At 41.0% G+C, this 130,579-nt stretch overlaps 1 protein-coding gene across 3 annotated transcripts; it reads right to left on the bottom strand.

The window, feature by feature from the left end:
• Positions 1–6,660: 6,660 nt before the first annotated feature.
• cadm1b (cell adhesion molecule 1b) lies at positions 6,661–109,884 on the bottom strand. Of its 3 annotated transcripts, none has more exons than XM_030067213.1 (11): positions 109,763–109,884; positions 37,603–37,623; positions 34,367–34,513; positions 30,911–31,063; positions 30,025–30,162; positions 26,180–26,338; positions 25,404–25,500; positions 24,906–25,078; positions 16,171–16,221; positions 6,932–7,060; positions 6,661–6,795 (listed from the first exon to the last, which is right to left on the bottom strand). In XM_030067213.1, exons 1-11 carry the CDS (start codon positions 109,836–109,838, stop codon positions 6,677–6,679), a joined length of 1,263 nt encoding a protein of 420 aa, XP_029923073.1. In that variant the 5' UTR covers positions 109,839–109,884; the 3' UTR covers positions 6,661–6,676. The 3 variants fall into 3 exon arrangements, with proteins under 3 accessions (XP_029923073.1, XP_029923072.1, XP_029923074.1); XM_030067212.1 differs by having other exon boundaries at positions 37,603–37,626; positions 109,763–109,876; XM_030067214.1 differs by lacking the exon at positions 16,171–16,221 and having other exon boundaries at positions 37,603–37,626; positions 109,763–109,876.
• Between the last annotated feature and the right edge of the window lie 20,695 nt (positions 109,885–130,579).

Here is a 130,579-nt window from a genome sequence, read left to right on the forward strand (position 1 = left end):
AAATAGAATTCAATTTAGGTTCAAGCTCATTCAAGCTAGCAAATGGATTATATCCCATGATGCCTTTGTTTTTTGGTGGAGGCCCTGTGTTTGAATTCATGTCAATTTAATTAAAACATGTAACTTTTAATTACCTAACTAATTAATTAACCAAGTAAGAATAGACTCAGACTGATAAATTATTGAGGAGGCAATGTTCACGCAGCAACTCCCCGGCTCCACAAAGCACATTTTGACTGACTTCAAGGCTATGTACAGATTTTATTTAGACTGTAACAGGCTGTCCCACAAAAATAGAACACTTTCATATAGTGACAACCGGAATACACACACGATCCATAAGTGAAAAATATCTAAAAAGGCGTCATGTGAATTGGAAGGTAGTTGGAACGCTGTGGAAATAAACTTGTAGGGCAACAATAGCATCCTTATAGCACTGAAGGTACTTCAAAATAAGATAATCATGAGCGGTTATTGAAGTGTTTCAAATTAAGAAATGTAATTTAGATGAAAATTAATTATGCATCAACAATTTAAAAAAAAAAAAGAAAACTATGCACTTACATTGTCAAAAAAAGATAAGATAAGGTGGGAATATTGGCAAATGTCTCCTTTGTCTGTTGTATCTTGGTGGCTATAATAAATTTGGTGAAAATGCAAACAGAACGTCTTTCTGCCACTACAGAGAGGAGTCACCTTGAGTTTTGGCTGAGGGAACTTCAGAGGATGCTGCTGGAAGCTTAGTCTCAGCAGATAATTACAGATTTCCTCTCTGAAACACTAAACTTTTTTGAGAGCGGGGTATGGTGAACCTATTTTTCTTTGCTTTTTCTAATTATCATGCCTAAAACTTCCCCATCAACATCCACAACATTTCCTCCCTCTGGTAAACATCAGTCTCTGATTAAGTATCAGGCGACGAGTATTAAACATCAAGCACCAACATCGCTGACATTAGAGCCTATAGTGCTGTTCACAGCATCTTTTAGGTTTAGAGTTAATCACCTCACAAACACAAGTCTCCTCTCTCTGACACTTGCACACAGGATTAACGGGCCGACTATGTGCTTTAATTAATGCAGATTTCTCAGGTTCATAGTGGTGTGAGATAACTGTGTTGTGGTTATCACAGGATTCAGGTGCTTGTCCATCACTCGGCATTGTTTAAAACAACTGCCACATCTATTTCATGGAAAATAATTAGGCCCTTCAGCATTAGGCTAATACTTATTTACAGCAAAAGACTTTGGAGATTTAAATGCAGTCAATAGACAGTGTGTGCCAAAAAACCTTTTTGGCTCGGCTTGGATTTACTCTTGATTCTCCTTGTGGCTTGTATGTTGAATTTTCTTAAGTCAAAGTCGTTCCCCTTATTAGCTGTCATCATGCCTTTTCAGGTAGATGTAATTTGTCCCCAAAAATAAAATGGTTTGAATCTTTGGAGTAAAGCATAGTAGTACAAAAAACACCTTCGAGCAAGAGGTTGTTGTCTCTGCAGGGAGATTAAGATAGTTTGAAATGCAATATACTGGGGGGAATTGTCTTGTCGCTTACATCTGAACCACCTAATAAATAAGTAAATCAGAACTAAGCAAGACCCTGAGTATTTGTGCAAAACAGGAGCAACATGAAAGGAAAGCAAAGTGTGCAGACAGAGCCTGTCGCGTTTGCCTTTGCTCACTATTTATTCCCACATCATTTAATTATACCTTAGCCAAGCCAAGTGCTACATGCCATCAATCTCAATCAATCAATTAACCAACTAAACAAGCCATGCTCAGACATTTGTTCAGTCTCAGTTTCCCCATTGTGCTAATTACACTTAAACATGGCATTCCAAATTAAAATTGAATATTTAAATAGAATTAATGGCATCTAACTGAAACATCACCCTTCCACAGTCGTGCATTCATAATGCAGTGACAGCTGATACAGCAGCTGATACCTGATCTTAATACAAAGTGTTCATTTTCAAGAGCTTAATCTTGCAATTTGGCAATGATACAATAACTACAATAAATCCTATGATCTGTCATGCCTCAAAAATCAACGGGCAGATATTTTATGTTCCTCAAGGGAACCATTACATTTCAATAATCATGGGAATAAGACAGGAAAGTGGCTGGTTTCTAAGGTTAAACTATTCCCATTAAAGTTTGAATAATGTTATTGACCTTTACCTGGGATGGATCACTTAAAGTAAAGGGGAATGGCTGCACTGACAGAGTTATGATGACAGAATAGCTCATGGTTATGAATAAGGTCTTGTTCGTCAAAATGCCTATAAATTTGTCAGATCACTAACATCTATGTGTTCTGCCAGAAATCTTTACGAGGGCCTGCGCATGTCGTTTGGCCTCAATCAGCGCAGCGTCTTACTGCACGTGTCAGTCACCGAGAGGGGCTCATTTCGGCGCCGATCTCCGCAGAATTGTACTGTGTTTTTGTTTGAACTCTTTCACTGAACTCAGATACATTTCAAAAGCTGCAAACCTTTCTTCTTTAGCAGCGTGACTGTTATCAATGGTTCAGGATGAAGTGAGCAGGATGATGTAAGCTGATGTATTCAGTAAGTTAAACAATCATAAATAGATTCATTCACAGCTGGGGTGAATATGACTATGAATGCGAGGTAATAAAGGCTGTTGGCTGCCTCTCTGAGCAGGAAAGGACTACAAAGTTCAACAAAGGAAGCAGGATATTGCTATGATCAAGTCAAAACAGTGCAGCACTTTAAACATTGATATCTTTTTATTAAGACAAGTACTCTTCTGATTTTTTTTTCTTTTTTTTTGTAAAAATGTTTGTGAACCAATACAAAATATGTATGGTAATATGAGAAACATTTCTTCTTCACTACACAAAAAAAGTTTGCCTGGGTACAGAGAAATCGAAAGAGTCAACAACAAAACAACTATTTGCTGTAATAAACAACCAAATCCCCCAGGCGTCCAACATGAGTTTCATCCAAATATCCAAGACATGTTACATACCATTCATAAAACTTCATGTCACAGTAAATACACCATCTTTTCAGCTATGAAAATTTATTTGAAAATACATGTGTGTGTGATTGATGAAAACTTGGAGAGAGCAAACCGATACTTTGATTTTGCTTTGCGGTCACATTCTATAATCAGTGAGAAACAACTGATACTGTCAACGCGGGAGAGACGTGTGTTTCGGATGGAGGAAGTTTTATGAACATCATCGTGGTTTAGTCGACACTGACTGTACATAATTTGATATTGTCTGCTTAACAAATCTAGTTTTCTTTCTTTGTGAACTAGGTCTATACAAAATAATATTTAACATTTACTGTAACAGTGCACCATATTAAGAACACATAAACATGTACAACTGAGAAAAACATGTACATTTTGTGATTTCTTCACTTTCGAATAGCTGTGGTACTACAGTATATACTTGGGGCCTTAAATTTGCATTCTACCTGAGATGCAAAACACAACTATAAACACTCATGAACCTGAGAGAGTGAAAACAAACACACTAAATATCAAGTATTAAAAAAACAAAATTGGATTAGGATGATGCTTCGAACAATCCTCAACGTTCCTCGATAAAAGCAGCAGAGTTACTTTGTATCCAGTTAAGATAGATATCAAACTTCAAAACAAAATTTGCCATGCAGATAACTGCAGTGTGTTTCCATGACACTGAAATTCTTCACCCAGAAAGAATCTGTACTTCCCTTGCAGCTTATTATAGCTTTTAGTTAAGCTGTGCATCCCTCTGATATCACTGGTGAGCCTTGTCCTATGCCATTTCCAAATAAATAACAAATGAAGGAACATGGAGAGAGCAGTTATGGCCGTATTGAGATTTTTGAAAGTTGACCGCTAATTAAGACAATAAATAGTACATCTTGGCATACAACATTCTAGTCAATGGAAGCTGCCATACCACCCTGACGAACATAGAAATATATTTTCAGCCATTTTTTTCTTTTTTTTTTCTTTTTTCTTTTTTTTCTTTTTTTCTTTTTTTTTTTTTCAACAGCTAAATCATTACAGCTTATTGTTCCAGGTCATAATCATGATGCAAGTCTATGGTGCATGGATACAGACAACCTCGATGAATATTGGCCCTGTAAATTTATAAAGTATAGAAATATACAAGATATACTGTAGAGCGTACATGAAGATATGATACTATCTAACCATATGCCTCAAAATCAAAGAAGGCACTAAATTAAGTCCTTCAGTCTTTTGCTTTATAATGACAAGTATCAAGAGGTGGGTTTTAAGGCAGTGGTTATCCTTTTTGATAATACATTTACAAATGTTTCTTTTTCTATTCAGGCATTACAATGAAATCACTCACTAATTACCAAACAAGTCTATGTTTTACATTTTCCTCGTCTAGCTGTAACAGAATTAGGCTGTGGTCTCGTCATGGACGTTAAGCATGCATGGTGCGCGCGCTGTGTCTGCCTGGGAGTGTGGGATCTTGTGATTGGTGTTGGTGAGAAAAAGAAATTTGTCTCAGCAGACGGCTCTACGGTCTTCGATGAGGGTTTGAGGCTGTAGGATGACAGTAAGAAAACGACCTTTCCCATCCCCGCACTAAAGCTCTGAGCAAATCTTTGATAACTCGCACGCGCTCTCTGCCCATGTGACCCGGCCACACAGCCCATAGTTAAAACGTCTTTACAGACTTCAAGGAAAGATGACTGGTTCTTATTTTCAGCGTTTAAATGTCTTTTTACATTTGCATGGGCAAGGGCAAAACATTCTCTGTAGCAAGGACTCCAAAGCCGGGAGAAAAGCAATGAAAGAATTTCTTTTTTTTTTCTCTCTCTCTCTCTCTCGTAGGTATTCACGCTGACCTACCTTGATACGTTGTACACCACTGAAAAGAAACGTTTCAATTAAATCGGAACATTCTCACTTCCTTTTAACAGCACAATAACAAAAAAAAAAAAAAAAAAAAAAGATAAAACTTTAGATAACAAAATAACTGAAGGTCCCTCTAAAATTTCTAGATAAATGCTCAATATATTAAACTCAATATATAACTAAATAAATCATTCAGGAAAGGTACAAAAAGAAAAAAATAAACTTTAAAAAGACAAATGTGTTCTACTCAGAGAGGAGCAGTCTGTAAAGTGGAGTTTCAACCTTTGCTGTACATGTACAAGTAATATGACATGTGTATTCCACATAAATACGCACAACTATCATATTTGGTCCGCTGTAGACCAAGCGGGTGGCAGGAAAATGTGAAGACTTTAATGTTAAAACTGAAAGCAGAGACAACAGGCTGTACCGAGATGTGACAAATCATACATTTTAACAGGGTTTTCATGATCAATGCAGCAAGACCAGTCAGTTTTTAACCACTCCAGGGTCTAGTCGCAGTACGCCCTGACCCTAATGACAATACAAAGTCTGCCAATGCACAGGGGAGTCTGATGGCTCACTGACTACGGGCGCTGTGTTTCCTGCTAGGATTTTGGTTCATCCGTCCCTTAGATGTCAAAATGAATGCTGACAAAAATCATTTCTAAAAAAAAAAAAAAAAAAAAAAAAACCCAGATTGGTAGGGACTGTCTCGATCATGTGATGTGTTTTCTTCTCCTGACAGAAGTGCTGTTTGAGGACCAGATGTTCATCTAGTGACAAAAAAGCAGAATAAAGCAGATCCCAGTATCATCTGCCAGTGTTGGTATAGCATCATTCTCCTAATCAGAGCAGTGTGTTTACACAGGTGATCCTGCAAACCTAAAAGGTGCTGGCCCTCCTCTTAACCCGACAGCAATGTGATGATACATTTCAGCTGCCGTGCCATCGCAGTCATCGCTCCATAATGCCCTACAAAAATACTAATTTGACGTCACGTCTAGTGATAATAAGATGGCATGTTCCTATCGAACATCCTACACGGCACTTGCGCCCTCAGGGAAGAAAGTAAGATTATTACAGAGAGTAATCAACAAAATGAACCTGACCTCAAAGGGATGGGTCGAATCAGTGCCGAAATGTGTCAAAACCAATTAAAGCTACTAGACCTGAATGGGTGGGAGGACAAAATGTAATACAGCTAAAATCTTGAGTTGGCAGGGACCGTTACTTTGAAACTGGGGGGAAATGTGTTGACACTGTGTTCCACTTAGTCTGGAAATTACTCAAAAGTGAAGGTGGGCGGGCTTCAAGTGCACAGCGCCGCTGAGATTCAGGTACATGAGCTAATAGCTAGCCGCAGCGCACATAGACAAACACCAGGCCATTTAATCTCCTCCAAAAGCCAAATGCAACCAAGGCTCTAGTGGAACGCGTGGAAAAAAAAAAAAAGTTCAACAAAGCATGTGGCGGGGTGAAGAAAACAACGCAAACCTAACGAAATAGAACAAGGCACAAAATTGTCTGTAAAATAATTGAACTGTACAGAATAGGCCCCAGCAGTCCAGGAAGGGTCTAAACAGGAGAATCTACCACACCAGCTCGTACCACTTGGTCATGCCAGTCCTGCTTCCCACTTTGCTCTTTCTTCTCGTCGTCTTCAACACCCATTTACACCCCACCCCATGCCCGAAACCCCTCTCACACCCATTCAGTTAGACATAGTGCTCCTACATTATCAAGCCCCACCCCCCCCAGCTCCCTCCCACCAGGACCGCCACCATCCCCACCCCTCTCCTCCTGGCCTGTCCAGATTAGATGTAGTACTCCTTCTTCTCATCTGTGTTGTTGTGCCCCCCCTCCGCATTGATGATGGCCGTGTCTGCGTCCGCCGCATCGTCTGCCCCTTTGGCTTCATGTGTGAAGTAGGTGCCTGCACACACACACACACACAGGAACACACACAAATTAACAGCGTGCCTCCCCCCGCCCCGTGCACTTAAATCCTGTTGCACTCCAAAAAAAAAACACTTGAACTCCAAGGCGCGACTGTGCTCCCGGTGCTTTACCTTTGTGTCTGGCAAAGTATCGACCAAGAACAATGAGCGCGCAGAGGATGGCAAACATCACCACGGCAACCACTCCTCCGATGACAGCGTGGTCAATTTTCTGTGGTGCCCCCTCGCCGGCTCTGGAGTCTGAAAACAAGACAATAACAGTAAATAATTTCATGATCAGTGACAGTCTTAGGCAGTCACAAGGCTAATGCCGTCACACAGACCTTGACCACGCTGGCGTCTACGGCTGTTACCGAAATCAAATAAATTGGTTTGCTGTGGTTCAAAGTTTCTCAAAGAACGACCGTACCGCAGAGACATAATATTTGAAAAAGCTACTCCGTAAAACGCCAGCTTATGTTCTTTAGCAATAAAAAATGAGACCATACGTTGACCTATTAGAGATTAGAGGCGGTCTGTGGAGAATGGTGAATGTTTCCTCATTTCTTGCTGCTAAATAGCCCGCTGAGGGAATTGAAACCATGTAGTGCGAATGTACATACACATGCTGTCACTTCACAAACGCTCCACACCACCACCACCACTCATTCAGGCTTATAATACTGTGTGTTGTTGAATTTGCCCTTTCTTCAATATCCTTTTACTCCTTAACTGAAGTTGATAGAAACTCCCAATTCAACATTTATGTAAACAGAGAAGGCCTGTTTTTTCCAAGGACAGCCTGTTTGCAATACATATGAAGCAATGCATATAAAACAATAAAGTACACACATGTACGTGTAATATATGTATAAGCAAGTCGATGAAAACTGTAAAATCTATAAAAATATAGAACAATAAAAACATGAACCATGTAAAAACATGTTTTTTTTTAAAATTTGCATGAAAATGTTATAAACATCAAATATGTAAATAAATGAATAAATTAAAACAATAAAAGCACCAAAGTTGCAGCAACATCAGTTCAGAAAACACATACACTCACGCTGCTCTATCTGACAGTAAGGGAAACGCTTGTTTAATTTCATCAGTTTCTGCTTATTATTCCACCGGTGTGCAGCATAATATTTAAAAGCAAGCCTCCAAAAGTCAGTGCTGGCACTCCCATTTTACTTTTAATAAATAATATTGAGCAGTAATCAAAATGAACAGTAATTACGAGTAATATCAGATGTCTATTAAAGAATTAATTTGCCTATTAAAGAGGCTTTATTTAATAAGCTGCACATGCATGCACTTGTGGCACTACTCAGCTGCGTCCAGCTCATTATGCACATTACGGTGTTTTCAATGCCATAATCGAGGGCGACCGTCTGAGCCTCTTCAACGTGTGGCGCTGAAAAATGTTTTAAGACAGTTATATTGCAATGATACACTAGACATCTTCTGCAATTTAAGAGAGAGCTCACACACTGTAAAATACACCGTGATTTAAGGGGCCATTTCTGGAAGTTATAGAGCTCAATCATCAGAAATAGGCACAAGTCTGGAGATAAATTGGCGCACAGTGTCCCCATGCAGAGAAATACATGGCAGCCTCAGGTGTCAGAGTGTATCACTGTCTACCATTTAGCCAGATTTATCCGTGCACCACAAAAGAACAAGGCAAAAAATCTGAAGCCTTTAAATTTCCAGTCTCAGAATAGTTCAGAGGCATTTATCAATAGCCTATATCTGTGCACATTTGGACTGATGGAGGAGTGGCGGGTGAGGGAATGGCTGCACTGTTCTTTGCTGCATGAGGGAGCAGCTCAATTCTCCATCAATCTCGCTAGTCATGCTCTGAACTTGAATGATTTTGATAAAAGACGAACAGCGAGTGCAGAATTTCTCCGCGCTGTGAGGGCATAATAAGTCCACTTGGGAAGCCTAAGACAAGTGACACATTCACATCTTGTCCAGTAACGAAACCTTATGTGAGTCACTCTCGGTTACCATGAATGTTAGGTTGGAACTGGAACTGCAATGAAGCTGTAATTAATGAGGGAAAGTTTTGTTTCAGCTGAGTGCTTTCATAAAATGACTCGTCCTCGCCGGGCAAGCCGCTGCCGTGCGTCTGGATCTGTGCAGCAGGAAGGGATGTGCAACGCGCAGTTTGTTTACTGTATCAGGGATGTCAGATAGCATAGCTCCTTCCCAGAGAAGAGGGAGCGGCCCATGCTCCATGTTAATGAACACACACCGGCTAAATGGCTTGAGCAGAAGAGTCCTGTCTCTTTCCCTGCCTCAGCCCACACCTCTCCTGCCCTCACCTTGCCCCCTGCTGTCTTCCGCTTGACACATTTGCGAGGAAACATGCAGGATCTTGGCCATCCCCGCACACACGGCCAACATTTTATTTCACAGGTGGAAATTTACCCCGGTGAAAGCTCCAAACACAACTAAAAGTATCTCAAACGTGTCAGCAAGAAGCTAAAAATCCCATGACACTTATGAGCTGTAATTGCTGATCGGAGACAACATGTCATTGTGTAACAAATGCTGTTTTGGGTTTTTTTTGGGGGCATTTATTTGCTTTTTGCTTGGGCAGCAGGGTGGCGAGGTGATAACAAAGAGCACCTTCCTCCAACTGGAGCGGGACAGCCCAGGTTTAAGGCTCTGTGACAGCAAGCGCCTGCCCTGACTGAGTGCCCTTGAGCAAGATGCTGAAATCCTACAAGCTCTTAGACTGCTGCTCTGACCTCTAAGTGGAGGGTGTAAACAAAGAGTTTCTCTTCTTGAGGGATCAGTTGTGTTGTCTTATTATTGCTGTTGATGTTGTTGTTGTTTCTGTTGTTGCTCCTTCTTCTCTGTGTGTATTTCAGTCGGCAGCGCTCTGCCCTAACACTTCAGGATCACGAGTTGGATTCCCACTGGGGCCGTCCATGTTAAAATTATATGAATTCCTAATACTGTCAGGTGCTCAGGATAAAAAAAGTTTTAACAAATGACAGTCAATATTATCACAGCCGCCTTTGTGGCCTTACACTTGGAACAAACCGAATTTGATTATGTCGGTAATGTGGCTGGTCTCCGTACCTCCGGCACAGCTCTGCTCGCTGCTCAGCGATTGCTGACATGCCCACACCTTCGTCCTGACAGGATGTGCACAGCCTTGGGGATTTATGGGGGAATAAAGAGGATTTGCAACTGATGCCTGTGTCCGCGCAGCGGTGAAATCTGCTCCACTGAACTACAGGACCACATGCTTTACAGTCCCACCTTTCTGTCTCTGTACTGGAATGACTAATTGCCTCTCTGCTCAGTCACAGGACATGCAACATGCCATCAGAGCCGTGTGGCTGTCCTGCCTGATATTGATATTCTTTCCTTTTACATTATGTGATATTAGTCATACTGTAACACACATGGAGCACTGCATATAAACACACATGCTGTACATAAACACACATCTACTATCTTTGCTACTATAGCAACTAATAATAATGATAATGATAATGATAATAATAATAATAATAATAATAATAAAGGTAATAACACAGTTATTTGTGCAGCAGATTTTCTAATAGGCGATTTTCCATTATATCATTTTCTTTTTATAGTTTTGTGCTTCAGAGACGACCATATAACAAGGCATAAGGCACACACACACACACACACACACACACACACACAAAATCAGACTGCAATTTATAGATGCAATTACATGGATATAATTGAAACAATGACTCTCTTGCATTGATAGAGCAAAGCCTTCACTTGCACAGAATAGCTTCTCAGAGCAACTCGGTTCTGGGCAGTGGAAGGAAAACAGGGTGTTGCCACAAAATCTGCTCAAGGATTGTCAATAGCCATTTTGCAGCATTGAACGGCTAAGTTCAGTGTCTTTTGTATTTGCTGTTTGAAAAGGAAATGAATGTAATAAGTTGAGCACGTATGGCCAATCTCCTCCAAATCATTTTTTTCTTATTGCTATTGTGCCAAATCAACAACAGAACACAATATTGTCCTCAGTACAATTCCACTGCCTCTGCTCTCCCACTAAATAGATTCCCAGAGTCCTTTGTAATAACCAAAACAACGATGTAAAGATGTACAAATACAGCTGTGACATTTAGTGGAGGTGCTGAAATACAAATGAAGGTCTGTCTATAATAAAATGACAAATGAATGGAAATTGTGACCGTGGACTTGGACTCCTCGTTGGCAGTTTACTGTATCTTGCCAAGAAAAACCCGAGATTGAAAAAAGTCGACATACAAAAGGCAGTAGTACCCTTCTCCGCTTCATACTTCCCCTCTACCACTTTCCAGCATGTTTTCCCCAAGCGGAGATCAAGGCGAGGGAAAAGGTTGACAAACTAATAGAAATCTCTGCCCTCTTCCCAAAGTAGCCCAAAGTAACATGCCACACAAGCACACACCTTATCTGCCGAGAGAGAGGACAGGAAAAAAAAACACAGCAGGCAGTGTGAAAGACACAATGACAGTCCATTTGTTTAAGTCAAATGGTGCACAGCAGGAGCATAACACTGAATCTGCATATCCTAATGTGCTAAGCAGAGCTCTCATAATCGTTTAAAACTATCCCATGAAAAAACAATATTACTTCAGTGGAACTCTCTTAACCACAGGGTGGGCTGGCATTAGAAACTTATTCCCTCGAGACCAATTAAAATACACCATTACAGTATTTTCTTCGTTTAATAACTGTTAAAAGGAAAAAAAACTGGGGGTCACAAAAAAAACCCAACAACAACAAAAAACCTATCACTATTTCAGCAGGGAATCAGAGTAAACAAGCCTGAGAAAAAACAAATTAGCATTTCTAAATGATTCTTTAATTCTTCCAATGAAGGACTTCAAAGGCTAACGATACATGTGAGAGTTATAACAATTTTAGTAAATGTTTAATTATGCTGAATATCAAATGTGGCGCTAACAATGTTTACTGGAGCCAGAAGTGAGCACGGAGTCAGGCTTGAATGAGCGGAGACCTGCAAACGTGAGCGTCTGCTAGGAGGAGGAAACACCAGACAGACACAACATGTATGACTCTTATCCTTCTGGAAACCTGCCAGAAATGTATTCCTACAGCACCGTCTGGCACTAAATCACACAGGTCTTTTTTCTCAAAGCAGCATACTGCGAAAGACAATGGCATATCATAACGTGTCCTTACACAATGCCATTGGCAATCTAATTTCTCCACTCAATCCCCACAGCACATGGATCTCCATATGATTTGTATCACAATGCAGCGCTCCACAGAATCGACTGAAAATGTGTTAAAAAGCAAGCTACACCTGGGTAGAATAAAAAAAAAAAAAAAAAAAAAATACACAAAAGTGTATACGACAAACTAACTTTGACAATTCTCATTCTAATTTATTAACCCTATAAAGCCTGAACTATGAAAGAATTGGCAGAAAATTCCATTTTTTTTAATTGAACCCTTTATTTAGTCCTATAACAAAATGTAATAAATAAATAAATAAATAAATAAATAAATAAAATAAAAAATTAAAAAAATATGTTATTACACGACCTTTCTGTTGTATGATATATGATATGTACTTGAAGTGCCAGTGGTATGGTCCAGGGTGAACAGGGGAAGTGTTCAAAGGTATACAACAGTATTTTGGTCAAGTATTGATTAAACTGAAAACGGAATGTGTGAATTGATAACGTGTATCATATATGATACAAATGGCTTTATAGGGTCAAAAGAGAATTAGCACGGTGCACTTACTTACTAATATATATGTAGATGTCTTGACACCATCAGAAAGTGTATAGGTACATATTGACACAGGGGGCTAGAGGATCGATGCACTATGAGAAATAATATTGCGATAGTCAGTTATATTGTTTATTTTTTTGCACAGCTATAGTGCAGAGCTGACAGAACAAACACATGAGAATAACCATCAAGTACGGTAAATATTCTGCGCTGAAGTGATCTGTCAGAGGAGTCTACAAATCCTCAGTGGTTTGACCAAGCAGGCAATAAAGAGCAGAATATCATTATTTATTAATAGGTCTAAATGTGTGTGTGGTACACAGGCCTGACTCACAGGCTCACACACACACACATACACACACACACTCACACACACACGCATATATGTTTGCAGTTTTTCGGCAGGGATTCACCTTCTTGGAGGCTTTTGGTGGCACAGTCATGCGACATTATCCTCAGTAGAGTTTCCACAAAACGCAGAGCAGCAGGCTATTCCGCTCAAGAAAGCCTCTTTAATGCAAAACAACCCAAAGCTTCAAAAAATGAATGTTTAATGATTTTTGGGACCGACATGAAGGCTTGTGCTGGTTTTTATATTACTTCAGATTATTCAGCTGCGGTCCTAACAATTTACACTTGATTGTAGACTTGAGGAAACATAGGGCCTCTACAATCAAGACTCCAGCGTAATTCCTCCCTCCATATCTTTGTTCTCGACACGCCGGGGGAGAGGCGGGGTTACCACAGGCTTACCCGGGATATGATGTCCCTGCCTTGGATCATCTTTGAGCATCTGACGAGCTGGAGCATTATCTCCACAGACTCCCTCGATTCCCTCAGAGCTGGGGAATCTGGGTAAATTCTACCTTCTGCCCAAAAGAAACATGACCGCTGGCACAGTGCTCATGAGATACCATATTTTTTCCTTTTTTTTTCCTTTTTTTTTTTTTTTTTTAATGTGATGCTGTAATCTTGAAAACCATTTACTGTACAAACTCATATTTTTATTCACAATAACTTGCAAGGTTATGGTCCTCGTTCAGTCATGTTGTAATTATGACTCCAAACGAGTACAGCACCGCTTTATTGTCATTCATCTGGGTAACATGAGCTACCTACAGTTCTGTTCAATGTGACACCTGAATCGAGCGTGAGGATCACTGTGTGTGGAGGTCACCAAGGTTTTTCTGAATGCATTTTGCAATGACCATTTAAAAAAAAAAAAAAAAAAAAAAAAAAAAAATTGTGCACAAGTATTTAACAAAAAAAGCTTATAAAAATGGTTTGAGAACTTTCAAACACATGAAAGAAATGTTTTCATGCAACAATGACTCATCTCTCTCTCTCTCTCTCCCAAGAGAGGGAGCGAGGGCTACAGGGGCTCTGCGTCTCCTAAGATGCTGAAAGACTTGACAATATGAACTGTTCTGAAATTTCTGAACATGTTCTTCATCCTGACACAGCAGATGAAACAGCATAGAAGGCAAACAAATGTGAGATTCTGTGCTTTACTATGGCATTTGCTCCCCCTCAGCACAAAACCATATTTAGGCTTTGAACTGCTGCCTCTGTTGCTAGGCTACACCGAGAGGGGAAAAACGCTTATCAGAGAGGAGAAAATCTAGCAGCGCGTGAAAGCATCACATTTTGGAAATTAAAAGCAATATTCTACATCAACTATGAGCCACAAGAAGAGGAGACAGTGCATTAACAACTTACAGAAGCCTCATTACATGTTTCCTGTCGCATTTAACAGGAAAAATAGTGTGACCACATGGAGGACCTGCTGCTTCTGTGAATTAATGAATGACGGCAACATGAAAGCTGTGCTTATTCATTCAGTTAGATGATCCCCCTCACAATTAAACTGTGAAGTGCTCACATCTGGGTGGAGCTATCAAAATAGAGGGCACATGTTTTTAAAAATCAGGACTGCACAGGTCTTCAAAACAGTGGCTTCTATTAACAATGCCAAACCTCTGCTGATGGTGCCAGTGACAGCCAAGTCTGTGCTGGCTGTAATGAATGAATAAGAGATTGTGCTGTGCACTTCCTTGGTGGCATGAGGAAAATGCAATACTGTGTTGTTATGCTGATTAAGGTAGTGCAAAGCGATCTACCGCGAGCCAGCTTAGCATTGCCCCTATGACAGGGTATTTAGAAGAGTAGTGAACTGCAAGAAAGCTCAATTACATCCCCCCAGCATGTACTGCATAAATCATGGTAAATCCTCTTTCAAGCCTGTCTTTCGGAAATTACCGAAATGTTACAGTGTGAAAACATGGAGGTGGCTGCAGCACTGTAACTCTGAAATTAAGACTTGCAGACATTCAGCACAGAGCACTGTGCGGTTTCGGCAAATAACTTCCTGTTTGACTTTTGCCACGCCCAAAGAGAGAGAGATGGAACTAAAGCGACTGTGTGCTGTGTCCATGATGCTGCTCCATCACTGCCATGTTGCTGACAATGAATCTGCAGGGCAAAAAAAATTGCCTTAAAGAGAAAATTTCACCCGTAAGAAAACAATATGATGTTGCTTTCTATCCAAACGCAGGCCAAAAGACACAATTTTCCAGTTCCATATGTAAAATCTTCTATAACATTATTCATAATGGACAAACTGAGGGGACCTCGATGCTATTTCCGTACTACTATTTCGAACAAATAAATAAATAAAGTAAAGTGAGTGAGTGCGTGATAAAAATAGTTGTCATCGTTACAGTGTTCTGGCTGCTCTCATATTTGGACATATTACAGAATTTGGACCTTTTGAGTCAGTCTCACAACATTTCAAACCTATCATTTGCAATACTCATTTATAAGATTATGCCAATTGCTGAAAAAAATGACACAAGTAAAAAAGAAAAGAAAGAGTATCTGTATCTTTGAAGCACCCATTGATCTATTCTATAAGGATAGTTTTTTTGTATTGAAAATGTCATACACTGGCATATCCAAATGTCAACTCCCGAGGTTGCCTCATCATCTGTCTAGTTGTAGTGATACTTTTGAAATAATAGTGATTTTTTTATGGTTAATATTGAAATAAATTTTTGTAACAGGGCTGAATCAAAGTATGAAGTAGTGCGTATATAAGCGATGGCAAAAGGTTGCCGTGCCATAAACACCGCAAATGAACTGGCTTTCATTCATTTCATATGTCTTTGAGAAAATAGTTATTGATGTTTTCAGCTTCGCAAAGACGTGATGTGACTGGCATTTGTGGCGGAGATGTAAAGGGCATTATAATATGACGGATGGGCCGGTTGAGATATGGCTGAAGATGCTGATAAGATAGCAGAACAGCAAAGCAGAGTCTACATTTTCCCAGATCAAACATGTGACTGCAAAGGGCTATGACAGGTGTCTCTGACAGTCCATGCTGCCTGTCCTCAATGTCACCTATCAGCAGCAGTATCTGATTAAAACTGACCGTCTGCAGTCTCTTGTAACCTTATAGACGATCTCTCTCTCTCTCTTTCTCGTTCTCTCCCCGATCATCTGATCACAACTGCACGCACACGCTCACACACACCCACGCACACACACACACACACACACACACACAAATGATTGGTGAGAGGGACAGTAGTGGGGGCATACAGTACCTTGTGTGTTGTCTGGGTTGGTGGTGGGTGTGGGGATAGTAGTGGGAGCATCTAGATGGGAAAATAAAAAAAATAAAGAACATGTATAAGAAATAAAGGAAGACAAGAGTAAAGAAAGAGACAAAAGTCACTGAAGATGAGAACCAAGCGCCTGTACCTGTGCTGTAAATTCAAAAATCAGAATTAGCGTTATAATAGCGTTTTAATCAGTTAAAAAAATATATAGTAACTGCATAATAACATCTCACAATCACGGAAATTAATCGCTATATTCCACGACTTTCTTGCAATAATTAACTCAAACTGTAAATTGAGCCATTGTGCCAGCCTCCCGCTGCAGCACAGCAGAGCCCTGAGCAGCATCCTCTGCCCCATAGCGTACTGATTAGGCTGTCACTAAACCCCCCTAACAAAATAATGAGAGAGACAAAATGCAGGCCAATCCAGGTATGCAACGGCACTAAGCAGGTTGAAAGCTTCCACACCGGGGGAACATACGCCCGTCTCCAGTGCAGAGGAAAGATAGCATGACCCCTTGCTGGGGGAGAGTCACAGCGGGGGAAATTGGCTGGCTGTCTCCATGCCTTTACTGTCTGCACTCCATCAAAAGACAGCGGTGGGGGACCACACACTCCCAAACTAATGATAAAACATCAAGGACAGCATAATGTTGCCGCCGGGGATGGAGTGTATGGCGGAGGTGGTGGCGATGGTGGTAGGGGGGTATCAGGGTATCAGGAACAGATTCTCCTCTGACAGTATTTGAAGAGGGGGGTGGGGTAGATTTCTTTTCCCTGTGACCGAAGGCAGTCTGATAGCTGAAATGTCAGTGTCTGGGAGAGGGAAATTGGCCATTCAGGGAAGAGGGTCTTCACAAAGGCCGGGATAGGATGTGGCACATATAATAGCCAGGCGAACAAGAATTCTCCATGGGCAATTTCCAGGCTGGATGATTCTGGGCTCAGCATTATGAGAGCTGAAATATGACTGTATTTTTGGAGGGGCCATATTTTCAGGGAGCATTTGTATCTGTGAGGAATTTGATATGAAAAAATTTAACCATAAAGTGAAACAATGTAGGAGAAATTGTTTATCTATGCCTGCTTAAACCTGACTGCCGACGGGGCAGCCGAGCAGGTATTCTGCTTTTCTTTTTTCTTCCGCTTGTTTTCAATTGGTCAAAAGTTCTTTATGCATTTGGTTATGTGTATATTTTCTGCAATAACAGGGCAAAAATACCTGGAAGACAAAACAAAAAACAAAAACTTTCATCTAATTAATTCATATTGCAAACGGTCCAGTCACGTGTAGTGTCAGATGTTGTTCCTCAGCATGATGCACGGCTGATAAAATCAGTTTGATTCACAAGAGTACATTTTCACAACAGCTTTTTGTCGGAGCAGGGATGACCGATCCCTATCTGATCGTCCCATTCAAATCCCTGAAAAAGCTAAAAATTTCCTGATGACTTGTGAGAATATTTGACTACAGGGCCACGGGACTTTTTTTTTTTTTTTTTTTTTTTTTTTTGGTGAAACTGCAGAGCAAAGTGTGGAGTTGGAGGCAGCATTGTTCTCCTGCCAACGGGCAGCACGTGTGAGTTATAGCACCGGGTCACCTCCATCCAGACAGGACTGTGAGAGAAAGGCCTCTATAACCAGCTTCCTCCCACACCTGACACCAGCCAGGGGGCACAATTCACAGCCTGCTGCAAACACATCCACATGGAGAACAGCCTGGCTGGCCCTCTTCCCTCTTTCTCAGCACTGGACGAGCCCCATACAATATATACCCAACAATAGAATTTGATTTGACATGGATTTACATCAGCTTCACACCTATCTAGGCTGTGCCACAGTGAAAGGTCATTACTCTTCTTGAAATAGTACGGGCTCAGATGACTAGCGCTGGTGGAAGGTGGCAGCAGGATGAAAGAAAAATTCACGGACAATTCAGCGCGGCTCTACCGATGCCGCTCATCGGTAAATATTTATCTTGAGCACAGCAACTCATTAAAACAGGCCTATTCTTTGCATACGGCTGGTTAAACAAAGCACATGCAGAGTACGCCATGTTATGACAGATCTGTGATGGCTTCACGCAACGTGATAGGAGCTGCATACATTGCTAAAGAAAATACTGAGGATTTCAGCGCCGGGTCAACAAGAGAGGAAGATGATAATTCTGCTGGGGCTGAGGGGGAGGGCGGTGAGGTGGGGTGGGTCAAAGGGTGGTGATGGTGAAGGGCTTAGAGACACACCATCTAGAGATATACCTGCTAAGCTGAAACACGTGGTTATCATGCTAAGACCAAACCATGTTCATAAACACACACTAATTAAGCTACGGTAGCAAGCATGATTAGTCTGGGAAAACAAACCCTCATATGGACCACAACATGATTTTGTCTGGCATTAAATCCTCCGGAAAAGAGGAGTGGGGATCTCAGACATAATTATCCGCTGTTATTAGCACCTTTTACCAATCTCCTGTGTCTCATTAGAGCAAACTGAAGTCATAGAGCTTCCAACATCATACACCAGAGATGCAGTGCTTAATGGGAAGTGGTAAAAAATGTGGATTGGAAGTTACTGACACAAGGAGGTAAACACTGTCCACAGCACAAAGATTGGTAAACCATCAGCATATGCAGATGCGGCACATTAAGGAAACTGTTCTTCTCCCTGTTGGAGAACATGTTTGTCTTCCATCCACGCAGGCTACAGCGGGCTGCAACGTCTCATGAAACTGCTATTGTGTTGTGGGTGCAGCTGAACAAGGAGCTGAAGCGACGGCATGAGCACAAGAAACAAATGAAGCATAATACAAAAAAGCGGCAGACACATATCATCTATGACTCTTAAAAATGCCGATCATTCAAAATTTCCACGCTGGTAAAATGTTTTATACATTATTTTTAAATCCTTGCTCGGTGCTGAAACACATGCTCTCCTTTCCTTATCCCTAAGTCGCTCCTAAAATATCAGAGATGATTTACTAAACGGGGTGAATTTAAATTCTTATGAATGCAAATGAATCTTAACACAATTAGGAATTTAGTCATGATAGCTTGAATAAGTCTGCCTTGAGTGAGCTATTTGCCGGCATATGCTGTCCTTTTGTTTGGGAGTGATCATTACGGGCCCATTGGGAACAAGCAGATGTCATCATCTGCCTGGCAGAGCACGATGATGAATAACCATGGGGTGGCAGAGTTATGAGAGTCACAGGAAACCTATGTCACAGTGACAAAGTCAGACGTGTCAGCTGGTGAAACAAACACATTGCCTCTCTGAACATCAGAAGTGACCTACAGAAGTGCACACATCAGAACTGACCAGGCAGCCAAACATGCATAAAAAAACAAACAAAAAATACAGTATATGATCATGTGAAAATCTGCATGGCCCTTTAATTGCACTAAATCACTGAAATTGATTTTTTAACACAGTTGAAAATATCTCAGCATTGCACACTGGAATGCATGTGCTGCTCTGAATGGGCTGCATTGCTGAGATATTTGGCTTGCTGAGGGTCTGCTACTATTTCTGAAACCCAGTTAAAAAATAAATAAATAAATAAATAAAATAAAATCTAATACGTCATAAGCAAGAGTTTACCAAATTCATGCAGGCGGATCCAACTCTTATTTCAGCTATTTGTGTAACACATGCCGCTCCACATGCTGTGAAATCACTCATGCACTAATCCATTAATTTAGCTTTAGGTGATGTTGCTCAGTTAAAACCCCACTGCATGCTCCAGTAACTGCTTCATTTTGACTCTTCATACCACCGCTGCTACTACTACAACTAATATAATAATATAATTAAAGCAGACTTTGCAATGTGTCTCACAGAAAGATATTAATTGTAATGAAATGTGTAATAAAAATGGAGTATGTTGAACAGGAAACATTCAAATAATGAAAATTGGTCAGAGAAGACACAAATACACCAGTAATGCAGTGGAGTAAGATAAGATGAAAACAAGAAGAGGGAGCAAAATAAAATAAAAAAGGTGGCATTTTAAGAAGAGATTTAGATTTTAAGGATGATGATTATGATACTAGTTTCTCGGCGGGGGCTCCTGCAGCTCTGGGAAGACGGTCTGCTCTCCTGCTTGTAAGAATTAAGAAATCTCCGACGTAGCCGGGGCCACAGCTCGCCTTTCTTTAAGCATGATCAGTAAAGTCAGGCTAAAATGCAGGATGTATTGTACAGTGCCTTCCCTCTGAGCCAGTTAAAATCCTAGCTGCCGCACTCCGAACGAGCCAGAGATGTGAGCGAAAACGCAGAGTGCTCTCTAAATCTTTGGCTGATAAGACAGATTTGATTTTGATGTTTATCAAATGTTTGAAGCAAGCCTACACTGCCAGCTGACACTGCTATGTTAACCAAATTCACAGCTAAATATGACTTGTATTTGGAGACTGGGAATGGTTTGTTCTGGTCTGTAATGCTCTCAAACACTGACGTAAAACACACTTGCACTAAAATGAGTTAAAATGTGTGAGAGGCTGTGAGCTCTCAGTGCTGCACTGCATCTCCTGGCACTCCCATGTTATCTTTATTTATTTATTTTATTTATTGTTTTTTCTTTTTTTCTTTTCCTTTATTTTTTGCTGCACCTGCTTGAGACCTCACCCCAAACCTGTCTAATGGCCCACACATCATTAAAACCCTATTCATTGCTTGCCCTTCCATTGATGAATTATTGTTTAATGTAACACCATTAGCATTACATTTACGCTCACAACAATTATTAGAAACATTTGCTTATCTGCTGGACAAAAAACAGGATATATGACTGGATTTATGACCCACGGTTCATGGCTGGGAGCCCAAACTCAACAAACAAGAAAAGCAATATCATCACTTAGGAAACAGTGTCTCACAAAGTCCATTACAAGTCCATTTACATCAAGTTTTCTGTTGGAAAAACATTCACCACTTCATTCCTGCTATTTTGAATACTTTAGATAATATCATATGACTTTTTTTTGTTTGTTTTTTGGTTTGTTTTTTCAGTGCCCAGTTTTAACTGCCTACGATCAGTGTGTAATGTGTGTAATATTAAGCGACATATGAATGGCATGCCAGATGTTTGAAATGTGTTTGGCAGAGAAAAAAAAATAACATCCTGGTCTGCAAGTTTTGCCATTTTCGAAACATATACCAACATATCATGCCTCTCATATTGACATCACATTTGATTATTGTCATTATTCGTTCTGGGACCTCAGGGTGTATTAACCAAACTATGTAAAAAAAAAAAATTATGTGGGTAAAATCCATAATGGCTTATTAAAACCCACACTGGAGATTCATTGCGCAATATTTTGAGCACGGGGCCGTATAATTATTAAAATAAATACAAATCACCATAAATCAGCCATTTGCTAACTAAATCAATTTGACAAAGACGTGTTGTGTAAAACCTCACAGAAAAAACGCAACCCGCTGCTAAACTCAGATATAAAACCGAGATGCACTGATTAATCACATTGTGAGTTCTGACTATCAGTGCATGCACCTTGGGTTTTGCAATCATACTGAATATTTCTAAATATAATTATTTTACTCATCAAGTGTGAAACAAAGACAAGTAAAGTCTCGAACTATTTGCAACCATTAAAGGTCACATTGTTTCACATGAGTCATGCACGTACATTATATGTGAGACATAAATGAAGACTTTTTTCTTTTTTTTTTTTAAGAGCACTGCCACATTATCTGTCTAAATCACAAATTGGAGCCGCATGAGGTCTCATCTGTTCACCTTAATTGTCTGAATGAAATCTGGTCGCGTGATAGGAATGCTCTCGCCGCACAAGGCGTAGCTTGCTAAATCAGAACTTTCCTCTAAACGGGTGAGAGGGAGAGCCCCATGGAAAGAAAGCTGCAGCCATTGTCAATGCCTGCAACACCTGCAAAAAGTTTTTTTTTTTTTTTTTTTTTTTTTTTGCCAGCTTTTCCTTTTTCCATTTTTTGACCATCTCCACCCATATCAGCCAGTAAAAGAAATATAGGCCTGGGTAGTGTGCAATTTCCTAACATCACATTACATACTAAATATAATGTACTCTGTGCACTTCAACATCTCAAACCGTCAAAAACCTCCAATTATCACCCACCGCCACATGGGAACACCAGGTGCAAAGTTGTCTAGTGCAGATTTAAACAGTGCAATTGTCTGCAGAGATGATGAAATGTTTTTTTAAAATTATGTCTGACTGCAGCAGCATGGAGTCACCGGTAATATCCTTACTCTCTCTGGGCTGTCTATAGCTACATGCTATGTGTTGTTTTAACTTATTAAATGTTGCACCGTGGGCTGCGGTATGTTAACAACAAAACAAAGCCGACAAAAAATTCTGCCAGCGCGCTACGACGTGCAGTCATGTCAGCGCACGGGCTCTTCAAACCTCGCCCTCGACCTCACAGTCGCTGCATGCTTTGAAAGGAGGAGCGTCATTTAAGACAAGTTCAGACCAAAAGGGGCTAACACCAGACTTTAGACACAATGGGCCTCATTCTTAAGAACACGTTTGTTCTTGAAACCCACTTACGCCGTTTTCAAGAGGATTCTGGCATTCTCCAACATTTTCTTATCCCAAATATGTTCTTGGGTTTGAGCTGAATCTACGAACACTCAAGAGCACTCTTAAGCACATTTGAGCACCGACATGTTTGTGCAAAATAAGTGGCTGTAGTGTTTTCTTCAATTCTATAGTTGTATAATAATATAGGATTTAAATTACAATCATATTTATACAATTTATAATATTGTTAAAAATTGTGTTTTCATTATTTTACAAGCAGTGTGGTCTGTTCAAATAACAAACACTAACACGGATTTGAGCTCAAGCATTTTTCATCAGTTGTACATCCATCTCGTCCTTCTCTTGTGCAACTTATTTTCTGTTACTTTATATCTGCCACTGACACTAAATATGGCAACTCTGGGATCTGCACTCCTTCTCTCAACTTGATCAGGTTGTGTGTGTGTGTGTTTGTGTGTGTGTGTGTGTGTACACGGCCCTGCTGTCTCATGTCCTTTTATAGGGACTGGTGGGGCGTTTACCTATGCTAATTAGGGTCAACTGTTATGCATTTTCAATTTACAAAGGCAGTGGAATTCATCAGTACAAGAACACAGGTGTGAAAAATTCTTACCAAGAAATTTTTAGAAAAAACTAGATACTAGAAGAAGATATTGGTGAGTGAGGCCCAGTATCTGTAAATACTGGATGATGAGGGCTGGTGCCTGACACTGGTTGGATATCACCAATTTGCAGCTAACCAATCACAATCAATGTTGCAACTGATGCTGTAGCAGTTGAGGAGCAACGCACGTTCATTTGATTGGTGTTGCAAATTCAAACATGAGAACCAATCAAACAGCTCATTCACAGGCAACTTCCATCAGCATTTTTGCAAAACATGAGGAAACCTTGATGCTGAAGTGTAATTGAGTCTAATGTTTTATTTTTTTCTCTACCAATAAAACTACATGAGGCTTATTTGTTAGAGCAACATATTTGCAATACAGTTTGTCTCATATCAGCAGTGCTGCAGTGTCTGTTATTCTCTGTGTCTTTTGGAAAAAACTAATTTTAACATGTTCTGAGTTCGATTTGATCATGCAGACCAGTGGAGTGTTAGTCAACATCTTGGTGCAAAACTGTCTTCTGTGTCACATATAATAATAACAATGCATGATATGAATACCGCATTTTGGCTTACCGTATTTACAGAAAGTAACAGATTTACGCCTACAAAATGAACATGCCGAGGACGTGGCCTCTCATTCGTTTTGACCTGAGCTGCACCTCCCTTGCTCTGAATCATCTTTGGTGACAGCTCCTTGTTGTCCCACGCAGTCGGTGTCTGCCAGGCCGGGCCAGACCTGGACGGTCTGGACGTCTGACGGCAGGCTCCTGGGAGACACGGTCCCTCTGCCGCCTTGTGCTGGTGGCTACCAAACAACTGGAACCTCGTCCCACCTTACTATAATCAAGCCAATCTAACTAATATTAGAAACATTCATATCCATTCATGAGTCTGAGGGCATCATAATGAATGTGGTGAGGGTGGAGGTTTTTTTTTGTGCAACTAGGAACACATTTGAGTGAATTTCAGTGCATGTCAGGGGTCATGTCAGCGTAATCCTCTTCTTGGCTTGCAGCACCAGACAGGCTCCAGCTACATGCGGGGTTGCTTTCTGACCATAAGGCGATGGGCTGACTTTCCCTGCAGTGAAAGCCTCCACCTGTCCCGCCTTTGTTCTCTACTGTGCAACCCATTGCTCGAAAAACACACAAATCACACTTCTTGGGCTTCAAACAGTCAACAGGTGATGCCGCAGTCACGTTATGAATAATTTTCTACGACGTGTGGCTCATGTTCATCATGCATTAATCGCACATTGGCACTACACGTCTTCGACACAAATTCCGAGGATTTGTCAGCTGCAGCCAAATTCTGTCATTTTAAAGCTCGCAGTTCCTTTCAATAGTGGCTTATATCCATGTAAGTTTGCAATGTGACTCTTGTTTGTCATACAAATGCTGCACTAAATCCTTACCATTGCAGTGCAATCCCCTGACTGCCACAGCTACGGCAGGCAGTCACATCAATGCAGCTTTCTATGTCAGCAATACAAACCACGTCCTGGTGTGAAAGACTGATAGTGGCAGTCAAAGATCCGCTGCAGTGCAGTATAATACCTACCATATACATAGAGGATGTAGTCGTCGTAGGCCTCTCCCACAGCATTGGAAGCCACGCAGCGGTAGGTGCCGTTGTAGGACTTATTGAGGTTCTCGATGTAGAGATCGGAGCCGGTGACCACGGCATGGGGCGGCACATCCTCGTCTACTCTCAGCCAGCTGATCTGATGAGGACTGGGGAGCACAAATACCACACATATCATTCGGGGGCTGTCTATCCGCAGCAGAAATCTGAAATAAAGGTCAAAACTGAGATCATCTCAGGAGGGCCATTGGCAGGCCCTGTCTAATGATGTATTTTATGAACAGCACGCAAACAACTGGTAACATTTAAATGCTACAATGGAATGGAAAGGTTAAAGGAGTGCTCAGACAGGCAGAAAAGGGATATAGAAAACCTGAAGGTGTGCTCAGCTATTTAGGGGGTTTTGAAGTTACAGCGTAAGCATGAGTCAGGGAAAAAAGGGCTATATGCATGGCCACCTATGTGAATACTCACTGTGGTTTTCCTTCTGCGATGCATGTCAAATCGAGGTTGTCACCCTCTCTGGTTAACCCTTCAGGATATGTCACCACGATCTTCACTTCAGGTTTATCTGAGAACAACACAATGCAGCTTTAAACAATACAGCCTTTTGTCTTTCACACCTACCGCCAAAGCAAAATCGAATTACTATTGCACTCTAAGTGGAGTGTTGAGCGCAATAGGCTCACGAATGAAATGTAAAGTAACAAAGCCACGAGTAAAGCATACAAGGAGGAGAAAATTATTATCTTATGCGCTCAGTAGACATCCACGCAGTCTACCTACAGCAAAATGATTTCTTTACTCTTATCAATGCTAGCCAAAGATTACCAAAATGTCAAGCGGTCCCAGTCAAGCTTTACCTGTGTCTTTTTTCCTTGAAAGGTCAGACAAAACAGATGTCTACCTGAAAAAAATTAATATTCTACACAGACTACAAAGGGGTACCTTAACCTTTCTTTGATGTTTAACACAGTGTAAGGCAGCCTGTACTACCTCTTCAATCAATGCACCATTTAAGGAACACGAAATATCATTTGACACCTGAGCGAGAAAGTTACTTTTTGCCTTGTGGTGAGTGCATCCTCAGGGCGAGTTTGTAAGTTTACAACGCCAAGGACTTTATGGCGAACAATCTTGGTTATAGTGGGTAAAACTACAGCACGGCAAGGAGCTGATGATCAATAATGCACTGGGAATCTACCTAGTCTAGCTCTAGGCTAGAAAATCCACACTGGCAGGTCACTCACATAGCACTTCCAAGTGTCTTTGTGCTTGGAGGTCCTTTACAGCTGGGTGGTCAATGATGCAGTCCACTGGCACTCCATCATCCTCTTTGGTGACAGCAAATCTTACCCGGCTGCTGACAGTGAACATCCTGTCATAGGTCTCCTCTACCATTGTCTCACCTAGAACACAATCGGTAACACGGAAAAAAAAAAAGCAAGAAAGAAAGTTAACTGCTCACCAACTCAAAAGCAAATCTCACATCCCACAGCGGCGCAGTCTGCAGTGATCATAATGAGGAAATGCTGATATGCAGTTTTTAAGAGAAAATGAGAACTGCTTTCCAGTTGCATTTACATTTATTTTATGATTAAATGATGGGATGTTAGAGCCAGATTTATAAGGATTCAAATTGCCTTAGGCCTACAGTTCTGACAGGAGTAGCGAGGAGTGGCTTGGTTCTATAAGCTTGATAATGAATGCCTCTGCAGCTTGAGGGTTGAGCGTTGTTGTGGCTAACCCTGCAGTAATCTGCTGCCCACTAGGCCCTTGGCTGTCAGAGGGGCATTCATTTAGAGAGCATTACAATGCCACAGGGGCATCGCATTAGCCGCAGTGCTGAGTGTGATGGTTTACTCGCACTTAATGAAGTGAGGAAATAATTACAGCCCCTCTCTGACCTGCAGCACACTTCCATTTCAGCCCTGTCACAGGGGAGCCAGGCCGGACTCAGGGAGGGCAAAACACTGTTGTTCCACAGTCGATGATCACCGCCATACACATGTGTGGCCTCTTGATGGTTATTAACCCCATGTAATGCACACCCGCTCACCTAAGACCCGCCTACATAAAATTCAAAGTGCCGGGATGGGTAAGTGGTCATTCCGCTTGAGGGCATTAAATCTGACTGCTCTACCAGCTGCCGTGAAAGAACAGGTTATTTAAAAAAGCATATTGTCTCTTGAGGGATAGCAAGTTAGGAAAAACTATGACTTTATAGCAAGAAGTAATCATTTTAAGAGATTGTGAGAAAGGTGTGACAAAAACGTTATCAAGAACATGTATGACAAATAGGGGGCTCTCACTGAGAAGGATTATTTTGCTATACTGTTATGGAATCAATCAGGTAATAAAGCAAGTGCAAAATAATCAATGGATCAAGGTTACAAGATCAAAAATTGATGTATGAAATTAACCTTGGTGATCATTTTTAATTACTGTACATGTGTATCTTACATTTTTAGCCCATATAGTGTTAACTGTGGTCTGCGTCTGTGTGATTTGATCCTGTTTGTTCAGAAATTCATTGCAAGTACTGCTGTTATAGCACAGAGCGTATTAGTCAGTCTTACAGCCAGAGAGCTGTGACCCACAGTAACTCTCTTGAGATTAATGCGAGTAGTACCTGTATCCTTTCTGTCCTCTCGCGCAATAAAAAATGAAATTAAACATTTTAATTAGATTCCTCTTATCAGTTACTGCTTAGCTACTGGTAATGATTCATTTTATAAAATAATTTAGATCTGGAAGTCGGTGGTGGGAACGACAGCTCCGAGTTATGCTATAAAACATCTGACTCATACAGACCCACCCGTATTTATTGTACAGACCAATGAACGCTTGTCAATTATCAGTTTCATCAAAACCTAAATGAGGAAAACAACTGCAGATCGGGTCGTGGAAGGACTCGAATCTGAATGCAGAGGAGCCTTGAGTGTTGCAGCAGAGATGTCAAATCAAACGCTCTTGTGAGCATCAACCACTGATCAATCCTGGCGCAATCAAGCATAGCCTCTTCTCAGGGTGACTCTCGCTCCAGTCACTTTGTAAGTCAGAAGATTTCCTGCCAGCACAGTGCACAGCAGCCACTGATCAGGCCGATATAACTGTGCTGCTAAATTACTGCAACACTGGCATAACTAGTAAGATCACAGGTTACAACTGAGATCACATGTTTGCTTTCAAGATTCAACATACGTCATCGCCTTTTATACTATTGATAAATATACTTTGGAGGTCTGGGTGAAAACCGAATGTTGTTCCTGTGAGTCACAAAAATCTGAATTTTGTATGTGATCAGTGAAATTCAGTGCTGGCTTTTCAAATGTAAAGCGCTGAAAACTGAACATGCATTTACTTGTTTGAAAATCAGTTGTTTGATATTCAGCTTCGATTTGAAAACAGATCGCCAAGTATTGTTATGCAGTATGCGGGAAAAAAATGTGCAAACTCCAGTCAACTTTTCAAAGCCACAATTTCGAGCTGAACTTTTGAGAGGTTTTCAAATTGCGGCAACAATTGGGTCTAGGGAAAAACACTAGCTTGCTGATATAATCAAACTGCCTACCAAAGCCCTGAGAGGCATCAGAAAAGAAAATGTATTTACAATTTTCTGGATCGATCTGTTGGATGGATCTATCTTTTTTTTTTTTTTTTTTTTTTTTTTAATTACTTTTTATCTAAATATATTAACTCACCACCAGAAAAAAAAAAAACATTGACCAGTATACTATCAGAGCAGCTGGGCTCAAATATATTTAAATACTGCAGTTGTCAATTATACTAACAAGGATTGTCGCCACCTTGAGGTGAGTCTCCCTCAGCCCTAAACACATCAGAGCCCCAAACCCGCCATCATGATAAATGGCTGCTCAACCAATTGGGCCGGTTGGAAAGTGAGTTTAAATTAGCAAATAGACTTTTTCCTGCCATTAAAGCTGCCTTTCTCGCACACAGACACTAGACAAACACATGATCCCTGTGATTGTATAAAATGGATGTGCGGCTTTTAATCTCCATATGTGCAGGAGCTAATAAATTGTTTAGTGCGTCCATAATGAGAAGTGATTTGTGTTTCCTGGGGCACAAGAGGACGTGACTCTCTGGCTCTCTTTATGTATCCACTGCCACTATGGATTAGCCCTGCTCAGCATGTCAGTGGCATTTTGCTGATCTAACCATCCTGTTGTCTCTCGCTCCCCTACACAAGACTCAACATCTCATAAACAGAAATTGACTTCGACTCCTGTAGGGAACACTGGAGGCACAGATGGCATTTAACTTCAAATTCGCTCTTGTCTAAATATTTTATCTCTCAACAAGCCAAATGAATCCCCTCCATTCTAATACATATATAATTTGACAACAAGCCCAGAGATATCCACTGTGTGTGATGACTAAAATGAATATTCTTCATGTTATACAATACGTACAAAATGAATAATTGATGACCCCTAATCATAACTGAGAGGTAATAAGGATTTTTCACAACACCAGATTATATACCCGCCGCCCTCTCCATAGCAGCCTGCAACAGGCCTTAGGTGTTGAAATGAAGATGAAATGTGCAAACATGGATTCATAATCATGTTTATCATTTATAGATGGTCAAGAATAAATGAATTAGATTCGAGGTTGAAAGTACCTCTCGTGTTAGAACATAAAATTCCTTCCTTACTGAGCATGTTGCAAAATGTTCGCAGAAAATATAGGCGACTCAAATGTAAACAGGCATCGTCGTAATGGAAATTAATTTGCCACACCGCTTTTTAGACAAATATTTTATCTTTTTCTATTGTTGTGGTAAAGAGGAGGGGGGAAATGCAACAGCATCGCATTACTTTCCAGCATGTGCAGGTTACGATCCTCGGTGTGATCCTCAACAGGCTGAACAAGCAGCCCGCCATTATGGACAGAGGATTTCCTATACATGTCAATCAACATAATCAGTACAACATGCATTAATGTTTTAGTGGCAGAACTACACTTTGCTCACAGAAGAAGCCCCTCTGGAGACCTGGACTTTCGAGGGAAGTGGACAGGCCCGGAGCATGTGAAGCAAACTGAGGGAGGCTGTTATTCTACCAACCTGTCAGTTCTTCCTCTCCTTTCATCCATCTGATGGAGGCAGCTGGCTTGCTGCCCATGGCTGTGCAGGTGAGCTCGGTCTCGTTCCCCTCGCTGACCACATCCTCACGGCTGTCGATGATTGGGCTGCCTGGAGGGACTGACACACGGCAACAGCAAGAAAGAAGTCAGGGAGAGGCTGGCGTGGCGCACAGGCTGCATGAATACACAGATGCACGCATAGAAAAATATTCTGCTATGCTAAACTTCTGTCAGGACGCCAACTCGCGATCAAAAAAAGCTACTGTTTCACAAAATAGGATAAGGCACATTTGTCTCCTGCCCCTTGAGTTTGTCATTTGCAGCAACTTACTGAACTTAAGACACTTGAAAAAAAAAAGTCAGTGGGGTGTTTATTTCAAGGACTCTTCAATGCAACTCTTCGTTCAGAAATTCTGCAGCTAGGTTTCAATTGTACAACTAGAGTAATTACTTTAAAGTGTTCTTAATTCCTTTCAATCCCCCAGGATGTCTGCATGTATAATAAAGCTTAACTAGAGTAATTTCACTCCAAAGCATCAAAGTGTGGCACAGCTGACTCTCAATAGGGAATCGTTTGGAGCAGCCAAGTCAACATTCACCAGGATTCACAGAGTCAACACAGCTGCCAAAACCAACACGGTCTGAGCCATCAGTCTCAGCATCTGCTCCTTTTCGTTATGCTGTTGAGCACTGTGAGAGCCTAATTGGCTGACATTTTGTTTCAGTTGCTAAAGATAACAGGATCAAAGATTACTATTATTTCATATTCACTATCTATAATAGAGAGAAACACAATGAAATTATGTGTGTGTGTGGCAGTGTGCATGCGTGTGTGCATGCACACATACATGCATGCTCACACATACCCAGGACAGTGATGTCTGCGTAGGCTTCCTGAGGAGGATCTGTGTAGAGCTGGCAAACATAGCGTCCCTCATCGGAGAGTGACACGTTGGACAGAGACACCCGCAGTTCATTGTCAGAGAAATTCACCAGCTGGAACCGGCTGTCCTTCAGAGCTGTGGGGATACATGTGAGACAGAGACAGAGAGGATACAGCGCATTGAGACACAAACGTGAGACAAAGAGAAAGTGGAAATGGGGGGGAAAGGGAGGGGAGAGTGAGACGGATAAGAAGGAGAACAGGGAGAGAAAGTGGGAGAATGGGAGAGGAAGACAAAGGGGAAAGTGGGAGAGGAGAGATAAAGAGAGAGACAGAGAGAGAGAGAGAGAGAGAGAGAGAGAGAGAGAGAGAGAGAGAGAGAGAGAGAGAGAGAGCGGGAACAAGCTGCCCTTTTGTGGGCTTTCTCCTTAATTGAGTAAAAGAACAGTGAGTTCCAAAATGATTCATACAAGTTGATTTATAAAGTAGCTTTACAGTCCACAGAGCACTCGCAAAGACAGGAAAGTGTGAGGAGTGCTCATGAGGACTCCTAACAAGCTAGGAAGTCTTAAAATGGGCTGCTGCTGGTCATGGATGGATGAATCAAACTCACATATTCCAGCAAAAGGAGAGGCATTCAAACATACATAATGAATTAAATCACAGTGCGGAGGTAGAGAGGGTTAGATGCCAGAAAGTCTAAATCAAAAGTAGCCAAGAAACTGTATACTTAAGCCTGTGTAGATTGGCTGAATTTTCTTTTAATATCGTCAAACTAGGTTAGCCATCTCTCAAACTTTTCACTCTGCTTTTCATTTGGGTCAGCCCTCATCTCTAAGCACTATTTTGCATAAACACCCTGAGTTGATTTGATTGAGAGCCCTTTTGATGTTTTGACCTGCCTTTTTATCAAGTCCTCTCTGCATCTGTCGAGCTAACGAACTCTATTCAGCCCATATCTAAAGCATAGTGAGTTATTCCTGTCAGGCCTCACAGTCAGCATCTTGATCATTACCCAAGGTCTTGGGGCAGCGTCAACATGAAACCTCATCCCCAATACTGTCTTATAATTTGAGAGCTCTTTGGAAGTCTTTCCTCAAAGGGAAATGATGACACTGATGCACTTTGAGAGTCAAAGTGCCTGCTTGGGAGGAAAACCCTTCATTTCTCAGATACTGGATCTAGTTTATATGAGGCAGTTTAATAACTGGTAGGCTGCTTACATAAGACCATGGAGGTTACAAAGATGAATACACAGGATCTTCCCATAGGCTGCTAAACCGTTGAACCTTTGCAACACAAAGTCAGACAAGTCCTGAGGAAGGATACAGTGAATCAGAAATGGTGTGATGTTACGTCACCACACATGGAGCTCCACCTTGGCTCTCTGATAAAAGCTTATTTGAGCCATTACAGACGATAACATCGCCAAATTGAGTGTCATTAAGCATTCTGCACTCCAAAAAAATCTCCATCTTATTCTCATTCTCATTTAGTCAAATGTTCAGTGTTAAAATCTTAGTTTGCTTAAAACAAATGAAAAATCCCACTTGTTACCACTGCAGTTTCACTTATTTTAGGATTTTTTTGGGGGAAGAAGTGTAAACAATTCCAGAGAAAAAAGGTCAATTCCCGCAGACACACTTTTTCACCTCTGCATTGATTTATTTCAGGGAGTCAGTCGATGTTTCGCTTACAACAACCTTTCTCAAGACTTGTCTTCAGACAGGTTGTTGAGAAAGGGTTCTTTGGAATTGGATCTTCGGGGACTTTGATTCCCTGCGCCACACAAGAGACGAAGCAAGTGGTGTGCGTGTTGCCTACTGCTCATCAAGAAGTATAAACAACGGGGCGCTCCAGTGGCTCGCCGTGCAGAGCGCGTGCCACGTGGTGCCGGGGCTTCAGATCCAGCCTCGGCCCTTTGCTGTGTGCCGTCCCCGCTCTGCCCTGTCTTTCCCGTCTCTCTCTGCTGTGGCTGTCTAGCGGAGCAGGGATACCTTCCCGAAAGAAATATAAACAAGGCAGAATAGGGCAGATCAGCCCACTAGTGTCAAGAAAATGAGACTTGATTCAAGAAAATTGTGGAACTCAGTTGATTAGCTCTGAGAACAAGTGAGATTATCACTTCCCCCTAAAGATTTCTTCACCTTTTTCTTTCGAGCAAGAACTGCTCAGCCTCTAACTAAAGCATAAAACAGAAAAAAAAATGTAGAAATATGTTTACTGAAAACCTGTAAACATGTATCGTGTATCAGTATATGTGTGCATGTGGCTGCTGCTGCTGCTCCTGTAGTTCCTTGTCTGTGTCTGTATGTCGCTGTTGTTTACCTCCTCGTATACAAAGACCTGCCACTGTGTAGAGGGGCCCCGTTGACAGGTAACAATGCCACTGGCGGAGGGGGGTCCCCACAGAACCAGCAGTCCTTCAGGAACAGAGCCTAGAAATAGCGCTGCCATGGGGTTCACAAGGCCCCATTACCGGAGCACTGCTCCAATAACAGCAGCAGCAGTCCAATAAAGACCTTTGCTGGCTGTTACAAATCTAAGACAAGAGCTTTTTGTGCTTTTCAGTACATATTTTATATATATATACATATACTGCATAAGCTTAGACTGAACTAAATAGCATCTGGATGAAAGACCTAATTGCTCACTTCATGTTCTCTTGAGTAAATTGAAAAGATCTTCAACCGCCCTCTCAACCTTATCAGTACAGTACACAACACATGTTGCCAGAGTAAATATTTTAAAGGTATATTACATAGCATTGCCTGTGTATTATATGGATCCATTTTTATGCCATGTGCAGCTCTCGGTGTTCTGTGCAAAAATGACAAAGATGTGTAATCAAACTCCCCTGATGCTGTTTGCAAGTGAGAAAATGGAACACACATCTTCCACCTAGACTTGTGAAATAACAGCTGGGATGCAATATAGACTGAAATGAAGGGTGTTTCTTGTTCACCTTGAATCCTGGCTCAGATCCCAGATACAAACAAGTAAAAAGTGGAGACAAACTTCAGTTCAAAGTAGAAGTAGCCCATATGCTCATGCATAATCATAATGTTCAATATCCTAATCTAAGAGATTATCGTAAAATCGAATAGTGACAAGGACACAAAAGTATTCCCATTATGGTAGCACTGAGCATTATCTCATATTAATCTTGAACCGATCTGAGCTTAATGACTTGTGTAAAAAGGAGCACAATGTCAAGGACAGACAGCATCCCGTTTACACAGACAATCAAACCCATTTTCACCACTGACGGCAATATCTGATCCTCAGTTATACAGTATCAGATATTTAACAGTAATCGTGAAACCAGAGAGAATTCCTTATTACAAGAGGGGCTGACACACGACATGTGAGACAAGACAGTGGTTGTAATATGCACACAAAAGAAGAGAAATGTTTGGCAGCCCATCTTGTCACTTACGTCTAACGTCTTTGAAGTAGATGGTCTGTCTGTTGGGGTTTAGCAGCTGGATGACGGAGTCGTCGTTGTTTTTCACTCTGCAACTGATAGTGGCCGTCTCTCCCTCGATCACCGACACGTTATCAGTTGCCAAGTTCTGCCCTTCCACTTTACAGCGTAGACAGAGACAGACAAGAAAACAAAATTAAAATGAGATTCTACATGGATATTGATGGAGCACATCAAATATTTATATTTCACACAACAGGGACTGTATGTCAAACAGACAAAGTATTTCAAACATACACCATGTAAAGACATGTAAATGGGCCCTATAGATATAAAGTAGATTTGTCTGTTTGCAGCCATGCCTAATCCTTTTAATATAAGAGCCATGTGCAGTGTTTGTCACTATTGATCTCCCCTAGCTCAGAGTGGGCCCTGTGAGTCAGTGCCAGATGGGCTGCAAGCTCCACTGCCCACGAAGGTAGAGAAATAGAGGAGGATAGGAAGAAAAAGAGACAAAGAAATGGAGTATAAGCAAAAGTGGTAGGTAGTAGAAATGGGAGGGGTGGGGGTGGGATAGGATGAGAGGAGGAGTAAAACAGAAAAAGAGGGAGAAAGAGAGAGAAAGAGCGTGAGAGAGAGAGACAGAGAGAGAAAGAGATGAGCGGCGCTGGATGCTGTTTATGGCTAAGCTTTATCAGAGCCCTCCATCTGAGGTTCCATGTGACCAATGTGTGCTCAGTGTGTTCAGCAGCTCTGTGAATAAAAGTGCTGTAAGCCACCGAGTCACATGCTGTACTTGGGCATCGCTGCCACTGACAGGACCTGGACCTCGTCACAATAACTTACACTATATACCTGACGTCGAGCCCCTCTGGTTTTTCGAAATGAAGCTTGGGCTTTGTTTCTCGTCTTCCAAGTGAAGGAGGAAGAGAATCAAAAGTCACCTTGTGCTATATTTATCTGGCAGGAGCCAAAAAAGCGTAAGGAGAATGGAGGATGCTTTTCAATGCCTCAGATTCGCACCAGCAGAGGAACAAGACACTCAGCCACAGCCCCAAGGAAACATCAAAAGCACATTTGCATGCCCGAGTTGTCAGACACCTCTATTGCATTCTGACATTTACAAAGTGGGGAAAAAACACCTGCATTTTCAGATAGTGATAATGGGAATAGACAGCCAAACTAACATGACTCAAAATGAACTCTGTGAATGTGGCAAGCAATAATAAATTAACCTCCTGCAGAGGAAAGCTCCTCAGACCTGTCTGATGCAATGAACCACCCATTTCATTCAGCACTGCAGCTCGTGCTCATGACACAAGGAGGGTAATAGGTGAAAATGGACGCGGAAAATGTGCAAAAACTGCACACTACGAGCCATTATCGTTTAATATAAGACAGGCTTTTAATGCTGTTTTTAATTCACAGCCAGGTAAACACGCATGGCCATACAGTGAGAGACCAGTGTGACATTCTGGGGTGGAAAAGTTAATAATGTGACTTAGAGCCGAGTCGCTATCATCCAATCAGAATGATGTTCATTTAATGTGCTGAAATGTTACGTGTAGGTGTGTAATGTAATTGAACATGTCGGAGCCCAACCAGCCCTGCTTAACTTGTACTAAGTGTGACAGAAGATGAGGCGAAAGCGTTGTGAAGTGTTATGATGTCTGTTTTATTTCAGCGGTGTAAAAGTGAAATATTTGGCAGTCAAAAAAGCAACATAGAGCAGCCTCAAAGCAAGGTTATTCTGCTCCCAATCTGTTGGACTGAGAGAAAGGGAATGCAATAGATAAATTCTCCATAAGGTTTAGGAGCCCTAAGCAAGGTTGGTTCCCCTCCAATATCCCAGCCTAGGCTCATCTCCAATTCAAAACACACATAAATAACGTCGCTGTGATTAGCAATCCCATCAAAGTGAAAACAGGCCACTTTGTGGAACATGGAGGGTTTTCGCAATTGGAGTAAACATTTTCAATTGCCTCGGCATCCTGGTCATGATTGGGTGCAAATGAGGAGAGGCAGTCATTAATTCTGGGAGGTGGGTGGGGATGGGGGGGAGTGGGCAGAGGCATGGCACAGATGACTGGCTGATAAATTCACACTCATTCCAGCAGCTGTCTGGGAGAGTAAAGTGCCTGTATCTCTACACATGGCTGCCCTCCTGTTCCTGCATCACAACATACTGAATGAAACAGTCAGAGGGAAATACAGACCTTCAAAAGTCTGTGCACTCTCTGAGGGGATGTACAATCTGGCCTGAAGTGTCTGGCATGAAGGCTCATCAACCATCCTCAAAATGCAAAACAGCACCAGCTCCAGCCAATTTTTGCAGAATTTGACGAAAATCAGGAAATACTATCAAACCGGCTTCTCCATCAGGAGTTGGGAAATGGGCACCTTTTGAATCAAGTTCTCCCTCTCTTTGAACTTTCCCCTCTTGTTTTCACATCAAAAGACATGAAAGGGGCAGCAAAAAGCAGGACAGCCGGCCCCCAATTCCTCTCCCCTGAGTCACCGCTGTCTGGCACAGCCTTGTCCTTTCAAGGAACAACCAGGACGATAGACAGTGATTAACAATGAAAGTTTCTCCCTCTCCTTCTCTGATGCTGTCTTTTCTCCGCTACGTCTTTATCCCCCCGCTCAGTCATTAGACCTTGATTCTCATGATGAAATGCTGTTTTGAGGATGTTCACAAGTAAAGGACTCTGTCTTAAGGCATAATTAATGATGTGCCATTTTTCATGGGCCCTTTATACAGAGGGATTTCATAAATTTTCTTGCCCACTAATTTGACCATCTTTTCACCAAAGACAGGCTCTCTTAGAAGTTTCGTGCTCACATCTATGTAATGATGCTATGAAACTCAAAAGCAGAAAAAGGTCTGTTCAACCTGAAAAAAAAAAAACTTTCTTCTTTTGTTCTGTTATGAAATATGACGACATACGATGTCATGTTCTCACATAAATATGACCCAAACATCATTTAATCTTCAGATGTTTTTTTTTCCCCCTTTTGCCCAGAGTTTCAGTGGAGTAATAACATTTAAGAACTGAAAATTACTTGAAACAGTAACAATAACTTCACAAAGTAGAACATACAGCGGCAAAAAGAAAACAGCAGCCGTGAACAGTTATGTAAAGATGCAGAGATTGACTGACTGGGATGAACAGTCAATCAACAGGAACAGACAGACAGACAGAAACAAACAGTGCCAGATGAAGAGCAGATAGCAATAAAAAGTGTACCTGTCATGGTTTCGGCAGCTCCTGTAGCAGCGCAGGCAAGGACGAGAGGAGAGAAGAAGAAAACAGACAGGTTGTGAGCAGAAAGAATGCAGGCAGCCAAAATCCACTGATATCAGACAGATATTTATAATTTCTAAACGGGATGCGGAAATTCACTCAATTCAACATCCCTACAGGCCTCCAATCTATGCTGTTTGTGAAATAGTCCACAAATTAATATCCTTCTCACATATGTATCAGTTGAAAACGAGAAAAAAAAAATCATAAAAGACACATTTACATTCTAAACAATTTATTTTTTCAAAAGGGTGTGGCATTTTGTGAATATTTTCCTCTCCATGTGGTTTTTCCTTTGGTGTCATTTTAATATGGAAGAGCATGTTGGATATTTGGACTTTGTTTTCTCTCCATGGCTCTGATTGAGATTCCAGCCAGCCCTGTGCTGGAGCAGTCACTGCCTAGAGACGCTCCCCTGGGACCCTCGGTGTATACTGGTGAAGAGAGCACCCATTCGGAACGGTGCCCACCCAGACTGGCATCTCGCAGGGCATGGGAGACTGGCGTGTTCCCAAGTCCCCGCAGCAGCGCTCGGGGCCTGTACCCCTGGGAGGGTTTCCATCATTCATTGTCTGCAATTCATAAACAACACCCCCTCTACCCTGCGGCCTGTGCTGCATATCTACATCGACATTTTTATTCTCACCCACTATCTTCTATTATGTTTCACGGAGACTTCTTTACTCTTCTCTGGCTGTGCGCGAGGAGAGTTTTGTCGCCTGGTGTTATGCTGAAAGTGACTGGTTGCCTCAGTTGTCATTGCCAGTTTAATAAGGGTATGAGGTATGACACATGTCCTTGTTAGGCTCCTTTGTGCATTTTCAACGTGTCAGCAATTCCCAAAGGACGAGAAAAATATGAGTGACAAATCACACGAGATGGAAAACGAATTTCGTCCAGGGGCCTTTACTGTTCCACCGCACCCCGTCATAAATTGCTGTATTAAAACTTAATGCTATCAAAATAGCAACCTTATTATGAGATGACCCACGACAGCGAATCCCTTTCATTGTTATTTGTGAAACACTTCTGCTCCAATTGACAGTGATTTGGATGAGAGGGGACCGCATGCGATAGCGGTTGAGAGCCAGATTCAAACTTGAGCTTGAATGAGCACACCGTATGTGTCCCAGTCCAAGCAGCCCCCAGGACACCCCATAATGATGTTTTTGAGCTGCTTTAATTGCCAGGTAATTATAATGTTGTAGCAACATTATGTAAATTACTCATTACCATCTTGTATGGGTATATGAACCATATCTGTTCTCATTTTATATTATTTTGTTAGGAAAACCACAGGATAACACAGGAAATTGCAGTGCTACAACATGCAGGATTTCTCAGTGTGCAATCTTGTCGACTATAAGAGCGATATCCTAACGGAGGGAGTTGTGATATAGTGCGGTGACACCTTCCCTAACCCTTCAGTATGATCCACTTCCTGCTGGTGGCCCCAGAAAGGACTATAAATAGTTTTGTGGTGGTGTGTCTGCTGTGCTACCCGTCGCTCCTCTGTACCTGCAGCACATTAGGTAGGAGTTATGAGGTGCCAGCTCGCCTGTGATTAGATGTCATGGCTGTCGCTCTGCTTAGACAGCACTGATAGACAGATTTCTGGGGAAATGCGTGTGATGCCATTCGTGCAAGTGCGGCCATTGCACCAATCTGTCAATCACGCCGGATGAGACCGGGCAGGCCAACCATCCTCCAAATAATGTCTGTCCTTGTCTCCTCACCTCCTCTCCTTTTCATCCAAATCTCATCCTCGTGCTCTGAAGAATGAGCGGCATTATGCTCGGTAAGATAAAAGTGGAGAGTTTCCACTTTCCACCCACAGTAATGCCGCACGTCCTGCCAGAAACATGCTCATTGTGAACATTTGAAATGGCAGCTTCTTGTAGGCATTACGTACTCTGTAAGGAGCGTTCCGCTATTCAGACGTCTGTGTTCAGCCCATTGTCACCTCAATGAATCCATGATAATCCAAACAACTTTTTCCTCACCGAGGCAAACCAAGATCTCATGAGACTGATGCTTGTGTAGTAAGAATGGTACACAGCCTCTCCCTCTCCATTGCTCTCTCTCTCTCCCTCTCTCTCTTGCTACTGCTCAGTAAAAGCAGTGGGGTAACACTAATGAGGCAACATATCTTCTCAGTACTACTGTGATGTCTTTGAATTAATGTTCTTCCTTTCAGGTAAAATATTCCCTTGCTTGTTTATGCTCATGATCTGCAGCTTGTTGCATGTCAACCAAGTGTGTGATCACACTGCATAAGAGGACATAGCGGAATTGAATGCTGGAACTCAGTGTAGCTCCCTATTGAGATCCACATTGGTTACCTCTGTGTATGTATGTGTGTGTGTGCCTGTGTGTCTGCGGATGCACGTGTATGAGGAGGGAGACTGACTGGCTGTGTGTAACCCACTGAGTTTTTATTTAATTAAAAGGATCAGAGGATCAAATCTGATGGGGACGCCAGCTCCTGCGGAGTGGACCCAACAAACACACATTGACTTTTGTGGTCATCATTTTCAGAAGCTAGCCATCAAAGGGTTTTAATCCTGCTCAAAAAAAAGAAAAAAGAAGAAGAAAAAAAAAAAACTCTGGCCAGTGCCTTAATGAATGCATCTGATGTCAGGCGTGCTCATTTGTAGTCCACAGTAATAATTCAAATTCTCTGTACAAAGATAGTTTACTTTTGCATGTGGCTACCATGCTTGGTTGACTTTATTGTAATAGAGCCTGCCATTTATACGGCCGCCGAGGACTCCTGTTGTTGTTTAGCTACATTTTACACAAACTGACCTGCTTGTTTTCTCCTCTGCTGCAGCTTAATCCGGGTCAACCTGTCAGCCAGATATCAGAAGACACTCACCTGTTAACACTACTGGGAATTTTCAGATTAATTCCTCCCCAGAGCTGACTGAAATATATTAATCAGGTAAGCTTACAGCGGATGTCAAGCACGCTCTCACTCGATAAACTGTGGTAAAAGGAGATTTTGTACATATCCCCAAAGAGGTGGCTAATTGCGTACTGTTGATGGGATATATCCTGTAAATGGCTGATCTATGACCTGAATGTCAATGTTGTGCTTTCATAGCATCCAGGACACATGTAACTGAAAGGAGCATTTACTCATGCAGATTAATGTGATAATCCTTGGGAAATACTGGCATACAGAGCCAGACATGCTGGATTTGGCGGCCTGTTTCCTCATACAGCGCATGGTGAAGTCGTTGCACTACAGGTATCTTCAATTGCACAAAAATAACAGCCGACGCTGTGAGGTTTTTAGGGAAATAAAGGGCAAAAATTAAGATATTTCAGCATCAATTGATGCCTTTAAAAAGTGACAATACAAGGTGTGTAATCTCTGTGGTGTGAGAGTCTGCTTCTTGTCTCTCAGAAACACAACAGAGTGTCTTTGCAGCTGACACAAAAGCAGCAAACAGCAGCAAGCCGCTTTAATGACAACTCTGTACGGCTCAGGTAGTGCAGTCGTGTCAAGAAAGGAAAAAAAGGGAGAGGAGAAAAAAAACAAAAAAAACAAAAAAATGAAAGCACTAACATGTTTCTTACAAGATGCCAGGCTGCTGTTCCACACAGCCACACATGACAGACACAAAGCTGTTGCACTGCAGCTCTCCCAGTCGCACAAATAAACGGCTTCATAATTCAAAAAATGAAAGTCAAATAACTAAATAACACTTGTCTAATATAGCCGTGACACTTCTGTCACTGGGTAATTTGACATAATGTAATAACAGCTATTATGCTTGGTGTAAGGCAAAAAGTAATAGTCAAAATAATAATCCAAGTCAGAAGCAGCAATAATGGCCAAATGTTATATTGATATTATATCAATACTGTAATATGAGATAAGATATCGTCTGCGATTTTGGATATTGTAATATCGTGATACGGCTTTTCCTGGTTTTAAAGGCTGCATTATAGTAAAGGGCAGCAAGCTAGACTTTTTTAGCTGCTCTGTTATTTGCCTCCACCTGCCTTATTATAGCCACATCACTAATAGTTGTTTATTAAAAAAAAAAAAATCTCTTGTGTAAGAATATATTATGAAATCATCCATATTAATCCCTATAATACTGATACTGAGGTGTTTGGTCAAAGATATTGCGATATTTGATCACCCAGCCCAAAGCAACAATATAATCACAAACTACTAAAGCTTTTTTTTCCCCACATTATTGACAAAGGTCAATAATGTGTATCACTGCATTTGATGGGAGGTACAAAGATTTCCTTTTCTTCGTGGTCATGACTCTCCTCTGTGTTGCACCTACAAGGCTGGTTGCCCGGGCGTTGGGTGAGGTGCAGCGGTAGCAGCCCCAAACCCGCACCAGGCAGCAGAGAGAGAGAAAGAGAGATCCCCGCTAAAGCTTAACCTCTGGCTACGAAACACATCGCATCTTATTGAGATTGTCTATTTCAGTGACACTGCATTTTCCGTCGTTCTCCTCAGAGGCAGCAGGCACCGCGAAGCCTCTTTTCAGCCGAGTCTCAGGTGTAAAGAAAGTTGCAGCAGGAGTGTGTTTGTTGCCACGGGAGAGCAACCAAAGCTCTGATTCGACGCACAGCTCTGCCCGGATCAAAATGCACAAAGAACTTTTCAAATCAAAGCGTCAAAAGAGTCTTGCGGGATAATCATGCTATTCTAGAGACGGTGTAATGTTTCACCTATACTACGGTGTCGGGAGAACTCATACGATCAATGTTCAGTGGTGTGTGTGTGTATGTGTGTGGGTGCTTGCATGTTCGGTATAGCCTGTCTGCTGGTATATCTGCTTACTCACAATGAACGTGTACACACATACGCACACGTTTGTTTGCGTGTGTGTGTGTGTGTGTGTGTATGAGGGGTAATTAGGACATTAGGAGAAGCTTCTGACAGGCTTGTCATCGCCACAGCCTGCCCAGTGGAAAGGAGGTGGTCAGAGGGGTAAGTGGGGGTCCAGAAGGGTCAAGAGACAGCTGCTGCACCACCACTCACTGTCTGGAAGCTCTCAGAGAATATTAAACCACTGGGGCCCCAGCCAAGATGCTCCCTCATTTACGGAAAACACAAAGCCTTTTCACAGGGAGGTAGTGACTAATTTATGCCGCTGAACTGCTATAGAAGTCATATTGTCTCTACGCTGACACACAAAAACATAAGCATAAAAAGACCATAATAAATGATGATGGCATCGAAGGTAATTGAGCAATTTTGTAAATCACTAAATGTGAAATTCAATGATTGTTGCTCTCATTTTTCACTCAGAAAAAAGGGGGTTTTGCTGTTGTTGTTGTTGTTTTTTTGTTTTTTTTTTGCGTGATGATAAATCTGTGTGGTCCTGTGCCTCCCATGTGTCTGCCTCCAGCAGGGAGGCTCTATTACAATATGAGACATATTAAATACAGCGCCCATGGCTGATGACCTTGGTGATGGCATATCATTAATTGTATAGATGGATTATTATCATCACAACAATAACATGGCTGCTTTTCTGCTCCATTCTCTGGAGCACCTGTGCCCATTCTCTCACTGCCTCTGCTCATATACTCATAATCACATCTATCAGCTCAAAACGTTAACTGCATCCGGGGACGCTAAACACAGCCATTTGTTTGCGGTTGTAATGTCTTTTGTGTGCCTCAATCAGACACCTGTCATACACACACCTGCTACCTCAGTGCTAAGAAAAAAGGCCGAGGGAAGGCCTTTTGTTTCCTCGCAGAGTTTATAATCAGCACGTTGTTTCCAATCTTCTTGCACCATTTTTCAATTTCCCATTTCCCTTTTCTCAGTCAAATCACCTCTATCAATCAGGTGTGTGTTTGAGAGCGAGAGAGAGAGAGAGAGAGAGAGAGAGATGATGGAGAGAGAGAGAGATGGAGAGAGAGATGGAGAGAGTGAGAGTGAGAGAGAGATGATGGAGAGAGAGGGGAGAGGTGGGCGAAGTTCCTTGATGGAAACATCTCCAGCCCTAGGTCTCATTAGTCAGAGATTGCATGAGGAATCTCTCTGTGTGTGTCTGTGTGTATATGTGTGTGTGTGTGTGTGTGTGTGTGTAAGTGTGTGTCAATAGAAGGCCATTTAACATCCCCCGTTCCATCCAAATGGCGCACAATGTACACAGCTGACATTATGCTCTCCATTTGAGTTCCTCTAAATGGATACTCAACCCAGTAGGTTCTGCTATGTTTTGCCCTTTACCTCTCCTCTGGTAACTGATATCATAACAGGAGATGACCTACACCATCAAAAGAAGTACTCCTCTCCATATCGGCATGCCGTGCCATACCATGAAAACATCTCCGAGATGAATGCAGCTGATTGATAGCGCAGTCAATACGAATCATACCATAACAGCTGCACAGGCACTTGTTATCTTAAGTCTTATTGATCTCAAGTGACAAGCGGAGCTTATATTATTGAAATCTTTGAAGGGAGGAAACTGAGCCTCTCTGATATTTTGATCATCTAACTCACCAGGCATCACAACAAAAATGGCTTAGGGAGTCTTCTGTGAACATGCATGTGACACAAACTGGACAACAAATAGAAAGGGTGAATAAAACACCAACAAACACAGTAAGTCCAGATTATTGCCGACGTGGCAATATGCTCTATGTTTTACAGAGTGTATTGATTAAAAGGGAGATCTATTTGAAGCGGCTGGACAAAATGGCAACTATAGTAAATTCACAATGGCAGGGTAATATACGGCTTCACTGGTTTCATTTATTCACAGCTTGACATTTCCTCCCTTCCACGAAAAGCGTGCTCTAACTGTGTGCCAATGGCCACATCATTTAGACTGGACCAACATGAATATTTAACATTAGAGCTTGGCTTGTAGCTTCCAGAAAATGAATTATTTTTAGTGGGCTTTGCAGAGGCACCGTGAAAACCCCTCACTCTGGTGATGAATCACTGAAGAGTTTATGTTGTATTAAGCAGGCAAAACAAATGGCTATCAATCATTTGAAGCTGCCATGCTAGCCAACTTCAAATGCATGCATCCCTTCCCCTTCCAGAGATACTGTAGGTTTTCAGCCGCATCAGCTGCCAGAGCCTTGGGTGGGTAAAAAAAAATAAGGTCAGCCTTGAGTTCACTGGTATTTGTTGACAAGCCTTGTCTGAGAGAGGAAAAGAGGCTGAGGATGCACTACAGTAGGCCGCAGTGTTGGCTACTACACTGCAGCTTCGGCTAAACTGAAATAATAATGAAAATATAGTGTGTATGGTAAAGCACTCAACTCTCTGTCTTTTACAAATATGATCTGGTGCAATTGCAAATAAATAGTACCTCCTGTAGAATTAAAAATTGAATTAAATGAGCTTCTTGCTCCTCCAAAATTAAGAGGGTTGGGATGAAACCAAAGTGTGCATAAAGGGGGAGTCCTTATGAATGATTAAATCAGCTCTTCATGCCTCCCCTACCTGCCTTGAGTAGTTTTATTTGATTGGCTACGTAATTACCTTAACACTGGTTAATTGCTAGTTAATTTACCTCTCGTAGCAACCACATAACTCTTAGGAAGGCTGCCAATCAGCAACTTAAAAATGACGTAGATATGAATTCAGCAAGAACATGGTCTCTCTCACTCACTCTCTCCCTCTCTCTCATACACACACACACACACACACACACACACAAACAAGTGCACAAATGCTGGTGAGACATCCCGAGTTTAAAGATTGTCGAATTACTTGACAGTTTCATTAAGACAGATTATTGTGACCCTGAAGTTTTAATCTTCCGGATAAAGTGAAGCTGTTTTTTACAACCATTCTCAAGGATGCACTTCATTCCCAACAACATCCAACCCGGGATGAGATTTGGCCTCTCTAACATACAATCTGAATTGCTTCAATTGATTAAACAGAAACTGGCAGGCTGAGCGGAGCAGAGTACAACCTGTCCACACAGCCACTGGCAACCGTGGACACAAGATTGAGGGTAAGATATCTGTGAGTGGCCTGGCACCTGAGTCAGGGAGATAGTCCTGCTTACTTGGGAAGAGGGGGTGGGGGTCAAACTAGAGAGAGACCGGGTGGCTATGCCTGTGTTTCCCCCTGCAGGTTAATATTTTATGGCTGTGCGATACGGTTCAGATGACATGACAGAGTTTGAAATGACTGAGAGTCAGCATGCAGGCAGCGAGAGTTCAGTGATTTATTAGATGGGTGAGTGTCTGGCGCAGGGAGAGCGAGAGGGAATCTGAGAAGTTTGTTAGTAGGTGTTAATGTCAGGAAAAGATGTCTCAAAGTGACTGTAGTTTGTGTTTGTGTCTGTGAGTGTGATGAGTGAGTGCTGTCTGGAACCTGAGCCCATTAAAAAGCCGAGGCACCGGGGTTACAGATGTGTCTCTCTCTGAGCCCGACATGAAACACAGGAAACGGCCTCTTTGATCATTACCTACCTGTCAGTCTGCCCTCCGCAGGGACCGCCCATTACCACTGCTGATGTGCCGCACTGACAGGCCAGAAACACACATGCAAACCAAACACATACAGAAAAAAGCAGCTAACAGGTATCATCATTCAAACGCATCCCCAAGGAGGTATAACCATGACGACCAGTAGTGTGAGCAATGTACAGGGTTGTTATCATTCTTTACTGGATCCCAATTAGTCTTACTGTCTGTGGGGTCGACACTCACATGCATACCTATGGGGAATTTTGCTTCCATCCGCCTGACTTGTACAGTACGTTTTTGGGATGCGGAAGAAAACCTAAAAAAAAAAAAAAAAAACTTTCTCCCTTCCTAAAGATTTTTTCTCATACATCTGCAAACGAAGCTATAAACATTCCAGCACAGTGTAAGTCAGCATAAGTGCCACAGTACACTTGCAGTGGAAACTAGTTTCAGCAGGAAATAACATGTTTGTGGGGGGGGGAAAAAAAAGCAACACATTCCCTTCAGCCACAACAGCGTGCAAAGGCTCTCTGGCCGAGCTAAAATTCATCTCACACCGGCTCTCAGCGTGAGCCCACCTGCAAAACTGGTCTAAAATAACACCACTAGTTGCTCTTTGTTTACACTGCAATGCAAACATCCCGTCATAAACTCTTTCAAAATGAATTTGCTGGGAGATTTCTGCACCTTCATAATCAACCACTTTTTAAAATCTTCATATTCAATCTGCTGCCTCGTCACTCTTTCACCACAGCTGCGTTTTCACCACTGCTATTTCCAGCTTCCTTAGGTTTCGCTTACCTTCTTAATCCTCATTGCACCACTGGCATGGGGTGTAAATAAACAAACAATATGTGGGCGCAACAAAAATGTGCACATTTTTTTTTTTTTTTTTTTACGCAGCGCCATGTTGTACTGTGTTTCAACCTTGTTGATAGTGATCCACTACCTTATCTTAGTTGGTCAAAGTGGCAGCAATTTCAGTGGATTAAGCAGTGATGATTTTTCGACATATTTCCACGAACCAGCTAAGACACCCCGTAACTGCTTTGGAGATATACAGCGTGACACCACCACTAACACGCTGCACTGCACCGCGCATTTGAAAGTAATTTTTGCAGCGTAATTTGATGGGAATAAGTGTTTTAAGAGCAGGGCATGAGCATGTTTGGACAGAGGAAACACGCTGCTACCTGTGACATAACAGACACTGATTTACTTTAGAGATTTACAGAGACACATGCATATTCCAAATCTCCTGATAGAGTCTCTCATAATGTCATCTCCAACCTGCTGCCAGCGCTGTGGCATCACACCACCAGCATGCATCAGATCTACGGTATCAGCACGACATCAAAGGCTCCTCACCAATCAAACAGACACCAAGCAAACCAGAGTCCAAGAAACTGACAGCATCACGCTCATTCACAGGGACTTATTTCATCTGTATAGCTGCGCCTGTATCCTCAACTCCACAGCTCAACCAAACACATTAATATGCTCACATTGTGCAAGGCTTGCTTGTCTCTCCCAGCACTTTCTGCTGAGCACCGTTTCAGATAAAGACGATAGATATATACATCCCTGCCTCTCGCTGCCTGTGTAGAGTCAGAAGAGGATTTTACAGGCAAAGTATAATTTTTCCCGACCTGATGGTTAACAAATAATAAGGGTTTTGTTGTTTGAGTCTATACAATAATCAGTCAAGTTTCATATTTACTGGATGTGTGCTTGTTCTGTTTTAATTGTCTTAACTGCAAGGATCAGGAGTAGCACTACTAATTTCATTGTATTTGTAAAATGACCATGTTACTACTAAACCTACTGCCACTACTGCTACTACTGCTACCACTACTACTACTGATGATAATAATGATAGGCCGGCTTTCAAAGGCTTAGGTGAAGGCAATATGTTACTCAGTAACGGTAAAAAGGAGATGAACACAGAGGAGATGACGTTCATAGAGGAAACAGGAGGCTGCAAAAGGATGATAGGAAGCTGCTAATCTATTGCACAACACTGCTGACGCCTAGTAAGATTAGAGATGCTACTCACTCTAAATCAGTCCTTTATCTGCATGCTTAGTGCCATTGCTTGCTTTGTGGGTTACTACTACCCCCAGGAGTGTATGGCCCACACAATGGCAGCTGCCAAGTTCCAGGCACATGTGCACTCAGATTGCACATTAATGCACACACACACACATGCACACACACATACACATGCACGCACACACACACACACACACACACACACACACACACACACACACACACACACACACACACACACGCACACATACACGTGCGCTTACACTTATGCAGAGAGGAAGGGAGGGAGAGAGAGCGACTTGGCTTGAATAAGATGATTAGCAAGGGAAATTCAGGGAAATCTTAAAGTGTCTGAAGCTTTAACGTTCCTGTGGGCTGATGACACAGACACTGTAGTGGAAACTCCCCAGCAGTTGTGAATCACTAGTCAGGAGTTTCCTGACCAAACTGAAATGCAAATTGTACAAGTCGGGCTCAACAAAATCCTGCTAATACAGCAGGACCAGCTGCCACACGAACAGGGTTTGCGAGCCTTTTGCTTAACATATAACACAAACTGGTGAGAATGAGCGTTCCAGGAAGGTCACGGTTATGGAAAGGGTATTGTTAGGTTTGGTTAGACGCGAGGTTAGCACTGGGATGCCAGTGTAAATACCCAGTTTTGTCTGGATACACCACAACCGCAGAATCAGCATGAGAGAATATTCATAGCAGACCTTACAGACCTACTGAACTGCAGCTCTACATCCTCTTCCTGGTCGTACTGCTTTGAGCAATCAGCCAGTTTTACTCCTGGAAATAAAATGGCCCCGCAAGCATTCCTCACATTTGATTTGTATACAAGGTGAGAGGAGGCATATTGCTTTGAAAAGCTCAACCCGGGATTTTGTTGAGTTTTGGTGCAAACTTTTACTATAACCGAAAAGCCTTTCAGCAGTTAAATAAATAAAATACTAGACAAGATTGCACATTTCTCCATATCAGTGTCTAGTGCGTTCATCTGGCAGTAAAAATTATTCTAAGAGCTTGAGGAATTTCTTTGAATCAATTTCATCTTTCAATTTCTCTTCGCTGCTCAGTTTAAATTGCATGTATACCTTTTTATACTGCTGTATTGTGAGAAATAGGTGTAGAGTAATAGATTTGATTTTTTAATGAAATTACCATAGTCAATTTCAACAATGGAAAATACCACACATACAGCCTGGCAATAACACCGTCCTGTATAATGAGGTAAAATAAAGGCTAAATGAATCCAAATCAGAGGAGCCATGGGACAGGGGGAATGTGCACTGCGAACAATTAGCTAGCTCATCCAGCATACGAATCAGCTCCTGGCACATTACACACATACTGTAAAGCTCATTACTGCTGCAAAGCACACAATCAGTCAATCAAATGCAATGACAGAGCACTGAGCTCGCTGTGTCACGACCAGTCTGTCATTCACCTCTTCCACCCGCTGCTATACCCTCATCACTGTACTCAGACACAATATCCTAAACTGGTGCTCATGTTTTGTTTTAACAAGTCATGCTTCATTACATGTAGGACTTTTCCAGACTTTTTCGGGTCTTTGATGGGTGCTGACTGTTGTGATGCTTTCATCTTCCAAAAATTTGAATCCTGGAACGCAAACACCCATGGTTACACATGAAAGGGCTGAGATATTTTAAAACTGACATCACTTCAAAGGGAGTGAACAGATTCAAAGGGTGTCACAGGAAAGAAATTCAAAAGCCTGCTAGTCACCTGTAATCCACTGCTAATACTTGGTCCCCACAACTGCATATTAACATTCACGTCCAGGGCCTGGTTGAATATATGGATACACAGAGGCACAAGGATGATTCATTAATATACTATTGAGCATGGTTTCACTGCACATGCTAATGTGACAGTGAACCTTAACACCAACAAGATGTACAGCTGCAATAAATGTCCAAGTAGATATTGTGTAGTTGTAGCTACTTTGTCGGTATTGATTCAGCATGCCAAAATGAAGGATCCTCCTGTGTTCAAGGCTTAGCTCATGAATATATCAGTGTCATTATCCATCAGAAGCTGTTTCATAGTGACAACTATTCTGTTAGCTGGCACCTACCTCGGTGTTTTCGCTGTTCCACTCAATGTCTCATTCTTTCATCACTTCAGCTCTTTGTCTTTGCCTCAAAACTCTTTGAATTTGTCGCCTCAGTAGGTTGTGCTGGGAGGTGTATCTTTAAAAAGTGAACCAAATTACCTCTAAATAAATTGGAGGAGGTATCTTCAAACACTGTTGACTACAAGTGAGAGGTGAAAAAAGTTTATGAAGTCCAAAAAAAAAAAAAAAAGAAAAAAAATCAACATTAAATCCTTGATGCAGCACAAACAATCAAAAACCAATTACCAGGACACTTTGTGATCGGGGGGTAGTGTGTGATACACCAGGTAGATTTCTGAAAGTGAAAATGTTACATACAGTACGTGATAATAACAATTATGTTTGTGTCATTATGATTGAAACATGGGTAGCATTCATCAGAGGTAACAGGAATCAAGCGAAATGTTTGAGTGGGAGTGCAAACAATGTATAATAGAAGGACACTATAATCATCAGCCAATATACCCCTAGTACAGTTGCAGTGGAAAAGAGAAGGCCTCATTTGGCAGAACACTAACAAGCTCTTAAGGGAAAAATGAGCTTCATCTTTAAGCTGCTCAAATTTCCATTTCCATTTGATTGGCCTCTCAAACTGCTGTGTATTAGTTTGGCACTAGGGCAAATAGAATCCACTCCATAAAACAAATCTTTAAACCATTTTGTTTCTGGGCATCTATGCCGTCCTGACCAAAATGCAACAGATTGTGTGGACAGATTAAAAAAACCAAGACGAGCACAGTAACCAATGGAAAGATGAGAGTGCGATGATGCAATTGTACTAATACAACAGAAGGTTCCCTGTGGATTAGACAGAGAACATTTGGAGTCCATGCAATGCTACCACAAGACACAACATTTTTATCTTTTTATTTATTTATTTATTTATTTATTTTTTTACCAAGCTTCTTTCCCCAGGCAGTCAGCATTTCTGTTTCACGCAGACTTCCCCTCTGTTGGTTTAGCCACTCCTCTAGTTGCCTCAGCACCCTGACAATTTGCATGCATGTGCTCAGCCAATCCGAGTGAGTCCACTCATTCCTATAGGGTGGAGCCCTGCAGTCAGGAGCAATACCACTTCTCATCCACTTTTCTTTAGCGCCTGAGGACCACATCATTGCAGAAGACAGCATCATCTGACACTCCACTAGCAAAGTTGAGCCCTGTACTTGTTACCACCGCTGACTCCTATGAGCATCACTTCGAGTGCCTCAGTGCCGAGTGTGCGTCTCGAGGGAGGGTTAGCTGTCAGCTGGTTAGCTGTCTCTCTCAGAGTCCACTTCCATCGTCCACATGAGCCGCATTAAGAGTAGTGGGCTCTCTCGAAAAGTGCCAGCTTGTTCAAGTATCACATGGCTGCCTAACTCACTTTTCCCTGTGTAAGCTCCCTCCCCATCAACCACAAGAGTTCAAGTATGGGAGATATTGGCCTCTTATTTGTGGACTAGCCCTGCTGCTGACTGGATCAGCTTGTATTACAGGCTATTACTGATGCCTAAAAGGCATCCACCAAGCTGCCTCGCTTTTGTCAGCATTTCTATCAAGCCTCAAGTACACAAATTAAACCACAGCTTGATGAACATAGAACTGAGGTTTATAATGCCTAAAAGACCATCTTGCTTGATAGGTCTTTTGATTTCAATTTGCCACGGGCCAATCTGCCCATTTTGAGCAGACTGGCGGTAGAGGGTTGTGATTGTTCAAAAGAAGGCCTTCTAGCCTCTGTGCCACAACTGGCTGCCCTTTCCCTGACAGAAGTGCTGATGTGTCCCAAAGTGATGTGCTGACAGAACACTGGCAAGATGCAGGGACAAGTGTAAACCCTGAGTATTTTCTTCTGCCAAAGAAAATTAGACACATGAGACCCATCCTGGATATCCACCTACTGAATGCAGAGGCTGTTTTGTACAGTTACATCAAAGAAATTACTGGAATTGGTGTGGCCACGCAATTAGTTCAGCATTATAGACTTGAATGACGGTTGCTTTCACATCTCAGCTGTACCAAGCCACAGGAAATAGCCTAGGAGTACAAAGGTTTTGTTTGCCTATTCTCTTGCCCCTTCTATGAGCTGTGGACAGTCTGTGGACACAATTGCTGCGCCACCAGGGAATGTGGGTTTTTTTCCTACGTTGCTGACAAGATCCTCATGATAGATAGTGGGCAGTGCTCCCCAAAGTGTTGAGTCCAACACCTTGGTTAGGTTTTCATCAACGTCCAAGTCTGCCACACTTTGGGCTCATCTGTTGGCAATTCCAAAAGTCCATTTGAAAAGAGGTCTGCCCTGTGCGGTCCATAGGCAGAGAGTGGTCTTCAGGGAAAGGCCATCACATCAGCTTAATGGAACTGGTAGTGGTTATGTGGGTACTGGCCACTGTTAAGTGGTGTGAAATGTTACAGCACCCACAGACCACTGTTAAGTGGGGAAGATGTGTTGCTAGGGACTGACAAGCATGATGGAGCATGATGGCCTGAATCACAAGACAGGCTGGGCTTCGATTCAGACCTTTGTTGAAGGCTGCAGAAAACCTGTGGCTGTGGACAAAGGAGAAGCTCCACTCTGTTGGGGCGTGGCATACTCCAGGCCCGGAAGACATGGGATCTGACCTCTAATCTAGGGATGCACTGCTAGTAGATGTATGCGGATTTCACCTTGACATTATGAGTCTTATTCTGGACCACGTGCAGGTTAGCGTGGGTGGATCTGTTTGTCATAAGGCAGAACATTCGTTGTTGCTATGGTTCTCTCTGATGCCTGCTGCCAATTCACAGAGTCAATCCTCCATTGCCAAGAAAGCTGCTGAACACTTTCCCTTCTCTCTGTCTCATTTGCTCTGGTGCGGGTGAGACAGGAAAGACTGACAGTCATTCTGGTGGCCTTGAACTATACGGTAACACTGTGGTACATGGAAATGACTCAGCAGTTGTGCTGCCCTGTACAATCGCTCACCACCAGGGAGAACTAAGGCGAGCCGAGTCACAGGCATCTCAAGGCACGACTCCTGAGAGTGACACACTTGGTATAGACAATCCAGAGCATGGATAAAGAAGTGACTAAAGAGTCACCCTACACAAGCTGTTTAGTGGGTGAGGAGTGGTGTTGCTCCTGCATAACAAAAGGTGGAGCTATATATGTTTGAATAGGTTCACTCTGATAGGCTCCACACATATAATTTTCTGTGTGCTGAGGGAACCAGATGAGTGATAGAACTAGAGTTATCAAGTGTGATCTCTATTCTGCCCAAAGTGCAGGGAGGTAATATTTTCACAATGGGCATTCAGGACACAGAGATGGCCCTAACATCTCCTTAAACTTCCATTCGAAAGGCACTGGCTAAAACACTAATGCAACATCTATTTGCAAAATATTTTCTACAGTCCATTATTGCATCGGTTAAAGCAAAGAAATCTTGATGGATGAAAGGTGACAAATGAGAATGGTGTCGCACAAACAAGGGAGGTATGAGCGACCACCCTGCAGGTGAGGCTGCTCCACCTTAGTTGTTCCTGATGATGATGTATGTCTTTGTTGGCTAAAAAAATAAAGCTGAGAACTGCTAAATCTCTCTACTGTGATTATTACTGTCACTTTAGATTTATCATTATATGTGTGCAGATTTGGCAGTCAATTTCATAGCCTAAATACAATCTCCCTGGGAAATGCTAAGGTCAAGAACAATCCATAAATAATCCCTAAGTCTGTGACTCTTCCACTAAGCGTTATTCAAAGAAGATCAATAGGATGTTGTGATTCAAACACAAAAACCTATTCTTTTGCTTATCAGCAAAGCTCTCTCCCAGCACTTTCTTGTGATCAATTATTAAAATCAACTTCACATGGCTCCCACGTGTCAACAATTTGGGGAAGTCAGATTTATTCTATAGGCTAAGACTTGTGAGAGGTAATTTTTCATCCGAGTGGCCTTTAGCATTTCTTATTAAAATACATTATTGTTCTTGTAGATTTATTTATTCAATGTGATAGCTCATTAGTCAGATTAATGTAATGTACTCTCTTCTCAGTAGAAGTGGTGTGCTTGCACAGAGGGCCGCGTTCCTGTGTAAATAAATGACGTGAGGGAAAGTTCAAGTCTTCTGCTTTTCCATAATACCAGCTCTCACCATGCATCTATTTTTAGGGATTGGTGATGCTCAATTTCTCTTTCAGCACTTCAGTTATGCAGCAAGTCATCTCACATATGCAAGCTACGGAAATGTTTCAGAAACTTAGTTCAGTGTGCAATTTTCAGAATACCCCAACTTGAGTCATGCTCCATTTGAAAAGATTGTTGCTGAATAAAGCATAGAGACAGAGCTTACCTAACAACATATTGTGTCTACCGAGCCTGCCTGTGCTGTACATTTTGAGTGCTGCCTTTTATATCCTGACTTTGCTTTTTCACTGTTTCTCAAGATATATCATCCATCCATTCATTTCTGATCATCCCTTGGACAGATCCATTTCTCCATAACATCCTTTCAAATATTTCACCCTTTTTTCATGATTTTCCTCTCTCTTCTATGCTGCAAACTGCTTTGCTTTGCACCAATTATACAGAAATTAGCATTCTGTAAATATTCACTGTAACCCATGAGGTTTTTCATCTTTAAATATATGTGAATATGTTCACACAAGCCCACTTACTCTGATCTCAATGCCACTGTGAGAATACTGTAACACCTCACCACATCACAGAGGTTATGGTGTGACTATTGCCGTGGAGTGCCTTCATTGGACGGGGAAAATGTTAAAATAGAAATTGGCAAAATATGTACACACCATAACTCAACTAAACCTGCCCATCTGAGTTTTCACAAGCTGCAAACATAACTCTTGTTTAGTAACTTCAGTTGATTAAGTTGTTCATGTTTATGGCTACATTTATTGTTGCAACCAGCCTTAGCGCCTTTTAGGCTTCAGCATGTAATAGCTGACAGCGAAGATAAATGGGAACATTTGCGGTACTATGAGAGCAATATCACTGCCATTCAAGGTATTAGCATACCTGTATGTAGAAAGTACTGAAAAGGCATTGCTTGGCTTTGAGTCAAAGGTCCAGTGTTTAAGCAATCAAAAGACCGCACATACTCTGAATCGCAGTTGTGATGGATTCTGTGGTTTTTATGGCATGGCAACACTTTTCTCAGATTCATCTAAAAAGATTCATCTATAAAGCCTACGCAGGTAAAAAAAAAAAAAAAAAAAAAAAAAAGTGGAAATGCTACTGTACGTGCACCGCCTGCGCACATGTTTCTTCATCACAAACAGATGTTGATTTGTACACACAAATTTCTTTTTCAACCTGTTAAACTCACAAGAAAATGTAAACAACCCATCACAGTAAAGCAAAGCAACCAAAGTGTTACTGACTGATAAGGATGTGGAAACATCATATATTATTCATAAGCGTTTATTGGCAGCGGCACGGTGAGCGCTGTCGCCTCACAGGAAGGAGGTCGATTGTCGTGGGTTCGATTCCCAGCCGGCCAGCCAGGGTCCTTTCTGTGCGCAGTTTGAATGATGTTCTCTGCGTGGGTTTCCTGCTGGAAGCTCCAGTTTCCTCCCACAGTCCAGAGACATGTAAGTCAGGTGAACTGCAGATGCTAAATTTCTCTTTGTTGTGAATGTGTCTGTTTGTGTGTTTCCCCGCCTTCCGCCCAATGAGCGCTCACGACCCAAATTAGGAAAAGCAGCTTGGAAAATGAATGAATTAATTAACTGGCAAATAATAGTGGATTTCTCAAATGCTAGATGTGATGCCAGTAATAGTAAAAGTACGTTTTGAAAGGTGAATATTAGTACCACCAAGGGCAGCAACATCGGCAGTGAGCTGCATCCAGTAAAGACGAGCAGCACACACACACACACACACACATCATGTCAAGGCTGATTTCTATCAATCCAAAACACAGCATGGATGTTTTATGCATTGTTTATCCACTATGCTTTAGAGAGTCAATGTTTATTAGGTTGATCCTCTCTCACTACCACCCTGTAGTGAGAACTGAAGCTTAATGACTAAGGTCTGCAATCCAGGATGTATCATGGATTTTTGCTTCTTTTTAAAAGCTTAAAAAAAAAAAAAAAAAAAAAAATGTTCATTGACTCATGTCAGCCAGCCAACATGCACTTAAGGCTCTGTAACTTTTGCTATTCTTTCAAAATCTAAAATGATATTGCCGATCGAATATATCAGATAACATATTATTTGGATAAACAAGTGCATGTATATATATATATATATATATAAATGTGATACCATGGAACTGTGAGGCTGGTTTGGGATGGATGTGAAATATATAATTATTTGCTACTTATTTGCTCATTGGCCATGCATTTAGTGTCTGTGTTTCTTATTACTTCTTTTCTAAAAAGGAATACACTGCATTTTACATCAAAGAATGGAAATTGTGTGTCTGACTCCTGTGCAATTGAGGACACACCTTCACTCAGGGAGACTCTGACCATGTCCATAACTACTTGAGAAATACTTGCTCTCAAAAGCCTGATTTCTAACATTTCTAACACTATCAGTTTTTTTTTTTTTTTTTTTTGATAAAATTTGGCACTGATTCATCTTGACTCTAAACACCAGCCTACTCTCGAGAAAAATAAATAAATAAATAAATAAAATGATGCCTTTTGCTTTTTTACTATGTCAGAAAAAAAAGATAGTGATTACAGATAAACACTGTTTACAAAATGTCCTAATACTGGCTGTTTGAGATGATGTGAATGCAGTGTTTGATCACAGTCCTAAGGCAATTTTTCAAATCTATCTGCACTACAAAACATTCTGATGGAAAACACATTTGCTTTGCTCTGATTACAGATTATTACAACCCAATGAACAAACATTTGTCTTGTCAACATCTCCAGTATGAACTACTTCCTCAGGATTGTGATCCTGTTTGGATTTCACTGAGTGCCATTTTTCATGTCAAAAAGTCACTCTCTTATGTATTACTCAACAAATGTATGAAATGTTGCTCTTAACTGGCCTTCTGGGCAAGATACATACGTTCTCAGCCTCAAAAACAAATATCCAGACAGTGACATACGGCTGGCCTTTATTTGGTAATATCACAAATGCATTATGCAAATTGTTGCCGTGAGACAATAAGCATATTGCCTGAGCTTCCTTAGCTGGTCAAGTTCCCACCTCAACACTTGTCACTCATCTTGATGAGCTGTCTACCTTGAAATTGTCTCTAGCCCGAGGCTGAGCTACCCTGCATGTGTAAAGACCACAACAGACACCGAAGGCAGCAACAAACACAGGGAATCTGACGCAATGCCAATATCCACCTGTGCCTTTAATGAAATTTGTCTACTGCAAGTTTGGCCTCACAGTTTGTTCATCTCTGACTGCTTCCCACCATTTTTGTTGTTTCGATGATTTCCCTGCCCAATAGCCACAACTGAGCTCACTGTCGCCCGCACCTGCAGCAACACATCCATGCCCAAAAATGTCACAAATATCAGTGACAAGCCAATATCAGGCAAGCAAGGATTTTCAGCTCGCTCGCACAAGGCTACACACAGATCCAGACTAATGCCATATTCCATTTATTCGTTGTTATTTTGATGTCAAAATGCTGCATATTGTGCTTACGTCCTCTTTCTTGTAAAAAGATGAATATGATTTTCAGCTTAGCACTGGCAGCCTCCACATGTTTTTTATTTTTTTTAAGCAGCCCATTATGCCATGCTCTAGCAATGTCCACAGCACATCAGTCAATCAACAAACAATAAATCCATTCAAATAAAAGACATGTAACTTAATAGTTTGACCATTAAATCCTGCAATAACCGCCCCTATGTTTGACGCCCATCGACATTACCTTGAGATTTTTCTGTGTGAAAGCCTGCCAGTCGCCGTCAGACTCTTACATTTTAATGCCTCTCAGTAAGATTTGAGTTCTCTCTAAACTCTGGCACAGCGCAGTGGGCAAACGGCCAGACCGCCTATTGGCAAAGTCTGGTAAAGTTGGTCACTTGTGGGCCGCTCCAGGCTGCGCTCACTTTATTTATCCTTTAATGAGATCAAAAACTGAATTTTGTGAGCAACATCTGGGCAACAGGGCAACACATATAAAGCCTGAGACAAACAATGCATTATCATATTTCAAAAACAATCTCATAGCCCTAAAAATACAGAGACAGAGAGAGAGAGAGAGAGAAGAGAGAAGAGCGAGCTGTGCCACAGCCTGGAAGACAGCAACTTATGCAAAACAACAAGTCCCAGAGGATTCATCTTATACCGCCTAACTAAGACTTTGAACTCGGTGAGAGAAATTAATTTCCTCAGTTTCGAGTTTTCCCTGAGGGCAATGCTGCACAGAAGGTGAACTTAAGGCTCAATCAACAGAGCTGAAGGTTAAGACCGTGAACTTTACTGACCTCCTGCTCATCACTGTGTTATAAATAAGAGGGAGGCTGGCTTGCTGAAATTGTATTATCTCTAGCAGAATTGGACTTGTTTATGTCTGTGAGGAATCCATGTCATTAGTGTTATAGAAAGCACATCTGAACATACACTTTTTTTTTTTTTATCAAATCTGTATTCATTTGTGCAGAATGCACACAAAACCGATCAGGTTGTCTCCTTTTAATATGCAAATTCTGGCAATCACCTCCATTTGTTGTGTACAGTGCTACCACCCAGACCAGATGTTACTCATGCAGAGGGCTTTTGTGGCGCACAGATACCTGCAACCCCACTCCACTTCATGCAAACCTGCTTAAATGTGCAAAATGCAGAGTAGTAAATCCTTCATAATACTAACCATAACCCTCCATTTTGAGGTTGCTGGTTTGGTTGCCCTGTTCAGACCACCTCGTTAAAGCTGAATGAGAAACACTTTAGGAGCTGAAGTGGAGATGCTACTTGGGCGAAGATATGTTTTCGCCCACAGTTCAGCGGCTTGTTAAGTTGCTGTTGAATTCTCTGTCTTACTGCTGTACTTTGGTGTTCTGCTGCACCATTTTGAACATCACCAGCCTTTCATACTGCATTTAATACTTTGTTTGTTGCTGTTGAGGGAGCAGGCCTAAGAGCACATTCATTCACTCAACACACAACATGTACACACACGCACACACACCCGCGCACACACACACACACACACACACACACACACGCACACACGCACACACACACACACAGAAGCATCCAACTATGTCTGCCTATGATTTTTTTTTAAATCGTAAGATGACTTTATGAAATCACATGAGATCAGCATCGGATTTGAGAGGTCAGGTTGATACTGATATTCAAATTTGTTTTGCCTGGGAATAAACATCAACCTCACATTAGACGCCAGGTCCGGTCTGACAGGGCAAGCAAGGCTTGAGGCGCTGCTGCCACAAGAAACACAGCTTAATACTTGCCTTTGCTCCAACACCAAGATATTTCCCCTTCTGCCTCTCTAATTCAATGTATGACCTCTCACCAGAGAGTTTTAAAAGTCTTCAGGCAAAGATCCAGCAAGTTTAGGTCTGGCCAAAGACAGATGAGCAGAGGAGGCAGGAGCAAGACAGCTTGCCTTGGGCGAACACAGAGCTTTGGTCAGCCTGCAGGGGTGAGTTTCCACAGCAGCGAGGGAAGGCACACGCTACTGTAACATTAATTTTATTCTACATGATGGCGCTGCACGCTAAATCCGACCACACATCCACAACATGCATTATGTGAAATGAATGAGCGTGATACCGGCCTGTCTGATTCTCTGCCAAGACACTGACCTTAACTGGCGACTGTTTTGTCATCTTTGTGATATTCCACAGGAAGCAGCGGTCTCAATGTGCAGAAAGCAGTCACCTGCTCGGTTCACTCCACAGTAAGTTTGCGACTCAGCATGTAGCTGGCTCTGCACTCGGATGGGAACAAGTTTCAGCGGCTCCGGCTGATCAGCACAGATCACAGTCCACAGATTCACAACAATGATTCATGACACCAAAGGCAGACAACACGAGAGCAACATGAAGACAAGCCATGTTACTCTCTGGTGTTACTAATTGCTACCATAGAGGTTTTTTATTTCCATTAGGGCTTTATGGTTGTTGGAATGAGGCAAACTCATTTTGTAATTGGATATGCAAGCAAGCAAGTGAATAATAGATCTTAAGGAGTAAAAGGGCTGTTTTGCATATGAGGGGGAGCTGCTATTTTGCATATTGTAAGTAATACACTTGAGTATGCTGGTCATTTCTTAAACTGATTAATGTGTTTTTATGTTTGTATGATGTATAGCATGCATGAGCACACCCGTTTTTTGTGATTAAAAGGGGCACTTTTGAGCAGAAACATTTCCCTTTAATCTCATTTAATGGAATTGTCTTATATTTCTTCTCAACAGTTCACGGCCCATATTCTATATTCTTTATAAGGTGTCACCCACACACAATCGCCATTGATGCAAGTGTACTTATGCTCACAGGGCCTTTGTAATTAAAACCTTAACCATTCAAAGCTCATTAGACTAGTGCGGCTCTACTTCAATTGACCATTCTCTAAAATAAAGATACCCAGTAGGCCTTACACATTACATTTGATAATTAATGAGCTGGCCATTACAATTATTATTTATTAATGTACAGTACGTATCACCAGTGGATTTACCATTTCCTTGTTTCCTAATGGTTTCAGTGTGAGTGCTGCATAGATCTTTGCTAAGCATCCTCTTTGCTATTGTAGTCCAATGCTGGAGGGAGCCTGCCCTCCAGTTATGCTGCTATCAGACGGATGATAAAATGTTAACAAAGAAGACATTAGAAAGCAAACGGGAGACAGCTGGTGCAATCTTAGTAGAGCAGAGCAGCAGTGGAGATGTCAGGCAGTCATTCTGAGTCCCTGCCAAAAGCCACAATATGGTCACTAAAATGGCACTGCATGGACAATTTGCTATTCTGTATAAGGAAAATTAAAAAAAAAAAAAAAAAAAAAAAAAACAAGGCTCTTGAAGAAGAGACACAGCTGAACATTTGAAATTTTCTTTTCAGAGCCACATTTATTTATATATTTAGTTATTTAAAACAAAAAATTAATTACCTGAGGTTTATATCATTAAGTGGAAAAAAAAATCTGAAGAACCTAAGTTGTCCCTTTGAAAATGAGCTTTTTTGTGTGCTGTCAAATATTTAGAAAAAAGTAGGTATCACTTTCATGAAATGGTTGCTATCTTATTTTGACACAAAACTCTTCATTAGCCTTATGAAACACCGACTGCATGGCAGGGTTGATGTGTTCTCGTGCTGTACACCTCGTCTTCACCTCTGATCTAAAGCAAATGTTTTGAACACCCGGGGAGTCCACTCTAACATCCAGCTTTAAAGGAAACAGTTGTGCACCTCAAAGGAAAGAGACACTAAACACTATGCACAGTCCACCTTGAATACAGATTACCATCAGCATTGGTGTATTATCCTGAGCCTGAGGAATTCAAAGTAATTGATCAACAGCGACTGGGATATGTGCAAATTCTGTTCATTATTGCTAAACTGCTATCAGTCTAAAGGCAGGTACGTGTGCGCACGTGTGTGTGTGTGTGTGTGTGTGTGTGTGTGTGCAAGCAGGTTGCATGTGTAGTAATGGTGTGAGCATGGATAGATCTGTAGTATCTTCGTTACATCATACTGTCATTCATCACATTCGAGTGACCTCTGGCCAGTGCCCTCAGCCACATCCATAGAGTCTTGCTATGATGGATGCCTTATTAGAGTCCTTTATTAGTGTACTTTAGCCGGGAGATAAACTTTGTAATTAATGTCTCAGTTTGAGTATATCTCATTTATTTCAATCGGATAAAGGTGACTCTTCCAGCCGACCGGAGAACAATGGCCATCGGAGGAGACAGCAGCTTGGCAGCAGAGCGGAGCCTAGGAATGCTGAATAACAATCCCGTCATCCATCATGGTATGTGGGGAGTCGGCAGGCTGTGTTCGTCCTGAGGAGAAGCTCCAAGGAGCAGTTCACAACCAGGAGCGATGGGAAGACTAAAAATGGCCACAGACAAAACTACCACAAAGAATGAGAATGTCCAAGACGTCTCCCATTCCGCCTCTTTTATAGTGCTCCTATGAGAATTAAGTGGTGGGGACGTGCTTTTTTTTTTTTTTTTTTTTTTTTTTTTACTTTCCCTGACGATGTGGAGTCCAATTAGAATTCCAAGCTTTACCGGCTAGAGGTGCTGATATGTACTTCTGGCATGCTGCTGTAATCTACAGTTCAATATTACCCACGCATCATTAAAATCAGAGCTGATGAATGACATAATGATGAGAGCAGCCCTAGCTCTGCTCAGCTATGGTCTGTGATGATGGCAGTAGTAATTTTCCTGTTAGCCTGGCCCCTCCTGTTTACTTAACCTTTCCGCAGTCCTCATTAACTCACCAACACCAGCAACTATGTTGGGTTGCCAAGGGCAAACACAATGGGCAGATGGAGCCGAGCTGAGACCATCACTTAGCTGGGCTGAGGTCACTCTGCTTTCCTGCTGGTCAAAACTCTTTACTCTGCATCTCAACGTGTCATTACATTACTCCTGCTGCTAGCCATGCAACCTGCAATAACCAGGGTTTCACAAGCTTTCATTTTCATTTTAAGGCTAGGGAGAGGTGTTGACCAGCAGGGTGTTGGGAGGAAAAAAAAAAAAAAAGAAACTTGCACCATTTCCCTCTGCTCTAAAGAGGTTGTACACTGGCCTCTTTTTCTGGAAATACCCTTCATTTTAGCTCCATGAGAGAGAGGACAAAATGCAAACCCAGCACTGGGGGTAATGGGATATGCAGTCATTCATTCTGCTGCTGGTTCATGCTCTCTGGCCAAATGACATCTTGGAACACAGCCACGCTGATACAGTAGCACCTCGTGAAATCACAGCTATTATTAATCCAGAGGACAGCAGTCTGATTATACACAGCCATAAAAGACATACACAGTCACAAAACACTTGCACACAACATAGAGAGTTAGCCATACCCCATCTGTAAGGAATGGTTTAATGCAGCACAGGAGAAATATGTGCCATGAAATTTCAAGGAAATTCAAGGGAGTGCTGGAAATGCGTCCTTCACTTAGACACAAACATCTTAACAATGAGTTATGGAGCGGCGGCAAAATACTGTTCGCAAGTCTGGAATGACATGGAAAAGGCTGAAGTGAAGGCTATCTGAAGACACTGCAAATCTGCTCAGCCTGTCAGTGAAAATTCTGGCAAAAAAAAAAAAAAAAGAGTAGCTGTCAGTAGCAAATGATGAAAATAGGATGGAAATTTTTATAAAAGCAATACAAATCAAACAGCAATAACTAGACTAGAATAATGTGCCATTTTTGGTTTAATTTAGTGACAACCGCCTGGACTAAAACAAAGTATAAAAGCGCTGACAAAATTTAGATTGACTGCTCCGGGGCTGGGCTCCCAGTCGACCAGTTAAAGCAGATGGCCAGTAATGTCAGCAGTAGCAGGAACTTCCTCTCCCAAGCTCAACTTAGTCTCTCTAAGGTCCCACTGGTTATTTGAAATGCTTACCAAAGGTCACGTCTGCCATGTTAGAGTCAACAAGAGGCCCGTTATACAGACGTGTTTTGTCTCTGTAACACACTCAACGGGACGCCGGTCCTGTTTTGTTTAAGTGGGCCTGTCTCCAATCAGTTAAATCAACAGCAGCCATTTGGAAGAGGAGCCGGAGTGACAGGTGAACCGTGGCACTGTCTGCTCCCAGTCCCCATGTTATCAGCTCCCCAGTTTGTGAATGGCAGGACTTCAGCCACTCTCCTATCGATAGTGACACATCCCACAGGGACACACAGGAAATCCATTAGCCCAATGCCGCTGTTTGACATGCTCCAAGTGAACTGCACTCATCCTGACATGCTGCCATCTGAGGCTGTCCTGCGGTTGCACTGGGAATTACCAAGTGTAGCGTCAGGCTGAAGCACCCACCAAATTGGGAAGAGTATTAAAAACCATATCAATCCTCTGTGTTTCACAAAGATAACTACAACAGCAGGGGTGATCAGTAGACTGTTTAATATTCGTGACTCGAGATATCCAGTACTCCCCCTCCGTATAATTGAGAGTGGAGTACTGTTGAGAAACAGCGAGGAACATGGCGTAAGTTCACAGAAGAGAAAATTTATAGTAAGAATGTGTTTAAGTGTTTAGTAAGACTAACACCTTCTAGTACTAACGCTTTCACGCTAGAAAATAAACAGCCCTGGCTAAAAACCACTGCCAGTTTGTCAGGGGTAAAGGCTGCTGACTTTCATGCCATCTGGTGACCTCTTCAGTGAGACAAAAGGACATTTCTGCAGTGCAGCCATGCAAGATAGAAACTCACATCATTTGTGATATCTCTGCGGGTGTCCTTCAGTCCCATTTAGGTCGCCACTTCGACCGTGTTAAACAAATAATATTACACACAGATTGCAATTCAATTGCTATTTCTCGGCTTGGTAAATTACAGTGAGGCTTGGGGAAATTGAAAAAGCTGGCAAGGTCTCAGGTACCTGACAGTGACTGTGACTATGATGAAGCATCTTCCTGTAACCACTGTTTGCTTTGCCAAATATCAGAGATCTCCACAGTCTACAGTCTCCACCCCCTGCTCCTGGCTCGCCAGCTTTATAAACAGAGAGGAATCTGTGCCAATATTCTATAAGTAGCACCAACAGACCAGTGATGAGTACAGCCTGTAGGACTGTGCCTCTCCAAATCTCTTGCTGAGAGGTTACTCGATCTTCATGTTCTCTTCTGCTCCTCGCTTTATTTGAGAACCAAATCTTCTGCAGTCCTCCGTGGCTTGGAGCATCGAGGGATTAGCGAGCTGGTGGCGACTGAGCTTGTACCAACTGCTACCAGTGTTAACAAATCATACAGGCCGCTCCAAAACACACAAATGAGCCACTATAATTACCCTCATGCAGTTAAAAAAAGAAAAAAAAAGACAACAAAAAACATAATGCAAGACCAAAATAACCACACAAATTACTGGTTGAGAGTGTGATTGTTTGCTTTACAGAAATTCAGTTTGGTTCATGTTCCATGACTTGGAGATTTCATTTGAGGACAGTTTTCCTTTTGCAACATTTCAACAAGATTTTGCAATTTAGAAAACCTTTTATATCTATATGTTAATATAAACAATATAAGATATATGATATAAGCATGTGACAGTTGTCTGCTGTCAGACCTGAAGGAGATCCTGACCGGATCAAAGTGCTGTCTGCAATAAAGTCCCAGCTGCAAGCCAGTGTGCAGGATTTTTTTTTTTTTTTTTTTTTTTTTTTTTATGCCTTCAGTTGTTTTTATTCCTGCACATCTGCCTCAAGTCTAATTTTGTTACAAGCGTGTACAAGTATTTTCTCCTCCTATGTCTATTTCTTAATAAACACAAGTAAGACTATTCTATTTCATCTGAAATGTAAAATTAAAGTCACACAGCATAAAGATTTTGTCATTATTTATTCTATATATGAAAAGATCAACAACAAAAAAAAGTAATTGCCAAAAAACAAGTTTATGGCATTCTCTTAGATTAACACAATGCTTGTTCTGTTTTTAAGAATCACAAATGAATCAGTTCCAAGTATTTGATATTGATTCAGGCGAAAGTCTGAGTGATTCATTGTCTTCATTTCTTTTAGCAGATTGATGCGGCTGAATCGGCAGAATTTATAACTGATGCACTGAAGCAATATTTCTGATATTAGGTTTCCATGAGATTTTCAGCCAGACCTGTGGAAGGGTACAGCGGGAGAGTCTTTTCCCTCAATCTGTGAAAAGGGCCGGCATATTTAGTTTATACATCTAGAGCGTAAATACAGTTCGCAAACACACACACAGCCTGATCGCCCGAATAGGGAATGCACGAAACAAACAAACCCATGCACGCACAGGCACAGACACATGCACGTACACATGCGCGCACACAGATTTCTTTTTTAAAAATCAGCTGAACTCAGGGGGGGAGAGATAGGTTATGACAGGACTAAAGTGGTTATCTGAGATAAGAAATGTCTATCCTTCACCTGAAATCATATTTCTCACTCCACATTTTATCTGTCGGAAACACCTGTTGCAATAACAAGTCAAATGGATACAGACACATGAGGAGTATTCACTTGCCAATATGCTTTTAGAACCAGGGCAGGAAAATGAAGCCACACTGTATATAGCATTCCATTTAAAATCGTGCTTTGATGTGCAAATTTGTGGAACGTCACGTGATGAATGCAAACAGGTCTCGTAGTAAACAACAAAGTCTGTCTCTCTGTAAACATTTGTGCTAAAATACTGCTTCCTTTGCAGCCAGAATTACCACGGTCAATAATTTACTCAAATCCCACAATCACACACACATATAGAAATCTCAACGTGCTGTGAAGACGCTGCATGAAAACATTCAGCCCACAAAGGAAGGACCGAAGGACAGTAAAAATCTGTAGGTCACCCGTGTGAATCTACAATAATGTCCTCTTCAGTGTCTATCGATCACGTCAAACCACTCTCTTGGCTTGGGGACATTTTGTGTTTTGACAAGCCTCACTAGACTGAGCACCCTGTGTTTAAGGGGCTGAAAGCCTATGTTTATGTGGCTGTTGGCAGACTAGGCCCTGAACTACATGTAGCGTGGAAACCTGGTCCATTTATCTTCTGAATTGAGAAGATACATCTGACCTTGCTGCCCTGAGGAAATGTTGATAGATTGCGAGTCGCGCAAAGATGAGTTTTCTACATGAGAATAATGTTTGATAGCAATAACTTTCCTGTTGTGCTTCTGTGCTACACATCAGCTAATATGTGCAACACAGAGAATGCAGTTTGGTACGCTATGGCTCAAAATGTGGTGGCTTGAAATTGGATATGTCTTGTTTGTTTTTCCTGTCAATATAATTTAACGTTTTGAGGGTGTTCTCAAATTAACTGTAGATGGTTTTGAATGACGCAAAAAACTACAGTGCTGGTTTCATGACAAAATCATTTGTGCACACATTATCCTGCACAGCTTTATTAAATAGGATTAATAAAAGGCCTGCACGGTACAATTCAGCTCCGTTATGATCTATCTAAGAATGATTTTCAGCATCAAACTGTATCTCTGTATTGCAACATCAATGTGACGGCAGGCAGCGGCTGCTCCAAAAGAAAGGCAACATAGCAAATGTGGCTGGAGATATCAAGACACAAGAAAAAAGCCAGTGAAATTTTAAAATCTATTTTCAGAATTTCTTTAGGGAGATTGTCTCTAATGTGCTGGGGCTATTTTATCAGGGGTTGACTGGAAATGTTTTTAATGTGGTATTGATAAGTGAGGTCGTTAGTAGTGATTAAAATCTGCAGCAATCATCCCTGTGTTCTCTGGCTGTTTGGACTGTAGATGAGCTCAGTGGTTGAGGAGGGAGCAGGGGACCGGCATTAGCTCCATGCAGAGCAGCAGCACTCTGATTTACTGTTCCCATGGCTGGTGATTGAGGAGAGCATTACGTCACAGCTGATAGATCAGAGAGTCCTACAGCAGAGTGGAGCTCCATCAACTGCTGCTGACAGTAGCGTTAGTGCTGACAACTAACCTAAATGGGTTTGTGGAAAAAAAACGCGGAGATATGCACCAACACAAACTAGAGAGAGGGCTTGCATGCACGCGCAGTAACACACACACACACACACACACACACACACACACACACAGACACACTGCCATGCGGGCACATAATTCCTGCATGCACGAGAGCTGATTCAATTAAATACATGTAGCCATTATACAAGCGGCAGTAAAACTCAAAGATGGTCCGCACAACATTGTTGCTTCATCAAAATGTTTGCTGACAATAAAAAATTTGGTGCAGCAAGAACATTGTGCAGCCTTTTTTTCAGTTTAATCCTTGTCCAGCACCAATGTGCTTCATTTTATTTGACTCAGTGCCATCACAGCAGTCCCAGATTTTCTAGTTTTTAACTGATGTGATGCATGGACTGCTACTTCTGCCAAGACGGTTACTCTGCACCTACCTCACATTTTAGGCATAAAAGACATAAAATAATACTGTTGCAACCAGTAGAGAGACATTAGCGTTATGTGAAATGCCAAATCTATTTTCCTATATTTGAGAGAGACTAGGCTTCAGTGGCCTCTGAACTGCTAATTTAAGTCCGATCCATCAAACTCTGCAATGGCTGCCGCCGAACAGTTCACAGCGATTAATCAGGGAAGTTGTAAATTTGGAATGAAAATTAGAGTTTCATTTGACACATTCCTCGAGTGCAGCCTTCCAGTAGGATAAGTCCTAATATTTATTCTGTATGCACTGTATGCTTCTGATATATTTTGTTCTCCATTTGTGAGTGCTGTCCTGATTGCACTTCCTCATTTGTTCCGGTGGTGTTTATTTTTAGAGATTACATTCAGTTATTGCTTCCCATATTTACTGGATAGCATCATGTTGTATTGAAGCCCAGCGCACACTTAGATAAAAGCTCCCACTTCAATGGAAACCGGCAAAAATAACTATTAAAATACCTGATTCTTTAATTAATCAGCCATTAGTATTAACGCAGCTGATCCAGAATAGGATTTTGCAAGCATTTGTCCGATAAGTTGATTATGCGCTTAGAAGTAAAATTGTCACAGTGTATAGATGTAAATGACACTAAATTAGTATGTACTGAAAAATGATTTGGCTCAATTATGTGAAATTCACAATTTATGTGATCATTATAAAGCATGGAGGGCCTCCTGCTGCTCCCATTAGGAGGCATTTTAAACTGGGACAAAACACACAGTTGTAGTTTATACATTAGAATAATTTTCTCAACTGAGCCATTTCTTTCGTCTTCTGCATGTGTGATAACTTTAGCATGGCCCACATATGCTGTATCCGCATCAATTTTGATTTTTTTTTTTCTCATGAAATTAGATACCTCAAATAGGGGCATCCACTATAGTTATTCTTCCCTTTTCAGCTATGATATTTACCAATTACTGTATCTTTGTATTGGCAGAATTCTTGGTTATTGCTTCATCTCGGTGCAATAAAACACAGCAGTTCGCCCATATTTTGTCATAAATAGGGCACCGAGACAAGATGGGCTTTCGTACATCCCTTTTTAAAACGGCCCTCACAAAAGACTGGCATGTTTTATTGAAAATGTACCTGTGTGTGTGAGACTTTCATTTTGCAGCAGTTCGAGGCTGCAGTTACATAACGACTCACTGCACTGAATTAATGCATGATTTGGCTGCGGTCATTAACAAGGAATGACAGAGTGTCGAACCTTAACTAAACTCCGAGACAGCTACTCAATATCCATAGAACTAAAAGGCATTTTCATTTAACTGGTGACGGACAAGTAGCATTGCTTGTGAAACAGACTGTGTGTGAAGAAATCATACAGTATGGGCATCTCTGTAGAGTTTGTGCTTGAAAATATTATTTCTATTGGGATGTTTGACCATGAACCACAACAATCTCCTCCTCCTATAGCTTGAATTAGGACATGCATTTTTCTCGGTATCTCAGCATGAAGCCATACAACTTCACTCTACCTAGCAACGATGGCATAGACGTGCAGTATAGGCCCTGCATACCAATTGCTTATCAACACAAATGCTAATGTGACCTTTAATATCAGAAACAAAATTGTGAATGAGATTCGAATTCAATAGCTGGCAGACATGAGGCGCACTCTTTCACTTGATGGGGACCTAAAGCTCTCACTCAGCGAGTACTGTAGGTTAATTTATGTTCGCCTGGTTGAGAAACACAAATTTGTCAGCGATTTAACAATGGAAGATAAACACGGATGAGCTTTGATACTGGCTCGTGCTCAAACATGCAAATGACTCGGTATAGGATGCAGTGAACTCATTTTATGTTATATTGGCTGCATGATTGGCTCAGCAGAAGAAAACTGGCGTCCTACATTAAGTCGTTTAACTTTAACATATAACCAGGATGATGCTTCACTTGAATTTAACACATTACACAACCTGAAGAGAGAGCAGTGATATTGTTCACAATCACAGTTTCCTCACAGTGTAAAAACCTTAACCCTTTACAACTAATGACTAAAGCTATATGCACAAAGCTATGTGACTGATCAGGAGATGGAATTTTTGACAGATTTTTTTAAAAAGATGATAATCATGAGGCAAAAAAAAAGATAACAAAAACATAAAAATAATTTGATAAAGTCTGGATTAACACTGATAAATGCTTGCTAATGAGCTGCCATTTGCATTTTGAAGCTCTCTTCAGCACAGATGAAACAACAGCACACAGTGGCAACAAATTCTCTTGTGTCTCTCTTGTTTTAAATTACTTGTTATTTAGTTACTAGCTGGACACACACGCGCGCGCACACACACACAAGATGTTCAAAACGCAATTGACATATTTTTTGGAAGAATTGGTCACATTTCTAATTAGCTGCACAGCTGCAGTACAACAGCGATAAAGAGTCGCTTCAATTTGCTTTAATCAGATCCTAGAACACAAAGGCTCTGATAAGGATTATTCCTAAGACATTTAGATGATGACAGGTTGTGAGTAATGCGTATTTCCACTGTGGCATGTGCTTATTACCACTCTACATAGTAATCTATAGACTTCCTAAGGACTTTAGAGTGGTGTATTATTTCAACATATGGCAAAGTAGAAAACCCCCCACTCCAGACAAGCATCCTGAACCCAGAGCTAGCCATTACGTAAAGAGATAATCGCCCTAATTTAGCACATTTACACATAAAGCATGACTTCACCACAGCTAGTCTTACAAGTTGCCATGTGCTGCCTCTTGTTTCGCCCTGAGCAAAAACTCTGTGCACATCCTATCCAGCCTGGGAGTGATGAGCCCTGCTATCCAGATTGAGGTGAGAGAAGGATTGGTCTCCTGCCTCCAGCGCCATCTGCTCTAAAGGGCCACTTTTAGATATGCTGAATAGGCAATACTGTACTTGCCACACAGACGGTGATTATCAGAGCCATGACATCATCAATACAGACAGGGCACAGGGAGAGTTAACTGACCCAACACCAGGCCTGTGCACTATCAGTGTTCACTGCTGCTGGATAACCTGATCGACATGCGAGAGGATTTAGTCACCTTATGATTCCTTGTACAACTGATTAGAGATCATTGGGTTTTTCCGCACTGTTGCTTATCCCCAGCAACCTGCATTAAAGCAATTCATGTTCCACAGCGCATTAAATACTTCACATCAACTCGAGCTGAGAACACCCGGTGCCTTAAACAGAGAAAAAAATAACTTTAATGCTTTGGAGATCGCTCAGAGCAGCAGCCCTAACCTTTGAACCTCTGAACTAGAGAACTAGAGAAACACAGGCGCAGAGTGAAGGTATCGACCAGAGGGAGAGGCAGGGCTGAAGTAAGTGGGATCCAGGGTGGGAGTTTCCGTGTCAGTGGGCTCATCTTACAGCCTCCCTGATGGACCACGGTGGCGTCCCCAGGGGTCCAGATGGGATTCAGTGGTCAGCTCAGTGACAGCTGGTGAAGGGTGGTCAGGCCTCATGCATAATGGAGGCTCAGTCAGCAGACTTCACTGCAACCTGACTGCTGCACTGATGTGGAAGTGGTTCTATTTGTATCTCAGTATCAATACTGCAAGGTTGCTGGGACAGTGTGATGCCTCTGCTGTTAACGCTGGACGTTCAATTGCAGTAACCATGTGCCAACTGAGCGTCTCAACGGCAAACTGTCTTGAAGGTAGCCAGTGTAGTTTTACTTGTAAAAACACCCCTTTTTCCCAAAATGTCTCATCACAATCACATTGTGTGTGTCCTTGAGGCCTAATAAACATCTTCACTGCATTCAGCTGTTTCAAAAGCCATTTACAAAGTCTTATTTTGAAATATTTTGCAAGTTGCATGGTTTACATCAGCGTGTGTAATTCTGATGAGCACTAGAAGTCATTTAAACATCATTTAAATGTCATTTAAATGTCGTGTATCCCAAATTCTTTTTAGCTATGTACAGGCCAGTTTTAGATAAAGCGATGAACACCAAGCATCGGCACCAGAGAAATTCATATATACAAGGCAATGCCGTATGCTTTCTGTCATATATCTAAAAGGTGAAGTTTAAACATCCATTGGCATAAATTGATAATTTTTGACATCTTTGTGTAGCTACTAAGCATCAATTGGTTTGTTAGGAGGAAATGTTTGACTTGACTTTAAAGGAACTGAAACAAGCGCATCAAAAGGTAACTGGAAAAAAAGGCTTGGTGGTTGTGAGAGGTGGAGTTCCCTCATAAGGCTCTGCATTTCCAGGCCTTGGTTGTCAGTGTGTTGAGAAATCAACGCCACTAGCTGCTCTGTGGTGAATGGACATACTGCAGTACATCACCTCAATCAGTCATCCCAGCCCTCATAGGAAGCCGCCACGACTAGAGGACCGACCCCCATCCCCAACACACGAGCAGGAAAGTGCTTACCTAGGAGAAAAAGACAGAGAGGACATTAAATCAGTGAGCATAATATTCTAGCAAGCAGCCGACTCACTTTCACAGATTAGCCAATCTCTCCTCTGCACAGTATCCTGCCACAGAGTTTTTAACCCACTCTAGCTTCAATTGAAATGGAGAGTGGGGAGATTATCCCATACATTCTGGTGCTCAGCGTTTTCTAATGTGTCTAAATACAGGCAATAAGGGAGGTCAACACATATGAGAGTTGCTCAGAGGAACAATTGGAGTTTAGCAAGAGCTTTGTAAAAAAAAAAATGCTTGGAAACAAAGATAAGTTGGCACAGATCCTGATTTTGCAGGCTCAATTTTCTGAATATTCACCCAACAGAAGTAATTGAGTGTCCGCCAGATGAACTACCAAAGGAAGCTAAACTAACTACCTGAAGCTGATAAAAAGAACAAGAGAAGACAGCAGGATGGTGGGGGATTCTGCACTTTAGGAGGGATTCAGCTGTGTATTCAGACCACAGTTGTGTGTGAAGTGTTCTGGACTTGGCTCTATCAAAAGACAAAAACATCTTCCAGTGCCGGATGTTACATCATACAGCTTGATTCTCCACACTCTCTTATCCACTTCTCTGGCTATTTGTACCTATTTAAGTTCAAGAACTTCACAAGCCTCCACCATGAAAAGCAGGGACACAAACAAGGCTAATGAACAATAGCAGGAAGGATGATGCATGACTACTAAACCAAACTGAACACAGATGCATGTTGCACGTTGACAACCTCAGCCAATCACATCAAGCTGAACAAAGCACCTCCTCTTGACACACTGATACACAGAGAAAACATTGCACAGTACTGGAGGTGTTTTTGTGCTTTGCAGACAACAATGAATGTGAACCAGGATTTAGCCATCTGATGCCATAAATTATTCAAACCATTCACATGGAGTTGCCAGAGTGGAAAAACAAAGAATTAATAGGTGAAGAAAGCAGTCATCACCACACAGAAAACATAAGGAGATGCTGTAATTCCATGCTCAAGAATAACCCTAACCTCCAGGGGGCGATGCAGAGCACTGAAACTGGGCCAAAGAGAGTAAAATGAATAGTAATCAATGGGAGTTTCCATAAAATTAGCTATGACTTATGACGGTTTTATTCATTGGTGAAAATGACTAAATATGATTAAGAAGATGCACATTTCTATGTGCTTAGATGAATGGAAATATACTAACATATATTTTTTCCACTGTGTATAGTATATATAGTGCAAGTGGAAATCTTCTGAAATCTTCCATTGATTTCTCATCATCTTACAAATATGTCTTCATATTAAATGTAACATGTAACGATGACAGTAATAGTCCAGTTATTCGTGAAAAATGAACTGTTAATTTTACAGCATTTAACCTTATTGACTGCCATATACTCTTTACTCAGCACTGCCCCTAATGGCCAAAAGACGGCACTGTACTCTTTTTACTGATTTTGTTTTCTCCCCGTCTTATAGTAATGGCCATGGTTCGGTTTTCTCTGTCTACAGGCTTCGGAGAAACTATAGAAAGATATATAGAGACTATATTAAGATATATAGGAACTATATTACAATATACAGAAACTACGTTAACTGAGAGGGAATTTATTACATGAGTTTTTACAGCTGATAAACAGTGCATTCATGGCATACTGTGTGAGCAAAGTGTTGCTGTGAGATATAGATATGAGAAATATAGCTAATGAGATTATGGCCAAGAAGAATACCCTGGTTTCCCATGGCCTTATCCAAGTTCATCATTAAAAGGCCTCTGCCCATATTAAATGTAGAGCCCTACATGTTGCTCCAGGCACATTTTATTTTATTTATTTATTTATTTTTCTAGCTTTTATTTTATTTTTTTCATCAGCTGTGTCGTGACAGCCAAGAAAGCAGGACAAAGATCTCCTCGAGCAGACAGACTAGCACACACAAAGCCTGAGAGACAAAAGGGCGAAACACACTGTCTAGACGCCGACTGATAATCAGTCAAAGTGTATTGATGGTCAGTGGTTAGAAGCAGTTCAAGGTTGTCTACCATAGTGTGTCTCCCTCAGTGGGAGCAGGAAGCGGCCCACAATAGAATTAGCATTGGCACTCTGTGAGCCCCACAAAGACCCAGCTAATCTTTACAACCTACTCTTCACATTTTATTTCTCCTCAAGTACTGTTTTATTTTATTTTTTTTGCCACATTCTGCCATTTAAAATTCTTTTTAGAGCAAATTGTGCTAGAAAGCCTTGCGGTACACCTCACCATAAATAACCCAGGAAATCTACTTCGGTGTTCATTCTGATGCTGCTACCTGCTCACTTGAGAAATGGCAATATAACAAGTTATTAACTTCCCTCCATATTTTTACTGTTGTCAACACTTTGCAGAGCCACTCCTGTCAGTGACTCGGTAGCCTTGATGGAACAACCAAAAAAAGAAATAGAGGACAGAGTCTAATTTCCCAACCTTGAGCAGTGTTAAGCAGAGTGGTAGGATTGTTTTCAGCCGTATAAAGAGCTCTGAGTAATGACTCTCTGCAACAGGGAGCTGAGGTGCCTACTGAGGTCAGACCTTTTACAAAGTTATGGAAGATAAAGAGCACCACAGATTTATAGGAGGGATGTGCCGACTCCAACTGTTGCCTTCTGCTATACACCGGGAGATAATAACTGCGATTATACTAATGATAACCAATTTGCTTTTATGATGTGCCACTTAAAATGTTCCCACTATAGTCAAGTTGTTTACAATCAAAGACTGTCCCCAACTTAATTATCTTCTAGCTGGGTTTTAATCGATTTTGTCAATCAATCCCAGAGAAAAAAAATGACTTTTGGCACATTATAGTTTCCGACATTATTGTTATTCTGCAAATGAATGCTGTTCTGCATATTTACATGTTGCGTTTACCTCGAAAAGCCCCGTGTCTTGCAGAAGTTGGTGTGGTGCTAGACATTTGCAGATAACACAAATGAAAAAAAAAAAAAAAAAAAAAAAAAAAAAAACTTAATAGCTGTACAGTGAGACAGCCAAGGTTGTCAGTTTGAAGCTTAAATGAGCAACTAGGCTAAAGCCCCTACAGTTCCTGCTATCTTAATGTAACTGTTTCAGGCTCTTAATGAGCCTATATATACTTATATATTTTTAGTCATCTCAACATGCAAGGGTGTGATCTCCCATACAAGCAGATCCACAGTCTTAACAGACTGAAGCTGAAGTGAAGAGCTGAACTCACTTGAAGTGAAGAATGCTTGTTTGAATTTTTCCCGAGGCAATGTTATGCAAAACATGCCCCTGGACCCTATCGATACTGCCCTGTGCTTGAACAGACGACTTTCTACTTGCCTGGGGATGTCAATCTACTGCATAGTTTTACAATTGCACCTCTGCCAAAAACAAAGAGATGGCGAGAGAGAGAACAACAATAAAACGCTGAATAATTTCACCAAGAGACAAGGGCACGGAGGCGATACTAAGTGGCACAGGCAAGATGTCACCGTATCGGGCATTGTGCAGCATTTCAAACCACTGAAGCCGCTTCATAATTTCAGATGGTTCCTTCCCAAGAGCTGCGGTTCCCTGTTGAGGACAATAGTGTCAAGTCATCATCTGTGACAGCAGGCTACCGCTGCTGAAGACAGCACAACGTGTCCTCGGTAAACACACGGGGATGACAATCTTGCTAGCTTTTATTTAAGGAAAAAAAGCTAGATCTTCTAACGATGAACTTAGACCACATCAATTATCAATTAAACTTAATGGTAGAGGAGAAATTGAATTAAAAGAGAGTCATGGCTGACCACAGGATACGAGGAGATATTGTGCTTGGCAGCCGCATTCCATTCATTCATCATTGACGTAAAGGTAATAGGACTTCAGAGCTGTACTAATGACCGACGACAGCCTCTCTGTAAAATAGATGAAAGGTGTGCCATTATGGGGTGGACTCATGAGAGGAGAGGCCATGCGGCTAATGACTCATTAGAGACATCTATAGCCAGACAGGCTGGGAGCCAAAAGGCCAGGAGTCCCTTTTAAAGACTCAATACCCCAGCTGACACTAATTGTAGCCGTCAGGATAGCATGGATTTTCATCGCAGATAATAACAGTCTGCTCCCCTGACACATCTTGGCCTGTTACCCACAACTGGCACTGCCCAGGTCTACTAGCACTGCTCAACATTATCTGTTATCCCAAAGAGTAAATGCACTAAACACCAACTAGTCTAACCACCATAAAACTGCAAGTGCTCCATGCAGTAATCATGGGTTTAAATCTGATAAAGCTGGTAAATGTGAACCATCCAAGAGTGAGATGCAATGGCGAGACCGGCCTAGAAGGACTACAAAGAATGCCTGGGAGAATAATTTTCAATATTCTTGTTGTATCACTCAGCTCCTGCAAGCTCCTGCAGTGCTGAGCAGACACATCTCTCATTTGGACACAGGCAAAGCGGGATGTTTTATGGTCTAGTCATACTCCCTGTCACTGTGCTAATGTGATTCAGTTCCAAAACAGTCAGAGGAAATGAGAAAAGCTACTCTTTTCCACCCTTGCAGCACTCAGACATGATACACATGGGGTTTTACACGGCTAGCAGGAAAACATAGAAAAACCTTTCATGATACATTGACATAAGGGGGGAAAAGGCACTTACCACCAACCGCAGGAACAGCATGAGATTCTTGATGCTAGATTTGAATGTTACATTAGGAACTGTGGAGGAGAGATCGGCGGCAGTTCATTGCACTTCAAACTTAAACTGAAAATGACTGACAGCAACTCTCCCATGGGCTAAGTGTGGAATAAGAGCCACCGTATTTTATAAAATACAAGTCTCAACTTGGCCTAACAATGGTAGCAGTGAAAAGTGAAAAAAATAAAAAATAATAAAAAAAACCCGAAAAAATCTTATTTTAAGCCCTACATAATCAGCTTTTCTGATAAGCTTACTGATCGAACAAAATTATTTCTACTGATAACAATAATAGCTCCAGTTTTTCTAATTAGCCATCACATTAAAAAAAGAAAAGAAAAACTGCAGGCCATCAATAACTTTTTCAAAATGCAGGTTGAAAAACATGAACGAGTTAGACAAAACAATATTTCCAAATTTGCCTAAAAAAGGGAGGACAGCTCCTACCTTTACATGGTGCCATGTAAAGGCACCATGTAAAAGAACTGAATGATGCTATGTAAGTGCTGCCTTCCCATTTTTTTTTTTAAATGGCTTCAAACTCAAGAATTAAAAACACACCACTTCAGCCGACTGAAGTCTCCCCACCTCAGTGAAGGAAAACAAATCTATAACCACTGGCTTTAAAAGGCCACAGGACCAACAAACCTTTTAAAAGACCAAAAGAGGTGTAAGCTGAGAAACAAAGGTCAATCAAATATGGACTTCTTTAACGATTGTTTCGGTCTTTGACTAATTCCCAGAGGCAAAAGGAGGGGAGGGGGAGCAAGGAAAGAGCCAGTTAGCTAGTCCACTCTCCACTTTTCTATGGCTATTGAGAAAATGTCTAACGCCACAAAGGACCCGCTGAGAATTTAACCAAGGTGAGATTTTCTCCCACCTCTAAGTCCCTTTCAACTAACCTTAAAATGGCTCTTAAAGGTAATGTTCACAATTTTCATAAATATTTCACGATATCCCACAGTAATGATAGTGCGACTGAGGCTGGCCCTGCCTCATGTCTGCTATTACTAGGTTAATCTAAGCTCCCCATGAGAATTTCTAGATTTAATTTAGGCATTTGGGGATGATGCTTAGCACCGACAAGGGCCATCCATCTTCTCTTAACAGTCCTAATCTTTATAGAGGCTCCAGACTTCAGGTAGTGCGTGTGATGGATAGCACCCCTGGCTGAGGACAGTCCATTAGCAGGAAGAGAAAACCACAAAGCCAAAGCCCAGCTACACTGTCTTACGTGCAATTCTGAGGCAGTGGCAGCTCTGTATACTACATTACCAAAGAAAAGAACAATGTTTTGGAGCAAATGTCCACCCCAGTTAGCCATCCCGATATACCCTGCGTGGTCTCAGATTATTGAACTTCAAGCTGGCAGAGGGTTGCACCGCAACAGCCGCAGCACACAACAGCCATTAAAGCAAAACAACTCTCTACTCAGCTGTGTAAGTAGCCTACTGATAGCAATCACTGCCGGAGAGGGACCTGAGTGCATCCACTAAAAACTTCATTTTGAAGTCCCAATCACAAGTATATCTAAGACATGAACAATAGCTGAGCCTTGCAGCGGCAAAATAAAAAAAATCTTTCTCCGTTCTGACTGGCGGAGCTGCTGATATAGTACACTGATTGACAGCTTGTGACAGCTCAATCAGAGTGTTTGATAAAGTTGGGAACTGCAAGTGTGAAAGTTTTTTTTCCTGAACATTGGACTAAAATAGGTCTATATTTTGGGTTATGGAAGGATGAGTGTGTGGAAAAAATAATATTTTCTGTTTGGAGGACCTAACCTTGAAGGATTGGGTTGTATCCTGGTATATCTGTTTTAAAACTCCTCAAGCATTAAATCATGGCTGACTTTAAATATATCACAGATGCTTATTTGTGTATCACGAATCTCAGTGACCTTGCACTATATGGCTTTATCGGGATGTTATATAAACAGAAAATGAGCAGAAAAACAAACTTTGCTGGTTAATCAGTTCAAGCGAAGATGATGTGCTTTTACTCCCCCCATGATGTCCAATTAAGAGTTGTGTTTATCACTGGAGCTCTGCAGTGGAGCCTTTTACAGGTACCCACTGCTGCTGCCACCACTTTTATCTGCTCAGACAGCAGGACACCATTTCAAAACAAAAACATGGAATATGTATAAAGTAAAGAAGTCTCATCCATTTTTGCAAAGACTTGTTTGTTAAATCATTTTGAGCAAACACAAAAACACTGTTTATCACACATTCATTTGGCATTATAGCAAGCCTCAGTGCATTTCAACAGAGTAAATAAAGAGAAGATAAAATGCAGTAATCCATCACAAATCATCTCAGGCCTCCTGTCATCTCACACAGCATGCTAGCCTGCCTTGGCTTTAATTAAGTTATTCTGGAACTGCTGACAACGAAATAAATAAAGAAATGGAGGGAAAATAGAGAAGAGTGTGAAGTGTGGGGAGTTTCTATGGAGACCTGAAGCATCTGGCTTGATCCCAATAATTTGTTCTCTGCTGTCTTCATCTCTTTTTCTCTCTTTCTTTCTCTCCTTCTCTCTCTCTCTCTCTCTCTCTCTCTCTCTCTCTCACACACACAAGCTCATGCACGCATAAACCCCCTCTCCCCACATGTACATACATCCACTCGGCAGCAATACACTGATCACTTTCATTGCTATCACCTGTATTGTCATTCTTCAAACATGGCGTTGTTTCCTCACGTCTCCTGCCCTCTGTTCGCAGCAAATCATCAGTAGCACGGAGCAGCCTGATGTTAGTTTGCACGCTTTCTCTACTTTTGGCTCTCGGCTTTCTTTTTCTTTTTCTCTTTTTTTTTTTCTTTTTTCTTTTTGTAGTAAAGCACACGCTGGTAAAACAATATTGCAACAATCTCCAAATAAAAGAGCCCTTAAGCAAACTTAAGATCAGCAAAACACAATAACAGCAACAATACCACTATAACTACTATGACTACTACTACTACTACTACTGCTAATATAATTACACTTAATAATGTCAAAAACCTACAATGCAATAAATATCAAATTCAGTAACAAACAATACAGTAAATATAGTAATCGTGCATGAATTAATACATGTTACATGTTAATACTGTATGAATCATGATGAGTTAAGGCGTATACTAAAGATTAAATGATCAAGAATTAATGCCATTCCTACCTGAGCTATTAATAACTAATATAACTATTCATAATCTTTGTTATAATGTACTAATTCCTTATGAACTAACAGAGTTAATTAATACCCTGAACTGAGGTGTTCATTACCATTGAAGGGCGTGTGCTTGAGCCACTAGCCCTCTGCAAGCGGGCACTGTACATCTACAGTGCAGTATGTTTCTATGTTTGCCAATTCTGAATGCCTTTACATAATTAGTCATTATGTTATGCATTATGCATTATGTTCATTATGCTCATCATTAGCTAATGCTAATGCTAATAATGACACATAATCACGTCTTGTATACCAGGATACTGAGGATACAGGATACTGATACTGATACCTTGACTTTTATAAAAACTAGTAAACACTTTTATAATGTCTCTGGGTGTAACCTAGTGTTTTTCCTGCGTGCCTCCACATAATGTTAGACAGCCAATCACCAGCATTAGGAGAAGTTGGTGCAAGCATGCTGCGTGCTTATTGGCTCATTGACACTGATGGGATTTACTCCTTAGGGACATTTAGCACCAAATTTCGGTACCATGGCATGTATTCAAACCTCGATAGCATCGAAGCAATTTGGTGATTCAGTGACTTACAGTAGGTAGTACTCCTTTCCTGCCGTCGACAGCTGACAGTAAAATAAGGCTACTCTCTCTGAGTGAATCAGGGACATTAGTGTCATTAGGCAGTCATAACGCTGACACTGCATACAGGAACAACGATAAGTTGACAGATTCAAGATTCAAGAACTATCATATGAGTGGGCATTAAGTTAGTCGTGCCCCTAGAAAACCTGAAATTTGTCATTTATATGACTAAACATTTCCGCACATAAAAATGAGTGGGCACTTCGGCAGATTAGATTTTTGAGACAAGATAAAGCAGAATGGAGGATTTCCTCATGGGAGGAGAAACCTTGGCTCTCAACTCTCTATCCATTGTCTTCTAGTCTTTTATTTTCCTCTACTTCAACAGAGGGATAATCTGCTTCAAATGACACCATATTGTTGATAGCAGAGAGGCTTATTGTCCTCCTTTCATGTGTCTGATAAAAGACGCAGAGAGCTTCTGTTCCAGCCGCCGGGATTGAGAAGAGAGTACCATTACACTTCCTCATCTCCATAAAGCCTCCATTCATCCATTTACCTCTCAGGACTGTGGCTTCCACCAGCCTGGAGGAAGAAGCAGTCGAGTGCAGAAAGCTGCTTCACTTTGCTCTGCTCAGTATGGTATGGCACCCAAGCAGGCTGATGTGCTGAGTAGTGACAGTCAGCAGATTCGCTTTGTTGTGCACTTTCATTAAGGCAACGAGGGACTGCTTTCGTTAAGTGCAACTCACTGGGATGAAAGAATGAGAGTTGGCGAAGGCAGGCAACGTTAGTTTTACTCCTTCACTTTGAAATCCCAGCTATAACCATCTGTCTAACTCACTCCAGCAATTCAAGCCAGCAGAACCAGGGACAGAATAGATTATTCATTTCAAATCATACAGTAGATGAAGCATTGTAGTTAGAAGGCTTATCTTCGCAGCACTGATGCAGCAGCTAGACAGAGTTAAAGTAATCGGAACTGAATATTAATATTACTTAATTATCCGTCAGGGGATATATCTGTCCACACATTGTTGATGCGAATGCTAGACTTACTGGAGCATTTTGCTGAGTACTTTAACTGCTCTCCCTTAATGGGTGGGGAGCTCAGAGAGCAAAAAAAAAAAAAAAGAAAAAGAAAAAAAAGAAAAAGAAAAAAAAAGGAGTGCTTTCAGTTAGAGCCCGTTTGCAGCTTTTCACAGATGATAGTGCCTGGTTTTTGTAGATAAAACCGGTCGGGAAAACTCTAGAAAACTCTCCTGTTTTGAAAAGGTTCAATACCTCAGTCCTGCATCATGGCTAGATAGCTGAGCATTAGCAGGAGAGGCTAGACTGTGAAACCTGACCAGTCATTCAATTCACACATCCACTGACCCACCTACCCACCTATAAACCAAGCCCCCCCCCCTCTTCTCCGACGTCCACACACACACACACACACACACACACACACACACAGTAATACATGTTTACAAAATAGAGCCCTCGAGGAACATAATGGCTGGCAAAAGCTTTTATTGTGAGCTCTGAAGAGAGGGGTGGCTGACCCTCACTTGGCCGTCTTCATCAAAGCCTCTGGGAGAGCAAAAAGTGCTATAGGCCAATGCTGCAGCAGAACAGGGCTGAGCAGCAGCCTCCCACACCTATACATCCACACACACACACACACACACACACACACACACACACACACACACACACACACACACACACACACAGGCACAGAGAAGCACATCCTCATTCACAAACTCACACATATCATATGCATGTGTGTCTGGCCTTAGCATCCAAACACACACACACACACACACTTGTTTATCGGGAAACAATGATCAGACATGTACACACTGTCAGAGCCTATTCTCACACTATAAAGGTCATATTCACAGGTGCAAGGATCGTCTAATTGCACATTTCATACAATCTTGAACCTCTGAATGGAAACTGCAAAGGCATTTCAAAAGATAAAAAAGCAATAAGAGCACACAATATTATGTTTCTCCCAAACATATTTGGTGGTATCATTGGTATTCAAATTACCGAGTATATTTTCCAGCTGATATATTTTAAACAAGATAATCATCAGCAGAGGGAAGTGAGGTAGAAATTTCATTGAGCAAACAATGATTATTTTATTCATAATCCAGGGAAAGGAATAAGCAGAATATCAGATGAGATGGTTGAGAATGAGGCAAGCTTGAAGCCCTGGGAGAGGGTGTTTTTGTGAACACTGACTACTGTCCTGCCTCGCCACAAACAATAAACAAAGCTATGCCCCATATGATCAACAGGGGGAAAAACACACACACACACACACACACACACAAACACATGGTAAATCATAAAGCTCATTTGAATTTGAATGTTCAGAAAAAAGCCCAGAGGGGTTATTCATGAAATGTTATAGCAGCACGGTCACTGTGACGGTCACAGAAGTGTTTTGTAATTCATAAACATGTGTCACTTCTCTGTTTCCATGCTCCTGTCTTTTTTTTTTTTTTTTTTTTTTTTTTTGTATATTGCCAAATATGATTCATAAAAGCACCCTGCAGCGCAAACTATACCACGTTCCACTGTTTTAATCTGTTGGAATATTCTTGAAACACATGTTAAATATAGATATACTAAATAAAAAATCAAATAAACCACTGGGTGTGTGGGTAGCATCACCCTGTCTTTAGGATTCACTGAAAATTTGCTTTTATCAGAATTTCAGCAGGTACAAGATAATCATAATAATGATACATTTTATTTGTATAGTGCTTTTCTTGCTACAAATGCTACAAAAAAGTAGATAAATTAAAACAAGTTGAGAATTTGGCAACAATGACAATTTAAAAAATGGAGGGGTTTTCAGGGATGCTGGTGTTAAAGATGCTTGCCCCGTCGCCCTTTGCTCAGTGCCCTGTCCTGGGGGGGGGGGGTCTGTGTTAAACCGCAGTTTAACACAGAGATGTAATTAACATAAATATTTCACTGGCTGTCACCTGTAGTGACGATCAGAACAGGGCAACAGTAATCCAAACCTGTCACAGCAATCAGTGACGTCCTATACCCGAAAGGTCACGGGTTCGATCCCCGCCACAGCCGGCGTGTCCATCAACAATCGCCGCTCCGCTAACATCATGAATATTTCTGATTACCAAGCTGCAGCTTTTTCCTGATGAACTGTCACTAGAGTAAAACGTGTGGTTTCCTGAACTGTTTCTACCACTGTGTCGCAGTGCGTGGCTAAAAAAAAAAAAAAAAAAAAAAAAAAAAAGGTGTGTGTGTGGTCAGTACACACTCTCCATTAAAATAAATATTTTTTCTTCAATGAATGATTAATGAGGAATGAGTGTCATTGCTGTTATCACAGATGAGATTCAGTTGATACCGTGTCCTGAGGGGCTGCAAACCAGGCAAATCTGGAATGTGTGGTTCGTAATTATGGCTACATTTTGCTGATGGTGTGTGTGTGTGTGCGCGCGCGTGTGTGTCAGTTACCAGAAATAAATTCCAGTATTACTGTGTTTCAAGGTGATTCTTGGGCTTTGTTCGGACAAGTTGATTTTTTTTTTAAAGATGTCCAATATAAGCCAGATTTTTTTTTCATATCATCCTAAAAATAAATAAAGAAGTCAATAAATAAAATAAAATGGAACTTGATCTTTTCAGATGAGATCCACGCTGTGTTTATACCTGGTTTGAAATGCAATCCAATTGCACTCGTGTGGTGAGGTGTAGCGGACTTTAAAAGCAGCATTTGCAATGGCCGCATATGATAACACTGTCCAAACACACAAATCCGATGCGGTAAGTTGTAAAATGTAAACAGGGAGCCTTAAAGATCGACAAAATTTGCCTGCTGACTGAAAAAGTCCTTCAACTACACCTGTCGAGCCCAGTAAACATCTGAATATCATTTGAGAAAACGCAAAAGCAGCATCAACAGCACCTAGAAAAAAAAAATCCACCGTGCTTTGAGAGAATTCATATGAAAGTATGTGAATACCTTTAAATATATCATTTCAACTCATTCTAGAGGCTCACCATGATCGGTGAGGTGTGAAGCGAGGGTGAATTGATCTGTAGTTCTTTAAAAGTGAAGATGTCAAAACCCCGTGGCTGTTTGAAGTATGCCTAAATCTTTGACAGCTGTGAACCGCAGTTTAAAGTGCAAAGAAAAGCTTTGTATGAAACGTTGCATTGCTTTCTCTCATCAACAACACCGGGCCCGCGTGCAGGACTGAGACACGAGTCTGTCAGAATGTCATCCTTTCATGGCGTTGATAGAAATCAATAAAACATTTAATAAATGTAATGATATTTCAAAAGAGCAAGACATTCATCTTGTAAAGACATGGCAACAGAATAACAAAACTCAAACTCAAGGCTTTTGTGTAATGAATATATGATACTGTTTTTTTTTTTTTTTGTTTGTTTTTGTTCTGTTTTGTTTTTGCACAAGCATCCAGTTACCATACTCAACCTGTTTTTTTTGTTTTTTTTTTTATGATCCCTTTATCACATTACAGCTTTAAAATCACACTGCTTATGATAAATAAAGCCTGTAGTTGTGTTATTGCACTGCAAAAATCAAAATACTCGATGGAGTTTGTGCAACTGAAGATTGGGGGGGGGGTGTTGGTGCTGGTTTACAGATGAAGCTGAAGAGAGATGAAACACAGACTATGGACACGCTCATTTCAGGAGGGGTCGATATGAGCCCGGCTGTGGTGGGGCTTGGTCAAACGGTCCTGTGAGGTCAAAATAAGTCATTAAATGGAACTGGCTTGGCAGAAAAAATCCTCAAGGCTCAACCCTGACTGGGGCAGCCAGAGAGCCTCATGGTTACTGTCCACACCTCTGAGGACAACACCACAGCAGAGTACGTCCACACACCAAGACATCGAAGATAATCTCAAGCGGGCTGAGCAGGCAAGTCCGTCACAAACACCTCGTCAACGTTTCCTTCAAAGATTGTTTTGTTTATTTTTCAGCCATGCATATTTAACAGTGTTGCTCCCGCTTGGGGAAAACAGACCACTTCACGGAACTCGTTCCAGGAATTCATCAGCAATGTGTCGAGAAACAAGGCAGCCAAATATTTCGAAGTCAGAAATGCATTCATTTCAATAAAGCGCTGTAGGGACGGGGAAAGAGTGCACACGCAGTGAGGATCAATTAATTGAGAAAGCTGAACATACAGAGGCATACGTCTCAGAGACAATGTGAAAACAATCATGTGAATGTTGAAGAATTGCTATATCTGCTCCAAAACACAAACTTAAGCGTTTGTCTTAGAAATTCAATGAAACAAATGAGGCTTAATCCCCTTAACAACAACACACGGGATGCTCTTTATTATGATCGCTCCCTCTCCTCGGCCTGTCACATCTCATCATCGCCGCTCTCTCCTCTTCTGCTGCTCAACTCCTGATGTTTGAACCGCAGAGGTGACGAAAATGAGATGCATGAGACTGTTTCTTGATTTATTTCATTACTGCACTCCAAAGCATAATAATAATAAAAAAATCTACAAATTAGAAAATCATCAAGATTCTTTGAAAAATAAATGACAGCACTACCGTGACAAAACCACTCTATTTGATGTGTCGCTTCCTTTTTCAATATATTGTTCGCTAAACTTTTATCTCGAGGCATTATATTTGTGGCAACTGCTAAACTTGAGGACGAGAGAAAGGCAACAAAACAAAAATAACAAAAATAACAAAAATAGGAATATTTGGCAGACTACCATGAAAGTCCAACTTCAAAGGAATATGGACTTGCGGTGCATTGCATCATGTGAGGGCACACTACCGAATCATCCGCCATGGAACTCATTCCAGACAAACCTTCAACTGGGTATGTGCAGCGAAACAAAAAAGATTCATTGATCTTTCTCTCCCACTGTCACCTCATTTAAACAAAAAATCTCCTCCTTCATATTTATGGGAAATAAATAAGAGGTTCACAGATCTCATTTATTTCAGGGTGAATTCCATCAGCATCCAGTGTCAGTGCAATCAATGGCACTGAGAACACTGTCTCCTTAAAATCAAAGGGAAAAAAATATATTAAAATAAAAACCAAATCTCCATGACTGCCATTGTAAGATTCAGAAGGCCTACGTGGCTGTATCATAAAGGTCTAATTTAGCCTGTTTTTCTGAGCGAGAGCTGCATGAGCACACCCACTGATTGCCACATGACCTCCGCAAAGAACTAAAACACAGGGTGTTTCCCCTCAGCACAGCCATAATGATACACTACTATTTATGCTCAGGCAGCTGGTGGGTGGCTGCGCTGAAAACTCACTCATTCTGCCTCCTTTATTTGCCCCCTGAATCTTGTAAGACATTGCAAGGTTCCATTTTATATGAATGTCTCTGTTACTTAAGTTGTAAATTCCTTTTACAAGTTGAGTGATGACTCCAACTTTCAAGACTGTGCATGAAAAATCCTTTATGCTCTTAAGGACTCCCCCATATATTGTGTTGCAGCGGTTTGTTGAATAGCATTTCATCCTGCATTTCAAAATACTTTCAGCAACAGCGATATATAACTAGTTAAGGCAATGGAAGGGCAGACGTCGTGAGGGCAAGAAAATGTAAAAAATGAACGGTAATAATGGAAGATATGGCTTCGATAGGCGAGGAGAAGCATACCATCGCACCACAAAAAATAAAAAAAAAAATAACAAAAAAAGTGTGCAGCTGACTCCTGTTCCGTTTTATTAAGACCTAATGTAGAAATAACACTGTTTAGGTTTTGGATTGTGCATACTCATGTGAGCTCCAGTTGTGCTAAATGAAGGTGCCTGATAGTATTTGGAGGGAAATGAAGGAGGAGCAGGACAAGCCTAATAGCACATTTGTAACAGATCATTAGACTAGACTAGACCAGGCAAATTAACACTGATTGAAACAATATTTGTTTGTATGTTTCCAGATCTTTTCACCAAGTTTCATATCTTGTTTCTCCTGTAACGACATCTGGTGAAATAAAAACAGTGATGGAGGCTAATGTTTATTTGGCTGATGAAGTAAACAAGCAATAATTTCATTAAAAAGAGAGAGAGAGAGAGCGAGAGAGGGAGAGAGATAGACCAAAATGTCATGGCTTGGAGATCTGCTAGCCACAGGCATATGGGTTATTTTGTATATTTGTGTATTTTGACTGAAACATTTATTTATTTATTTATTTATTCATTCATTTATCTATCACTGAAGCATTTCTGAACATTTAAGATCTCTGGTCTTTTCTACATCTGTAAAGGAAACGGCAAAGATTTCCTCTCTCCCTTTTTTTTTCTTTTTTCATAAAACATCACTGTCAAAACAAAGCGGTCAAGGGAATACATTCTCCCCTGGCCTGAAAACACAATCTTCTTCATCCTCATCCTCCTACTTGTTCCCCTGTGTATGTCTCTCTCTCTCTCTCCCTCCTTTTTTTTCTTGCTTTTTTTTTTTTTTTTAGCTACCAAAGGCACTGCACAGTACAATTTACTGTGGCGGAGCATGCAGCACACGACAGTAAACAATCTAAAGGCACATGATGAGAGCTTAGATATGCTTTCTTTAGGCATTAAATACCACACGCAATCAAAGGTGAAATTAGCACTTTCTGCTTTATTAAATCCCTGGGAGGGAGTCATTTGATTAATCTGCTCCTCCATTTTTGCACCTTACTGCTGTCACACCTCAAACTATGAATTAATTAGGTTAAAAATTCAAAAAGTCTGCGCTCCGTTTTCTTGCATATTTGATACGTGTGAAATGCTCGCTGCTTGCCATTTCAAGAAACTGACGGCTCCATCGTTCCAATGCACATTTAGCAGACTCACGTCTGTATGTATCAAGCTATCATTTGTAACCATGAGCCGAAAAGCTGCAAAACCAATGCCTCAATGTGTGATGTCATCAAGATGTAAAATGTAGGACTTCTCCATTGATAATGAATTGAGAAACATAGTTAAGCTGACTGTGAGAGCACCCAGGGGTTTTCTGGGTATATTTTCAGGTACATTTTCTGGTTCAGAATAACAACTATCATAGAACAGGAGCTTGTATGGGAATAAAAACTCCTCTGTGGTCCACAAAGTCAGTCTCCTAGTCTTGTTCTACAGTGCAGCTCCAGATTTTACATTTTTTATGCTATCACAGGTTCACGTTTTCTTGTTTCTGACCTGAGAGGAAAACTGCACATGTTCAAAAACATACTAGCAGCAGATACGAGCAGATAAGGACTCATATTTATCGGTATTCCCCTTTCAGTGGGAAAACAAAGTGAAGCAACACAGTTTAAAAATAGGTGAAATGTAAATACTAAAGTGACATTGAGCTGGAGAGGAATGTTTCACACAAACTTTTTTTTTTTAATTCTTACATTCACCATTCTGAATATGAATTGCAGTCATTCTGCTCTTGCAGTTCACTCAACTATGTGCTCCTTATTGACAAAATAAAAGATCAGTCAATAATTATGTTACACTAATTACCCTGAATGCTAAAAAATGGCCTCTATCAAACACCACCAAGGTAAATTGGTTGTAAAAGTTCAATGCTCATTGGAGCTACTTGTCTTTTCAAAGCAGGCCCATCCATGCATTTGAAGAGTGAGGAGCAATGCAGTGTGCTGTCCTGTTCTGCCTGACAAGCCCAAGCCATTAGGGAAGACAAAAACAATGCTTAGGCTCCTGAAGGAAGAAAAGTTTTTAACTTTTTTTCCCTCCACTGGCTAAGTAGCCATTGACAAGATTCAAAAGGGTAACCTTAATTAACTGTAGCTGCTGCGCTCCAAAGTCCGGACCACCTGGCTGTCAAATGGAGAACACAGCTGGCGATCGTTGTGTGGTCAGGAGGAGGGACCTCTGTGTGTGTGAGTGTGTGTGTGAGTGTGTGGGCAGTTTATTTATTGAACTAAAAGTCTTTTATTTTCATTGACATGATCTTATGCATCTCTGCGCGGGTGTGTGTGTGGGTGTGTGTGTGTGTATGAGCACGTACAAATATGTGTGCCCTACAGTATAGGCCTTTTTCTTTGCCCTTCATTGGCTGCACGCATTTCAGACAATGACATGGAAACAGCAAAACAACTACAACTATTATCAAGAATTGTTCAAAATAACCTTTTTGTTACGGACCATTACTAGCGATTACACTCGCATTTTGCCTTCATTCATGCAATAATTCCAATCATTTCCCCTTTTTGTTTTCATTCCTCAAATCCTCCTCCAAACCTTGTAGTAACACCAGGAAAACGTCCCACTTATTAACATATGGTGCCGCGCAAAAAACGAGGGAGGTCACAGCAATTTTACCAGCCCCCCCATCCCCCTCCCCCAAATGGTTTCATTACCAAATTCATCTCATATTGCGAGTGCAGCTTTAAGAACTGTTAAAATGTTATTTAAGTTTCTAAAGGTCACATAGTTTGATCATTCACGCTGAATAACCTGGTGACAGATGTGATCAGGTCATGGACTTTGTAGAGCTTCGTTTGACCCAGAAAATTGGACTGAGAATATTCATATCTCTGTCCTTGGAGATTTCCAGAGACTCTCCCTTTTATGACCGTCATATGACCCTCCCTGTAGCACACATGGGCAAACTGCCGTGCCATACTGTAAAAACGCTAGCAGATGGCTTCCATATCCTCTTGCTGGCTGACTCTGTGGTTATGGGTTAACTGGTTTACGCCCACTCCTTTTCAAAACATTTTCACTATTATTGTAATTGGTGCTGTTTAGGGGCACATAAACTGTACAGTAGGCCTGAAAATCATGTCTCTTACAACATAATAATAAAAGAAGAAAATAGCCAAAGGGGTAAGAAAGACTTTCATTTGCTCCTTTGGGCTTTCTTCAGAAAATGTGGCTATTCCACAAGAAAGCACTGGCTCAGGATCCTATAATACAGTACTTTTCCTATTACACAAAGAAATAGGCTAGACCAGAGGGCCCTTACCTGCTTGCTAGTGATTAATGGGCATAATGAAACAGCATTTTGAGAGCATTGTGCTCCTATAATTTGGGTGTATTTCCTGTTAAAACAGGATAGTGGGGCAGGATATGGCCTGGGCAGGGACTAGGGCTGAGCAATATGGTAAAAAAAATAAAATATTACACTGCTATTATTTTGACAGATATTGTCACAACAAGATTATTCACGACTTTAGTTGGAATGCTAATTTTTGCATCATAATTTTCATTTTCACTGGGAAAAAAAACATTAAAATAATAATGGTATGATATTTTCGGAGGTCTGTACCAAACAAATACATTTTCTTATGTCTGGAGAATACAATTAGTAGTCCAGGGCATCTCTGTCACACCACAAAACTTCATTTAATAGTATTTTGTCACACAGTTTACTGTTATCAAAACACTACAGCTCCAGCGATTTTGATTGCACTTGGCCATATGGTGATTTCAATAATACTTTGATTAATTGTTCAGCCCTGTGTAAACCAATTGGGATATCAAATAGAATGAAATAGACAGTTTTATTAGAGCAATAGGAGAGATGGGAGGGGAAGCTGGATGGGATTTTTCAAAAATCTTTCATGGCATTTATTGGTTGGAATTGTATTACAGTTTGTGGTAACCATTCAGTATACACTGCTTTCCAGGAAGTGAAAGTAGTATAGAATTTTGTGATAAAAAATACACAACAAAACATGTTTTATTTGCATTTGCACTTAAATAGGTTGTGGAAAGTTAGCTAACATGGTGGAAAAAGTCATTTTTCATTTCATTAGAGCCCTCAGCACTCCCCGCCAATCCTAACCCAAGAGCAAGGCAGGCAATGTGTTGCACATGAATGATCTCACCCTCCACGTTTTCAATAACTAAATTAAAATCGAATGGGATCCATGTATTTCGAGTTGAAGTGGGCATGGATGTGAGAATAAACAAAACGAATCAAGCCTTATTGTATCTGTAATTAGACACCTCCAAGACACAAGGATTCGTAACAACGAAGGAGGCGGTGGGTAAAATCAAGTCAAGAACACTGAAAGGCGAGTAACAAAGGACTGCCAAGCTTTACTGTTGTGGAAAAACTCCTCACCTCAAGGTTACAAGCAGCCAGGCTATGTGCTGCAAATGAAATACTCAAGGAAGACATAAGTCTCATTAAGGCCCATAAAGGACATCCCTAATAAAATCCTCAGCCTGACATGCAAGAGCTCTCCAGTGATGGCTGATTAATTGCTGGTGCAAATGAAAGCATGGGAGAGAGCTTGGGCTCTGTGGCTGTAATTTATCCTCTCCTGTCCTGTCTTGTCCTCACTGCCTGGGGAGCTCGCCCAGGAAGACGGAGGCAGGAGAGTGTGGGCGGGTGGGGTGGAGGGCCAGGGGTCTCATCCTCGTATCATGTGGGGGATAACATGTTTAGGTGGCTGGAGAGATCATTTGTTTAGATTGTTTTGGTGATAACAAGCTGTATCTGGTGACATCTGGGTGTTTCAATGGGGGGAAAAAAATTCCCAGAGCAGGTCACAGACTGATAATGATGACTGCAACATGGTCTGTGAAGAAATATGGTGTCGGAGAAGATGACCCAAAATATATTCTAGGCAGTCATACATCAAGTAAAGACTCTGCTATTTGGTGACAGTTTGCTCTATAATCCATCAATAATATAATATAACTGATTCTGAAACAGGATATATATTTCATCATTTCATCATCTCCTTTAGTCAGATCCCTGTTTATGATTAATAGAGAGGTTTTCGATGCCAGGAGGGTATACTTGTCAAACATATGGCTAATGAGTGAGTAATTACCTCCATAAAATGCTTTGATGCTTCGCCTTTGATCATTTCTGAATCCGGCTTAAATTGATTAATCATTGGTAAGAAACCTTTAAGAACAACTGATGATATATGAGGCCAGGACGGAGCTGCAGCGGCATGGGGAAGAGACAGACATGGGGGTCCAAGGACAATCTGGGCCAAGATAATGCCCAGCTGAGGCCAGACATGCACCTGCCCTCTAACAGTAATAAGGGGCTGTGGAACATAAAAAGCAGTGAAGAGAAAAGAAGAAGAAAGGGCTGGAGGAAAAGAGGAATGAGGAGAGGTGGGGTGCCTCTTTGTGTCACGTCTCAGGGCATTAATGGAAGATTACTGTAGCTACGTTTACATGCACGGCAAATTTTAGGTTGGCACATATAAATGTTACACCCTGGGTAGAATAGCCTGGTTAAAATCAGGCAACCCAGCCACAAAGCATGGCTTAATCCAATAATAAACACATTATGGGTGCATCTGGGCAATAAATCAATACTGTGATATGAAAACAGATATCGTGACAGAGAGATATGTGCGGATCCTCCCTGGGGTCTGCTGAGACAAACATGTAAATCTGTACTCGCGGTTTAGGAATTTGCGCGCACGGTTTACGAACCACGCTCTCGGATTCATAATCCGCGCCCTAGGATTACGAATCCGCGCGCACAGATTTGCAAAGTGTGCCCGCGAATTACAAATCCACGGATTTCTAAACGGCGTCCTCGGATTTCGAGGGGCAAATCCGCGGGCATGGATTCGTAATCCGAAGGGCACGGTTAACAAATCTGTGTGTGTGTGGATTCATAATTCGTGGGCCTGGATTATGACTCCGAGAGCGTGCACACAGACTTCTGAAGCGAGAATAATTTTTTTTGTGTGTGTTTGTTTAAATATATGCTGTCTTTTCCTGGAATTAAAGGCTACGTTACAATAAACGGATGCAATTTTCTGAACTTATTAGACTGTTCTAGCGGTTTGGCTACCTCCTCTACCTGCTTGGTCATTATTTCCACATTAATAATGTTTATCAAAAAATCTCATGTGTGTAAATATCCTAGGAGAGCACCAATAGTCATGTCTAGATTATCGTCACTTTATCAAGGTATTCCAAACATATCGCGATATTTGATTTTATGCATATTGCCCAGCCCTACGTCAACTTTTGGTTTTCTGTCTAATTTCAGATTCACATAGGATACATTTTGTTATTGATAATGACATGTCAGTGAGGAGCGCTTAATATTATGAGCATCACTTCTATCCTCTGTACAAAGTCAATGATGGAGGGGGTAGCTGGCAGCCGCACCTCTTCATGCATTTTCTGCTGGCGAACTGTACCATCTGTGGGTGGGAGTCCTCAGGTAGACAGGAATATTCCGCTAATTGGCTTATTCATGGCAACAGGAATACTAAATCTCAAAGCGGTATCAAAGGTGCATGTAAACAGCTTAACCCCGAACGAGACGTTAACCAGAGTATGACCAACATCCAGGTTAGCGTGTGCATGTAAACGCGGCCAGCGTCTGCGTCACCGCTCCTATATGTGTGACAGAGAGGAGCGCGGTGAATGACACGTGGAGGACGAGCAGTCAAGAGTCACGAGCAGTGGCACAATCTACAGTGGAACAAGCTGCTGATTGAACCGTACTACAAAACAACTCAACTGGCAGTGGCCACATCACTGAAACACAGATAAGCATAAATATGGCTTAAGAAAAAAAAATCCCCAAAGGCTTACTGCCAGTTTGAGTGATATATCAATATTATATCAATATTATTTCACTATCATTTGGGATTTGGATATCATAATTTGCGTGATATTGCAAAAGTGTTGTCTTTTCCTGGTTTTAAAAGGCTGCAATTTTCTGATTTTATTATGCTGTTGTAGCTGTTCTATTATTTGCCTCTACCTACTTGGTCATCATATCCACATTACTAATTATTGTTCATCAAAAATCTCTTGGGTGTAAATACCTCATGGAAGCACAAATAGTTACCCCTGCAATATTCATATCAATATCTTTGGCCAAAGATATTGTGATATTTGATTTTAGTCCAGACAGCCCGGAGTCGTATTAAATTGACATTAATAAGTGGAAACAGAGGCATCAAGAGATTGTGGCTGTTGAATCCACAGACAGCTTAACAGGCTTATTGTCACTGTGTGTTGCTCGGGTGGCGCTAGCGGCTCTAACAGGTGATATATCAAGTATACTATCACGCAACTGGCTAGAGTGATGATGATTTAAAAGGCTTTGTGAGAGGAGACAGCTTGTCTGAAAGGCTTGTTTCACTGTGTGTCTGCTAGATGATGTGATGCATCCAAGAGTCACCTTCAAACGGGGCTCCTCTCCACTGAAGGCTTGATTGGTCCCATAAATACCAATTGTAATTATGATCCAGCACGAAACAAACCCCTCTCTTACAGGCCATTCTGACAGTCTTAAGAGTAAACCAAGTAGGCCTCCGTGCCATTTTACATATCTCGTCTCGGTCTGATGTGTCATTGTGATTGGTGAATACTCTGTAATTATGCCAATGTCTGATGGCTAGTCTGGTCTGGCTCTGGCAATGCACCGGAGGAAGACTGAGATGTTTTGCTGCAGATTGCATTGGCGCTGATGACATGAGAGATGATGAATATTCTGAGGTGACCTACTCAACACAAAGAGTGATGGCAGGAGACAAAAATAAACACGCATTTAGTCTGTCTGACATGCTTCTGAGTCTGGGGAATCATTAAACATAATTATGCATAATCACTGTACAAGGAATACCTTGCACCAAAAAACATGCCATCCATCACATTAACGGTTACTATGAATATAGCATTTGAAACTTTACACATTATATAAGAGCAAGGTGACAGCATTTTCATAATAACGTCACTTACACTTACATTATATTTTGACAGGCAGGTGCCTCCCCGAGGGCCCGCCAGCTGTCATTCAACAGTTAGTCAGCCATGGGCTCAATGTGTCATTCATGTAATCATGAAAGTTCCCACTGCTCTCAATTCATCTCACCTGTGCTAATCAGCACGTTTTGAAGTTAAAGACACAAATATCCTTTTACTGTAAAGCACTAGAGGTGACTGGGGGTCTCCGCAAAATACCGAAACATAATCTCTGTTTAAATTAATACATCTATTTTTTCGGTTTGTTAACTTACTCAAAATATCTTCCTATGACACACTCTCTATCCCTGGCACAGAAGTGCTCTACAAATCCTACGATATCTACTGTACGCTATTTTCTCTGCAGAATTAGAGCATAATAGCTCTGACTGCAGATTTTCCATCACAAAAGGCCTGATGTGAAAGACTAAACTCTAGCGAGCACACTGCCGACACGATCAACTCCAAATGGTGGAATTACTATGCTGAAGACAAATACCGCACAATGCCTCATGTTAACTGGCACTGAAAATACAAGGTCATTCTGTGGTAAAAAAGCGGGTGACAGGCTGACAAAAATTGACAGCTGCTTTGGTGTGAAAAGCTGCAAAAGCCTAGTCAAGAATAAATTACTTTAGATCAATAAAACAATGTAACAGTGTGACTGAGGTTAAGGGTGCAGTTTAGACCTTCACTTAAGCACTGAAAAATGTTGTTTAATTAGTTTTTCACACATGGGCCCCTCTCAATGCATTCCAACCTTGAGGTTGCGCACAGGGAGAAACAGCTTCCCACAGAATGTACACACGGACTGGAGATCTGCCTAAATTAAACGGACCACAAAATACATCAGACTGAACCGCAGCTTTCACTGAAGTCTCTGAAAAGACTCAGGTTTGCAACTCTGCAAATGTTGCACACGGCTTTTGGAGCACAACTTCTCCGTTCTCTTCAATATTAGTCCCGCTCACTTTGTCAGTGCAATAAATTAGAATAGCTTGAAGAATGGTGCACTGTTTTCTGCTGGATAAAGCACTATATCTGTGCAAACATGCATACTTGTGGCGGCACAAATGCAAGCCATAACATAGAAGAATTGGACAGGATTACAACTCTCTCACTTGGATTCTCTCTTTACAGTCCAAATGGGACGTTGAATCTTCCGGTTCAATGGATGACTGATTGTGCGACTTTGAATTGTAACATAAAAAGATGTGATGTGCAATGTACAGCTTATTTAACACACAAGAGGATATAAACAAATTAAAAAAAAAATGAATCTGATAATCAGCTGCGCATTCATGTCCAGCTCCGCCCGGTGTTTCCGATGCCTTTGTGGTATTTCTTTACATCTATCTGCACCAAAGTGCCACTTAGAGATGCACAGGGCAAAGTGAAAAAAGACAAATCAGAGTAAAACTGCATTTGAATCATCTGAGTGCGCAGGCTGAATAAACACTCCTGCAAATAAAGGCACACTCTAACATGACCGCGTGAAGAGGAAGCATAACGTAGGTGTATGTATATAATAGACATCAAAATCAGAATATTCTAGGGTGCCCTGGCAGCTCACCTGGTGGAGCAAGAATCACGCACTGAGTCCTTGTCACAGTGGCACGGTGTCAATGCCGTGCCGAGCCTTTTGCTGTATTTCACCCCTCTCTCTCTCTCTCCTGCCTTCCCTGTCTCTCTTTACTCTCCACTATCGCTGCAGAAATGCCAAAATAATAAATACAAAATCTCAATATTCTAGATTAAATTAAAGGGCAACATAGATCGCAAGCAAAACTCATTACTTCCATGGGGTAAACAATCTCTGCCCTCTCCTTCAAATCTGAAATTATGAACTGATCAGATTATTATGATTGTGTGTCTTGGGCTTTCATTGTGTGACAGAACAAATTTTTAATGAGCTCAAACATGTCGGATTCATAGCAATAAAAAGTTTTAATGTGAATTCTCATTCGAGATCAGGCCAAGCCAAAGGGTTCATACTCGCCTCTCTGGTTTCTGTTGCAAAAAGTCACGGGGAAAAAACTGTACCATTACATCATACATTTCTTTATCAAATGTGTGCCATTTATTCCCCCCCCCAAAAAAAATAAATAAACCTTTCATTCCTCACAATGAACTAAATTATTATATTTTGTGGTATATGTGTTTTTTTTCATGAATAAAACTGATTGCTTCCGTCTGCAGAGAGGCGCCACAAAATGGGAAAAGAAAAACGGGAAGTGCAACAAAAGATTTCCTCACTTGATTCACTGTAACTGCTAGGTGATTTGATGTCCAATATATCTTCAGATGTTTTAAATTTGGGTCCTCCAGTTAAAACTTGAATGACTTTTGCTCCTAATATCTGAGAATCAGCAGCTACTCTACAAGCAAAGCTTTTCTTCTGATAATTCAAATAATTCCAGCCGATCTTTTCAAATGGAACATTTTGATGGATTATGCAGTGTCAACCTTCAGTGCACTGAACACATTTGAATAAATGTAGATTTGAGATTTACTGAAAGCTGAGGCCACCATGTCAAAGTGATACACAACTACATGCAAATGTGCAGCGCTTTTGCAACTTTGGAGTTTCAAAAAAACGTGGCTGGAAATTTTACGAACTTCCTCGTCTTCCCTGCAACTTCGGTTATTCTGATTTTTGTCACACGCCCTGAATTTCAACAAACGACAGCCCGGCTGTAATGAAATTAATACAGGGATAAATAAAAGATGTTTTTTTCCACAGTTTGGGCTCATCCTGACTTCTGCAACGCTTTCATTTGCCATCATATCACTTAACATTTAATGAGAGCAATCTTAAATGTGAAGCGATTCAGGTAAATTGGTCTGAACACACAATATAAACAGACAGAGAGAGAAAAATAGCAATTTGAGCAAACAGTGAGAAACAATCAGCATGAGCCTTAGAAGATATGACATTTGGGGAAAAGTGACAAAATGTAATCATGTACAACAATCTTATTACACATGTATTCCATTTGACAACCCTTAAGTCTAATGACATTTGAACCAGAATAATCCACCCTCTTCAGTTCCAACCTATTTACTTATGCTTAGATAGCGATGCTCTCAGGCTTGAGAAATCAGCTTTTGCTTCAGCACTGCCTTTGTCACACAGATACTTCCCTGCCCTCACTAACTACACTATCTCCCTGCCTGTTCAAGCAAAACTTTATGCTAAGTAAATCATTTACATCTCCCATAGCAGCCTATCTACATTTTCCAATAAAACTCTAAATTGATGGATGTCATCTTAGTGCTCACAGGCAATAACTCCTGCTGCAAAATAACAATATGTTTTGGTTTTATGAGGTCTAGACATGCTATTCTTTTTAATGACATCCCTAGGCCAGTGCTGTTTACATTTATTGATATCTGTTTTAGACTAGAGCAAGTCAGTCTTCCTCTGAGGCTTTCTGCTCAGATCTAAGTTTGGCTTATGCGGACAAAACAGCAGTTTCTCATTTAGAAAGTTTAGACCACAGAACGAGACTACAAATATGTTTTTATTATATATTTCTCTGAAATGGTTTTTGTTAAGATTAAATGCAACATTTCTACTTTATGAAAAACAAATCTAAAGCCCCAGAGTTATATGTCTCACTTAAGGTGGCAAGCAAGGTGCTCTTGTACTCGAGTTGATTTAAGGGTTATTTTCACATAATGACATTAGCTCTAGATGCACCCTGGGTTATTGGAATGTATTTGGCAAAAGCTTGATGGCATAAAAATCTGGGAGCAAATGCACAAGACTCAATCGGCCAAGCCACATCTGACGCTGGTCAGACGCGCATTTGGACACAATAACATCAAAGTGTTTCCCACGATGGCATTTACATGAGAAAACTCACTAGTATAAGTGAAAAGAGGACTGCCCACGTACGAAGAGGCAGTGCAGCACACACAGGTACTTCCAGCTGCAGAGCAACAGCTCTCATAAGAGAGGGAACTGAGCAGTGTTGCAGCTTGCCATCAAAAATTCATACTGGCAAGGGCACTCAACGTAAAGCAAAGTTCATTCACAAAACACAATTACTGTGTGTGTTCTCCGGTGCTTTTTCTTCATGCTTCGGTTTCATTTACTTTCGGCGTTCGGGGGCGGGCTCAGCACTCTGCCCTATTGTCCATAAATTGCACCGGTTTAACGTTAAAGACCTCAAAACCTGTGTTGTGATTGGCTCATGTCCCATGCAAGAACATCAATGCAGGCTTTAAAAAGGAGGAGATGAAGAAGAGAAAGATAGAGGCAGACTTTTTTCTTTTTTTTTTTTTTTCTTTACCGTAGACAGCAGCTTTGTGCCTGGGTGGGCGGGGGCGGGGGCACCATGTGTTTTGCTTCAGAGGGATAAGACACAGCCAGTCAAAACACCGCTGTGCAAAGCTACCATTTCCTTACAGTAGTAGGAATTAGGAGTGGGAATTTCTTGCTAAGTTCTCACTCGTTCTGGCAAGTTTGTCATGGAGATGCCACTATAGTTTCTAATCCTTATACAGCTACTATGTAAATGCACAAGCAGAGAGCAAATGCAAGGAAACAGGTGGCAGGCAACTTGAAATTAGCCAGGAGTGTATAAAATAGTCGCTCATCAAAACACAGTCATGGCAAACAAGTGAGACCGGGGGTTTGGTGTCAGTTTGGTTTGACAAAATTACGAATAATAATGACAGCGGCTGTCTGAAGTGCATTCTCCACAAATAGGGACGTTGAGCGACCAGCAAAGCTACAATTTCCACTGTCATCTTTCTAAAGAGCAATTTGATTTCAATATGCATGTGCATTGAAGTTGTATGTTAATTGAGCTCCTCATGAATAAAGTAACTGTCAACATTTCTGTCTGTCGACCTTCTTCAGGACAATTTGCAGGAATGAGCGAGGCTGGTTCAGTCAGGAAACCTTCAGGCTCTGTAAACTGATTGGTCTCAACCAATCATCATCTCAGCCTTTAAATTCAGGCCTTTTAAATGGCACGACAGTTTACCTGGGCAGGTTGATTCTCTAGCCGGCCCGTCTCTGCCTCTCTGTGCAGCTCCACCTGCTTACATCTGTTTGTATGTCCTTATTAAACTACCCACCATGTCACACAGTTAATAAATAGTCTTCCTATATGCGGCTTGTCCTCACTGAACTGTAGTTGTTTGACATCATAAATACCTTTAGACATGGTTTAGCACAGGTGTGAATCATTGCAGTTATTATGGCCGAGCATCCACCTGATCCCTAATTATTGCAGTGATTCACACGGGTGCTAAACCCCGCCTTGTCCTGAATTGTCCCGAAGAGGGTCAAGACCTGGTGTGCATTCGTTTCAACGTTGCGTCTGATATATTTTAAGAGCAGGTATAAATGCAATCTGGCTAAATCATATCTAAGCAACATCCAGATGCAAGAACGGCAGGTATAATATGGGCTTGTCCAAGTTCTCAGTTACCACATGATGCACTTTGACTTCATTCTGACTTCCATCTTGCCCTCTATTAGTAGTGGCTGCATGAAGTAGCAGAACTGTTTTGTAATATAATTATGTTGTACACGAGTTTTCACTGGAAAGTTACAAAGTGCTGTAAAATGCAAAGAGAAAAGAAAACAAAGCAAACAGCACACAACAAACTATCAACCAACCATTTACACCCATTGCTCATTAAGACGGACTCTTCAGCATCGATACCGGACTGCTAACAAACAAATTCATTGTACCACTGCGGCATAATTAGAGTAAAAACAAAAAAACCTAAAAACAAGTTTGTTTTTGGTAAAAACGAGTTCTCAGCTGTGTCTTATAGAAAATTTGCTGAAGTTTGCTAATGGTTATTTCCTCAGATGGCTGGTTTTAAAGGTTTTGGGCTTCTGTTCGCAAATATTTGATCACATTTTTTGTCTTTAATCAAGGCTAATTTTGAAGGCTATAGCAATTACTAATGGCGTTAATGATAAATTAAATGAAAGATCAAATGATACCAACGATATCAAGCATGTATACGCAAGACATTTTCATATCAGGGGAAACAGAATCATGTTTTTACATAAAGGAAGAGGTAATCCATGCCTCTGTAGCCTTGGACAGACTAGAAGACTGCTCAAATTTTGCCTGGCTAGGGCAGCTCAGACTAAATGCTTTCCGTCTGATCGGGAAGCTGTTAATACTAGCCGACGGGACAAAGATGGGCATCACACATAAAGACGAGGGATCACGCATTATCCGATTCTATCACTCAAAAACATTTACCCATTCATCCAGAACAGTTCAGTGTGAATGTAATTACAAGATAGAGATTCTGTTGTTCCTTGCTCCATGGTATGTGCTACATTTTACATTTAAATTACCAAAGTTCTTCTTTTTAAGTGGCACCATTGCAAGAATAACGCTGATGGGGAATTCTGTATGAGCCAAATTTCACCGTGTTGTGCTGCTTTATATGGGATTTATTCATCCAAATGAAACTCAAGAGTAGAGCAAATTTAGTTGGATATAAAGTGAGTGGGTGTTCCTGTTGTCACATGTTACTTCTCTTCTAGTTTATCCTCTTTTTCTTCCTCAAGGGGGCAGTCAAGGCTCCCTGCAGGTGGCTGGGAGGTGTGGCTTCAAAGGCCAAAAATTCATATTCATTTCATGCAATCGCAAGATGATGCCATCTTTGACGCGGCCATCGTCAGTCAGACACCTGTATTCCCATTCTTGTATTTTTGTTTACTGTTAGATATTACTTCCTAAAATCTAATTTGTGTCAGCTGGATTTAGGGATTGGCATAACACCACAGTTTTGGTGGTAACAAAACAAACAAACAAAAAAAAAACAAAACAGAAATTCCATTCAGCACACACTCCTGTATTTAAAAACGAGTGATTATATAAGGATTGGTTGTGTTTCCTCCTTTGTGTGAAATGCACAATGACGTTGTTTCAAGTATTTTCAAATGTGGCTCTTTTCTGCTTTTCTTGTCGGGAAGTCTTAGCGAAGGGTGCGATGCTATCACACCGACCAGTTTTCAAATTTTGGTTTTGGCTTGGTGCTGAAAATCGATGCTTGTGACATCCCCAGTTGGCTTAATGCTGGTAGGTTGGAGCTGTTTTGAAGATGGTGTTGCTTTCTTGCCCGAGTTTAACACTATCATATTGTTCCTTACATTGCAATTGTTTCAGTTATGTTCTTCTGTGTTAGATAACAAGTGCTGTCTTGTGGATTTACCTGTGGAATTGTAAATGAACCGTTTTGTGCTTTTATCTGTCTTTGTGCGAGTGTCGCAGGATGAATAACTGTTACGGGTTACACTGTAACGTTAACACGCGAGTAAGTTTTTGTCTCAGGATTGCCGAGGCATCCAGAAAACCGCAGGGCGCTGCCTTCAAGGTTCCCCTCCACAAAAACCTGCCAGGTCAGACAACGTTGGCTATACATGCAACAGTGAATCTAAGCGCAGGAAGGATGTGTCTTTCAGTTCCACCGTTGGATGCTCCCTGAACAGCTCAGGCTAGTTCACAAAGAAACTTACAGCCCCAAAAATAGCTCTGTTAAGAAAACATCAGCGACAGTAAATCATAATTTCCCTGCGCCATTTTGAAAAGCATGGAAGGTCAATAGGAGAGTGAGTGGGTCACTTTCTTTTTCTTCCCCCTGTATCTCTCTCCCTCAGTTTCAGACTTCAGTCTCGGTGCGTCTTGCACCACTTCACACTACATAAGCCTGACCTGACAAAATCAAACATATCGGGAAAAAATCAGAGGCCAAAGGCCAGAGTCAGCAGTCTTCAGGCAATTCACACTAACGGATAACCTGACCACTGACCGTCACAGTAAATAAAAACGTTCATGTGTTAAACTGCTAAATACAGACAACATCCTGTTAGGAAAAACATTAATATGTTTCTTTCAGTGGAGTGACTGTTAGGTTTGATTTAGAGTTAGAGAAGCTGGGATGTTGCAGGACATCTGGGCCACAGGGCAGCTGATAGTTTGGCAGGGAGCTTTCCTTGTTATACAGACAGACTGCTATTAGGGAGCCAATGGATCAAACCCATATTTCCTTTCAAATACATTTACCTGTCATCTTAGATGTAAACAATGTGACTTTGAGTTTCCCACTTCCATTAGCTGTATTGCCTCCCATGTCTCTCCGCAGTGCAATGACTCAAGTATGAGAAGTAATCAATAGGCTTCTGGTTTGGGTGAATGAGTCTTAGTGCTGGGTTTGCACAGTCTTGATCAGACTGACAATGACAGATTATAGTGCTGTATCTGAGAGTAATTAAGATGGGTCTATCGTCAGGCTGATAACTCAAGAGCATGATGCCCCCAAGGCAGGCAGCCCCACTCTGTCAGACAACAGCTCTTTTTCATGTAAACAGGATCAAAAAAATTCGTATGTGTCACCTTGAGAGGTGGCAAAAAAGTCTGCTTTGATTGTAAATGGTGTAGGAAATAATATCTTTTCTGTTGTAGTCTCAACCTTGCTAAAGACTACTGCAGAAGCTGTGGTGAAATATAAGCCAGATAAAATCTGTAAAACATGTACCTGTGTATTCAGGAACCTGAATATGTGCATGATTAATTCCTGCATTTTTCTGCCAAATTAACTCCCAAGCCGCACACTTTACCTTATTCCTTACCACCTACAGCAAAGAAAAATGTGAAACATCTACATTATGATACCATACTGCAAGATATTTAGTTTTCTTGCTTTACATAAATGTTTTCTGGGGTGGGAGTTATTTCCAGCTGGCATCTCTACGTGCAGCTGCAGAAAAAAAAAATTCTAGAAACTTTGAAATGTCTAAATCTTATACAATGTACCTACAGTGTCCTGGGGTCACCTTTGCTGCTTGTCTACAACTGCACCACCCCCCCACCCCCCTTCCCTTCCCTGACTGTCACATATAAAAGGAAATCAAAACCCCAAATTATCTTACAGGGGACATAGAAATACATAGCATACAAAAAATGTTTCTGTAGAATAACTTACTCTGATGCTGGCACCAGGTATCCTGATGTTGTCCACCAGTCTAGTCCTATCCTGCTGTGTAAGTGGATAACAAGCCCACATTTCAGTCAGTCTGCATAAATGCATCTGCAAACAGCACTGCAACAAGGAAGGGAGTGACTGATTGCACAGAGCGGCGCATCAAGCAGGCACCTGTCCTTACAGCTGACTGTGTGTCAATGAGATACGAATCTGGGACAATGCCACTTTGGACTTTTTTTTTTTTTTTTAAGAAGATATGAGAATAAAATGTGCCATCTGCAGCACATGGCCTTTCTACGAGCACTGGTACAGTTATCGATCAGTGGAGGCTCGTTAACTGAAATTATTGATTAGAGATTCTGTCGCTCTCTCTCAGAAAGAGAGTCCTTTGTCCTCCACATTGATCAACAGTTATTTAGTCTGACTACGGTGGGCTCTCGGCTGAGTCTGAGCGATCACAAGGGTTCTCTATTCGCCGAACTTGGTAGAGGTGACTGATCTCACCACGGTTCAGTTTTTGTTTTTTTTTTCTACCAGTAATATCCAAATATATTTGATGCTCCAGAATATATTCACTAAAAAACTGCAGGCGTGGACACCTTTTAGTGAATCGGCAACGGCACATTTCACTTCCATTTTTCACGTATCTTGATGCTTTTATTTGTGATTGCGGCACTGTGGATGCCCACTTGCTGAACTTTCACTGTTTAAATTATGGCACCGCGCAGGTTATGGAGGAAATCTGTTGTAGCCCAGTGAAGTTGGCCGATGTCTTCATTTAGGAAGTGCTGTGCTGTGACTGCTCCACAGCCTTAATGGTGGCTTGTGATTGCTCCATCACCCATACTAATGTGCACTCTGTGCCCCTTTCAAAACAAAAACATTGCATTTCCATTTTTTTCATTGTGGACTTGATTGTCACAGCCCAGGCAATGCAGCCAATAGAGTGAGGTCTCTCAGATCCAGGGAACAGAGAGAACAATGTCATATTCATATGCGGAGACATCAGCTCTCCTCCTCATTACCACAGCAGCGCCATGAATGGAGGCTTCTGTCCCTACAGTCATGAAAGGGCCTGTCATCTGTCTGTTTCTCCTAATTGACTGTTTACTACATTTCAGCACAGACACATTTTGATTGTCCCCAGTTTGTCATTCAGTTTGACACTGCAGTACAAATTCCCTCTATAGTGATGTCCTGAGGTTTTGTTTCGTATTTGCTATAAGGCTCAGAGTGATAGTATGTCAACAGCAGCACTTCTCTGACCTTGACAAAGCAGCCAAGTATTTACTTGAAGGCCCCTTCTTTAAAGCATGTGGACAGAAACCCTTGTGCTATGTGCCCAAGCTGAAGTTTTTAAGGTGAAATTGGACTCTTTCAAACACTGAAAAGAGTACAAGGTTTCAGATAGAGAGAGATTTTCAGTGCTTCTTCCAAGGCAGCATTCCATACCCAACTTCTCGCTGTGTTAACTGACTGACTTCCAACGACCTCTGGTTTGAAAGAACACACACAGACGCAAAATCTCCCTATTCAGCTGGAGCCCAAACTCCAAGGTCCTCCTGCTCTCAGATCCATTTGATGAGCTATCTCCAAGAATAGAAGGGGTGTGAGGTTTGCTCACGAACACACATCCCTGCACTTGCACTGCCAGGCACAGACACAGTAGTCATGATGTACATACATGCACAGAATTCACATAGTGGTCATTCACAGATACGCACACCGGCATACTAAAAACCTTAAGTGAATTTCAGAGCAGATAGAGCAGCACAGCCTGGGGGTGCGATGTCTTTGGTGAAATGATAACAGAAAATCCCATATATCTTATTTTCTTACAAATGTTAGCCGTGGCTTAATTCCACACATGTATCCCTGTGTTGAACAGAGCTGCCAATTCTTTGCCAGCCCCTCCCTTTAACAGTAAGATTAGCTGCCACCACATAAAGTAGTGCCATGCATTATCTAGCAATTAGGGAGAGGCTTATTAAGCAGAGTTTAATGTAAATTTAATGAGCAATAAATTCAATTTCTTTAAATAGAAGAGTATATTATTGTTACAAATGATGTACTGTGGTGATCTCAGTGTACAGGCAATGAAATACTACACAAGCGGGCACATATCAATGGGCCATTAAGTAGGGTATTAAATTTAACCTGAAACATGGTAAGTGCAATTCCGTACAGATAGAGAAGACCAGTTCAGTTTGCTACAGAGGCGGCGCTGATTTACTATGTGTGTGGTTCTGTGCTCCTTGTAATAACTTCATGTTTAATATTCAACACCAGTAGACATAAATGAGCGCACATACAATAACCTCCAACAGGCACCACTGACAAAAAGGACAAGTGGGGAAACAGAAATGCAGATCAACCTTTGTGTGGTTACTGAAGACGTAAACAGCTACCACTCCCCAGCACACACACACACACACACACACACACACACACACACACACACACACTCACACAGGCTCACAGGCGTATTTCAGAGGGAGAGCAGCACCAAAACCCCCCATAAGCAGCAAGTCGGACATCTTCAATCACTCACCATGTCACATGCCAACTGGCAACCACAAGCACAGTAACGACTGTAAGTTTCCTTTGTTTCTTTGAGATCCGGTGCTTCAGCAGTGCCTTGAGGCTTCGTGACAGCTTGTATTGATCCACTTCACAATCACTCAGTCCTGATGAATGACTTTAAACTGACAATAAGTGGGATTATGAAACCTTCTGTAATACTTCCATCAGATCACAGCCGATATGCTTCAATAGGTCAAACACCATCAGAGGCAGGGAGAGAAATACTGTATACATGTTTGTTTTTGTTTTGTTTTGTTTTGTTTTTCACATATAATGCCCAAACAGAGCTCATATCATATCGGTCAGCCGATGCATCTCCCACTTTTAGTAAAGCCTCTACAGGAAAAATCTTTCACTTCACATATTTTCTTTATGTGTGTACGACTCTCCCTATTTTTATCTCTCTGGGATTCTTGATTTGGTGCCTATAACCCCCAACCATCTGAACATGCCCAGCTAAATAATGTCCCTGCGGTGGGATTTCTCCTCATTGTCCAGCGCGAATAAAGTTCAATTTCAACTCCAGTGATGAAATGAATTTTTGATTATCAACAAACAGCAATTAGGAGCGGTAAAAGACTGAATCGTCGGCACTTTATGGAGCTGGAGCCAGGGCCCTCATTTCTCCCTGTGGCTGGTGCAATGAGAACCAAACAAATTAAAAACCTGCAGTCAGATCATGCCATTTCAGGCTTGGAATTCTACTTTGACCAAAGCACTGCATCAGTTTCCAAACGCTGCAATCCTTGGTGTATTGTATTTGGGGGTTATTGTGCATTCCTGGTGCATTATATTATTTGACTGAGAGGTTAATTAAATTAATGTGACAAGGAGACACTAGAAAATGCTGTAAATGTCAGTCATCTGCTATTCAACGCAGACCATAATAAATGCAACAACTGTGAAATGAAAGCCTTGTATTCAATGAGCTGTAAACAAATAACTCCACTGTCTAAAAATTCGGTTTAACCAGTAACCTCAATTGCAGAGCACAAGTCCCCATTCTCACCACACATACGCACACACACACGCACGCGCACCTACATATACACACACACACACACACACACACCCGCACACACACACACACTTTGATGAGTTTATGCAGACCTGTTGATGGGTGATGCAGATAGGCTACTATGCAGCCGCCATTCATGGCCACATTTAAAAGATAAAGAAAAACACTTCGAATTTGCTCATACAGTCGTTAGGCATAACCCTGTCATCACAACTGTTGCTTGCCATTTTAACAACCCCCGGGGATTGACAACACAGCATGTCCATCCTACTGCTGGGAGGGATTTAAAGCGACTGCAAGCTGACATTTTAACCGCTTCAGTATTGTCAGCGGAAAGACATTTCCCTGTAAAAACATTGACGCATGCAACTCTGACCGCGGCGGAATAAACGGGGAAATAATCTGACTGGGGGGTGGTGAGGTGGGGGAGGAGGGGGGGTGAAGTGTAAGTGTGTGTGTGTGGGGGGGGTGCATCGGTCAGTCACATTTGGCGGCCCTGGTTCATGCACTTGCAGCGGGCTATAGCTCTCAGTCCGAGCAGCGGCGAGGCAAATTTCCATCTTCAGGCTTACTGACAAGAGAAGTGAAGACTGCGGACTGAAACATGCACTGGCATTAGAGGCTGCAGTTGTGCGGCCAGAGGACACTGTGTGAGACTAGAGCTGCATTGCGTGTTTTTTCCAAAGCGCACCTGAAGCGCAGACTTGAGAGATTTGTAGACACCCTAATGAGTTGGGACTACGGAGGTTTATGCGGTACGACTGGAGATACATGTGCCTTTGAGCTAAATTCCTTAACGACTTGATTATCGGTCTCATTTGATAAGAAAGAGCCACGCTTCAGTGTTGTTGACGTTAAGCCGTGCCATCAAACTAAGCGGGCGGTCTGTATCCCCTGGTTTTACTCGATTATTATTGCCGATAGTTTCTTGCCACTTACGCCAAAATGCGCATCACTCACATTACTTTTTGAAGCAGTTCTGTGTAGCATATTGCAGTAAAATCCAGGACTACACCCTTCCCACCAGTGCCACAATTGTAAGCGAAGTAGCCCCAAGAATTTCAAGCAATAGTGTGGAGTAACACTGCTATTTTGAAGTCGACGGGCACACAGAGCCAACAGTACCAGAGCAACAGAAAGTGATGCTGAGATTTGAGGGGAGGCTTGTGTGCGCATCTAGCGCGCAAACGCACCACAACTTCTCCCTGCTACTCTCTGGGCTTTTGCAGTGGATGGAGTATTTCTGCATAGCTCACGCACACACACAGACACACGCATACACAGGCACACGCACAAAAACTTACCTTTCAGAAGAAACGCCGTTGAAATCACGAAAACAGAGAGAGAAATAGCGAGAGATCCGCTCCCCGTGATCGCCATGTTGGACACCTGCTTGAGACTGGCGGCGCTAAATCACCTAGAGACGGCCATGGGATGAAAATGTAGACTCATGAGAGGCGGAGGGAGGGCTCGAGTAGGGAGCCTTTCTATCATATTGGGCTGCGTTGTGTTGCAATGACATCTAGGCCTGTATAATATTACAGAAATATTACAGTGGAAGCCTCGGAGATTTAAAAACACCACAAACTACAATAATGTCACTATTAACTCAACATTGGGCAACAAAGACACACTGTAAGTCTCAGGAATATTGCCGTGCCATAAGGTACTCATCAAAGGTGGAAAAAAAAAATAATACCATAAAGTACACCGAGGTCGTCATAAAGTCATCACTGCATAGCGCAGACGCGTCATGAGAGTACTATAGTAATTTTCTTTTAGGGTTATAGTCTGTAGGTTAACTCATGTGAGGAGAGGAAACTGCTCCCACTTGCTTTCATTTTATATTTCACTTTATAGCCAAAGCACGAATATTTCTTTTGCGTTATCTGAGATAAAGTAGCCAAGCATGTAGGTTTATTTTATTATACACTTTTATTTTATTATACAATTGATTGGTCTGCACCGGACCAAGTTGTAGGTTGTGCAAGAAGTGTGTAGTGCACTGTGTTTTATGACACCTAAGGGCTGCAGGCCAACAACTTTTAAGCACTAATAAATGTCCCTGTTTTAGTTATCTGTGGAGTAAACAACTGAGAGTGGAGCAACCCATAATTGGTGGCCACTCAAAGAGCGCCCCCTGCTCTTTGAATGGAGCACTACATTTTGTAATAACATACTCAGCAGTTGTTGAGGTGGCTTAATTCCAAAATAGGAAGCAAAAAAATAAAAATAAATCAAACACGATTTTCCTTTATCAGTTGCCTTGTCTTTGTGCTTGAAAATCACAAATACAGTCAGACTGGTGAAATATGAATCTGTTTGATCAACACAGCTGTCTCTCATCCTCTCACTGTGCGCTTTGGTGAGTCTCACAGGTCAGCTCCAACTTATTTTCGCCTGAAACATGGTATACTTGGAATCCCTCAGGAGCTGCAGTGCCACGGGGAAGCGTGCATGACGATGTTGAATCTCATTTCCCTTTTTCATTGTGTCAAAACAGCACAAAGGCTGCTAATTGCACAATCTATTCTCTGAGACTGTGTGTCAGTCCTCATTCCATGGATGAGTAGATAGCATTTAGAACTTCACTCTAATGCTGGGGCCGTTCCTATCACTACAGATTGAATTCCACACATCAAATTTATTTCAGATGTTATTATCTGTGGCAGCTCGCCAGTTCTGCCTGCCACTCACACAATGTCTCCACAAGGTGTTTTCTCCTCACAGCCAGCCGGGGTACTTAATGTTCCTACAGCACAGAGCTGGTGAGCATCAGGAAGCAAGCTGGACCTGGTTGAGATATTGTCAATACTTTATATTTTCACATTTCCTTTTTGTGTTTTCATGGCCGTTTGTAGCTGTTTGGATTTGTAATTATTTGAGTTGCAGTGCTCTTTTCGCCGACCGTCTCAGTTTGTGCACTCATGATACCCTACACTCCCAACTTTTGTTTTCTCTCTCTCTCTCTCTCTCTCCCTCTCTCTCTCTCTCTCTCTCTCTCTCTCTCTCCCCCTTTCTTGGACTTTTGCTGTGTCGGTGATTCACTCCACTACTGCATGGCATTTCCTTTGCTCATGAGAATAGATGGGGTTCCTGGGTCTCTCTGAGAAGAGGAGCCCAGCGTCTCTGTCTCCCCGAGCAGGATGAATAATGGATGGGAATAGATCAGATGACTGAACTGCTTCATCTGGATCCTCTGTAGTAATAGCCAGCGATAGACTGTGTGTGTGTGTGTGTGTGTGTGTGTGTGTGTGTGTGTGTGTGTGTGTGTGCGTGTTGTGAGGGAAATGCTCATGCAGCGTGCAAACAGTTTAGCAGTTTATTTTGGAATACATCACACATGAGCCAGTCACACGCTGTATTTTGGAGATGCCCATTCGCAGAGCCGCAGCCTTTTCTATTTAAATTAGTGGGGAAAATTTGGTAATGAAAGATTTTTGCCCAGGCCTTTTTCCTCAGTTAATGTTTGATTAGAAATGCAGTGGTTTTAAATTAAGATTTCTTTTCCCCTTGGTATGAAATCAATCAAATTAACGGAAATTGAATTATTTGAGATGGTAATCTATTTAGGCAAACCATTCACCATGAAAATGTTTTCCTCCTGTTGTGAAAGGAAGAATAATTGAATCAGACCCTTGTAAGTGACCCCCCAATGGTTGAGCAAGAACAAGACTTACTGAAATGAAATGTAAATTTTCTCATGCTTAAACCACAGAAGTGAACAGGCAGAGGTATGTAAAATTCAATTTGCCTTACTTAATGTGTGTACATAGATACAGAGGGGTTTAATATGTAATACATGTGAAGAGTTTGATAAAGTCTGTGGTGTCTGCACTCCTCCTCCAAGTCACTCTCACCATGTTGCTTATTTTAGCACAGTATCATTTAGCAAATATAGCAGTGGAGAATATTCCAAATTTCCTCCTCTTTCCCCCCATACAAAATTTATTTCAGCATATGACATCCAAATATATTACCACAGGTAATCACATTTTATGGCTTACAGCAATGAACAGTGTGCACTCAATTGGGTCCTTACCTTGTCTTTGTCATACTCACACAGACCCAAATCACAATGGTCCTGTTTGAAAATTTTGAGGGAAGGAATCTTCTGAATTATTTTTGGTTATTCACCGAAAAGTCACAAAAAGTCAAAGCAAAGCACACTATGAGGATTTTATCACAGTGCAGGCTTGTGCAGGCAGAGAGTAGTTTCCAAATGTTTCCTCATCGTGCTATCTTTAGTGGTATCACTCTGTAGTTACCCAGTGGTACTGATTTGTCCATTTTGAACAACACAGAATTTCATGTAGAGATGCATGAGCCTGCTTTTATGGTTAAGTGTGAATGGGCTGTCTGCTAAAGAATGCATTGCAGACACACCGGTACATATAGTCTGTGCACATATGGTTTGTGAATCTGATCAGTACAAGCAGTGGGACGCATTTCCTCACAAATGTAAGTCCATGGCATACAACAATCATATTTGTCACTCTGTCTTTTTTCACAAGGGACTGCATATAAATAAACACATGCTATACATATGTCAGCACATGCCCGCACAGGTAATTTTGCGCGCAGAACAAACACAAACATAGAACAGGAGATTGTAATAAATCAGGAGTCACACGGTGCGGCATCTTACAGAGGTTTGGTAATGTATTTGTTCAGGTATACTATATGTCAAGTTAGCGTGAGGATGGTCTGAATGTGACTTTCTGGGGTGTGTTGTGTGGAAGAGAAATATTGTTCCTGCTCACCGTCTATATTAGTCTTAGCTTTAAAAGACTTGCACTCTCCACTAACAATATTTTTTTGGTCACTTTGACCCTGCTGGAGCTGGGAAGTACTGATCCACTGTCACTTTTTTATCTGGTTCAAGAGCTCTAGATACCTTACAGCGATACATAAAGCAGTTTATAAATCTATATTTTATTCATCTGATGTAGGCATTACATTATAGCTTGGATTGCAAACATTTAAATGTGTTATTTTCCCACAGGATAATATAGTAATAACACACAAGAGGATGTTGCTGGTGATTGTTGATTATGTACCCATAATCACAGGAAAAGAACTCCCTCAAGGGGACTGTGGCTTTTATAAAATAATTACCGACACAGGTGCGCTGTCTGAAAAGTTTTCTTCAAACAAATACAAATACAAAAATGAAAGAAATACATAAAAAAAGATCATGCTCCCATTACCTACCTAAGTGTTGGCATAGCAACCAATAATGTAGGACTAGCTATGCTTTGCTAGAACTGCCAGCACAGCTGGAATGCTTGGCTGAAAATACTTTTGTACAGTATAATGTAGTGCAAACATCATTAGCATCAAACTGTCCATAACTACAGCTGCTGGGAGCAGGGTGGCTGCTTGATGCTTGCTGTTAAATGACGTTCACCATGCCCATAATTGTCCACGTAAAAGTCAGGCTGAAATCAAAGATGTGATATGAATAACAATGTTGTTATTATTCAGAAGTCAGTCAAGAATGATGCAATAATTGATCTCAAAAGAGTGCCAAACTTAAGTTGTCTATTAAATATTTCAGCCGAAATACTGCCTGTGATGCTGAAGCATGATAAAATAGAAAAATAAAGTGTGTCCCCGTCTCTTGTTGACAGGTTCATTTCACACTAAATATAACAAATGAAAATAAACATTTTCCAACCTCAAAATCTATGTAAACCCAATTTTTCTCATCATTTTATGCTGAACATCAGCTGGGGGTGCAGTGTGTTGTAAAGCAGATTCCAGCATCAAACAGCTAAAACAGATGTCAAATGGTGAGACTCGTCCAAGAAACACACCTTGGAAGTATCCTCATTCTAAACAGTGCCCAGGGTTAAAAAGTATGGGGGTTGAGACAAATTTGCATACTAAATCCATTAAAATAAGCCAGCGTTATAATGGATATCCCAAAAAAAGCCTATGAACAACTTGATACAGTAATTATTGTGGTAAAGCTTTCTTTTCCTTCGGGTGGCTCCATCCTGGGTTCAAGCCCCCGTCTCCTTGAACAAGACAATGAAATGTGGACTCCAAGGCTGCTGCTCTGTAGCTGAGCCTGACCTCTGACTCTCCTCTGGAGGCGTATCATCGGTAAAATCACATGATGACGATAATTAATATGATTATCATTATGATTGTTGTTAGGGATGCACCGCAAAACAAAGAACTTAGAATTCTGTTATCATCATTATTAGAACAATTACTTTAAACATATAAGTAGGCCTAACACCTGCCACTAGCTGCCAAAAATGGCACTGATTCAACCGCAGGGGGCACTATAATAAGGTCCCACATGTATATAGCTGTTCATGTTGCGTGATTTTGCCTTGTGGTTCTGTTTTATCATTTTAAGAAAGGCAGCCTTCACCAGCCCTAATGACCTGCCGCACATCCACTTCCCACTCATGCAGTGGAAGCTGTTTCACAAACACTGTGCAGCTATAGTACACTAACCACGCTGATGGAGATTACTAATAAATGATATTTTGATTTATACAGCAGAGCTTCAGATCTGGTGAAAACAGAAGTGAATTTCAAATCTCGAGCTTATTTTTTTCCATTAAATTTGTACTAAGCCAATACTTTGACCAGGTCTCTTATGCTGTTCAGTTGCCACTATTGCACTTAAAAACACACACCCAAGGACTAACCAGTCAAGATTCAAACTGCAAGAAATGTCTAATAAAATGCTCTAACCTTGACAGTGCGTATGGAAACCATCTGTAATCCAACTGGCAGCTACACAAACTGCCACTATGCTTTCACACATCAGAATGATTTCAGTTTTCAATTACTGATATCAAAGAGACTATAAATGTAGTTTAGAACATCTTATCACCTTTTAATCAATCTTTCTTGGAAGGAGTAGTGGGAGAGTGCTGAGACCCTTTAACCTCCCTTTCCCTTTCATAAAAAGTGTTCTCTGGGCAAGAAAGAGTTCTCAGCAGAGCGAAACCACGGGGCAGAGAAATGCCGTCAGAAAAAAATGCATTGATTTTTCATTTCTGTTTCTTGTTGTTCAGACACTTTGAGATAAAACTAGGCTATTCATAATGTTATACCACAGGCCGCTGACTTTCCAGAGAGCGTGACTGTGTGCAGTTTGTGTGTGATCTTCAGAGCTGTCTTTGTCATTGTTGATCATAGCGTATCAACGGATGGTTTTAGAGATGGTTTTAGTGACACTGCTCTTAACTGGTTTAGCTAGCATATCTCTCATGTATTAATCTTCCCAGGATGCCGTAAGGACTCCTGTGGATCACTTGTCAAAACTATGACTTGGCAATACGTGCAGTTTCATAACTTAGTAACAGAACTTTTTCAGCTTTCACCTTAAATTATGTATTTCTCATAAATAGTAATGATAACACGAGGGCACCCAGTGGAGTGCAGACCTCCGCCAAAGTCCCAACTGGAAGTTATGGCCCTGTTTGTGTCAAGTGTTGCCCTCTTTTAGCAATGCTGTTGTGACAAGACACACCTTTTTCAGCATTGATCAGCGCTGATTTGACCCATGACCAGCCTCCCTGCCGAGTTTCATGATGTTGCGTGGATGTGTTTGGAAACTACTGCCCTATTTGTGCCAAGCCCTGCTCATTGCCATGTCCCCTTAAAGCTGATTGGCCCAAACAGTTAAGCCATTCTTATGCAGGCTCATGACCAATATTCCCATCAGATTTTGTGCAAATATGTCCAGTATTTTTTTTTTAGTTATCCTGCTGATGGACAGCCCCCTGCTTGAGGTTTTGCCTGCTTGGCAGAGTTAATAAACCAATCACAGGAAAGCAGCTTTTAAAAAACTCTTTTTGATATGAATAAATCAGTTGCATGTGGGCAAATCAAAGGTTCAAAAACTAACTCAAGTAAATTAAACAACTCCATAACTAAATTGCAAAGTCCACAATATACAGTCACAGATATGGCTGATGCCCTTTGTAACTTTGTCCACCTTAGACAAATTTGTATTTGAGGTTTAGTAACTGTTAGGTGCCAAAGTAACAAAGTGTTAGATATCTTAAGGCTTTCTTCAGTTTTATAAATTTGAGGCTGTTGTAATGCTTAGAATTTGATAGTAATTCCAACATCATAATGCTTACCATTGTCTATTAATTAATAACCTCTAGAGCGGCTAATTGCTGTGTTTGTGACTACTCTGTGACATCAATGTCACAACAACTGTGACAGCAGCTTCTGTAAATTTGGAAGTCATTACTGATTCTCATCTGTCTTGATTCTACCAGTCATCAGGCGCTTTCTGTCATTTTCTGGCTCAGAGTAAGTTACAGGGTTTTATTTCAAACAGTAACTCAGTTTTATTCTCTTGTAAAAATGTTCTTTTTGTCTGCAGGCAGTTAAAAACGCACCAACTAGGTTTTAAGCCTGAATTAACAGGAAAGATCCCATCTTCCATTTTCATTGGATTGCAGCTGATTTTATAATAGATTTTCAGATTTCATTGATTGCTATTAAAGTCGTAACTGTTTTGCCCCTAATTATTGTTACAGAGTGTTTGAGTGGAAGTTCAACACAGCCCTTTGGAAGATTTCAGTGATAGAGCATTTGCTTTCAGGGCCACTAAACCTTATTACATACCGGAGGAGATATGATCAACAACTTCTTTATTGTCCTCTGAGACACAAGTGAAAACTTTATGAACTTCCTTTAAACTAAAATCTTGTTGTTTCTGTCATCATGCTATCATGGCACTGTGTTGATGGAATCCAGGTGTGTTGTAAATATGTTAAGCCAGCCTGAAGGGGTCAGTGACTGGACTGTAAAGCCTACAGTGTCTTAATATGTATATGAATATACACTATGTTAATATACGTTATGATAATATCACTGTTTTATTGTCCTGTGCAGTTTCTGTTCTGCTGAGTGGGCCTTAATAGAAGCAGAAATAAAGGTGTACCTTTTATTGCTGTTGATTTTCCACTAAAAGGATTGTTATGCTTCTTCTATTTTACAGCACTTAGAAAGTTTGTTAAGAATGCTATTATTTTTTCAGATGGAGTGGAGGACCAGCACGGAGGCAGATTTATTATAATATAGCCATGCACACTCTGTATTCAAGTATTCATGCCGCTCTGAGGCTATTTCTTTTCACTTTCTAAATCACAGTGCCATCCATACAAGCCACAGTCCATCGAGCAACAATACCAGCACTGAGGATTACTTTTCCTCCCGTGTGTTTGAAAAGTTCACTTATTTAACAAATGAATGGGAACTATGAGAATCTTTATGAAAACAGACAGGATTTCATCAGGTGTGAAAAGCAGTGGGGTTTTAGCCAGACTTAGCCTAATTGGGGCTTGTGTGCATTTTTTATTCACCCTCCCCACCTCCTCCCCCCCTTTAAAAGGGATGTAAACCAAGTCTCTCTAAGGTGAGCTAAATTCAAAGTGTTTCAAACTCCTGACAAATTTACCAACGCCTAATGTCATTTTTTATTCACCTCTCCACCTAGAGTGGCTCTACTTTATTCTACCAGTTAATCAGCATCAGAATAGCATGGAGAAAAGTGTGGTAACAATATTAATATTAGAATGGCATTCATGATTAATTATAGTGCAATATGTGTGGTTATCAATGCTTTTATGTCTGTGGAGAGAGTGCCTGATGCATACCTGATGTGCCTGATGCAGAGCCGCTAAATGGTTTCTATTCCCATGCTAAGCCAAGGAGTCCGCATTAGACCACTCTCTATCACACACACACACGCACACACACACATGCACACACACTCTCACAGTTGTCCACTTGCGGCATATTCATTCAGTAGTCAAATTATATGATAACATACATAATGAAGATCACAAATTGGTATGGCCTACAACTATGAAACAGCCAATTTCAATTTAAATGGGAAAAAAATAATTCAAACACTGTTAAATTACTATTTAAAATGTATTGCTTGGTTATTTGAATGTGTGACTGATTGATTGATTGATTGACTGATTGATTGACTGAAGTTGTTTAGATTGAGCAGCTCATACGTTTTTCTCAGACAGGGTGTTGATCACGTGTGGCCTCCGCTATGAGTGCCTTTCACGCCGTGTGTTTCTCTTTCTGTCTCTCTCGCTTTTTTTTTTGTAGAGCTCATCAATTATGAATGTATTTACTTAGATCCTTGAGGTGTATGTTTTCATCAGAGAAAATAACCTCCTCACAGCTTTCAAATCCCTCCATATCTCAAATTACAGATCAATTTCACTCTCATGCTGACATAATAATGTGAATGTAAGCAAATTATTTACAGCACGAGAATTCCTTTTAACTCATGTTTACCTGTAACTGCGGCACTTGTTCCAAGAGCTCAATAAATGTCAATGCAGTGAGTGAATTAGAGTCTGCATACCACACAGAAGCTTTCAATAATGTAATGTATTCATTATCATGACATTAGAAACACAATAGAGGATTATAGTAGAAGGTCTGCTGGCTTTCCTGCATTTCTGTCCTTGACCATTTTTAAATAGATTATTATCTGCAACTAAATGCATTTAAACTGTCACATAAATTCAATAATTTATCACTATGTAAAAACATTTCATGTTCATAAGCGTCATACATAATATTTGGGGATTTCTAAGTGACTGTTTAACTAATAATTTAAAGGCTAATAGGTTATTTTGATGACAAATAATCAGGCTGGAGGAAAGATGATTCTGGGATAAACATTAGTGCTGTAAAAAGCTTTTCAGCCCCTGTTGAATTTTCTGCATTTTCACATCCTTTTCCCATTTAATTTTTGACGAATTGTTGTAATAGTAATAGTAATTTATTCAAGCTCTGCCTGCAAGTTTTGGCACAAGTGGAGCCATGTGCTGTGAATAAAGTTAGGGGTGACCCTTAACAACATCAAATAGCTGCTCGGGATACATATTGCTTGGTCTTCGTCTTCGAAATGTATCCTGACCGAGGACTGAATCAAGTAAGACTGAATATATTTTTCAGTGCATCTAAAACTGACTCTAAACTGGCATCCTTGATAATTACACTTAACACAGTAAATGCAAATCGCAACTCATTAGCCTGAAATATGTTTTCCAGCGCTGTGAGATATCTGTTATTCAACAATGAGGCATAGACGTGAATGAAACAAATTAACAAATGCAAAAATATGGATGAGACATTTGACTCTTGAATTTTTTATGCCTTGGCCTTTGGGATCATTATCATGCAGCACGATGTCCACTCGCCCAAAATACAGCCTGTCTGCCCCGCCAGTCAGTCCCTGTCACAAACCAGGACCAGTTCATCTCACGTCAAAACTCCAGCCACTCTCTCATAATCACTCAACAGCTCAGTGAACCAGACAGCAAATCAATGTAAATTAAAATGGCCACGTTGAAACGAGAGATACGATAAGGCATTGCAGTTGGTCTCATTGTAAAAACTAATCTGCACATTGAATTATTCAGCTCACAGGCAGAGAGAGAATGATGGCTTGTGTTTACGGAGTGACCCTAATTATCACAGCCCCTCATTAGCAATGTGCACTGTCCTGCTTTAGCGGTGTGAGGTAGGCAAAATACTTGTGGGCTCTATTAGAATAACCTCATGTGTAACGCCCCACCGTGTGACTGAACACACACACTCTCGGCATTTTAACATTTTCATCATATATTTAACTTCTCAATAGCTTGGTTATAATCCCCTGATATCTAAATATAAGTGTCCCAACAAAGACACGAACAAGACGCTTTGAACCTCTGAAGGATCTCTCTCTATCGTTTGTTCTCTCGCTCTCACGTGTGTGTGTGTGTGTGTGTGTGTGTGTGTGTGTATGTGTGTGTGTGTGTGTGTGTGTGTGTGTGTGTGTGTAGGCGCACAGACAGACGAAAACACACTTGTGAAGTCAACTCATCTATAAAGCTATGATGTAATATATCTGTAATAGGCAGAATGAGCTGCCAACGTTGGGACAATGTTAATGACTTTGGTGCAAAAATATGTATTTATCATTTATTTCTTCATTTCTAGGAAAAAATAACATTTGCCTTCTTCTAGAGACAATAATACTACCCTATGTGATTTCAAAGATTAATTTAGTAACTGCTAAGTTAATGAAGTCATGATAAACTACCAACATCTTAATGAATTAACAGTATTCGCTACATTTTGATAAAATACAAACAATAATCTATGATTAAAACACAGGTTAACATTCATCATCTAAGTACAAAATAACGGTTTTATGTAAAGATAACCTTCTTGTAGGAAATAGCAACAACAACAACAACAACAACAACACCGTTTAACATTTAGCATCAGACTACAAAAGTCGTAGCCAGTAATTATTGTTCATGTGTGCTTCCCCCTGGAAACAAAGACTTTCTGTTTATCCAGCTTTCTGAATGAAACCTTTTTGCATTTTTCCTCAACCAGACTGAGATGGCACACTGCTGTTTTTACAAGTTCATGTTATATTTTATTTTAATGATTCAAAATTATCCTAAGGGTTTTCAGCATATTTTCAAAGACAGTTGTCACCAACAGTTTGTTGTATCTAACTCTTGACTGTTAATTAACAATTTACATGTTAATTGTGCTGTTTTTCTGTTTATGTGGGATATTTTAATTCCATTAAACAAAGAGAAATGAACAAACATTAGGAGAGATAACTAACATTTACATAGCCATGGTGATCTTCTTCCTTCACTGTTTCAGTCCTGTATTTATACTCTCATCCCTGTCTGTGATAGTACAGTGACCCTGGGATTCCTGTTGCTTTACTTTATGAAAAACCTGCCAACATTCATGATGCCGATGAGATGTGGGCATGAATCGTCCATCATGTGCCATTTTAGAAGTGGATGGTAAAAAATCATCATCAACACAAAGTCCACTGCTGCTACAACATGCAAAACAAAATTACGCAGCAAATATCCTCAGCAGCGTCACAGACTTTATCCAGATGATGAGGTTTTACATTCAGAGCACAACAACAAGGATTACACATTGTACAGCCCAGTGGTTCTCAAATAGGGGTACACACACCCATTGGGGTACGAGATTTTTCAAGAAGTTCATTTAAAAAATATCATTCATGCACAACTCCTAAAATAATTAGCCTGTGCTATAATAACTTCAACAAAAAATGTAAATGTAAGTTTGTTAAACCGCATTTTATATTCAGTATTCCCTCCAGGTTTCCCAAAGATACTATGACGATGTTTTACGGCCATTGTAAGGGGGAAAAAAATTACAACATCCAACATTTAACAATATCCAGGACACTGAGCTGTCACTCAAAAACTCAGTAGCCAATGGGGAAGCACCCCTGAAAAAATCCGCCCATGTAAGATCTTTGTGTCAGAATTGCAAACAAAAATTCAAGCAGTGCAAAGAAGAGAGCTGGCAGCGTAAGCACAAAGCCCACAGGAAAAACAAAAATCTGAAAATACAGGACATATTATCAAAAACATAAAAGGCCATAAAGTTTTTTGATTACACAAATAATTTATTTGCAAGTTTTATTTTTGAGATGACATTTTTTTTTTGCTTCAGTTTTTGTTTTTGTTTTGTCCTCTCTCAAATTCATGTTTTTGTTTGATAGTGAGGAAGTGTTGTTTGATCTTTTTGGCACAAATCTGATTCCATAATATGAACATCATCACATACATAGGGTCTTTTCCTTGGCCGGTACGCTGGCTAGCCCACTAGCCACTAAAAATATTTGGTTATGGTCAGGAAAAGGTTATTGTTAAGGTTACGAAACACATTTGCCACCACAGGCCTCCTTATTGTAGCTTCCTTTACACAACACCACAGCCGCTGGAGTTTACAGCGCCGCTAGAGGTCGTGTAACTTTTAAGTGTAACTATAGGTGATAATAAGCTGCGGTACAAACCACCTCACACAAACTGTCTCCAACATTCACATGCGGCTCTACACTGAACCTGCACCGGCTTCTAAACACGTTGTGAAACTTAAACCTCCAAAAGTCGAGGCCATACAATCCCTCAAGGTTCAAGCTGCACATATTTTCGACTATTAAGTCCTCAGTCCAGCCTTCAAAGCTTCTCTCTTGTGTTGTGAGCGGAGACATAACTGTGTGTTTCACTATTTTATGTTATGTTTTGTGTCTGATCTTATTTACAGAAGTACGGCTGTATAGGCATCAGGTTTATGCCTCTGCCTCTCTATCTAACAATGAGAAAATGAGCTGGCCCATTCTAATCTCCCCTAAGTGAGAAAATGCAACTCAATTAAACACGCTCTTCTCTCTTCGGTGAACCTTAATAAAAATCCATCGCTGGCTCACAATGAACGCTGAGCTGCCGATGCATTTTGCTTTGTATTTCCTGCGTGAGATAACCGGTGGCCGTGGTAAACACTGATATTGCAGCCAACATACACATTTTATTCCCCACTGAATAATATGTGATGGTTCATGGATGATTGATATACCAATTATTTTAAAATCAGCCTTGCAATGTATAGCACACACACAAACACACAACAAACAAACAACCTGAAAGAAACTTCAAATGATCTCGACGGCGAGTGAGACGTTGAAGCCAAAGTGGGTCGACATTATAGTCTGCTTTACAGACCATTTGCACAGAATATCCATAATGTCAGGCGGCTCCATGCACAACACTGCCAGTCCCAAGTTCGACATTATGATTCTGAAGTGGTTTATGTTCCTCCCCAGATACCATACAAAAGCTCACAAGTTCTCAAAAGTAGCTTTCATCCTCAGAGCGGGACTAAAAACTACTGCAAATTAGTTTACAACTCTGGCACTCCCTGCTTGGCTCGGCTACGTGGGAATTTACGATATAGTTCATTACTTTATTAGACAGTAACCAGACTGGGGAAAGTGTCCTTTAGATTAACCCCAATTCAAAAGACTTATGTGTGCTGTGATGTGACTTTCTGCTGCTATCATGCTATCAATTACTGTATTGCACTGTCATAACACTAGTTTCACAAAAAAAAAAAAAAAAAAAAAAGTTTCATTTGACTCCAAGCAGCTCTGCTGGGCTGGAGGATGAGGGATGATACTGCACTGATGAAATGGATTAATCTGTAGTGTAGCGTCTGACAATTTGTTTAAATTGTCAGAATCTTGTAGTTGATCAATTGAGGGCACATTTTTGTCTGTACGATGTTCATAATATTCCATAAAAATTCTTGTTTGTTCCAAAATCAGAAATCCACCAACTGAAAAAAGCACCATGAACTCTTACCAGATGATTGATATCACAAATTTAAAGAATGTAATATATCATTTTAAAGGATTAACTACATCATACACCATGAAAAAAAAAATACATTATGCAGGAAAGGGGAAAAAAATACACACAAATATAATTTTACAGAGTTCCCTCTGATCCCTTATAATGCCCGGTTTATACGACTGGAAGAGAACTGTGCGTGTTCTTTTATCAGCCATTGTTTTTTTACACCAGCTAACATGGCCTTGCCTTACTGAACATCATGTTCCTTTATAATGTGTCTCTGTATTATGGTTAAAAAAGGGGGGAAAAAAACTATGCTTGTCCATTCATCCATTACAAAGGTGCTTGCAGAAGACTGCAGGTAGTATCACTTAATCTGAATGGCTGTGTGAATAGTGACTGATATGAAATATCTTTATTAAAACATGCAAAGCTCTACAGTCCAGCACCTACCTATTCACCAGTCACATGCTGTTCATTAAGTCTCCCTTTTCTCTGTCACTCATATCTCACTTTGGCCATAACTCAGCTGGGGACAGTAGTGATAACAGCACATCATAGGCCTTTTCAATTAGTTTCTGAGATGAAAAATATGTAATCCTCATCCTTCATGCCAGGATGCTTTCCCAGATTACGACAGTGTCTGTATTAATCATTAAATGTATGAATCAAAAGTCTGTGCTTGCACAGCTCTGCCAGTCATAGTGTTTGGCCCAAGGCACTGACAACTACTCATGCACAAGCATATCAAAGACAGTTAGGGGGTGCATTGTTTGTTTTTGTTGTATTCATTACTGCCTTTCTTTTTCTAAACAGCAAATGCCATAAAAACACTGACAGTAATCACAGGAAGTGTAAAATGCTGCATGTTCCTGAGTTGCTAATAATGTAAAATCCACTCAACCGAACTCACTGTGAAGTTCATTAAATTTTTTCATAAACAACGCAAACTGTATATGACTTCATGCCATAGAGATATAAGAAAAAAGTATTTTATCCTGTATATTTCAAAATTGTCTATGAACTGTAAATGCAGGCAAAACAATATTGACATGTTGTAATACGGCCTGCAGCTTGCCAGCTAGCCAAGCTGGTTAATGTCACCGGAACAACAAACCAGCATCACTAAAACAATTTCGACACTCTAAAATTCTGGCAAACTATTAACAATTTAAATCTGTACTTTAATCCAAAACAAAGAAAATGAGATATTTCTTTCAACATTGTGACACTGAAACTGGCGTCTTCACTTGTTGCTGAAATGTAGAAAAATGTTTTTGGTGTGTTTGTGTTATGTATTTATAAGTATGAGATTATACAATAGGCCTTATGTATCTTTGGGTACACAAAAATGGTGGCCAAAGTCAAAGTTTCTGTGCAAATACAGGACTAACTCAAATTTACAGACCATTAATTACATACTAATGACTGGAAATAATCAAATAATATTCAAGTGAAATAGTTGGGCCTGTAAAAGCTGTAAAATCAGAGTGTAGCATTAGATAAGTGGCACCAGTCAGTCTTATTACATCTAATTCACTTGGATGTTTCTCAGTTATTTCCACTCATGACTTCATAGTTATTGGCATGCGATTTAAGGAATTTCCTTCATTTTTATTGATTCATGCTCAACTTATATAACATATGGTCTCCAGCCACCAGCTCTTCAGGAGGTGGCACTCCTGGCAAATCCCCACATCTAATTTTAGCATAATAACTGGAGCGCTGAGACCACTGGAACTGCAGCAGAGTAAGTCATTTTTGCAATTTCAGATGAACATAAATTATGCAAATCTACTGCAAAACTGCAAGAAATTGGTTTTAAATGGCCAAAGTTTTTTTTTTTCTTCTTCTTTTTATTATTTTTTTCCTGGGGAGGACACCCAGGATGTGGACCTCATTAAAAATGTGTTGTGGCGATAGACCTGAACCTGACAACTAATGTATTTGTGCAGAGATGTTGGTACAGTTGAGCTGGCCTTTTATGACAACTGTTTGGGTGATGTGCAACAAAAAATTATGCAACAGCTGATTTTGCTTCCATCAGTTAGGATATTTTTCACTTGGGATATTTCATGCCACTCTGTAAAAGGCACTAACCACGACTCAAATGGAGAAATCACTAGTAAAACCACCGAATGTAACATTTCTGTGTTTTTTTCTCTTTCTTTCTTAATTAGCCAAAAAAGAGAAGCACATCAGCACTGCCTCAGCTCATATAGAAATTAAGGATAGAGGCAGAAGTGATGAGAACTCACTAACTTCAATGCACAGCATCAGAAAATGAGTTTAGGTAAACGCTCTACATGCCTATTGACTATAGGGTCAGGGACAGTCAATTTCAGATTTTTTTTTAACAACAAGGCACTTCAATGGTTAAAGGAGGGCAATCCTTTTCAGCAGTTGTCAGTCGATTGGATCTCGTGTTCAGTGGCAGCTTTTTTAATTTTATAAATGGAATGAAAATCCACTCCTGAAGAGAAAGTTAATGGACCAGGTGGCAAAATATGGCCACATCCTGGACTGACATTACTTTTTGCCAAGCCATCACACAACACAATTAGCACAAAATGTCTGCATCCCCTCTTCCTTTCTGTCCAAAATGGGCAAAATCATGACCATAACATGAGCACACTTTGCATTGTGGGTATGAAGACAGGTGCAGCCCTCAACCAGGTGGCTGACATTTTTATGGGCAAATCCTTTCTTTGACTGATGCCTATAATCTAATTTCTTAATGACACTCATTGAAGAAAAATAGAATTTGATAACTTCAAAGAGCCAAAGGAAGTGATACTTTAAAGACATTGGCTAAGACCACCTACGCCTCAGCACATGATAAAGGATATAATGAAGAACTGCATGAAAAATTTATGGAATCACTTCAAAGAAAGCACAAGCTTTCATGGTTTCAGATATAATAATGTTTCTGGGAAAGGTTTGAAATTTATGAGATTTTTCTATGTCAACCTCTCAATCAAGCTTCTTCGGTAAAGAGTGCAATTTGTTACATTAATTTCATCAATTTCTACATTATTCTTTTTAACAGTGTAATCAGCAGATTGCCCTTTTTTTTCCTCTCACTGGAGATTTGTTGTAGACATACAGGGCCTGCATAGTGCTCTCAACATGCAGTGTAACGTGGATTACAACATATACAACACCATAATGTCTTTTTATTTTTATCCACAGAACACTCTGAAGAATACTCTTGACAGTTTAGGCTTCACTTCTGACATCTGACTTCATAGTCTTGTAACCAAAGTTGATGGAGTTCGTATCTTTAGGCAAAGCACAAGAGAAAAGAAATAATTGAAAGGCTGTGAACTGTTGGGGGGGGGGTCACAGGAAATGAGCAACAGGTGAGATTTCTTTGTTGTTACCAGTCTCGCACAATCAAAAGAAGAAAAAAAAATGGAACAGCCCCCTTCAAAGTCCAGCTTATTCTGTTTGAAGTCCATATTGTGCTTCAAAATGAGAGTAATGCCAGAGGTACACGCAATGCAGTGTTACGCAAGGGCAGAGCAATGCAATATTATACCACATTTTTAAAAAAAATGAAAAAAACAACTCACAATGTCACAGAAATTTTAACAAACTAGTGTATTACAATTAAAAAAAAAAAATCTACAGGTCTTTCCAAACATGATCGTCGCTCTGTGAGATACAAACAGCAGTGCACTTTAAAAGGGATGGGCTGTATGGTTAGGGGCACCATATATTTGAGTTACATTTCACCACTGCAGGTGTTGATGGATAATTACATTGAAAACAAATTCACATATTCACATACGCTGTGATGAAAACACAAGGGCTCTACAGCTGCTCGGTTGGAGTGGCGGTGGTTGGGGATTTATGCATGACTGGAGTGAGCAAAGCTACATTGTCTTCTGAAACTCTACCTGTTAATGTCAACACCAAAACACTGTGGTGGCACAATATTGTCGTAACGAGAATTGCTGGACAAAAATAGCATTTAATTCATGCACTGACTTAGCCACTACAGTTCAAATAGGACAGAAAATGTATTTATCAAATGATGAGGCGACGCAAAGGGTTTGTCTTTGGTGGACTAGGTCTGCTTTTATGTTCGCTGCCGCACACATTTGGTTTGGTAAGTTGCTGCTGCACATACATACCGTATATTTTGTAGGGATAAATGCAATCCCATGGAACGTAAACACAGATCTAAGCAGGTGGAGCTGGAGAGGAAGTGAGTTAAAGCTATAACTGCAACGCATGAGCAGCAGCGGCAGGGCAGCTAGAGACACAACCTGTCGAGGCAAGCTGATGTGTCATTTAAAAGGCTTTGAATTTAGGGAGCAAGATAATGATTGGTTGACCCTGCAAAGCCCGCCAGTCAGAAACCAATCAGTTGATGGCACCTGGGGAGTTTCCTGACTAAACTAGTTTCCGTTATTTTTTCACAAAGCTCCTTCCTGGTAGGTAAATGTATGGTGCACGAACCCGGAGCTGGCTCATCCTTGTGTGTCTTCCACTATAACACCTGGTGCATGAGTACACACTTACATTCCTTATGCATGGTTAAAGAGGCCTAAATAAAGATAATGGAGAAGGAAGGAAGATACTGCACACATTACTGCAGGCAGCTGAGACTCTGGGCCACTAAAGCAGAAATATGTAGCGGCAAGAGAGCCCTTTTGCACAAGAGAACAACTGTCTGAAATTACAGTTGTAACAAAAACGTTTTTTTACTCATTTAAGGAAATGTCTGCATGTCATCACACTATGCATAGCTCACCAAGACTTTAAACATTTTGTTGATTTGCCAAAATCAAACATCCTAAGCCTGTCACAGCAAAAAGATATTGGTCCGAATGTGAGACACTCACAGAGTCCCAGCCAAATATGAGGCAGTCCAGTCTGCCTATAAGGGCATTTTCAGTGAGGACGGATTACATCAGGATTATTATAGCATCAGGATTATCATGACACACCTATCTTGTTACACGGTAATCCTGATGCCATCAGGGTTCCAGAGCTGTTTGGGCTGTTCATCTGAAGCACCCACGTTTCACAACATACGGCTCCACTAATTCATCCTACTGAAGAATTTGCAGTGTATGAGTAGGGTATGACTACGCTGAATTTGCATTGTGAAATTTTAGAAAAATTAGAAAACATCATCGATATACAAAGCAGCCTCAAAGCTCATATTAGTAAATGGCTACAATTTCCATGGTGCTTTATGCCACAGAACTGGTTTTGATGCACAGCGATTTTTGATAAAATGGTTTGAATTAAAAAATTCAAACAGATAGTCTCAGATTGTAAACAAACAGCACTGCATGTTACAGTAAAGTCAATGCCTCAGTGAAATATAGATCAGACTGATATTGAAGGACAACATTTGTTTTGCATTGCCATGCAGGGTAGTAAGATACTGGAGCTGTTACACGATCCACAGTGAAAGTGGAACAAGTGGGATCCCTACGCAAGATTCGTTCTGCTCCTGTGATTGGTCAGGTGTTGGAGAGGCTTATGGGGGTTGTAGTAGGTATCATGGGAATTAATGTGACTGAAGGAAAAACAGCTGATTTTTCAACACAGAGGTTGAAACACTGATAATCATTGATGACAGCAATCACAAAATGGAGCTTTGCTTCACCCCTAAGGAGAAAATCTGCCTATTTGTAATCAACAATACAATAAAGCTCAATGGGTGGCTAACATGGGGAAAATCACTTGTTGAGCCTAGTCAGTCCTATAGAGTCTGCTCTACAGAGAGAGGACTATAATTTGAGCACTTACACTGCAAAAAGTGTAATATATACTGAAATGCAGACAAAAAGGGCTTTTAATGAAGCGCTTGTCCTGAGCACCTGATAACACAAACTAGACACGCTGGTGTGTTGAAAATGACACATAATTTATAGTAGCAGCCTTCTATTATGTGGGTTTCAACTAGAAACCAGGCTGTGACACATTTCCAACAATGACACATTGCCCATCTGAGTGGCTTACATTTGACACTTTGCTGAATTACAGTTCGTGACACTTTCACAAAACATACATAAGAGCATATTAACAGCAAGCTTGTACAGCCATGAATGATCGATTGAGTCTGTGTGTCTGGTTTAGTAAGGTTGCCTCACATGACTCCACGGGAGCACTACCATGTTTTCTTTCTGTCTGTGTTATGAAGCCAGTGTCTGTGATAAGTGTTACCATGATTGCTTTGTTCATCTGCACGCATGAAACAGCATATCATTTTGATCATGTTTTGTGATGACACATATAGCTTTTCTTTTCAGCTGAGCATTCTTTTGTACTTTAATATTCCAGGTAGCACGCTGATGGCAGTGCAATGACTGGCAGTTCTTTTTTTTTTTTTTTTTTTTTTTTTGGCATAGGTTGAAAGTCTGGTTTGAAATGGATGCAGAATAGGTCTATGTGAGAGGCTTGTCATACATCCTGAGTGAAACTCTCAGCGACAGGCCTCTTGAAAGACCAAAAATCTGATGCAAACTGTCATTGCATATTACAATTGCTATGAATTCAAAGCTCAGTTTACATGATGTTTGAAGAGTGTGTGATAAAAACCCTAAAATCAGTCTGTTACCGTAATCGATAATGCCCGTTATGCCCTTCATAAATCACAATGGGTGCATTTGGAAAAGCTGTGTGCTTATGTTTTGATAGATTTATGACAGTGGCCAGCTCTTCACCACCTGTTCAGAAGTAGCATCTGTGCTGAACTCATTTTGTGTCGTTATTAGATGGTAATTTAGGTGTCTTTCGTAGATGTATTACAATAATTTGTTTATTATGTGGTTGTGAATGAGGCCGCGCGCGTGTGTGTATGTGTGTTAAATGTGTGTCACGCTCATAAATACACAAAAAAAGTAGGTCTTGAAAGGTTAGGAAAAGCAAGGGAAAATGCAGATC

The sequence above is a fragment of the Myripristis murdjan genome, chromosome 13, assembly GCF_902150065.1.
Source record: "Myripristis murdjan chromosome 13, fMyrMur1.1, whole genome shotgun sequence".
NCBI classification, from domain to species: domain Eukaryota; kingdom Metazoa; phylum Chordata; class Actinopteri; order Holocentriformes; family Holocentridae; genus Myripristis; species Myripristis murdjan.

What these genes read in the sequence shown, in the direction of transcription:
- cadm1b (XM_030067212.1), bottom strand. Translation starts at nt 109,838, where the DNA reads ATGGCGATCACGGGGAGCGGATCTCTCGCTATTTCTCTCTCTGTTTTC. An exon ending in CGCAGACATCACTGTCCTGG is followed by an intron (nt 30,163 to 30,910) that starts GTATGTGTGAGC and finishes GCCGTGTGTCAG; the next exon opens with TCCCTCCAGGCAGCCCAATC. An exon ending in CTACATCCTCTATGTATATG is followed by an intron (nt 16,222 to 24,905) that starts GTAGGTATTATA and finishes TTTCCCATCTAG; the next exon opens with ATGCTCCCACTACTATCCCC.